Here is a 108,453-nt window from a genome sequence, read left to right as displayed (position 1 = left end):
GATTTCCTATAAGACTTCTTAATAATTCCGGATCTTTTTAATATACAGATCAGCTGATTGGTTGAGAGTTCTTACTGTCAACAGATTTTGAGAACTGATTCTGCAATGATGAAGCCATTTTTTAAAATTTTGACCTGATATATTACATGGAATCATTCGATCGATTTCAGTACTCGTCATTAAACATTTGTATATATGTATATTAAAACTTTTTTAGGTAAACAGTCGATCTTCTTTAGTATTGAATGAACGATTGTGGAAAAGTTAAGCCACTCACTTGAAACGAGACAAGAACGATAACAGTAGTTTATTTTCAAAAGGCAGCATCTAAATAAGTTACAGAAAATAATATTAGCAAAATACATACTACAACTTTTTCGTGTATCTTACTTTAATGCTATATTCAAAATCCTTTTATATTCAGCAAATCCTTTTAGATCTTGTAGAACAGAGCATTGTATCAGCTTAAGTACAAACTAATAACATCAGACATGTATAATACAATTATATGTTTCTGATACTATACATTATACCAACAAATGGAAATATTGCTTTAATACTAGAAATAAAGACTATATTTGTGGTTTAGTATAATGCCTGATGACCTTAAAAATAGGTCTATTCTAAATACACGGATACAAGCACAATTTTAGAGATAATATGCTTTTCTCCAATTAGTATTTTAAAAGAGCAATGTAGTTGTTGGCTAATTGACCGAACTTACAGAACGCCAATCGATAACACTTTGCAGTACAGATCGAAAAGAGGGACGGAAGATACCAGAGGGACAGTCAAACTCATAAATCGAAAATAAACTGACAAGGCCTGGCTAAAACGAAACAAGACAAACATTCAAACAATAGAACACATGACACAACATAGAAAACTATCGAACCATTCCGAATCATATAGTTGAAAAAAAAAGAAAATTAAAAAGAAAGAGGACAATAAAAATAGCAGACTAAGAGATTTGCACGACAGTATGAACAAGTAAGGGCAGGTTTTGAAAGGACACCAAGTACAACTTAAGTTTTCAAAATGTTAACTTGGAATATGTTTGGCTGTTCCTTCGAAGCAGAAGAGATTCCCCAGCTGTATATTATGATGAAGGCGATTATATGTGTTTGAGTTGAAACATCTCTAATGAAACTATTATACCAAAGAACCACTTTGCCTCAAAAAACATTGAAAAGAAATGAGAGGTGTAAATGGACCAAAATAAACCTTAAAAGGAAGACAAAAAAGGTCCATTAGTGGTAAATATCTTTCTAAAGTCATCTTTTGTATCATATGCACTTGTTTGTAGGCAGATGAGATATAATATTTGATCATTTATTGGTCCACATTATTTTATATCATGATGCAGTTTGGTTTGGACTATTCGAAGAAATTTAGCTAAAATCGCTGTAGATGTCGTCTTTATACGGTGTACTAGAAGTTTCGAAACATATTGAACTAATTATGACAAAACATAATTTGAATGCTTGAAATAACCAGTATTCAAAGGGAGAAAGTAACATTCAGTTTATTAAACAAATGAGTCATCCTGGTACTTTTGATAACTATTAGGGAATAGTTATTTTTAAAATGTTCAAGTAATTTAATTTTTCAAATTAATAATGTGCTATTTCGAGAATAAAAACGTTCGACTTATTTTTTTGTCATGTGTGCACATTTAAATTCCATGAGGCATATGATCTGCGTACCCTTCCTGAGCACATGCGATCTTCCTCAGTTTTTGGACAGGGTTCATAATGCTCACTCTTAGTTTATCATACATTGTATGTATTTTTTTGTAAAATGTTTTTTGAATTTTGTTCGTATGTTGTTTATTCATTTTGGGAATGCCATTGTCAATTTGTTTTTTAATATAAAATCAAAAAATATTGCGCTGAATAAAGTTCTTGTCCTCGATACCATCTTATTTTCAATTTCTTGTTAACTTTGTTGGACAAATCAATATTTCAATTTTAAAACGTTAAAATTTCAAATTGACGCCTTGTAAATTAGTGAGTAAAGTGTTATGTAATTGCTTATTCAATTTAACAAATTCATCAGTCTAATTTCATAATTCTTGGAACTTAAAGCATAAAAACAAATAGAATTATTGCCCATAAAAGTGCACACACAATAATATATGTCCAGCTCGATTTGTTTACCTTTGAATTATAAAATGAAAATAAAGAAAATGATGATTTTTACGCAGTTTTCCACCTATAGTTCCTTTGTGGATACACTTTGTGAAACAAAGAATCAACAAAATAATTTTGGAGAAGTTTTAATAATTTAGCAATTTTTATATTTCACGAAATATAGAATTGTTTCTTTGTTGCACACATAATTTTCTAGAAAATTATAAAATTTAAACTGATGTCAGAAAATTCATGAAATTTTACAAAATATGTATAAACCTCACCTTGCATAATGCCATTGCTTGGAATAATTAAGGGTTTTAAATTTCGAAAATATAATGGCCAAACATGGACATTGAAGCAACATCCAGCACTTAATACAATTATCAATATATAAGAATATGTAATATACAATCTTTACTAAATATATATTTAAATTTCAGTAGGATTTGTAACCCTATAAAATGTTTAAAATTAATTTTAGACGGTTTCCGTCAAAAATGGAAATGGCCGCATTTGTGTTCAGTCTTATTATTTAAATGTAAGTTGTCTTTGATGATAAAACATTACATATATAAAGGTTGAGACAGAACATGGATGCAGACACTTTCTTTTTTCACAGAAAAAAAATTTTGATAGTTTTTTTCATATTTGAGCTTGAATCTTTTTTTTTTAATAGCTAAATCAGTTCAAATCAGTTCAAATCTTTCAAATCAACTAATTGAATTGACTGAAGAAGACACCTAAGTGTTTTAAAATTGTTCAAAATCTTTCATCAGGTGTACCTGAAATTTACGCCAAAATAGGCCCTTACCGGACTTACTCCTCTGACTTACTTCTTTACATCGAAATCTTATTTATTTGCACTTTTACAAATTGATAACCTGTGTAAGAGTGGTTCAATGTTTTAAATTTTTATAAAAAGATATTGAATTGTGAACTTGAGCATCTCAAAATCTGAAAGGTTTGAAAATTTCCAGAAAAAACTAAATGCTAAAGAAACTGCAAAATATTTTGATTCAAAAGAAAACTAAATTTGATTCTATTTTTTCTTGAAAGGACAACACAATCGATGGTACGATTTTAGTACCATTCAGTATAGAATACATGACAAATATAAATCCTTAATGACAGGAAGCTCATCTCAACTGAAAATCCTTTTGCAATATTGCAGTAATTGTCTCGCAGATGATTTAGAAACAGAATCAGAAAGATGTTTAATACATCAAGCTCTATTTAGTGCATTGAATTACAAAAACTCACGCAAAGACAATTTTACAAGGAAGACAATAAAATATTGCATTTGTCTGTTTAGATGACACATTGACAAAAGAAGATTAAAAAGAAGACTTTATTCAGAGACCGTCTAGGAGGCATGCAGATTCCAAAAGGAAAATATTATCTGTCTATTCATTTTCTGTAACTGTTCAACTACATTGATCGAGTTTTAAAAGGGAAGGATTGAGATATAAACATTTTTTTTTCAGCTAATTTTATTTTATTATTGCATCAATGACATGTACCTAGCATTTGTCACGTTTTATCAGTCTATAACATGTTGTCAAAACAATATTTCTACGAATTATGCATCACTCCTTTTTCAATAACAACAACCAAATCAGCATCCAAGTGGATGTACATGTATTGAGGACAGTTTAATATTACATAAGTTGTCAGTCAAAATGATTTTTAGTAAAATAAATTACAGGTTTGAAAGCAGCAACACACTACTTAAACCCTATAGTTAGATGTTTATGGAAAACTGAATATGCGGTACCAGCAACACCAAGCCCTTGATATGAAAAACATTCACATTTGTTTATGGTGGCAATTAGTAAAACAACGAAATAAAAGATGACCAGAATATCTACCTTTCTTCTGGATGAAATAATCAATACACAAATAACAAAGTGAATATTTCATTTAGTTCACCGAAAAAAGCCGATCAAATAATTCTACGTGGAATAATAAAAGTACGCTATAGTTAGGGAACGACATTTTTAATTTCAAGGGAAAAAGGGGGGTAGAATGTAAAAGAAATAGTGTGGTCAAGAAAATGACGAAAAAAATATCCTGACTCCGGATTTTCTCCATACCTTATAGTGATAAATTTTGAAGAAAAAAAATTCTAGATAGCATCTTTGGCGTCGAAAAAAATAAAATAATATTTTCGCAAACAAACTTATTGCTAAGACAAAATTCCAGAACCCCCTCACCCCTTGTTGTAAAATGATTGCTCCTTTGACCATTTAATATTCCGGGGAGGGGACAGAATTGTTTTGGGCGGATTACATTCATTTTGATCTGTTTCAACGCATGCTTATTATGCTACTTATGTATGTGCAATTATCTTCCCCATATCAATCAGTTTTTGAAATTTTCCTGCCGTGAAAAAATTAAATGGTTGTCCCATTACTTCTTTTTTTTCAAATTTGGACGGAAACACATTTTCACTTCTTATTTGTTTACAATTTTCTAAGCACATTCAAAGTAAAAAAATCGTGTAATACGCTTCTTCAACTGTAAAATGAATAAAATGGCATCAGTTTTAAATTCTAAATTGCAAGAAAATGAAGTTAGTTGTTTTCGTCATAGTTATAATGTTATTACTTTATCAAACCTAACCGCTAGTCAAAAATGGTAATATGACTAAAAAACATCCGAACAAATATCATATTTTATAATACAATTAATGTGTACTGCTATAACATTTCAACATTAAACTATGTCTCTGAAATAATGAGAGGACTTTTGGACATAAACAGAAACAAATGAGGACATAAACAGAAACAAATGAAGCAATCATGAATTGTGCTTTCATATTAAGGATTACATCAATGTGGTTTAATCATGTATACTACCGTATAAAACTGAAATATGAGATTATATTTGACTTGTTGCTCAGATCAGAAGTTCCTATTTTTTTGTGCTACCAATCATCCGTTAACCAGTGCCATCTAATAATAAATTGAATTTTTAGAACAATCAGGATTATGTATAGTTTTGACATAAAATGACAGCAACTTTATTTGAACTTATAGAAAAATAAATATTAACTTGTGATTAAGTGACCATTTTCACTTTTTGATTGAAAAGAAAAACAATTTTAGAAAGTGCACATATTGTCCTTTACTTTCCTTCCTATAAACAATAAGAAACGCTAGAAGATCAATTTCTTGTTAAATCGTTTGGCATATGGAATATCTGATTACAAATTAATTTACTAAATCTTACAATTGGTTCATTTCAATAACTAATTCCGCTAATGATGGTATAACATGAGAATAATCCGCTTACTTGAGTTTCAATGAAACAAAATGATGAAGATTTTAAACTTTCTCCATGACAACACCTTCATAACATGTTGATACGATTAAAGAATTCTTTTGGTCGTATGAAGAGAAAGGTACAACTACTTTTGTGATGGCCGTTTAAGGCCATTTCGGTTTTTTTTTTCGATTACGTCTTTTCACCAACATATTCGATAAGACGAAAGCGCGAAGTGAAAAACACATCAACGCGGAATTGAAAACGCGAAATGGTTTCGCATCTCGGTTTTGCGTTTTTATTGTTGCGATTTCTCGATTTCGCGTATTCGAGGTTGTTAACTACTGCTTATTTCTGCTAACTTCTGTCAATCATTCCGTATTTTGTTTTATCTGATTGGATGATGACTAACTTGAAGATAGCCTGACTGGATTATATTATTTTTATGTACTTTGAATTTTTAAAACAATCTGTACGGTAGTTATGTATGTAATATTTATAGTAATAATACCTTTAGTTACAGAGAGTTACTCGTTTTGAATCAACCAATTTCCAGTAGGCTCTCTTATAACAATAATAGTAACATGAATAAAACATAATCATTCTTGAAAAAAAACATACTACAGTCACCATAATAACGATATCTAATACTCTTTAGGACTAGGAATTTTGAATAATAATTTATGTCCTTGCAGGATTGCAATCATTTTACTTATTTTTCTAAATATGATGATATCTCATATTCCTATATCTTTACATTCCCTATGGCTATAATTTTCTAAATAATTGTTTTCACATGCAATGTTTGAACGATAATTAAAAAAAAATTTCCCATAATTTTAATCATCGTTGTCTAAGTTTTAATCAATCATTGCAAAATCAATTTTGTCACATAACCCTTATTCTCTTTTTAATATGATAGTTGATGTCTCAAGGGGCAGGTGTATTAGCCGCGCGCATTATCATGATTTTTTTTTAAAGTATTCCGGATTAAACAGAAATAGCATTTTTCAATCAAAATAAATCATTATATTTTTTTCTATACGAAAATAAAATCAAGCCTGCAGTAAAGGTAACTTTAAGTAAGCTAAAGCCGGTCATGTCTTGCAGCAACCGATTCAAGATATATAACAGAAACAAATTGCACCATTGCCTAAAGGTTATTGGTTTGTTTTAAATCTAGGAGCAAAGCATGACATAAAGTTTTTATTTAGATTGTAAACGGAAAATATTACAGATTCATTGCCATGGGGATTCTGATTCAGCCATAATACTTCATCGATGGTTTCATGAAAAAAACTGATCGGGTAGCGTGCAGCAGGTCATAGGTTGGACATTACGGTGCGTCAAATCTAATGATTTGTATTGCTGCTTCTCGGATAAGCTATTAGTAGCGTGTAATTTATAAAATCTCTGAATTTAAGACAACACGGAAATTGGAACAAATGACGGCCACGCTCTACATTGAGATACACAGCTTTAAAATATGTGTCCGATAATCCATCCCCTGTCCAATATTGCTTAAAATAGTACATGGCGGTACAATACAATTTAATTGCATATCTATTAAAAGCGGTAAAGGTAGAGATAATCTGAGAGGAGGAGCATGTTCAGAATGTCTGGACCAACATATCTTACTTTGAAGAGTGTTCATTGATGAAGATACACATAGATCAAGGTGAGTGACAATGGCTCTGCGATTAGTTTTCAATGCACAAGCTGACGCGATTGGTAAAATCAAACAACGATTTCGTGTTAAGATAAATTAACTTTAAGATCTTTTTAGTCCGTTTTTTTTTCTACGAAAAATTCAATGAGACCAGTAAATACCGAAATCTTTAATCGTTTTGACATATTTCATACCCAATTAGAATAACCAATATCAAGAAAGTAGGAAGTATTATATACAATTTCAGTTATAAATTTATCTTATAGTTACAGATCTGTATTAAAAGCTAATGAAAGTTAATAATGATATCAAAAGACTTCCGAATAAAAAGAGATGTTGAGATCTCCGAGCTCGTAGGGCATTTAGATCGATTTCGGACATTTTGATTGAGAAAGGACATTTAGATCGATTTAAACTAGATCGGTTCACTTTAGTGACTGCCCTCGTTGTACGCTTATAATTTATTCCACTCCATGTAGATTTTTTCTGTTCTAACCACCTCCTCCTAGTATGGTTGGATATGATATAATGTAACCCTAATGTGGACTACGTTACTTTATGTTCCAAAACGATTAAATGTAAAGAGAAAAATAAGGAAAGAAATGCTGAAATTAACACTTGAAAATTACATTTAAAGATATTGGTAAATGCCTGAGATAACTATCAACTGAAGACGAATGATGGTACATCACTTAATGGTGCTGATTAATAAATCAGATGGAGCGTTGACTAGAGTTGAACCATGATCAAAATCGTTATGAGTTATGAGCCCTCCCATTGTTTTTCTCCGGTAGACAAATGCCAAAAAACGAAACGATATGAATTTACAATCAATAACGGTCACTCTAAGTAAACGTGATATGGGCTTATTTTGAAAATAAATTCCTTTTGCAGCCTGCATTTCCCGGTTTCGGATATGTTTGTACTTTCACTCAAGTACCGTTTGATTATTGACCGAAGATATTAAATCAACCAAAAGCACTTTGATTCTCTGCAATTGTACATAATGGCATTTTATTTTTTACCGGATCCTATGTTGGTCCTTCCGATTTTAAGAGGGCGTGTCTAATAAGTCATGCCCGATTGACTTTTAGTTGAAAAAAACCTGCAACTTAAAGTCATGAAACGAGTGACTGGTGAAAAATAAGGTATCCAATTCTTGAACCAATGCATGTATATATCATAAACTTAGTCTTCAGTACACGATTTTTGTCATTTTTTACGCAAACATACCGTATAATTGTCAAATTTTCTCTCTCTCTGTCTGTTGTGAAGTAAAAATATGGCTGCTAAATAATTGTCGTGTCATGAAGCCGTAGCTAGTTTACCGAATGTCACCTTATAGTAAACAATCAACAAAGAAGCAAGGACATTGAGCATGTGTATAAAATGTACAATCAGTTAATAGTTTATTTCTGTGATAGATCCATGCGTATTGCGATCACCCGATTTTTACGAGTAGGGTCATGCTACGGTCACTTGCATACGGAAAATATGTCGGGGAATTGCTTACTGGAAGCAAGCAATTAAAAAAGTAAATGTCTTCTAAATGTGGACAATAGACGAATTTTCTTCAGAAAAAATATGTATATAATAATGAAAACTGTACATTTTGTTATACAAACATATGCAACATTTTTTTTTTAATTTGAGGTTTCATGTGACTTTAAAGACCTACTCCAGGTTTATAAGTTCGAGGTACAAAAGGTAAACAAATATTGCAGTAATTGTCTCTCAGATGCTACAGAAACAGAATCAGCAGGATGTTTAATACATCTAGGCTCTATTTATTGCATTGAATTACAAAAACTCACGCATAGAATATTTTACAAGGAAAACAATAAAATATTGCATTTGTCATTTGTTTAAATGAAATATTGACAAAAGAAGATTAAAGAAGATTAAAGAAGATTAAAACGAGGACTATAATGAGAGAGCGTCTATGATTGAGGCATGCATTTTTCAAGGGCAAATATTATCTGTCTATCTATTTTACGTAACTGTTCAACCACATTGATCGAGTCTAAAAAGGGAAGGGTTGAGATGTAAACAATTTTTTTTTCAGCCTATTGTTTGTATTTTTTATTGCATCAACTTACATGAACCTAACATTTATCACGTTTTATCAGTCTATAACATCTTGTCAAAACAGTTTCACTACATCTCTCTTTCTTCAATAACAACATCAAAACTAGCATCCTAGTGGTTGTATTAAGGACAGTTTAATATTACATAAGTTGACAGTCAAAACGTTTTTCCGTAAAATAAATTTAGATTTAAATGCAAGCGCACAATTTGTTTTTACTGTTTAAGAAAAACTAAATTTGCGGTACGAGCAACACTATTACAGCCTTTATCAATTCAAAGATTGTTATAAATATATCATATTAATATTGTTTAAAGTAGAAATAGTAAACAATAACATAAAACAACTAGAACAGCCACTCTTCTTTTGAATAAAATAATTAATACACAAATAACTACGTGATACCTCGTTTATAAGTCATCCTAAGTTAATTATTAATATAATATATTATATACACATCATCCTACAGGTGGCACGGTAGTATTTGCATTCCAGAATTTAGGTTGCTCTTTTGTGTACCCTACTTAGGTAAATGTATCTAAACAGTGTGATTGGACAAAAAATACATTATCAACTGAACATACTTTCCCAAACTGAGGGATGAATCAGGTGTAGAAAATTATGAAATAATTTTACATACGGATGAAAATGAATTTTTGAGAATTTTTTTAAATTTTGTATTCACTGCACCATAAAATACTTAAAGTACTAGTGGCCTTAGGTTTTTAAAAGTAGCAAAAAAAGTAAACGGTCATGATACATATTCAAATTCATTTCTGAATAGTACAATGAAAGTACTTCAGTTAACTGTGAATGTAGAATTTTTTGCAGTGTTAGAAAGTGGTGAAAATTCTAAAAAGGCTCTCATTATCCCTTATGGGCCAGGAAATACTACCGTGCCACCTACATGCGACGACCATTTCATAATCCGGGGAGGGGTACAGAAGTTTATTTTGCGGATTGACTATTCATTTTCATCTGTTTCTACGCATGCTTCTTTTTCTTATTTATATATTCAACTGTGTCCTGCATTTAATTTTGCAGAACATGATAATTGTTGATCATCATGTGACAGTCGTATGCCAGGGTAATTATTTTCAGCATACACATGTATTAATCATTTTTTTTTAAATCATTCTCCTTCCAATAAAAGTTAATGTTTGTCCCCTTACTACTGTATTCGGCGGAAATACCTTTTCACCTCTTATCTATTATACAGTTTTCTCAGCACATTCAAATGCGAAAAGCTCGTGTTGTACATCTCATACTCTTCTTCAATTGTAAACTTAATCAGTTTCAAATTCTAAATTGCAAGAAAACGAATTTAGCCTTTTTTCATGTAGATGTTATGTGTATACTTCGTCATAACTAACTCTGAGTTAAACATGGTAATATGACTAAGAAGTATCTGTACAAATATCATATTTTATAATGCATTTATAATTTATTTATAACATTTCGACATTAAAATATGATTCTGAAATAATGAGAGGAAGTTTTGATATAAACAAAAACAAACGAAGCAATGATGAATTCAGCTTCCGTATAAAGTCAATTTGGTTTAATCATGTATACTACCGTATGAAACTGAAATATGCGATCATATTTGGTATGTTGCTCAGATCAGAAGTTCCTGCTTAATGTGCTACCGATCATCCGAGTACCAGACTATGCTTATGTGAAATTTAATTTTCAAAACAAGTTAGGATTATGTAAATATATAGCTTTGACAAGATATGACAGCATCAACATTTGAAGTTATAGAAAAATAAATATGAACTAGTGATGGCATTCAGTGGCGGATCCAGAAATTTTCATAAGTGGAGGCCCACTGACTGATTTAAGAGGGGCCCACTCCAGTCACGCTTCAGTGATTCCCTATATAAGCAACCAAATTTTTTCCCAAAAAGGAGGGGCCGGGCCCCCTGCCCCCCCCTAAATCCGCCTCTGGCATTCTTATTTCACTTACTGAATTGGTAAAGTCTTCATATACAGGTTCTGATGGAAAAGAAAACCATTTTTAGCAAGTGCACATATTTTCTTTTACTTTCGTTCATGTTAAACTATATGCAACGCTTATATATCCTTTTCTTGTTAAATCATTTGGCATATGTAAAATCCGATTACAAATTAGTTTACTTTATCATAAAACCTGTAACGAAATCCGCTAATCATCGGATCATATTAGAATCATCTGCTTACTTGAGTATTAATGGAACAAAACGAAGAATATTGTAAACTTTCTCCATGACAACAACTTCATTACCTACTGATATGATTAAGGAATCCTTATGGTCATATGAAGAGTAGGGTACATATACCTTAAAGTTTGTGATTTATATGATGGCCGTTTAAGGCCATTTTGCGTTTTTCTCTTGGCGACTACTTTTTTCATCTTTCATTTTCGATAGGACGAACACGCTAAGTCAAAAACACATACACGCGTTTTTTTGCGACTTCTCATCAATTTCGCTTTTTTGCAGTCTCGCGTTTTCGTGTTTGTCAATTACAAAATATTTTATCTGATTGGATGATGAATAATTTGAAAATAGCCTGACTTACTAATATTAGTAACATGAATAAAACATAAGTATTCTTGAAAAAACAATATCCTAAAAACTGATGCAATACAAATTGAAATTGATGTCATGATATCATGCAGTTTTACATCCACCATAAAAACGACATTTTATACTTATAAGGACTAGGAATTTTGAATAATAATTTATGTCCTTGCAGCAGAAGTTTGGATAATAATTTATGTCATTGCAGCATTTCAACCATTTTACTTTTTTCCAAATTTGATTATATCTCATATTCTTAAATATTTACATTCCCTATGGCTATTATTTTATAAATAAGTATTTGCACATGCAATGTGTTATCGACATTTGAAAAAAAAACTTTTCTTTGATTTCAATTATCGTTGTCTAAGTTTTGATCAAGAATTGCAGAATCAATTTTCACTTTTTAATATGAGAGTTGAGATCTGAAAGGGCAGGTGTATTAGCCGCTTTTATCTTGATTATTCTTAAGTATTCCAGACTAGACAGAGATAGCATTTTTGAATCAAAATAAATGATTTTATTTTTTTTATACGAAAATAAAGTCAATCCTGCGGTAAAGGTAACTTTGAGTAAGCTAAAGCCGGTCATGTCAATGCAATCGATTTGATATGCTACAGAAGAAACAGCATCATTTCCTTAAGGATATTGGTTTGTTTGAAATCTAGTAACAAAATGTAATATACTATTAAATAATAATTTTATGACATTTGTAATTTTTTATCTAGATTATAAACGGAAAATATTACAGATTCATTACCATGGTGATTCTGTTTCAGTCGTATTATCTTAATTATCTTAAACAGGGAAAACCGCATCGATGGCTTTGTGGTAGCGGGATGGAACAGCATGCTGCATGTTAAAAGTTTGATCCAAGGGCGAGTTCAACCAATAAGATAGATATTTGCTGCTCCTCGATTAAGCTGGCAGCATATAAGAGAAGAGCAACGACTGGTCGACACGGTACCAAACTAATACGCCTTGAAACACACATGCATGTGAACTCTTATTTCTGTCAAAGGAAGTTTAAAGTCTGGGTCAGCATGTCAGTTTAATATAAAGCAGGGTTGATATTAACATTGTCTAGACCTGGATAACATGTGATAAAGACCACAGGACGTTGAAACAGTTCTTCTACAGGGTGTACGTTGTTGCATTGTTCAGTGAAGAATTTTAATTGATGTTAAAGCGTTGATCGTGCGCACATTTTGTAATCTGAAGCGCACATTTGATTCTATTAACGCGTGTATACCCCAATAGAATAAATCAGCTGAACCTAATTGTCCATACAAAATGTATGACTCTAAATACAGCAAATTTGTGAATAAAATATCAGAGACTGTTTAAGAACTGCATCAACACTCTTAAAAGGCACTAGTTGCCCAGCACACACTTGATAATAACCTATCTTAGTTTTTCTTTTAGCTCACATTACCAAACAAGAATCATTTTGTTATATTGTTAGGACTTTGTGTCAGTTATCGGGGTCCATCAGTTTCAAAAATTGTATTCTCCTCTGCGTTTGAAACAACACGGAAATTGGAACCAATGACAGCCACACTAAACATTGGGATACATAGATTTAAAATATTTTTCCGATAATCCATCCCCGACCAATATATCTAACCCGACATACCTTACTTTTTTAGGGTGTTCAATGTTGAATATACACATAGATCAAGGTGAGTAACACTGACTCTTTAGAACAATTGATTTCTTAATGCATGAGCTTATACATTTGGTATAACCAAACAACGATTTCGTGTTAAAATCAATTTACTTCTAAATCTTTTCAGTCCGTTTTTTCAAGGAAATCTTCTTAGAGACCAGTAAATACGAAAAAGTTCACTTCTTTTGAAATAGAAGAGAACTTTTTGTGAATAGAATACCCATTAAGAACAACCAATGTTAAGAACAAGAAGGTGTGAAGTTTTATATACAATTATTTCAATTATTTATTTACCATCAGGACATTATGACAATACATAAATATAGAATTGTCTGGATAAAAGTCGTTTGGGAATAATATCAGAAGAATTATGATAAGGGTGAACAAACTTTAACACACAAATGAGTCATCTGGACAGATTCGATGCCTTTAAATGTATACACATCGGTATTGTCATTTTCTACCGTGACATGATTTATATTAAGTGCCGTCATATCATTTTAAATTCTACAGACATTTAATTTATGTTATTACTACATGTATTATTAAAAAATCATGAGTGCATTTCAGTAATTTTAGGTGCAGATGCAAGCAAATAGACATGAATCATGATCCATAAAGCTTCAAAGATTCAATCATCAGACAAGTGTGTTTCAGATAAGATCCTCGAATAATTTAAACAAGAACATAAGCAAGCACTGTAAAACATTAGGGAGCTACTATTTGATTTTTAGGTGGAAGGGGCAAGGATGAACGATGTTGACCTGTATATATCAAATGATAGTTCTATTATCATAACAGTATTTTGCATACATCGACCAAAGTCATTTCATGTACAAGTTTCTTTCATGTCGATAAACGATTAGTGCATCATCAGTTTACTTCTAAACTCTAGCAATAGAAACATCTAGTCAGTTACATTTTTCTATAGGTTCAGAAAATAAGATGTTTGAAAACTATTTCATTTGCACAAATTGTTTAAGAATGCATAGAGCCAGAAAATATAAATGCAAAACATTTTACCTTAGTCTATTAATTGCAACTTTAAGTATATGTATCATAACTTTGAAATTTGCAGCAATAATTGGGCTAAATAAAGGCCTTATTGCCCCTACTTCGAGCAGATTCTTGATTACTTTTTAATTTAACTAAGAACATCCTGAATATGAGTCCAATTAATATGAGTTCAATATAGAAAAACCGAATTTATATCCAATTTAAATTCTACAAATGACAGAATACACTGAGAGACAACTGATAAATCTACTCATGAGGCAATACATGAACAAATTTTGAATGAATTAGCTTTTTTCAGGTCCCCATTTTCCAGATTCCAATCTACATCAGTTAAACAATGAAAAGCAAACAAAAGAATACACAGAAAATTCCTGCTGTTATGCATCTAAATATTGGACATGTTAAAAGCCGATGTTGATTGTGTGTAAATGTGAAAACTGAAAAATGAGACCTCAAGGTTAACTTAAAACAAATGCATTTCGTTTTTCCAAAAATGCTGTTTTTTTACGTCCCGTCTTGATGAGAAAGATGCCCTTTTTATTTTCAATGTTGTTCATGGTTGCATTGTACTTACACTTGATTTTTATTTTTGTTAAATTTCGTGATGGTTTTGTATGAATCTATGCATATTATTTACCAAAAACAGTGTAGGTTTCTAGTTTTTTTATCTTTTTAGACAAAGGGTGGATTATAACATTTAATTTCACATTTCGCAAAGAAGTGTTATTTGCAAAGTGTAGGTCACCAGTGATAACGTTGCCAGTTGTATTAAATATGAATAGGAACTAGTACCGGTGCAATAAGAGTTTTTAGAATTGAAATCGTCCATATTGAGAACCTGTAACATATGTATGTAATTGAAAAGTTAAGTTGAAATCAGTTTGGTATAGGTATAAGAATGGATAAGCACAGATATTTGAAAAAGGAAGGTGTTTTCGAGTGAACTGATTTATGATGTAGGATATTACTGAAGTTGATGCCATTGAGACCTTAGCTTTGTTGGCAAATGAAAGTTTAGAAAGATCTTTTCTCCGTTTCTTCTTTTTCAATGTGAGCTGGTTTGAAAAAGTCTGTGACCGGCTTATCCGATACGACAGCCTAAAGTGTGTATTGGTTGGAATGGGAGTTTGCAACGGTGATTTCAAAACATAAGTTGGACAGAGAATGGAGTTTTGAAAATGGTACTTAATAAGGCTTCGTGCGAATGGAATGAACATCCAACGGCTTTGTGTAAATGGCAGAGAGTCATAAGTAAAGACATCCTGGAGATTACATGTGTATTGACGAATACCATTACCTCACGGAGTAGAGTTGAAATTGTTCATTACATTCATCGATCTTTAGGAAGGACTAGTCTAGACAGATTAATTTGACCATGAATTTTGACATTGCAACCATATGTCGTCGTTGTTTTCAATACTTCAATACAAGTAGTCCCCATTTTGTCTTCGGAGATGTGTTGCAAGATGGTTATTGTTATTTCTGTGGTATATAGTTTTTATGATGCAAAATTGGTTATAAGGGATTGAAACGCTGTAACGAACGTCATTTGCATTAATGTTTTTAAAGCCTGATTCATTGCAACATATAGTTTGTAAAGGATTCATTTCCTTTCACCGACATCAACCAATACTTAAAGGCTACACTTTAGTATGTAGACGAGATTATGAGATTCTCAATGCAGATCATGGTAGCTTCTGGTAAAGTAAGATTTTTTACTTAAATTGCTAGACTGGTAAATTTGTGTTATTATAATTTCATAAATTTTTGTTATACTTTTTAAAATGCGACAGTGTTATACAATTAATCTACATTTAAAAAAATGTATAGTACTGTTGCAGACTTAAGACAGTAAGATTTCTAAAGATTGTAAAAGAAATTCCAATTAACTAACTTATTCTGTACTAGGGAATATATTTTTATGATGTTTGTTCAGCATTTATATTTCTTATTTCTTAAGATATGCTGGCTTATCATAAAATCATAAAATGTCAATATGTTTTACACAATATGAAAATGTGGAATGATTGCCTGTTAGACCATTATCCATCTGTGAATAAGACATGAATGTAAGCAACTGCAGCTTACCTTATCGCCTTCAACAATGAGCATGGCTATAAGATAAATTGTGACTGCTTCATTTGATGATAAAACATTTTTTGAATAAATCATATAACGCTTAGTTATTAGTAAAATGATTTCATCAATCTTAAATTAATTCGGATCAACGTTTACATGTAAAGAGCAAAGTTGTATGGAAATACTTCCATTCATATAAAAAGCACCGTTGTATAGTGAACCGCTGATCATAGTTTTAACCACCCTCGTAATCTTTATGAAACGAAAGACAACACTTATCTTGTAAAAATGAATTCCACGAAATAAATTATAAAATAAATTAGGATATTTTTACTTAGAATCATTAATCTTGCATTTATTTACTAGTCTGAACCATTAGTATTATTCCATATTTATTCAATCTGGTAAAACTATGAACACCAGGACAAAGAATAAATGCATCATATTATAACAGTGACATTTAAACAGTATTACATAATTTACAATAGAACAATTGCTGTCTGAAATCTTTGTTATATGAAAAAAAAAGGAATTTGATTCCAAAACTATCGTATCAGATTTAATCATAGCTACGAAGAAATTTTAAAGAACAAACCCATTTTTTTTACTGATTTTCAAATAAATCAAAATAAGGGAAAAAAATGACGGATCGAGGTCCAAATAAACACAGAAGAAAAAGAGAGATTAAATTTAACATATTTTTTATCTTCGTGGGGTGTGTTACCTATTCAACTTGAATTAATTGTTATTATTAAATCTATACACGTTAGTACTTCTTTATAACCTGGTTTATATATAGAAATGACAGCAATGGCTAAATGAATTTTGCAGAAACGAAATTGACTTGAACCATTTCGAAAATAGCTTCCAATTTTTATTAGAAAAAAATCCAGCAGCATTCGTAAACAAATTATTTGTTTGTTGATGCAGAATTGAAGACTTTGTGTTTCTATCGTTAAATATTTGATTGACAGATAATGTTATCACTAAACTAAGGTCTCCAAATTTAAAGGTTGAAATTAACTAATAAACAATTTTATGGTACCATCATGACTTACTCAACCTTTGTTAAAGGGTATTTATTGAGGACAGGGATATGACATTATTTCACTAATGGCTTAATAAGAACGTTAAACATTTGGAATTTGAAATAAAGTTTTTTTTTATTGCTGGTAAACATTAGCATAAAAAGACTTTGATCATCGATAACTTACACTTTGTTCAGATTTATCTCCTGTAATTTCTTCGCAGTGGAGAATTTTGAACAGCTTCTGTTATATTGGTTCCTTAAACATATTTTTTCAGTCTTTCACCCACAACATGTCAATATGCCATGCACAAATATAAAGAGACGTGGAATGATTACCAATAGCGTGAATAGGACAACTATTTATCTGAGACTAAATTACATGAATATAAGGAACTGCAGCTTACTGTACGGCCTTCAACAATAACCATGACTATTTATATTTTTTAAATATTTTATTGTCTTTTTTCTATTCAGACATTTTATATTTAATGCAGTTATAATCAAAGTAAAAAAGCTTCAACAATAGAACAAGTGATACAAACAAAGAAAACAAGTTTTTACTAAAAAGTTGATAAATCTTTCTTTCTTAGATTCTGCCATCTTTCATTTAACAACTAGATTAAAACACAATTAACCTTGTCATGTTGTATATTACAGTTGTTTCAAAATATTTTATAATTCTGTTTTATAGACGAATGCAAAATATTGTTTAATGTCACATGATTTCAATGAAATACACAAAATGTCAATAAATGAAGGTACATGAGGAAAATATGACTAATGGCATGAGTTTTTAAAATAGCTAAAATTGAGTCAAATATCTGTTTACAAAATAATCTACTTGTATATATAAACAGTTGTAGACATAGAAATTAACATGCTAATTTTAAGATAAGTGCTTGATACTGCTTATCTTTTTCTGATTCTTTTATCCCTTCGTATGATGAGTAGAACTTTTGATTTTGCCATTTGATTAAGGACTTTCTGTGTTGAATTTTGCTCGGAGTTCAATATTTGTGTGATTTTACTTTTTCCTTCTATATGCTCGTGTTTCCGTTTTCTTTTAAAACTTATAGAGTAACTAGTAAGAGGTGGATTGATATGATATAAAAATCTAGTATTAACCCGCAAAATATTCATGTCGTAATCATTTTCTTTTAATTTCGAGGCAGTTGGTGTAAATAGCAGACCACTAGTTAATGTATTCAAAAAATGATAAGACAGCTGTAGACACGCGTATGTTTGTTGACCTTGGGATTCATTTTTTATATCGTTATCTTATACATCAAATGATCATTGGCTTTCAAATATTCGTTTTTTTTGTACCTTCAGTCCATAAACGGGTTTTTATGATTCATTAATGCATGAATTTTATAAAGTGTTATTTTCATGTTTTGGATTGATGTCTCAACTCAACTTCATCAATTTATATGACAGTATCAATTCACAACAAAACGAGACAAGGGAGGTAACATATTTTTGAACACAATTACAATTTATTATTTCAGTGTATTCAATCTGGCAAAATAAATGCATTATTTTTTTTTGGACAAAACTGATATTATATAGGCCTTTATGCTACATTGTTAATTGTAGTTACGAACCAACAGAAGTACACACATAATTTGCCACTGATATTCCATTAAATCAAATAAGGAAGACACACTTTAACTTAATTAGGTGAAAATGAACACAGAAGAAAAAGCAATCTCAATTGCAAAACAGGTCTCTATTAATCTTATTGACATGTGTTTCCGGTTTCAACATGAAATAATTGTTATTATTGACAATATACAGCGTCAGTATTGTGCTTTCTATCTTGGTTAATACATAGCCATGACAGCAAAGGTTGCTTAAGAAATGAATTTTACAGAAACAAGGCTGACGAATTTTTGTAATTAATAGCTCCCCATTTTCATGTAAAAACATTTCAGCGGCATCTGTAAACAAATTATGTCTATGTTGATGCAGAATTCAAGGGATTGTGTTTCCTATCATGCAATATTGAAAGACAGTTAATGTTATTAGTGTACTAAGATCTTCAGATGGCTAAGTTCAAGCCATCTAATAAACAATTGTATGTTTTCATCACGACTTTCTCAACCTTCATTAAAAGGTTTTTGATGATGACACGGATGGTATATTCTTCACTCATAGTTTATTTAAGACGATAAACGTTTGGAATTTGAAATTCAGTCTTTAATACTTCTTTTAAACACGTGTAAACAACGGTTCTGATCATCGATAAATCACACCTTGGTTAAATTCATCTGCTGTAAATTCTCACAATATCGCTTCGGAACACTCGCTATTTTGCCATTAAAACAAAAGACAAACATATTATATCACTTAACCATGGAAAGATGTATTTATTTTCAAACTGAAAAAGTTAACCTTAGGAATACTCAGTGTAAAAACTTATTATATTTATGGATTATACCAAAAATATCCAAGAGGAATATACAAAACAGAATAAAAGTTAGAATTTTTTTTATTTGTCTTTAATGCTTACATTGTCATTTCGGGGCCTTTTATAGCTGACTATGCGGTTTGGGCTTTTCTCATAGTTGAAGGCCGTACGGTGACCTATAGTTATTAATTTGTGTGTCATTTTGGTCTCTTGTGGAGAGTTGTCTCATTTGCAATCTTTTTTATATTAGCATCTCAACTGATTTACCACTGACTTCTCCATTTTATTACACATGGCAAAAATGTTTTAAACACAAAATAGAAGCATGCAAGCTCGTATGTAATTAATACATAAAACAAACAGACATTTTGCACTTGTAAAGCCGTTCTTCTCAAGTTATATTGAGCTATGCCAGGCGTGTACAATATTCAGATAACAATGACATGTGTCACAATAATGTAGAAATATAAAACCCAAATAAACTAACCTAATCCGCATAACAGAATTCTTATAAGCTTTTATGATATTTGATTTGTGTTTAATTATCTAACTTCTTCTTAAAATGTCTTAAAATATACTTTTTTTATCTTTAACCCACATACAATGTCAATATGCCATACACAAATATGAAATGATATGGGATGATTGCTAAAAAGACAACTTCTTAACTAAGACTTCGAAGCATGAATGTGAGCAACTGAGTTCACTGAACGTCCTTCAACAATAAACAAGAATATTAATCAATTTCAGAATATTTTCTTGTGTTTTGTTCTTTACAGACATTTCATAGTTGACGCAGTCATAATCAGAGTTTCCTCAATTATAATATTCGTTTGTTGTGTTAATGATATGTTTTTACAACTTGTAATGAACTGCACAAATGTAATTTAGAAAACAAAGTACTCTCCAGGTTCCTAATTTTGCTTGTTTTGGGCATGTTATATAGTTGAGTTTAGTTATAGTTTATCTACAGCAACAAAAAGACATAACTTCATGAATGTATCTTTGTAAAATAGTGTCTTATTATTGTGTGTGCTGTGTGTTGAGGTTACAATTCCTTACACCAAAACAATTTGGTTTCATAAAAGTGAGGAGTTTAGCTAGCTATAAAACAAGGTTTAATCCACTATTTTATACATAAGGAAATGCCTGTACCAAGTCAGGAATATGACAGTTGTTTCCATTTGTTATGTATTTTTAAGCTTTTGATTTTGCTATTTATTAAATGACTTAATGTTTTGAGTTTTCCTTCGAGGTTGTTTACAGTCTTACTTTTTCTTGAGCTTATACACAAACTTGTTTTCAACATATATTTAAAGGTAAATTTAAAAAAAAAATATGTGATAAATCTGGCTGCATTGATATCTCAATTAAACAGTTTTTTTTTCAGATAAAACTTGACTTCTCTTCAAAGGCACATTTTAAATGCATAAGAAACCATATTGAGAAATAACATTACTTAATTTCAGTCGTTAATGATTTAAATAAGATCAAACCACCATTAAGTGAACATGGATGTTTTGTGACATTTGAGTAAATACGCGTTTTCAATCATTTAATAAGAAAATAAGCAATCAATTCAAAATATTGCACTGTCAAATGGCCTATTGATCATTACTATATGATTTTAAAACGTTTCGGAATTTTGATTTCTAAATCCTCTTCAATTTGCATTTTAACTGTTTTCGTTCGAATATCACTGATGAGTCTTTTAGAGACGAAGTGCGTGTATAGCGTACAAAATTTTTAGCCTGGTAAATAATGTGTTTTTTTCTCAAGTATCAGATATGATTACTGGATTATAAACAATTCAATAGAATGAGACGTTTCAGTAAATAAGTAAAGAGGGCAAACCAAATTATGTATGAGTTCAATAGTTTATATCCTCAATTAAACATATACTTGTCTAGTAGACTAATGCATGATAAACAATGTTACGTATATACGTGACTGTCTAATTTGTTTCAAACATTTAAGACAGACTTTAAAAGGAAAAGAATCTTCAGATTTTTTGTCCTAAATCAACCATAATTTCGTACCTAACTTGAACTTTTAACGTTTTTAAAGTCGTGCCTATAACATTAATAGCCTGGTATCTTTGATAAGTTTTTTCGCAGCTGATTATTTAAAAGATGGTATACAGGAGTCAAATTGAATGCCATGGTCAAGTTTCTTTATCATAAGACCAATTATAAGTCTAAAATTGTTTTTCAGTGCTGTTTGTTGTTGCTTTCTGTTGATTATACCACCATGTGTTTAAGAATCAAGGAAGTCTTGTAGTAGTCATTGATCTCTTATGCTTCATCATCATATTAAAGCTAATGTGTAAGTATCAATTTAATATTGAGATCGAAAGGTCTGTTTGAGATCGAAAGGTCTGTTTTGAAAGTTACTGCATTGGTGAAGATGATGGGCTACTTTTTCAGAGTTAAATTATCCTGATATATTTTTGATTAGACACATGTTGTGGGATATTCTCAATGAATGCAAAAAGGAAATATTATCCGAAAAAAAACTAAAGCATAAATTCAGCGGAATTTATTTGAAATTAATTACTTTACTTGCTGGCCCTAGGCATGGAATAAATTTCTTGGCCAGGATAAAGAAACAGGCAAGCTGATTGATACACACAAATCCTTGTGCATATAAACGTTCTTTACACTATTGTATTGACAAAAAAAGGTTGCAGGTTAATATCAAATAATATAAAAAAAATCTTATATCACATGTTTGTTGTAGGCGTTCAGTTAATTATAGTTAATGAATAGTTTATCATGCGTTTATGAAAATAAAAAAAAAGTAATTGCCCTTATAAGAGACGTGTCCTTATTATTCTTTTCGCCGAACAATCTTGCTGAGGTTACTGTTCCGTTTCATCCATTTTTTGTGTGTGTTATATGGGAGTATTAATTGTAAAAAAAAACCAACACAACCTTACACATTCAACGTCAATTCAAATAGATACAACTAATCTGTTTGTATCCACATATGGTTTAATTTAACAGCTTTTTAATTTTTTTTATCACAACTTATTCCCATAAAAGACACGACTGTTATCGTAAGAAAACGATAACTGGATAGAGCCTTACATAATCTGTAAGTGTTATTTTTGTAATCATATTAAAACATTGGTAAGTGCACATGGAAGTAGTTTTTAGAGGTGTTATATCACAATATACAATAATATTATATTTTGGAAGGCTAGAATTTGAGGTCAATGTGTTTTCAAAAAGTTAACAAAAAAGTAAAACATTTATCATATTTTTTGGTCTCATCCTAATGAAAAGTTAATTTTAAAAAATAAACATAGTATAAATAAAGTCAACGTTGCAATACGATGATATTTGTAATTTTTCAATTTGATGCAACAGCGGAACTGGTCAAATAATTAATAGAGGGTCACGATATGGACTTTCTTACTCAACATTTTTATGGGGTGGTTAAAATTTTGATTCTTGCTTGAATCAATAATTTGACTGAATGTCTAGTTTTTTTTCTTAGTGTTGAGTTTTTTTTTTTTATAGTAATTGTTTTTATTATTATCATAAACCAAAGAAGATCATCAATGAAAACTATGTGTACATGTTGTCTGTCAAAAAAGACATTAATATCTTACCAATGTTCGAGTCCTAAATATATATTAAGAAGACAAATAAAAGAAAACGTTACAGGCGTTACAGGCTATCTTTAATATATCTGAATGTGAAACTTACAAATTTTGTAAGTTAAGTTTACTTCTTTATTTTTAAGAAAGGTTTACTTTGTTGATTAATAAGGTGAAAGGATATTTGTGTTTTATTGAACAAACGCTCTTTAATATATGTGTGGCTCTGCCATATAAATTCAAATGAAATGATATTATGCTATTATATATCGAATTGAGCTATGGGGCTAACTGTAATTAAAAAAAAAGTATGCAAAGAGACGTAACTGTTTTTGTTCTAAAAAGTCTTTCAGGTGTTTTTTTCTGAATTGCAAATGATATTTTACAATTCATTATTTCATCTATTTGTCTTAACCCTAGATTTCAAAAATTAATTAGAAACAGACAAAACGATGGCAAAAAACGACAACACAATAACAAAAGTCCACAATACATTATCTCTATATAAACTAATCATAGATATATATGACATTATCTGCCATTGCTTTTTTTTTATTTAAATGATATAAGGAACATAACAAATTGAGTAAATATGAAAACAGAAAAAAACATATACATAAAGTAAGACATCACTGATAAATTAATCACGACAAAATGGATGACTTGATTTATTGATTTACTATCTAATTATTTAAACATGATTATTGTATCAATAATCAAGCAGTATTTGCCCAAAACCTTTCGAAATGTTGTGTCCTCAATTATCTTAAACTTCGTTCATAATTTAGATGTTTTTTTTTTTTACTTTTTGAATCAGAGCGTCACTGATGAGTCTATTGTAGAACAAATGCACGTCTTGTGTACAAAACCAAATTATTCTTCGTATGTATGATGAGTTAATTGAAGTTATCGTTTTGCTTAAACCTTTCAAATCAATTTTGGTTTTTATTTTTTTAATAATCTTTGATAATTAATTGTAGAAACGAGCAAAAGCTTACCTTAATATGTTTTCTAACTATTTTCCATCAGACTGTTGTAGCATGGAAGCAGTTTTGCTATCTAAATAGTCTTTTGATTGTGTATTCCCTAAACAACTTCAAACATATATTCATGTTATTTTAAAGGAACCCATTAAAATGTTAATGTTAAAATTGTGATAAATCCACTCGTTAACACATAAGGATCTAATGTATTTCCAATAACTACACATTATCAGCAGTTCTTTTAACAAAAGGTTGGCACAGAACAATACTGAATTTCAGATTAATGATTTGAATTAGATCAAACAATCATTTAGAGTGTATTGAAGTTGGTGTTAGTCGTCTTAAATTACAATATTCTTTGCAAATCAAGAAATTTAACAGCTTCTTTTAATTAGTTCGTGCAGGAGAAGAATGAAAAGAACGTAATGAAATACAGTTTTGCATTTAGTGTTGTCGAGATCATTAAAGAAAAGTTTAGAGATTTGAAAGCTTAAGATGACATGTACAATACAAGTCAAAATATAACAATTAACCACTTATTCAGTATTAAGCATGAGCGCCATAGATGAGTCTTATGTAGAAAAAGCGCTTGTGTGGGTTATTTTACCTTTTTTCAATTATCTATTTTACAACTGCTGGTACGATGCCACTACCGATGGACGGTCAGATAAGCCCAGTTATCAGCACTGTTCTAAGATATCATTGAAATGTTCATTTTTTGTAACTTTACTGTGTATAACATGTTTAATCATTGAAAACACTAAGGGTTGTTTACCCCTTAGGGAAATACCTATAAAAGTGTATTTATCTATTTTAGTGAAATCGGTGGTGAAATGCCGTAACACATGACCTATATGTAATTCGGTTTGTATGGTGGATCTAGGTAAATGATATTCTCCTTCTAAAAAATTTAATGTATTATTGTTTGGAAGTGCAAATGGATTATATATGATGAAATCGTGTAGCATTTGTGTTGTTATTTTTTGTATGAAAGTTACTAAAATATCAAAATCATTTGATGTGTTTCACTCGGTTTTGGTTTGTGACTTGGATTTGCTTTTTCTCAAACGATTTATTAATTTCGAACAGCGGTATACTACTGTTACCTTTATTTATAAGATGTACCCATATCATCATGCACAGATAGCGTAAGCCACAGTTTACCACATCTCGGAACCGTTTGCTGTCAATTCATTCATCTGTTCCATGCAATGATAAGTCATATATAAACGAAAAACATGTCTGTGGTACAAGATTGTAATGCTGGTATCATTGATACAATTTTATAGTCACTTGATTTTGATTACATAGATGAAAACAAATATTTTTTTTAAAAGTTGAAATTAGAAAAAAAAATCTTATCAAACTAAAACTGTAATGTTATGTACAGCACATGTATCATTTTGTGTATATACTTCTAGAAAATCCAGTTAGGACCAAACACACAATGAAAGTAAAATCAGGCTAATTTAGAAAAATCTCATATATTTTCTTTTGCATACCTCCGATTTCATGTATGCAAAAACATAACTCAAGTATAAATAGAATAAGAGGGGTATAATTTTCGACTCAAACAGAACATTTTTCTCTACCTCAAAATTGGGGTGTTTAAAATCTAAATGTTGTCATTTATTTTATCTCGATATTTCAGCAGTGAAAAAACATCTAATTCTGTTTTTACGGCTTCTCCACTGTTCTCTCGCATGTATGAAAATCTCAATTGATAAAATACATCAACTACTCATACGTAGCACATATGTACAGCTTTATTAAAAACTAAAGATAATACGGTATTAAAAACATGCACGTTAGTATTGAAAGTATATTTTGCATACACTTGCTATATTATATTTACAATATGAAAATTTTCTAAGGACTCTAACCAAAAGAATGCATATTTTGTTCATCCGCTTCAAACAATATTGATTGAAAAATGAAGAAAAAAATATATTTAAATTTCAAACTCATAATTATTCAACTATAAGAACTTGATGCGATGCCAATCTTTTTTCAAATAACTGTAAGTTTTTTAACAGATTGTGTACTGTATTTAGGATCATATTTCAATTCCAAGCGATAAATTCGATTCTGCAATTCACATTTCTTCAATATTGACGCTCTTCTTTTTTCGTTTTCTGTTTGAATGAAAGCTGCGTAACAATCTCCTAGTACTGTTTGTACTGACTTGTCGTATAGGTTAACCCATAAACTTTTAATGGAACGATCATGAGCATCAACTACCTCTGCAGTTAATTTAACTTTGTTTACACCCTCTGTGTATTCTTCGCATTCATCACAATGCCATCTTGACTCTTTTTCACTAAGACGACCATGGGTCTCATCAATATCGCAGTGCTTGAATATTTTCTGCTTTTGGCTATCCTTAACAAAAACTTCTATTCTTACAAAATTTAAATAAACCAGATGTTTATAGTCCTTCATATCCTTTAGATCGTTCACTTTCATTGTTATTGGTGTTAAGAAATGTTCGTCTTCGTCCTGTAAAAGGTCTTGCATGTCATAGCCAGGTATAAGTATAAACTTGGCCACATCTCCACCAGTTAAATGATATCCAATTCCACTGTAAGATTTAAACATACCAACTTCAACGTTCTCAAGATCAAGAACATCGCCTCGTCTGAATGCGAAAGGGATTTTGTTATCCGACCTCCACATATTCATTATTATTCTTCCGTTATGGTCCTTCAGCATGACTTCTTTTAAATAATTGTTCCATGGTCGCCTTGTAGGTCCAACCGAAGTTACCACAACTGGACCTACAGTTCTGATTTTCTTGACATGTCGTTTTTGCTTTATGTCATCCATTCGGAATTTTGTTTTAACTTGGTTTGGAATTTCAGTTCTCGAAACGACTGCGATTTCTGTCGTTTTATATAATGTTAATTCCAAATTATTGGAATAGTCATTTGTCTTTAATTGATAGCCGGCAATTCTATAAACCATATCGTGGTCCATATTTTTGTCAATAAAATCAGCATGATCACCAAAAGCAGAAGCTTTTATGTAATCCGAGCCTGTTGACAATAACAATGCTATTCGAGGTTTCCTTATATTCCTTCCAAAAGGAATTACTGGTGATTGGTGATCCACAAGCACTGTGAGTATGTCGTTGTTAATTTTCTGGTTTGTATAAGCATCCATTGTTGTTGTAAAAACTTTCTTTTCTTGATGATAGGGATTATGTCCTGTACTAGTTGACTAAAAGAGTAAAAGATTTATATTTATACATGTATCACCAAAAGGGTCGATAAAACCAAAATATGACTATATTTATAGCTAAAATTAGTTTCAAATACGTAGACATATACGCATCATGGAAAGGATTGTCGATATTGTTGTTTTGCTTAAGAAAAAAGGTGACCTACCACTGAAGAAAAGTCAGACATATAACATTGATTCCCATATGGCATTGCTCCCCTATATTCCCCAAAAGTAGTACACCAAGTTTAATACTCAATTGGGTTAATTATTTTTAGCATATTCCTTTCAATGCGTATACGTCAATTTGTAACTTATAACGTTCCAACCATTACCCAACTTATACTATTTGATTATATTGACATGTTCTCAAATACCGAAAATATACTGTATCAGACACTTTGGATACGTTTTGATTTGAACGACTTCTATTTCAAATAAGGATTTTGATTTGTAGATATTTTGGTGTGGTGTGACATTAAACAATGAAATGAATTCTTCAGCAGATGAGTTTGTTTACTGTAGATTCATTATTATTCGTTGGATACCAATGTTCGTGATTTTCTAAGGTACAAGTGAACCACGAATTTGAATGTTCAACGAAATACAAATTATATAACAATGTATCCTGACTTAGGTGAACCACGAAATCACATATCCTCAAAGATACTAGGTTTCCACAATCTACAAAAATTGAAACCCACGAAAATGAATGAATCTACAGTATCTTTTATGTTGATTTTAAAATGCATCGCAGCCACAGTAACTGCATACCAGGAGTTACAAAGCACATCTGACTGATCAATCGGGAATATCACGATACACAAATAATTATTTAAATATTTGCATATGCATTGATTCTAATTCACATAATACTGGTAAAGTCATATGAAACGAGTGACCTGTGAAACATAATGTTAATCCAATTCTTGAACCAATGCATGCATAAAATGAACTTAGTCTTCTGTGCACATTTAAATAATTTTTACGCATTCATATCGTATAGTCGTCAAAAAATATTTCACTCGGTCAATGTTGATGTGAAGATATGGCAGTTAAATTAATTGTCGTGTTTTGAAGCCGAAAGTTTTAAGCAATTAACAACATGGGTATTGAGGTTAGCTCGTGTATACATGTAACATGTATATTAAGATCATTTTATTTCGATGACAGATCGATGTTTACGATTGTTGACTCTCTCTGCCACGTTGGTATTCTCTTTCGTTTTTCTGTTGCGCAAGCATAGGATTTTTAAGGGAAAGGTCACGTTGAGGTTTCTGCAGACGGAAAACATGTCAGCGAATTGTTGTCTGGGAAACAAACAACTACAAAAAAGTAAATGTCTTCTAAATGTGGACAAATTAAAGAACTTTCTTCAGACAAAAGTATATGTAAATTAGTTTTATAACATATGCATCAGTTTTTAATTTAAAGTTTCATATGACTTTTACATTTAAATGTATTAAAATCACTGCCATAACTATATGTACTTTTAATTTTTTTTTATAAAACATGACAGTTATCTATCTAGCACGTTAAACTTATTTTAAAGTTTTGACTTAAACGGTGCATCAATTTCTCAATGCTCTATATGTTAATTCGAAAGACTTCAACAAAATTATCGGCTGAGGGAAACTTGAAACAACCCCTTGTGTTAATTTGTTTAATTAACTTACATGACACAATGCCGGAGTTTCACAATCAACTTTCATATTTAAAGTATATTTATATTCCATTATTTCTTCCTCAGCTTGATATACATTATTTCCACTTTTTATGCAAAAAGTTTTCATTTTGCAACTGTGACTTTCAGATGCTGTTAAACATCTTTTACCTGGATTTTGGTTTTCCAGGTTTTCTGAAAAAAGATACATGTTTACTTAATAAAAATTACAAATGTTACTTGAAAAAGAGTACCTCTATAATATTTTATTCACGCCTAAACGGTTTCTTTCCCAAGTCGTTGTTTCTATTTTTTATAAACAACCCTTGAACTGGACAATGAAGACAGAAAGAACTACTGACAAGAACCGTTCTCTCATCTACAAAGCCTGCAGTCGGCCTTGTATAAAGGGTGAAAGGATAGAAATGTATCAGGTAAAACTTTTGGTTTGCTGTGTCTTTGGTTTATTATTTCATTGACACAAAATCTAGTCTGCACCAATCATACCTATATTATTGATGACAAAAAATTGATCTGTTACATTTTTCTTTGACCTTATTAGACAAAATGCAGTCTATATGCGTTCTGCAAATAAAAAATCTGCATGCCAATAGAGAAATTTATACATCAGCCTGTGCTTGTTACTTAACATTACGATATTAATTTTTAGATATACCTTTGAAATCGGAAACTAAATCTACCATGTCCGTCCTTCCTTTTCCTTCTAATGCTGTCAACAGTTGACTAGTTGCGTTAGGAATTCCGACATCACTTCGGGAAACAGATTTACGCCATTGCATTAAACCCTCTAGAGCTTGCCTATACAAATCATTTGGATAAGCTTTTTCAATCTTTTTTATACAGTTGTACTGCACACCTAGCTGCATTAATACTGGAACCCAATCATCTAAAAGGTGTTCTGCAACTCTGCTTAAGAGGAAGTCACTGAAAACTGAAAGTTAAAAATGTAAATTTTTATAGTTGAAATACTGATGACAAAAGGTATGCAAATTGTCTCCCTTATGTGTTTGGGGATTGAGAAATAATGTTTTAAAATTCAATATCAATATACTGATTTAAAGTTAAGCTTAAATACATATCATGCACAGACACACATTGATAATAAATCAGTTTGAATCTAAAGATCTTACAATAAGTGAAGTGCGTCATCATTTGTGATCTTTGAAAGGCTTTTTTTTTAATTTAGTAAATGTAGCAATTGAGCAATAGCTCAGCAGAAAAATAAACAAAACAAAACAAAAAACGAAAACAAATATAATCCACACATGTTACATCTACAATAACAACCACTGAATGACAGGTGCCAATAGCATGTAGCAAGTTATGGCTACTGATGTTTTATACAACTTTGTAACATCTTCATTTGACTATTGATGTGAAAAAATTGACAGAACGTTGCAAACGCTATATATATATATATATATATATATATATATATATATATATACAACTCCTATAAACATCAACCCAACAATGTTAGATATGTGAATTTGCTTTCGCAAAATTTTGTTCTTCCCTCGCCGGGTATATATATATCTATATATATATATATATATATATATATATATATATATATAGCGTTGTTTTTTTTTTTCTCACTTTTTTCGTCTTTTAGGACATGTTGTGTGTGCTGTATTTAGATCCTTCTACAACGAAATTTGTTTTACATGCACACGTATAAAAATTGTGATTTTTATCCAACGCAATCATAGGTTTGAACATGTTGAACGTAGTTTTCAATTTAGACTTGTTTATATTTTTATTGTTTTCCAGGGGCGGATCCAGCCATTTTAAAAAGGGGGGGTTCCTAACCCAGGACAAAGGGGGGTTCCAATTACACGTCCCATTCAAATGCATTGATCGTCAAAAAAAGGGGGGTTCCTAACCCGGAACCCCCCCCTCTGGATCCGCGCCTGTTTTCTGTTTATTATTAAATCTATATTAAGATCCATTTTGTTACATCTTGTGATCAAATGTATTTGGCAGTCGCCAATGGCAGTAAGCAGGGATAAAGAACATCAGTTGTTCGACCTGTTAGTCAAATGCGTTTTGTTTAAATATACTTTTTCACTTTTTTGGTCTTTTGGAAAATGTTGTTTGTGCTGTATTTAGACCCTTATACAACGAAATTTGTTTTACATGTACACGTATACAAATTGCAGTTTTTATCCAACGCAATCATAGGTTTGAACGTAGTTTTAGCGGGACTGTGAAGGCGATTTGGTGTCACGGTATCAGTAGCAATGGTTCGAATCCTGGCGAGGGAAGAACAAAAAATTTGCGAAAGCAAACTTACAGATCTAACATTGTTTGGTTGATGTTTAGACGAGTTGTATATACATAATGTACACAATCATGTATCACCATCACTGCGGGTATCCGATGAATACATCTGTTGTAGAGATGTCACTGGCTCAGACGTACTTATATATATATAAATATATATAGATTGCCTAACAATGTAATTTTAACACACTATTTAGTATGTAAATATAGGAATGTTTACACTATTTACAAAATGATGAAAATAAACGCAATATTTCGCTAGACCAACTAGCTTTATCAAGCGTGCATCTATCCAGGTATATAAATATATATATATATACAACTCGTCTAAACATCAACCCAACAATGTTAGATCTGTAAATTTGCTTTCGCAAATATTTTGTTCTTCCCTCATCGGGATTCGAACCCATGCTACTGAGATATCGTGACACCAAATCGCCTGCACTGTAGCCGTCCCGCTGGACCACCACACGACCACCTGGGCTTTACAATAATAAAGCTTTCGGTGGCCGTGTGTTACCTTTCCTCGTCAGTTTTAATCTAGCGTCGTACTACAGTACATGATATATAAGGCATGGAGATGTTGTTGTTACAGATCAGCTCAATTATCTATTGTAAAGGATCCTACAAATTAATGAAAGATACAGTCACAGAAAATAATGATATTTATAAGTACGTCTGAGTCAGTGACAACTCTACCACAGATTTATCCATCGGATCACCAGCAATGATTGTGATATATGGCTGTGTACATTATGTATATACAACTCGTCTAAACATCAACCCAACAATGTTAGATCTGTAAATTTGCTTTTGCATATATATACGCGCCATGAACAAACATAAGGAAGTTTGATGCGACTGTCATACAAGTGAGTGGTTTTGCGCTACACAACCAGGTTCTACATTTCATAATGTCTGTACCAAGTCAGGAATATGACAGTTGTTGTCAATTCGTTTGATGTGTCTTACTATTTAATTTGGCCATTTTATAAGGGACTTTACGTTTTAATGTTCCTCGAAGTTCAGTATTTTTGTGATATTACTTTTTTTACTTTTTATTGATTATGTGTAAATGTATGGAAGTATGTATGCAACGTTGAAACAATGATATTTTTCAATATTTCATTTTTGTAAGTAAAAGCAAAATGTTTATTGTGTTCAAAAAATTATTTATTAATTATGGGAAAATTAAGACTTGATGGAGCAAAACTGACGTACTTTGACATATGTCTGCTGATGTAACTATTGGTGAAATTCCTTACCTAAATCATTACTTTTGTTTTCCACGTGACTCTCATCTTCCGATGAATCGATATTGTTTTTTCGAATCAGGGCCATACTGCAAGCGTGTTAATGCTTATATCCCACGTTTTCTATAAATAAAAAAAAGCATTATTGACGCATCAAGATTGGTTACAAAACAATAGAATAAGTAGAATAAGGCATGAAGTTGCTAACACATATCTTAAATATATATGCAATCTATATATTGTATATTTATACAGATAAGGATATGTGGTAAGATTGCCACTGCGACAACTATCCACCAAAGATCAAATGAATTTGATGTAAGCATTAAAGGCAACCGCACGGCCATCAACAATGAGAAAACCCCATACCGTATATGCAGCTATATATAAAGGAACCCCCACATGAAAATATGAACCAGTTCAAGTGAGAAACGTAAGGGCCTTATATATAACAATACAATTTACAAAACAAAATATGATTAGGCTAGCATACTTGCTTTCAGATATGAATAATAGAAACTAATGCTCGAACATTGTTTGTGATTAAACTGAAAGAGGTCTTCATTAGCATTTGATTGTAAAAGGAAATTTAAAGCTTACAATTTGAACTTGTATTTAAATTTGAATGAATGAACGAATAAATGTTTATATATGTAGCATGCAGTCGTCAACAGAATATTCCTGTCCAAGACAAAACAAATAATTGTTTGGATACTGAACAAATATACACCAACCTCAGTATATGATCAAAAATAATTCTCAGCTGGATTTGCAATGTCTCTACCTACAACGACGGCGTGGTAACAGGACAAGCAGCAAATGCCAATCGGCTTTTACCCCGCTGCCGATCGATACAAAACTAGGACACGTTTGAATCGAGCGCGTTACCAAGATCAATACTCAATCTACACACTTTTGCAAACAACCATCTACAGGAACTACTTTTCCAAAAATAGCTATGCTACTTAAAATATCAATTTGATTACCACGTGGTGTTTCTATTTTTGTTTAAACCTTGAATGTATTTAAAATTGTTGCTATCAAACTGTAAAGAACAGCCTTTGGAAATTTATGATCTATTTTCAGATAAAAGAGGGACGAAAGATACCAAAGGGACAGTCAAACTCATAAATCTAAAACAAACTGACAACGCCATGGCTAAAAATGAAAAAGACAAACAAAAAACAGCACACATGACACAACATAGAAAACTAAAGAATAAACAACACGAAACTAAATTATTTCAATGATAAAACAATAATAATTATATGAGGTATAATTAAGAACAAAATGTATGTTTATACAGGTTATACTTTGCATTTACACATTGTCATAGCCACAAATGATAAAAATAATGTCTGGGTATGTATCTTTATTTTATGTGGTGTTTCATAAATACTTGTGATTAAGTAGAGACTCAAGATAACAATGGCAAATGTATTTGTTACTTTGTTCGACTTAAAGGACAGAAAACTTACGTTACAACAGATTAACAATATTTAAATGAAGATTACTTTAAATACCCTGATCATAATGACAAACATAGGAAAAATAACCAGAAACGCACACAAACAAAGAGCCCTGTCACCGAAAAAAGAAGTTATAAAATTAATTTATTTTTCTCTTAAATCAACAAATTTTCAAATGGTCGACAAAACATTCATAGAAAATTTAGAAGGGGAAATATGGATGAGGGATGGGAAACAAGACAGTGAAATTTGTTACGCCCTCAGTTGATTCTGATGGACTAACTGTCAGTTGAATTTGAAAAACATTTATGAGTTCTGAAAATAGGATATACACAATGAGACTAAGTTTAGAGTATACATATGCTATATGAAATGGCAACATGCAACACGGAACATACACTACAAGTGTCAATCAGAATTAAGCTTTTGTGTTAGGTTGCATGCGATTTTGAAAGACACCTTATAAATAAAAACAAATATAGGTGAATTACTTTTATTGGTGACCACTCCCGAAGTAAATAAATTGTACACAAAGTAACTAAAGGCAAACACGTTTGTACTTTCCAAGTCTTTGCAGCGAAATCAGACAAACATGGAATCATTCTAACTTAATTTACCTTTCATAAAATAACTAAGGGTTCTTCATAGTATGTTCAATACAAAGACAAAAACAAATATTTTATCGGCACAAACACAGATCATGCGTCCACGGATCATTATATATTACTTGGTAGATATAATTGTTTAACAGATCATTTTCTGCCAGCTAGTCTTGAAAATCCTAGATGGAAATTCTATAAATACCACATTGGAATATACACCATGACTTTCCTATCGATCTAGCTATACACATTCATTCACTATAACAGTGTATTTTCAATTAACAATGTCAATTCTCTTCTTATATTCACTATATATTTTAGTGCAAACGGATCTTCTACGGAATATACTTATGAGAGAGTTTGGATTGTAATGGAAACTATACATTAAAAACAAACTAGTAAACAACAAAGACAATCAAAACATGTTTACGCCATGACAAACTTTCAAGCTGTGTTCATGAATGCAAAATATAACGGTTGGCCTTACAAATTATAAGCTTGGTACTTTTTATGAATTTTTAGCAAGAAAAATTATAACTATCTTAATGTCGTGTTTGTTGTATTTAGCTTAAGATGTGATATTTCTGCACTGTCGTCGGTTGTGGTATGTGCTGCTTTTCAGATTTTCCCTAATACTTCTGTTCATTTTGACCAGGACATGTTACAATTTGTTAAAATCCATATATGCATTAATTCTACTTTTTCAGATTGTCCCTAATACTTCTTAGATATACGAAGATGTGGTATGAGTGCCAATGAGGCAACTCTCCATCCAAGTAACAATTAAAAAAAGTAAACAATTATAGTTCATGGTACGGCCTTCAACACGGAGCCTTGGCTCACACCGAAACGTAAGCTACAAAGGGCCCCAAAAATTACTTGTGTAAAACCGTTGAAACGCGAAAACTAACGGTCTAATCTATTCATTTTGTCCAAGACATATAACAATTTGCTCAAATCGGTATATGGACTAGTTTTTAATAGGATTTAGTTAAAAGGAAGCTATTTTAATATATAAATATCCTTTTTGTTTACAAAACAGAATGGAACAATTAAACACTCAATGTTACACCTTGTTAAGGAAATTACAAGCTTTGTTTAAGTATTAATCAAACATGTTTCACCTCTACTGTATGCATTGTTTGGTTAATTGGAAAAAAGTAAAATCACAAAAATACTGAACTCCGAGGAAAACTCAAAAAGAAAGTAACTTTTCAAATAACAAAATCAAAAGCTCAAACACATCAAACGAATGGACACCAACAGTCATATTCCTTACCACTAACAATGTTTTCTTTAAGTCACATACATTATACCAAATTAATATCGCGTTCAACGTTTGAGTCTTGTATTATATTCAGTTGATGTAAACGGAACGAGTTTTATGATCAATATTGAATCCAAGCTTAAATCAATCCTTTTTTATCGATTCGTTTTATACAAGAATATGTATATTTTGTAATAAAGCTGCAGAAGCAGTGACTGTCATAATTGGCATTTGATTAATCAAGGATGAACAAACTTTACCTCCCAATTTCTTTTTGATTGATAAATGAATGAATGAAATTCAATGTTTATATATAGATAAGTAGATGTGGTAGTGTTCACAGTAGAAGTCACAGTGTATGATTTAAAAAATTATTTGTCAAAGTTCGGCCTTCAATACAGAGCCATGGCTCACACCAATCAGCAGGCTATAAAAGGCCACAAAATGCAACCATATGTGTCCATTCTAATTATATAGCTTTAGTATTTCTAATTCCGTAAAAACGTGTTTCATATCAAAAACAAAATATTTTGTATGCAAAAAAAAAAAGGACACCCACTTACAGCGGACCATTACAACATGTAGCATGTTGTTGTAAATATGCATTGACAATATTAAACGTTTGAATATTATACGAAAATACAAATCTGATTTGACCCGACTGGTCGTTATGAAATATATAATCTCCGTCTATAAAGAGAGCAAGTTACAGAGATATATATTTAATGATCTTAACAAATTTGCAAACAAATAATAAGATAATGACATAACTTACGATTTCGCTGTATTTACTACGTGGTGTTATCGTTCCTGCTTTGCATGTCAATTTGTTTAAGTGGTCAAAGTCAAAGGTGTGCAAAAAAAAACAACATTTCTTTTTTTTTTAGATGATGTTACCGTGATCGTTATAATACTGTTATACAGGAAAATTATTATTTCAATGATGCAATAAAGTAAGGTATTTTTAGAATTAAAAGAATAAAAAGGGAAGTGCAAAAAACAATCGAGCATCATGCAATCACTTGGTTTTTTTTCAATTAGATACACTGTAAAAAAGTAATATAAAAAAATACTGAACTCCGCGGAAAATTCAAAACAAAAAGCCACTAGTCAAATGGCAAAATTAAAAGCTCAAACACATCAAACGAATGGAAAAAAAGTCATATTTCTGACTTGGAACAGGCATTTTTTTTTGTAGAAAATGGTAGATTGGATCTAGTTCTAAATCTAACCTCTCACTTGTTTGACAATCGCATCAAATTCCACGTAGTTTTGCAATTGATTATTATTTGTGTTGTTTCTTTAGTATAATTACATATTTTTCAGTTCCAATAAGTGAGTCAGGTGCATAATTTGACATGACGACATGGATATCAATTTAAAAGTTTAATAAGATAAAGAATACAAGTAGCGACTGTATATTTCTACAATAGATACTGCACAATGAGATTGAATATGTTTACCGATGAGACCAATTGACGAACATATGAACAGCTTTACGTCTGTAAAATATATACTCTATATTCATATAACACGATAAAAGAAGTATGAGACACCAAATGTACTATGACAAGTATTTATTAAGACCACAGCGAACTGGTGTTAGACAAGAGAATATGGAAGTGACTTAAAACGACTACTGGAAATGAAGATATGTATGTTGGATGGATAGAATGCAATATGGGTTATTGGATTATATTATCTATATTTGGCTTGTAGGTGTTTTTGGTCCTCAATGAACTTCATCTTCGTACTTTATTTGGCCTTTTTAACTTTTGTTTTATTCGAGAGTCACTGACTTTTGTGTAGACGAAACAAACTTTAATCCTGGTATATTAGATGGGTTTATTCCTATAAGCAAGCGTCATTGAAACCAGAATACGACTCCCTAATGGTGTCTCAAGCCTTTTTTATTTTAATTGTATACACATAACAGAATGAGAAGAAAACAAGAAATTTTTGAGTACATGTGACCTAATCTGGTCTGCATGTGTAACGCTGCAGGAAGAAACCTTAGAGGAATACTTAGTGCACATACCTGTGTCATACTTCCCTTGTCTTTTATCAGGTTTGATGGATAAAGCGGAGACCTAACTGTGTAACAAAATTCATTTATTTTTTTCTCGACCAGCTGCGACATTTCAAGACTAGACACAGCTACCTGCTGTCACAAGCGTTCTTTCCGATTTTGATTCATAAAAATTCTATACGATTCTGATAATATGTTTAAGATGCAATGTGTGCATATTTCTGTATCAAAAAAAGTAAAATATCAAACATACCGAGCTCCAAGGGAAATTCAAAACAGAAAGTCCTTAAAGTTTATAAAAGAATGTTAAACATTTTAGGTTAATTTTATTTATTATAAGTATGCACATCAATCTTGTGTCTTGAATTTATCTATATCAGTTTCAAGAGGTACATGTAAGAAAGAAAATACGTTAGTACTATCAAAAGAAAAATTTACCATGCATTAAAAGACATTTCTGAAAAGATACGGGATTCACCAGATTCGTTTTACTGCAGAAATCTTGTAGTCCTAATTTAACGATAATGCGATAACTTTAAAAGCTTAATTACAGGCTCCGGACATGGGACAGTCACACGTTTGTTGTAGTTTTTATTAATGTTCATGTTTTAGTCCAACAAGATGGTCAGTGAATTATCATTGTAGTCTAGGACAATCTTTATGCATAGGCAACAAACTTTGAAATAACAATTTGATTAACTAAATGGATTAACAAAAACACAATTAATTCTTGTTTATGATGAAAATTTCAAATTTGAATTTTGTGAAAAACATTATATACTATAAGAGCGACAACTTGTGTTTAAATACTTCTATCAATATCAAAGTCTGCAATTCAAAACTGGGACGTCGGAATGGTTCAGAATGTAGTCACTTGTACTTCCTGAAAAAGCACGCTGTATTTTGCCCAAACCACGATTCCCAGTCACAATAATGGCGGCATCTAACTCTACAGCTATTTTGACGATACCTTCCCCTGGATTAGAAGTATGGACGCTCTTAACTGTTCCAGGAACCTGATAGAGAAAAACCATTATAGACTATTTATTGTTGGTAACCTAAAATATCTATCTACATTTTTTTTTAATTTCCGATTTCCATTGATTAATAATGAAATCATTGTTCGAAGATTTTGTAACAGAGGGACAACAGATACCATATGCGTATTAAAATTCTATCTTGGTGACAAACTGATACCGCTATGGCAAAAGAAAACATACAACAACAAATGTCCAGCATTCAAATGTATATACAAAACTAATGACTGAGAAACACAAACAATATCAATAAGATATAAAAACAAACAAGTTTCTAGCTAAATTAAATTGAGAATGGAAATGGGGAATGTGCCAAAGAGACAACAACCCGCCCATTGAAAAAAACAACAGCAGAAGGTCACCAACAGGTCTTCAATGTAGCGAGAAATTCCCGCACCCGGAGGCGTCCTTCAGCTGGCCCCTAAACAAATATATACTAGTTCAGTGAAAATGAACGCCATACTAATTTCCAAATTGTACACAAGAAACTAAAATTAAAATAATACAATACTAACAAAGGCCAGAGGCTCCTGACTTGGGACAGGCGCAAAAATGCGGCGGGGTTAAACATATTTGTGAGATCTCAACCCTCCCCCTATACCTCTAGCCAATGTAGAAAAGTAAACGCATAACAATACGCACATTAAAATTCAGTCCAAGAGAAGTCCGAGTTTGATGTCAGAAGATGTAACCAAAGAAAATAAACAAAATGACAATAATACATAAATAACAACAGACTACTAGCAGTTAACTGACATGCCAGCTCCAGACTTCAATTAAACTGACTGAAAGATTATGATTTCATCATATGAACATCAGGCACAATCCTTCCCGTTAGGGGTTTAGTATCATACCATCATAACATATATGAGAAGAACATAACCCGTGTCATGCCAACAACTGGTTTTTGAATAAATGTGTTTAGTTCCGATGCAAAGACCCTATAAGTGAATCAATATTAACGCCAAAATATGCAATCTTTAATGACTTGACAACAGTATCGTAACTATATCCCTTCTTAATAAGTCTATTCAAAGGTTTTGTTAGTTTTTGAGGTGAATACTGACACCTTTGTGCTTTATAAAGAATATTTCCATAAAAAATTGGATGTGAAATACCTGAACGTATAAGAAGTCTGCATGTTGAGCTATATTTACGAATGATGTCCTTATACCGATGATAAAATTTAGTAAATGTTTTGACTAGTTTGTGATATCGAAAACCCTGGTGTAATAATTTTTCAGTAATACATAAATTTCTCTCGTTAAAATCTAAAACATTGTTACATACACGAGCGAATCGTACAAGTTGAGATATCTTTTCAATTTTTTTTTAACATTTCTAACATACTTTTTTGACACAAATCGTAAACGCAGTTACAAATGAATAATATAATGTTTAAAGTGACCCATCATGATGCATACATGTACAATCGATAATTTAGTAACTGTAGTTTTTACACATTAATGAATTGCATCAAATCAAACTATCTTTGATATAAACACCAATAGTCACCAAGGCGTCCAAGAAGAATAGATATTTTCTGACGTTATAACCTTGTTATAGCAGTATGTGAAATGAATTCTTCACACAAACCTTAGAGGCTACATATAGTTTAGAGACATGTTGGATGTTCGAAGATCTACATACACTACATGATCTTGCTTTGTATATTAGAGTTATTTCCCTTTGTCCATTATACTTATTGTTATACTGAGATCAAGTAGTATTTACAGTCGTTGTAATACAAATGATGCTTCTTTATACACTTTTGTATGCATATCTACGTGTGGTAAGATTTCAAAAAGACTCTTAACATCTGCCCAGAGGAATGAAAGTAAAGTGAAGGTAACACTGTTCCAACAAGTTTTGCTCATTAAAAGGGACTGTATAACAACCGTTATTTGCTAACATTTACATCAGTTTAACTCTGTAGGAAAATCGTCGTAGTTGCAGTCATACCAGATCTTCCTATTTTTATACTAAGAACAATATATCCGATTGTAAATAGTGTAGAAAACAAAATTCGTGCACTATATATATTGAACGTTAGAGATTTAGACTACTACATATTTAGAACAAATAGTAGAGTCTATAATTTGTAATATGGTACACAAGATTATTCCTTATAAAGTTTGGTTTATTTGACTACTAATAATATATTTGTACAAAGATAACGTACCCCATATTCAGTAAGTAATTGGGAGAATTGTTGTAATTTTTGTGTTACGCGGTCTTTTTCTTTCTTAAAAATTATCTCTAGCACCTCTGGATCATATGAGTATGGAGCTGTAATAAAAAAAAACCTTTACATTTGATTTATTAGGAATAATAACTGCATGATCTAAATTATGAGTACCTTAATTAAATCTATAATGGTTAAAAATACCTTGTATGTCTAGCTGGTTCTGGTTTACGATCATTACACATGAAAAACATACAAACATTGACGACAAAAAAGTAAAAAAAAAACCAAACTAAAAAATACTGACAGTTTGAACAGATAGAAAGCCTTCATTTGTGACCTCTATAAATTACAAGGCGACTTTTAAGAAGGTTATAATAGTATAGGAAACCTAAGCTTAGTACCTTTCTGTTACCATGTTTGCCTAACGATAGAAATATCTAACCAGTAAATTGAATTATTATGTTTTTTTTATGTTGTTATCCAAAATAAATGATTTTTTAATGAATATCAACACAAAGACCGTTTATGTTTCAGTTTATATGGAGCATTGTCATATTCTCCTGTATAACAGTGACACTCGAAACAGCAGGAACATATCTGCTGTACAGGATAGCAAAACAATTTGTTTAATGGACACTCGTACCACATGCCTATCTATGATGAGTTTATTAGGAAAATATTTCATTTGTTTTAATTGTATTTTCGTTGTAAATTTGATCCGATTTCATTGTACCGTTGACTTACGTACGGAATGGACACGGGAAACATGCTAATAAGGTTCACAATACGGTATTGACATATAAGTTACACCACAATACTTGCACATAGTGCACCTAGTAACATTCAAAGGGATGATTGGACCGAGATATATAAAATTTGAGATTCAATATTTTTTACAAGTCTGCTGAAGATGGTTAAATTAACAAACATCTGAATTTCATGTTATTTATTGGCCACTCAGGTTCAAAGTTTTAATCGCATTTTTTTCAAATAACTATCAAAATTTTTAATGTTTTAACATGAATTGCATTAAAATCCAGTTATGCCATAACACATGCTCTGTTCATGTTGCACAGGTTTGCATATACTCCAAATCAATTTGTAAACAAGGTCAAATTAAGATGATTGTAAAGAAATACTGGACAATTATTACATTTACCTAGGAACAGAGGGATAAGTGTTCACTGACTAGAAAATACATGATAAGCTTAATAGCATTACGTAATATTTGTAAATAGGTTTTTATGCACTCAATTTCAAATAAACGATTTCATACGATCCAAAGATGTTAAAAGGTCCTTAAATTACGTATGAATAACACAGTCTTAATGTCATCCTTGACATAAACACATTTTAAAGGACGTATTAAAAGCATAGAATTTAACTTATTTGCACATTTAGTCTTCGTCAACAAATAGGAAGACAGTCTGAAAGGCGACATAATCATACACATATATTGTGCCCAAGGTTTCACCTTTCGGGTAGTTGGTTGATCATCAAATTTGAAGGATCTTGCCATGCTTTTTTGTCATATACCCTTGTATAAATTTGGGAATTGTAATAGGGAATGTGTCAAAGAAACAACAACCGAAACAAAAAGCCGGAAACAGCCGAAGGCCACTAATTGGTCATCAATACAGCGAGAAAATACCGCTCCCAGTGGCAGGCTTTAGCTGGCTCCTCAACATAAACCAGTTCAGTTAAAATGGTCGTACTAGTACTAGTAATACTAAACTGCAAAATTTTTAGATACAGTTAGATACATATTATTAATTACCTTCGGGTCATCCAAGCAAAATGAGTTGTACAGAAATGATAGCAGCTTCTGTGCATGGAATGCATGGTTTACCAATCATATACAGTAACAAATTGTGAAAAGAAGGATAGCTTAACCACACAATTGTATCCATCTTTCTCCCCTTTCGTGATATCAACCTCCTTACCGTGTGTAAACTGTTTGTTTTTCCTTTTAAAAAAACGTTGAAAAACCTTCGAGTTGACAGTTTTTCAATATTTTATTCCGAGGATAACTGAAGACGAATGCATAATTTCATAATTTTATCTGTTTGACGTACATCTGATGCACGTATCGAATCACCCACATATATATTATTTATTTTATTGTGCAACCTGATGCCCGAAATAACATATGAGTTTCAACAATTGTGTATCAGGTAGTATCTTAAGGCCTATGATTAAATGTTTTATACACAATAACATCATCTACAAGTTATTTAGGAGGTCATATTCAACACAATTACACTATTGATATCATATATTCATTTCCTTTCTTATATGTAGAATCAATGTATGATCTACGTATATGTACATCTAGGGGTGACAATAGTATGATGTAAAATAAAATAAAACATTATCCCAAACTAGTATAAAATGATAAACTTACATTTAAATGCAAATTTGGAATATTCGCTACCATCCATGGCTATAACCACGGTTTTCCCTCCTGCTTTTGCTTCCTCAGTCATTTTCAAGCCAAATAATTTTTCAAAAGTTTATATATGTGTATTTACTGATATTTCACGTGAAAATAAAAGAAATCTATACTTCATTATAATTTGTACCTGATCCAAATCCAGTTTTGTCCAGTTGCAACTGTCGGATTTACATGGTATTGACTGTGTGAAATTTCAAAAAAAGATCAAATAAACATGCGTTTTATATTACATCTTTGTATTGATGTCTAACCTTACCAAAATACAAACATATAGTTCTTTAATGATTAAGATAATCATCAGTTGGTGGTATGAGCAGGACCTAGCGAAGAAAGGGGAGAACAACAACTATTTCCTTATTGTTACATTAAAATATCTTCAGCTTTCGAAGGTAATTTTAATTTTGGTTTATCAAAGGATCTTATAGTTTGCCTAAAACATTTATTTCAATTGAATGTAAACAACTGTTATTGTGTTTCATACCTAAAAGACTATTAGATAATGGCAACAGTAATAAACCGCTGTTCGAAATTCATAAATCGATTGAGAGAAAACAAATCCGGGTTACAAACTAAAACTAGGGTAAACACATTAACTATAAGAGGAAAACAACGAAACAACAGAAACACTGAAGTGCAACAAAAAAGACAAAACGACAATGCAACACACACAGAAAATAATTATAAGATGACAATTGCCGTTTTCCTGATTTGGTACAGGACATTTTGATAATAAAAAAAAAATGATGAGTTGAAACTGGTTTTGCGGCTATCCAAACCATCCGCTTTTATGGTATTGTTACATATAACACTAAAATGATAACATTTCATGACAGGAATACATTACAAATGAATGCAAGAACATCACGGACAGAGAAAAACACAAATAAACAGGACATTTCGACATGCTAATTTTAATCAAAGGTACCAATCCTACAATCTTATACACCATACGCCCGCTTCGTTTACATAAGACCAACTTTCCACGCCCAGATCAGAATAGTAAAGAAATCCAAAAAAGGTACAAAGTTGAAGAGCACCGATGACCAAAAATTCCAAAAAGTTGTGCCAATTAAGGCTAATTTTATCTATACTTTGGACAAGAAAAATACTTACCTTTGCAAACAGTAAATGTATAAAAATGACTATATAATTGATGGTCATGTCAACACCGAAGTGGGGACTAACAACAGAATAAAAACGCACACGTAAAAAAAAACAGAAATCTATGTTGGCATTTGTCTTTGAAGCAGTTCAGTGTGTCTTGTTATTCCTTTAATTTTCTCTATAGTTGGTGTGTTTCCCTCTGTTTTGGTTTCTGACCAGTTTTGTTTTCGCTTAATCGATTTATGACTATCAAACAGCGGATTACTACTGTTTCCTTTTTTACACAGTGTGAAAGTGACCTTAATCTTAATAAACTATACCAACTTGTACAGTTCAACCTTTTGTGAAATGCAGATTTGGAGATTTTATTTAATATAAGCAAACATATGTTCAAATTATGAATACACATTATTAATTAACTAAAATTGTCTGCAAAGCTACCGAACAGAATGAACCGACTCCCAGAAAAGGGTCTGAACTGAACAGAATTAACTTCATGCACTTGATAAGTGTGAAATTTGGTTGAAAGATCAAACATAACTGAATAATGTTTAGTTCAGACTTTTCAGAGGATATCACGATCAAAATGATTAAGACACAAATTCATGTACCACAAATTAAAAGATGTGGTGGTAGTTCCAATCAGACAACTCTCCATCAAAGTCACAAATTGTAAATACTAACCAGGTATTGGTCAAAGTAGGGCCTTTAAAATGAAGCCTTGGCTCACAGACAGCTATAAAGGGTAAATCAAATGACTAGTGTAAAATAATTCAAATAGGAAAAACAAAGACATGATGCTTTGTACTCCTGAAAATAATAACATCAAGGTTTTCTATATAAAAAAACATCTACTAAATTTTTTCATCAGTACAAGAACATCATTCGTAAATATAAATCAAAGTGCAGATATCTTATAGGTTCAGATATTTTACGTCCAATCGTTTGTGATAAAATTCTATACATGTATAAAAATACCGTCATTTACCTCAAAAGCTAATCAAAACTTTACGCAGACTAATTCTAAAAGTTGTAGTAACTATACTGTTGTCAAGTATTTTTTTTATGAATATACATTGCTGCGACATATATGTACACTATATACTAAGAACGAGAACTCGTTTTAATTTGGTATATCAATGTGGAAGTCGACAAATCATAACTGGAGCGTGAGCATGGTGAAGAATGTAGTCACTTGTACTTCCTATTAGAGTGCGTCGAATGTTGCCTAAACCACGAGTTCCGGTTACAATAAGAGCGGCGTCTAGTTCTGTAGCCGATTTGACGATACCTTCTCCTGGATTAGCAGTATGGACGCTTTTAACTGTTCCATTTACCTGAAAGATCAAACAATACTAAATATATAAGACTAAGTATTCATCGTGTATTTCCTTTGATAGAAGATATTCATACGACTTCTACAGAATAATACCCTAAATGTTGTTAAAAAAGTAAAAAGGGGATAAATCAATTTAAATTTAATTAAACTTCTCAAACGTTAAAAATTGAAAACGCATACCTTGTCTCAAACACACAATATTAAATTTGAAAAATTGTTCGAAGTTACGTGTAAACAGATAAAGAACTATCAAGTTGAGACAATGCATGCATTTATAGAACGAACAAAAATGGCATAATTCAGAATAGTGTGCACAATATCCTGCATTATATCTGCTATTTCCTTTTACATGTTTAAAGCAAATCTTACAGTTTCAGAGATCAGCCCCAGTTTTTGGTAGGGTTCTTGTTGCTTGGTCTTTAGTTTTCTATGTTGTGTATTCTGTACTATTGTTTGTCTGTTTGTCTTTTTTATTTTTAACCATGGCGTTGTCAGTTTATTTTCAATCTATGAGTTTGACTGTCCCTCTGGTATCTTTCGTCCCACTTTAATACACTCTTAGTAATCTACCGATAGAATTAAAGAATATTCTTTGTTTTTTTAAGCAACAATTAACACTTCTTCAGAAAATTACCTACCCCAGATTCCTTAAGCAATGTGCCGTATTGTTGTAATTCTTGTGTTACTCGTTCTTTTTCTTGCTTCAACATAGATGCTAGTACATCAGGATCAAATGCATACGAGGCTATGTTCGAAAGAAAAAGACTTTATAGTAATTTAATATGATTATGGACATATAAATACAACTTAAACATGTTAAAGTGTTAGAATCTGAAAATATACACCAAATGTCGGCCTGTCTTGCTTATTAATACATGACTCATAATTTTGTTTGAAGAGTTAACTTTTTTGGAATAAATTATGATTAATTGAGTGTTAAGTTGCATATTGTTCGTATATATTATGGACTTGCACAAATAAACAATGCCTGTACCTTTAATAAGTAAGTTTTGTACAGTAAATCAAACATGTCAAAGGTACAAATAGTTGTTGCAAAAGTTCCTTTTAAAAGTACTAAACCCGTTGCACTCTCCTAACACGAAACATTGTATTTGACAGCAATATTTTAACAGGACGTGGTTGCGTATTTATGTTGTTTTCCAATATTTTACAGTGTCTTGCTGAAATAAATGTAAAGAAGTCCTTAAAATTGTGTCACCGTTTCCTAATAGACACATCATGCTAAGAATGAGCAAACAATATTCAAGAGAATAATGATGTAATTTCGAGAAACAAGAACCCTGCAAAGAATTGTTTGATTGCAATTTGGAATACATATCCTGTTGTGTAATATAAATGTCAATATACTCTTTATAGATCATGTAGATACAATGATTGAAAGTTTAAACGCTAGACGTACATTTCGTCTACAACAGACTCACAGTAAAGCTCAAATCAAACGAGTAAATCAGTCAAAATGAAGTACGAAGTTTAAGTCCATTGATGAACCTAAATTCCGAAAGGTTTTGCCAAAAAAAAATGTAAGGCAATCCTTGGGTTAAAAAATACTTCTTTTTTTCCGTAAAAATCAAAGTCTTGTAAACAGTTACTAGTAATTTATAATTATGAACATATCAATGGTAATTCACGTCAACACAGATTTGCCGACGTTTCAGCTGGTGAGCCTCTCGGGTAGAAAAACCTCAACCAATGAAAGTAGTATTTAATTTGTTTTAGTTACACTTTTTCGTATCAATACCTACACATGAACTTTTGTGAAGGAACATGCATCTCAACTGCATGAACGATGTAAATATGGTCATCTTCGTTTCTACAATTATCGACAAACCCTGAAACGAGAAAAAAAAATACTATTTTTATTTTTATTTTTGTTATTCATATGAGATCACGTCAGTGACCAAAATTTTACGCAGATTTAGCCATGGCGTTGTCAGCTTATTTTCTATCTATGAGTTTGACTCTTCCTCTGGGATCTTTCGTCCCTCTTTTACATAGAATGAGATAATTAATATTTGATTAATTAATGCATTGTTATTGTCATAAAGTTTTTCCACAAGAAACCCGTTGGATTTTAAGTCACATTTCCTCTAAATGATTTTGATAAACAATTTAAGTAATTGAATATAATAAATCTAATGTACAATTCACATCTACATTGTTAAAAACATAGGGTATAAATCAAGATTCACTATATTGTTTTGACAAATATGCCAGTGTTTACATACCAAAGTTAAAGAGTGTATCTGGAAACGTTTAAAGGAATGAAAAGACTTGTATAAAAAATCAAAACCTTTTTTGAAATTCGAGATTCATTTCTTTTCTAAACCTGTGGAGAATGGAAAATAAAAAATAAAAAAAAAACACTTTATGTTATGTACTGTAACAGTCCGCTCAGTTTCAAAGTTTAAATGAACTGTTGTGCAGATAGCAATCCAGACACGTTATGAATTTCTTAAACATATTTTTTTTAAAATACACATAGGCCTAGTCATACCATAAAGTTCTCTATAATTTTATAATTTACCAAAACATAAGGTATACAATTTAAGAACTTAAATAATATATTGAAAACAGGTAAATATTTTATCAAAGGGACATCTCTCTAAACAGAGAAACCACGCCCCATCAGTCATTAACAGAGAAACCATGCCCCAACGGTCATTAAAAGATCTAGACGGAAACCATGCCCCAACGGTCATTAACAGATCTAGACGGAAACCATGCCCCACCGGTCATTATCATGTAAAAATCCGTTAACGACCGGTTTGCTGGTCCGTTTTGTTTTGTTAACGACCGATGGAATTTATTACTGAAGAATAACGAATGTCATGTGACCCTTTTTATCCAATAACAGAATCTTATTCTCAACTGATATGAAATAATTACATAATAGTTCTTGAATAACTGGTCATTATCGTGATATATCGACTGCCCACAGGACAGTGGTATTGACTATGATAGTGATAATGACTGAGCCAAAGGCGAGGTCATTATCGCTGTCACAGTCAATACCACTGTCCTACGGGCAGTCCATATATCACAATAATGACCAGTTATTCAAGAACTATTATGTTTATTTCATTGAGGAACCATGTTTTTGCAAATTCTCATAAATTCAAAATGTTCAAAGCAAACTCGAGAAGTTGTACGATTTCTATGACAAAGAGTGAAGACCAGTTGTAGTAATACTGCCATTCGTTTAAGTGTAATTTTTCATTATATGAATACTCAATCAAGTTCTCTATAATTTTATAATTTACAAAAACATATGGTATACAATTTAAGAACTTAAATATAATATTGAAAACAGGTAAATATTTTTTTAAAGGGACATCTCTCTAAACAGAGAAACCACGCCCAAGCGGTCATTAACAGAGAAACCACGCCCAAACGGCCATTAACAGGTCTAGACGGAAACCACGGCCAACGGCCATTATCTTGTGAAAATCCGTTAACGACCTGTTTTCTGGTCCGTTTTGTTTTGTTAACGACCGATGGAATTTATTGCTGAAGAATAGCAATTGTCATGTGACCCTTATCCAATAAGAGAATTTTATTTTCAACCGATATGATATAAAACTTTTTAGTTCATGTTGCACAGGTTTCATGGGTTTGTCTGTTTGCAGTTTCCATTTAAACATGAATACGTAATAAATATTTAATAGTAATAGAAATTTATTGATATGATACATAGATGTTTAAATGTTATCAAAATTACATATGAATAACATGGTAAAAATTTCATCTTCGAAGTTAACAAGTTTTTTTTTTTAATAAAACCAAAACGTGAAAAGCAACTGCGTATGTCGTATTGGTCAAGAAAACATTAGATGGTCTGAATGGACACATAATCGTATGCACACACGATATCCGCGGTTTGATGTTAGGGGTACATGGTTGATTATCAAATTTAAAGGATATAGCCATCGTTTTGTCATATATATCATATATGCTTAACAATTTATTTACCATATTACAGAACAGAAACGAACAAGCGGGACAACTGATGCGCACCTTTTTAGGCAACACATCAATCAATACAAGTTGTACATGCATTCCTGCTTGCCACGAAAACCGTTGTATTCGTAAACATGTAGTAATTATAATGGTCTTGGGATGCATATTTCGGTCAATACACAATGTTCAAATGTAAGGCATGAGCACTTAGTCGATACGTCATCATGTAAAGTTTCTTTTAATTAGACGAGCGTGGTGTAGTGATAAGCGCATTAGACTGCAAACACTACGGTTCCTGGTTCGATCCCATTCCGCTGAGAAAATCTAGGTTTTCAATTATTGACTTGAGAAACGATGATAGTCCGTTAGAAGGGGACGATACATGGATGTCCCTTGTAAAGAGAGAGCAATATATCTATACGTAAAAGACACCATTGAAGATTTCGAAAAAGATCAGGCTAATGCCAATTTAAGGCAGTACTCACACGAGCAAAGTTGAAAGGGCTTATTATAAGTTGTAATAACTTGTTTTCCAATCCACTGTAAATACGAATATGTTTAAATTAAGACGATCATGTCATTATATACACATGAAGTATATTTGACCTAAGTTTCATATGATATATAGGTGCACGTACTGAAACTTCTATGGAAACTGCAGATTTGAGAATATTTTTGTCTCAGCTTCAAGATTCGAAATACGAACATCTAAAGGAGGAAAATGATAAAACAAAACCCTGACCACAAACACTAGCATTTTCATTATCGAAACTTGGAGACAAATAATGCTCACTATATGCCAACAAATAAAGAGAACTCATGCAAACATATAATTCATTCATCATAAATCATTTTGTACTTAATGTTTTTTTTAAAAAGAAAGGTCCAATGGCCGAGTGTATGCAATGGATGCAGTCATCATTTCATTTGTAAATGCATATTTCATATATCTTCCTACGCTATAGGTACTATGGTTATATGCGACAAATATCTAACAGAGATCGAAGGACAAATAGAATGAAATTCAAAACAGTGTGGCTGTGGTCATTGATTGACACATTAAATTCATCCATTGACTGGGACAATTTAGGTGAACGTTTGTATGTAACGACCACTGCTCACTATGTACTTTTTAAAGACACTTAAACTATGGGGTCACCAAAGGTTCTCAACACCTTAATAAAGTAATTCGAAAAATTAATCAGAAATAACACGATGTTTTGATTTATATCAATTATATAAATCAAAACATAAAGGTTATTCCTGATTAATTTTTCGAATTATTTTATAATTAAAGGCGTTAAGAAACCTTTGGTGACCCCACAGTTTAAATGTCTATCGTAGGTACGTCGTGAACAGTGGTCGTTACAGACAAACGTTCACGTAAATTGTCCCAGTCAATGGATGAATTTAATGTGTCAATCAATGGCCATAGCCACACTGTTTTGAATTTCATTCTATATCAACAACTATAGGTATACACTTTATAATAAGCTTTAAGAAATGACAAAATGAGAATTTTTTTATCAATAATAAACTAAATGGTAGACAGTAACAAACGACTTCAACACGAACTAAATAACAAGCTCTTCGATGACTTCGGACTGACATATTTATTTACATATCATAAAGAACTTGCGGTTCATCCCAACAAAACATTAGTTGAGGGGATAGCTGCTTCCTTATATCAAGTGAAGTAGAGCTTTGAGAGATTTGTTCTGTACGAAGTCAGGAATATGGCAGTTGTTATAAATAGTCTTTTTCTATGTGTGTTGGCGTTTGTTTTGGTAGCAGTTCAGTGTTTCTTTTATTCTGTTGGTGATTTGTTTACTCTTTTTTTTTTTTTTTTTTTGTAACCCGGATTTGTTTTCGCTAAACCGATTTATGACTGTTGAACAACAGTATAACCAATGATAACTCTGAGGTATAACTACTGTAGTATTTATTTCGCTCCTCCTCCTCCTCTTCCTTCTCATGGTATTCACCACCTTCCCATTTTAGCAAGTGAACTAATATATTGTTTGTGGAGGATTATTAACTTCAAGAAACGTTTAATACCCTTCGAATTATTATTATTCAACATTTTTATTCTAAGGATTGATGATACATGAATTATATCATGATCGCTTTATCAGTTTGATGCGCGAATATAATTATCAACTACCATTTTATTGTGAAACCTGATAAAATATTTGAATTATCAACTACCATTTTATTGTGAAACCTGATAAAATATTTGAGTTTTAAACAAATGCGTATCAGCTATTCCACTAAGGATTAGGATGCAATGTTTTTAAATACAACGTTCGAGGTCATGTTTAACGCTAGTACTAGATTACAAATACTGACAATACTATATGTTCAGTTCTTTCCACATGTACCATGCACATTGAAACAAATGATATATACATATACAATCAATGTATGATTTTAATACATGAAGCTTGCACTAGTGTGCTGTAAAATAAAATAAAATGAAACGTTTACACAAAAAATGTTTTAAATAATATACTTACATTTAAATGCAAATTTGGAATGTTCGCTTCCATCCATGGCTATAACCACATTTTTCCCTCCCATTTTTTATTCCTTATGTGTCCTTTTTATAAGCACAAAATATCTATAAAGTTTATATATATGTAAAATAACCTATCCTGTCTTTTAACTTAACATGTTAAAAATATGATGTGTATACCTTCGTATAAATGTGTAACCCATGCGAAATTACGGTGCAAAGGTCAGATTTAAATGTCACTGAATGTGTAAAATTTCAAAAAAAGTAAAAATAAACAACCGTACTATATTGCACCAATTTTGTGTATTGATGTGTACACTGGTCTCGTCAAATTTGATGTGCATAACATTACATGTGTTTACATAATAATATAACTACACATGAATGATGTGCAACATTGCCTTTTTAGAATATTCATCAAATGTACAAAATAAGTCGCTTTAAAAAAAAAAAAAAAAAAAAAAAAGTAATACGATATAAACCTGAGAACGCTCACTGTTCTTTGCTTTTGATTTGAGATAATTTACTGTTAATAGAATTAGATTAAGATAATATTGAAAGTCAAACACATTATTGCAATATTACAATGTAATTGTGTATAGATTCATTCACAAGTCAATTAAATTCAAGGTTAGATTTTTTTTGTAAATAAAAATTGTCTACAACTACCATATGAATTTACCTTTTTATGCTAGTACTATTTTATTTATTTTATTTGTTTTTCTTTTGGTGTAAAAAGAAAACACTGAACTACAACAATATCAAACGCAAACATACATGTAGTACATTTAAACAGATTGTAGATAACAACTGCCATATTCCTAACTAGTTATAATGCCAATTTACGCAAAATGGTGGGTTGAACCTGGTTTTATGGCTAGCTAAACCTCCCGCTTATATGGTAATGTTAAAATCCAATATAAAAAAAAACATTGATCACAAATTGTAATCGTCTTCACCAATTTAGCACACTACAACAGGATTTATTTAAAGGGAATAATAAATAAATTTCAAACAAAAAAAAATCGCTAAGAGGTTGGCGGTTCATCAAATTTTTAGTTTACCATTCTTGTCATCGAACCACTTGGGATTGTCTATACAAATAATTTGATAATCGGATAACTCTTTTCCGATCTTTTATTCATAGCTGTCAAATGCATGTAAATATATCTGAACTAGTACTGATCGAAACGCAATCATCTGGGAAAGTGATATGCAATTTTGCTTACGAGGTAGTCACTGAAAACCGAAAGGAGTAGGTCCAGTAAGACTCTTTTTTGACCCCAAAATATAGCAGTTTTACAAAATTGTTAAAATGTAAACTTTTAGTTATTTATTGGACGAAACAGTCCTGGTACAGTCAGATATAGAAGGAAACGCTGTCTGAATCTAAATATCAGTGGTCGTCGTTTGTTAGTGTGTTTCATGGGATTTTCTCGTTTCTATATATAGATTATACCGTTGGTTTTCCTGTTGGCATTGTTTTCCACTAGTAATTATTGGGCCATTCATAGCTTGTTGTTCGTTCAGCCAAACCTTCGTGTTGAGGGCCGTTATTTTATCTGTACTTGTTAATTTTTTATATATTGTGACTTGGATGGAATGTTGTCACTCATACAACATCTTCTTATTTATATTTACTTTTCTATCATATAGTATGCTGACATATCAATGAAATTATGCATTGTCAATTACAGACAATTGTCTAAAAATTATAGACAAAAAAATGTATCAATATGAAATAAACGGTTGTTCAAATATTAAAAAAAATTAATAACTTATTCAACATTATATTATCGTATGATCAGATGCATCAAATATATTCTGATATGTCGTCAAGTATCCTGTTCTCATGACAAAACAAACAAAAATTAGAAAAATCAGTTAATCTGCATTCAAAATGTTGTAAAATAACCCCAGTTTGAAAAAAAGGCAGTCTAACAAGGGCGTTGATTTTGCACGAAAAGGAAAGGTAGCGGTTCTGCATGGTTATAGCCTTATTCTTCAGCAAATGTTTGATATATCCCTTCCCAATTTTGCCACAGAGAAAGTCCATGATAAGGTTAGTAAATATTCAGATGATTTCTTCTCTGCGAGATTACAATGCATTAACCAAACGATTTTAAGTAAACTTAATTTTATTTGCAGGATTGTATCAAAAGTTAAGTTACTTTCGCACAGGCGGATCCAGGGAGTTCCCCCCTTTTTTAGTTCAGTCAGCGCCCCCCCCCCCTTTTTTTATAAAAAGTTCTGTATCCGCCATTGTTTTTTATTTGTTTGGTGTGTAATTGTTTCAGTGCATATGTGAACAAATAAAATTAGTATGACGTATCCATTAAACGGATGATGTGTTTTTGTCTGGCAAATCTATTTGATGCGACTAAAAATATGCATGTAGTGTTGGAATATAAAGCTGTGAAAGCAATAACACGCAGTTTCACATTTGAATAGGAGTTGTCTCTCTTTCAATAGACAGAATTGTTAATTTTTACTCAACTTTCTCCATACCAGCTCATCTTAATTCGACTAAAACATATTTTCCTGTCAGTGGTCGAAACGGGGATTTTAAATAATGATTAATTATATAAATCCGTCAATAAAATGTCATAACATTTTAAAATTGTGATAAGACTAATTTGGTCTTGATGGTACATTGTACATGTACCAAATAAGGGATATTCCAGTTTGATCATTAAAGAGCGATAATCAGACATTGTATTTTATAACACAGCAACTACATGTAGTATCAACTAGACATAAAAAATAATAACATTATTGGCTATAAAATATTAAAGCGGTATAATTGACTATGAGACAGCTATCTGCCAGTGTCGGTAAAACGATCGTATAAGCAATTATACCCCGCCTCGTAGCCTTAAACAATTATAAGCAAAACCCACACTGCTCTATTTATAAGACAACGATCAAACAAAATGTTAAAAGATCCAATCGGGAAAACTATTTGATGTATAACAAAACCACAAACGAAAATCCAAATATGAAGGGCAGTCACCAACGATTAGCAGAGATTTACAGGATTGGGACAGACTAATTTTAATCGAAGTTAATTTTATAGTTTATTTTTTTTAGTAAAGTCTAATTGAATTATGGCGTTGTCAGCGGTTTATCCTTGCAGTCTAATATCATTTAATTAATTTTCTTTTATACCAAGGAGAATAGTCTTTGATATAATTATTTAATCTCTCTATAGTGACCTGATCTACAAAGACATATTTTTTTTTACATGAATAAACTTTTTTTTAACCATATATATTGTTGAATATATATATATATATATATATATATACACTATTCTAAGAACGATAACTCTTTTAATTAAGTCTATTAATGTTGATGTCGGCAAATCACAACTGGAACGTGAGCATGGTGAAGAATATAGTCACTTGTACTTCCCACCAACGTGCGCCGAATTTTGCCTAAACCACGACATCCGGTTATAATAATGGCGGCGTTTAGTTCTGCAGCACATTTTACGATACCTTCTCCGGGATTAGTAGTATGGACGCTTTTAACTGTTCCATTAACCTGAAAGAGCAAACCATACATAAAATATATAAGACTTTATAAAAGTTTAAAGGCCGAACATTGCCCTTTGTGTATTTACAGTAACATCAATGGATTCATCGTCCTGAGGTTTCTGGAATACAGCTAGCTGTTCTCATTAGAAATCAAACCACGAACTCCTGCTACTTTTATTACTCCCCTCTTTTTCTTTTTGTCCAATCTTTTTGATGTGTTATTCCCCCTTACGCAATCTTTGAAATTAGAAGTAACGAAATATTTAATTGACGACAAAGTTGCGATAAAAAGGAGAATAAACAGCTGCGCCATAAGCGCATGATACGCCTGACGTCTTGTGTGGAAGTTTTATGCAATAATCATAAATAGTTTCTGAGAAAGTTTAAAGCAATAACCAGATATCGTTTTGAGACATGGTGGGACATGTGAATCCCCCCCCACCACCCTGTTTTTTTTTTTTACAAAAAACTAAATATCACTAAAATAAAATTTTGAGTCATCACCAAAAAGTATACAGATTTTTAGATTAATATAACAAAGAATTGTGTAAAGTTTTAAGCAATAATCATAAATTGTTTTTGAGATACAGCAACATGTAAAAAAAAACCCTCCCCCCTTTTTACAAAACACTTAATAACTCAAAAATGAAATTTTGAATCATCATCAAAAAGTTGACAGATCTTTAGATTAATATAAAAAAGATATGTGTAAAGTTTTAGGCAATAATCATAAATAGTTTTTGAGATATGGCGTGACATGTAAAAAAAATCCATCCCCTTTTTTTTACAAAATACTCAATAACTCAAAAATGAAATTTTGAATCATCACCAAAAAGTATACAGATATTAAGGTTAATATAACTAAAAATGTATAAAGTTTTAAGCCATAATCAAGAATCGCTTTTGAGATACGGTGCGACATGTGAAAAAAACACACACCTGTTTTAGTTACAAAGTGCCGTAACTCAAAAAGTTTAAATCTTATTTTCACCAAAAAGTATACAGATCATTTGACCATCATAAGAAACAACTATATTAAGTTTCATGAAATTTGGATAAGTCGTTCTCAAGTTACGGTGCGACATGTTTACGCTGGACAGATGGACAGACGGACAGATGGACGGACGGACAGACGGACGGACGGACACCGGACATTTGTATACCATAATATAACTCGAATAATTCAAGCCCTTTCCGTGTCCGATTTTCTCCCACACGAGGAGCCTTCGTAGATCAGCGGAATATAACGACTGAATTATTCGGGTTAACCATAATACGTCCCGTCAAAATTTATGTCACAGAATGTTACAAAATGTGTTACAGTTCAAGAAAGGTGATTTCCCTTGCTCAAACATTTGATACAGTCAAAACTATTGCGAAGGCAAAATTGTTTCAAATTAAGTGTATTAAAAATATAGGTCTATCAAATTATGGGAAAACATACATAAATGGAACGAGCAAAAAGGACTTAATTTGGAATATGTACAGTGTGTCTGCATTATATCTGTTGTTTTCTTTAAAACAGATTTGAAATTTTCAAAGAAACGAATACCCAAATTTGTAAACAAATGATAGACTTCTTTTTTTATCTTTTTTTGTTTCACAACTTCTTTAGCAACAAATAATACATCTTAAAAATGATACGTAACCAAAAGTCAGTAAGATACATACTCCAGATTCAGAAATATACGTACCCCAGCTTCAGTAAGTAGCGCAGCGTATTCTTTTAACTCTTGTGTTACGCGATCTTTTTCTTTCTTCAAAATGGACGCTAACACATCTGGGTCAAATGAGTATGGAGCTGTGTAATGAAGAAAAAGACTTTATATTTCTATTATATAATTTGAAACATTCAATATGAACAATAAAGTAGAAATTAAAGTATGACCATCTTAATTGAAACACCGAATGTCGCTCTGCCTTCCTTATAAATAAAAGCCTTTTTTTCGATTTTGTTTAGTTTGGAGTTATTTTCAAATATAATTGATTCATAGTTGTTCGTTTAAAGTCCAGTGGCAAATATGTCATGCTGCTTATTATCATTCAATATTAAGAATAATCAAACATTGACTACAGATTTACTTTTAATAGGAAAGTTCTGTGTAAGTATCGAAAGTGCAGATAGTTGTTGCAAGCGTTCGTTTACGTACAAAGCCCGTCACACTTTACCTACACAAGAATGGTAGTTAACGCCCGAATTCAGACTGTACGCTGGCGTAGGTTTGTATTTTTTTCAGTTGGTCTTGCCTTGATAAAGGTTAAGAAGTCCCGGTATGTTTTGACATGTTATCTTTACTTTGTTTACCTGGTCAGTATAAGGTTAACGAACCTTACATACAAAAATACATACAAATATTAACAACGAAAAAGTAAAGAACGAAAATATTTTCTGATAGATAAAATAGATAGAAACATCTACATTTGTCACCTTATGAATCATAAGTCGGTTATCAAGTGTAGATGACCTTAGCTCCGTATTGTGCGTTTTTCAATTCCATTTTGCCTAACGAGAAAAATATCTGTCAAGCAATTTTTTTCATTAGGTTTATATATCTCCGTAGTTATTACTGAAGTAACTGATTCTCAATGAATAGAAATCTAAAAGAAGACTGTTTAGACTTCAGATTTTTTATAGAACATTTTCAAAGAAATACAAGACTGCCATAATTAAAGTTTTAAATTGGCTTATTGTTTATTTAACCTTTGTCCACAGATTTCTTTTATTATTATAAGCTTCTTACTGGTCGTGATTAGAAGAGGTACAAGGATATAGGAAGATGTGGTGTGAGTTCAAATGAGACAACTCTCCATCCAAATTGCTTCTAACGTAATCAAAGCTGGTAATATATATGTGAATAAACGCATCATACATACCAGGATTAAAAGGGTGTACGCCAGAAACCAGACGCCAAATACTCAGCAGACACGCTCAAATAAAAATAATTTGAAAGGCCGAAATTTTGAAGAACATTGAGGCCGTTTCCAAAATTCTGAAAGGTTTCGCCAAATTAAGCTTACTCAATGCCATCTATTCCTGGAGTAAAAAAGAAATCAAAACATTTAAAGTTTTGTGAACAGTTAATTTATAATTATGACCATATCAATGATCATAACTCGTTTTAATGATGACTACTGAACTCGCGATAACTTTAATAAAGATCGGGGGGACCTCCACTAATGATACTAGTATTTGATTAGCCCAGCTACGCTTCTCGTGACTTCTTTTGTGTATCAATACCTACATGAGAACTGTTGTGACGCGAACATTTCATTCATCTCCACTGCATGGACGATGTAAACATGATCATCTTCTTTTCGACAGTTGTCAACAAACCCTGTAATGAGAATGAAAAACTTTTTGATATTCGTTATTCATTTGAGATCACGTGTGTGACCGAAAGTTTACGCAGTTTTACATAATAGAATGAAAATAATGTACTAGTATATGCATTATTGTCGCCATCAAAAATATATTTACAGAAGAAACTGAACTTTTAATCAATAAACTCATGAAAGATACCAGGATGAAAATTTTGTACTGCATACGCGCGTTTCTTCTACAAAAGACACATTGGCGATGCTTGAATAAACAAAATATGCCAAATAAACAGTGGCGGATCCAGGATTTTTGATAAAGGGGGGACCTTAATAGGGAACATCAGTTAAGAGACAGTGTTTCCCCATATTATAAATTTATTTTTCCCACAAAACAGGGGGCCAGGACCCAACCGGAATCCGCCTATGATAAAGTACGGAGTTGAAGAGCCTTGATGACCCAAATTTAGAAAGGTTTTGCAAAATATAGCTACAGGAATCTCTTCCTGGGGGTAGACATCTTGTGAGGGTCTCCAACTTATCCTGCTAAATGTCAGACCTTTGTTTATGTCGACATCTATAAAATATCAAAGTAACACTGTTTTTAATAGGTATTGAAGATTACATGATAATTTGAATGGCAAGCGTTATATAAAGAATATAATGTATCTTTAACAAAAACAAAATATTATAAACGATATAAACACTCTTTAAATTTTTCTAAAAACTTTAAATTTCATCCTTGACATAGATACTTTTGCAAGGTCTGATAAAAATTAAAACGTAAAAACTATAATCTAATTGAGTTTGCATTTTTTTTCTTGGTCATCAGGTACATGTACACTTGTACGTGATATAATCGGAGATAACGGTTTTGTCAAGTACATTTCATCACAGACATATAAACATAGACCGAAATAACGGGAAAAGAGGGGGTCATCAAATAGGATTTTATCGCTGCATTAGAGACCTTTTGATCGCCTTTGGCAATTATCTGCTTCTTGTTCGGATAGTTGTCTCTCTGACACATTCCTAGAATCCGTTCTCTATTATTATATACTTAGTGTATTACATGAGCACTTCGTTGATTAAAGATTATTAGAAACATGCACATATAGAGTTTCTTAGACAAGACGATCATGCCAGTATATATGTACTTTGCATGTAGCATTTGATTTAGAGTTGAGATATATATGGGCAACATATTACAACTTCTATGTAAATTGTCGATTTTAGAATATTTTTGTATTTCAACTTCCAGCATAACAAAAAATATATCTATATGAAAATAGTATATAATGAGCCATTTCTTACCACTTTCTCAATCGTTTTTACTACAGGTATGCTCATAAAACAAGAGAGCTCAAACAGGTTATGATGGTGTTTTTTACATACATTTATAATTGAACTCTAAGGCAGCAACCATTTGATTTTCTGGGGGGGGGGGAGGCTATGGTTTTTTTTGGAAAAAAAAGTTTGTTTCCAGTTTTTGGAGAAAAATTGTTTTCGACTTGTCGCGAAAAAAAAGATTGGTTTTCGCCGCAGGCGAAAAAAAAAAGTTTGCGCCCCCCCCCAGAAAATCAAATGGTTGCTGCCTAATGTTCTATTATTCTATGTATTGTATTATCTCTCTGACACCTTCAAACACATTGTATTGCATTGTATTGTATAAAAGTATTGCTTGATTGTATTGTTTGACCCTTATGGGTGTAATTTTGCAATAAAGATTATATATTAATCATTGGGCTTATATATCATATTTTATTACAAACAGAGGGCCAATGATCGAGGGCATGCAATGAAACCTTCGCTTTATTTGCGTATGCCTATCTCATATATCTCCCTACCCTATAAAATATGAAGATGTGATATGATTGTCAAAGAGACATATATATTAACAAGAAATCAAAGAACGAAGATGTTAACAAATATAGGTCACTGTACGACGTATTATCGTCCCCGAGGGTATCACCAGCCCAGTAGTCAACACTTCGGTGTTGACATGAATATCAATTATATGGTCATTTTTATAAATTTTCTGTTTACAAAACTTTGAATTATTCGAAAAACTAAGGATTTTCTTACCCCAGGAGTAGATTACCTTAGCCGTATTTGGCACAACTTTTTGGAATTTTGGGTCCTCAATGCTCTTCAACTTTGTATTTGTTTGGCTTTTTAACTATTTTGATCTGAGCGTCACTGATGAGTCTTATGTAGACGAAACGCGCGTCTGGCGTATAAAATTATAATCCTGGTACTTTTGATAACTAATTAAAAGGTAACAAAATGACAAAATATGATTTATGTTAAAAACAATCAATGAAAAACAAACATTCTCAATGTGACTGTCCCAAGTTAGGAATCTGTAATATCAGTGGTAGTCGTGGTAGTCGTGTGTTGCTGTATATTATATATTTTTAGTTGTAAATTTCTACGTCAATTGGTCTCTGGTGGTGGAGAGTTGTCCCATTGGCAATCGGACATCTTCTTATTTCTATATTGCCAGAGAGCAACCAACGACAACGACAATAACTGCATTTATTGCATAGCAATATAATATTTCCCACAGAAAGTAACCGAAAGTTAGCGTGCAATACTAATATTGCACTAGTGCAATAAATTCTAATATTGCACTAGTGCAATAAATCTTCAAAATCCATGACGTCATCAACGACAAAATCTTAGTTTCAGCCAATTTTTACTTTCAAATATTATATTGCTATACAATAAAAGGTTTGTTGCATGAATATTGGGGAATAGTGTCCCTCGTAGAACATATATTGCACTCGCAAGCTCATGCAATATTAAATTCTACTCGGGACAATATTCCCTATATTCATGCAATAACCCTATATAATTCCAGTCTTTTGCATGACTTGGGACAAACACATATTTTAAACATATTGGTCACCTAAGCAAATAATTTGTCTTATAACGATATATATAACATGCTTTCTTTTCCTTGCATGGAATAGATGTGTAACCAATAATATAACGTGAATTTCAAAATTAGAAGACTCGGAGCTTTAAACCCAAATGTTTCTCTCCTCCCTTTAACCGAATATCATTTCTACCACCTATGTTCGCAAACATACTACTTGTTTGCTGAAGATATAACTCGCTGAAGATATAACTCTTCAGCAAAGTAAAATGCCCTTCGAGCGTCAGATCATCATTTAACAAGAATGTGTCCCCAGTACACGGATGCCTCATCCGCACTATCATTTTCTGTTTCTATGAGTGGACCGTGAAAATGGGGGAAATCTCTGATTCGACATTAAAATTAGAAAGATCATATCATAGGGAACATGTGTACTAAGTTTCAAGTTGATTGTACCTCAACTTCATCAGAAACTACCTCGACCAAAAACTTTAACCTGAAGCGGGACATACGGACGAACGGACAGACGGACGCACAGACCAGAAAACATAATGCCCATAAATGGGGCATAAACATATTGTAATTTGTGCTATTCTCAGGATAACTAACGATGAATGTATATACATTGTAATGTTATCAGTTTTACGTGAATCTGATGCACGTATCTTATCAACTAAATATATATACATATATATAACATATCTATTGTATAGTGCAACCTGATATCGCATTATAGTTTTAAACAAATGCGCATCAGCTAGTTTCTAAAGGCTTACATGATGATCCGAATTTAACAATAATATTAAATATAAAAGTCATGTCCAAGGTCATGTTCAACACTTTATAAATAGTATATGTTCATTTCCTTCCATATATGTACAATGTTTAAGTTATCGTATAAAATACAATAATGGATAAAATGTAGGCTAGCACAAACAAATGTTTAATAATTACTTACATTTAAATGCATATTTAGAATGTTCGCTTCCATCCATAGCTATGACCACATTTTTGCCTCCTGTTTTTGCTTCCTCTGTCATTTTTAATACTCAGAATATCTAAGAAGTTTATATATGTGCATGCACTGATAACTCGAAAGATATCGAAACCTCAGTATATAAACTTGTCCTCGATGCGAAATCACGGTCCAGATGACGACACGATTTAAATGACACTCACCGTGTTAATTTCAAAATAGTTGAAAACAATCGGGATTTTATTACATCTGTGTATTGATGTCCAACATCAGTAAAATTGATTAATACTGTGTGCATAAAATCGATTGTGTTTACATACAAACATTTCTAACTACACTTAGCAAAGTTCTTGAAACTTATCGTTGACTTCTTATTAGACTAAACATATGTTCGCTTTCGGTTATTTACAAGACAAGTCGTGAACAGGGGACAGTAATACAGATCCCTTCTAAATAAACTCATCAAAGATACCAGGATTATAAAGATCGTGTGCGCCAGAGCCGATTTTCTGTCTACAAAATACTCACCAGTGTCGCTCGAATAAAAAAAAAGTGAAAATGTCAAATAAAGTAGGAAGTTGTAGAGCATTGAGGGCCAAAAATTCCGAAAGATTCTTCCAAAAACAGATGAATTACCACTTTAGTGTTTCCATTAAAACAGATATAGAAAAGGGATATTTATGGTTCCTATTTGTTAACTTCTAAGAAAAATGTTATGAACTGTGAAGTTTTAATCAAAGAACAGTACATAATTATGTTTAAGACTACAAACTATGCTTTTTTCCAAATTCATTTCCATCGAATTCCGTCATTTTGTTTTTATTGTTTCCGACTTTGAAGACCATAAGCTTCTTATCGTGTCAATATAATTGGCTATCCAATCTGTGTAATTCATTCATGTAGGTGATAAAGCATTTTAGGTTTACATACATATATACTTACGCATATCAAACAATAACACTCACTTTTTTGGCAAAGCTAATTTCTTTAAAAAACACCTTTTCACGTTTTTATCGCTGCGTTTCTGGATAATTGCTTATTTAGTCAGTTTTCAGCGGTCAATATTACATAAACTGATATAAAATACAAATCAGGGTATGTTTTGATCGTGAACGTTTTTCGGCATTAAGTTTCATAACTACAACGAATGTCGAATGTATAGACTGTTATAAGTAAAATTGTACATTTCCAGCTTTAACTTACTTCGGAAACACTTAAGGCAGTGAAAATTAACATATACTATTATACATTCTTGAATACTAAAAGGGACCGACTAGAAAAAGGTCACCGGGTCAACTATTAAAAAATATATTTGCTATTCTATATTCTGTAATTTTTTTTATATCAAAGTAGCATTCAAATAAATTGAATGGGAGGGATAAAATCAGTTAACCTGAAACCATAATAAAGAATGAAAAGAAACCACAAGGCAGCATACAGTCCTCAGCAATCATCTATATAACGCGTCAAGCTATAAATCGAGTTTTGAAAAGTTGTAATTTAAAATAGAATTGTAAGATTCGCCCGATAAATGTGTCCACAGCAGCAAGTTCCTTCCATTTTTTGAATAATTACTCTTTTGCGCTTTTGTGTTGGTGGGTCACTGTTCTTTTTATTTGCCTTCATTTTGCATTTTTGTCATACAGTCATGATCTTCTGTTAACACGGTCAATTGTCAAAAGTTGAGATAGTCATCACAAACGAAGCAAAATGACATTGGAGGCTGCGTGGTTAACAAGTTAGAAAGGCCAAACCTGCTAAAGTCAACTTTATCTGATAGAGTTGTACTTCGTAGATGTGCCTTTTATCAGAAAACAATAATTAAACAGACATACTCTGTAGAAAATAGTCAATGCCAAAACATTCATTTTTACATCTTCTGACATCAGACTCGGACTTCTCTTGAACTGAATTTTAATGTGCGTATTGTTATGCGTTTACTTTTCTACATTGGCTAGAGGTATAGGGGGAGGGTTGAGATCTCACAAACATGTTTAACCCCGCCGCATTTTTGCGCCTGTCCCAAGTCAGGACCCTCTATCCTTTGTTAGTCTTGTATTATTTTAATTTTAGTTTCTTGTGTACAATTTGGAAATTAGTATGGCGTTCATTATCACTGAACTAGTATATATTTGTTTTTCCAATCATATTGTGTTGTAAAATGATGCCCTTTATGGGTTCTTGATTAGATTAATAAAATTCTTATCTTATCTTATCTTATCTTATTTGTTTAGGGGCCAGTTGAAGGACGCCTCCGGGTGCGGGAATTTCTCGCTACATTGAAGACCTGTTGGTGACCTTCTGCTGTTGTTTTTTTCTATGGTCGGGTTGTTGTCTCTTTGGCACATTCCCCATTTCCATTCTCAATTTCATTTTAACTCATCGTCTGTTGAATCAAGCTAAGACTCATCGTCTGTTGAATCAAGCTGACTCATCGTCTGTTGAATCAAGCTAAGACTCATCGTTTGTTGAATCAAGATAAGACTCATCGTCTGTTGAATCAAGCTAAGAAATGACACCACAACACTAAACCAAGTTGAACTATACTGCTTGTATATTACTTTTTAATCTCTATCATCAGGAATGCTCGGAAATGAAAAATCTGAATGTTGCAAAATCACATCGCGTTTAAAAATGCCATTGGAAATCAACAAGAACGATCGCCGCGAAGAAAAAAAATCAATTATTCCCCCAACTGCATAGAATAATTTTTGTACCAAACATTTTGACAATAATACAACATCATTGTGTGATCAATAATCAACAAATTAAGTATTAATTACATTCCTTGTTTCGCGCTTCCGAGATAGGTTTAATATTAAAGCAATTTCTGTTGTAATTGTTAACAAATATATAAGAGATTTTGAAAGATGAATTGGCGATCAAAAAGGAGGTGGGGCCGGGGCGTATTGCTCTCTACACTATATCCCACCCCTGACTCCACTGCATCTTATTTTACTTAAATGGCTCGCTTTCATATTGAAAGAAATATCACATCGCAATTGTTTCAACTTCAATCAATCATTAATAGTTTAATAGATATAGTTTCTAACATTGTATTGAAATGTAATTTAAAATGTATAATCACGAAAAACAAGCCTTGATTGTTTATAAATATTGTAACTACCCTGGGAAATTCCTCAAACGAAATTAATCATCAGAAATCGTTACACTTTTATTTCTTCAAAAAATAATCGAATCTGTCTTTTGTCCTCAATTCCCAGAAGTATCCATCAAACTTGATTTATTCAAATAAAACCTATTTGTAATTAAATTGGTAAATGTAACAAATGTACATATCATGGCTTGTAACTTAATTGTATATAATGATTGTATTCTCTATGTCTCGCATTCAACGACTTGCGTCCACAGGCACTTGTCTCTAGAAAAAACTCTTTATACGTAATATATATTTTTAAGGTATTTCATTTACATATACATGAGGGTCTGGATTGGGGGGGGGGTCTCTTATTCTGTAAACATTTAATTTTCACCCCTTTTTCTCTATTCTTCAAAAAATTAACCCCTTTTTTCTCTAATCTTCGAAAAATTAACCCCCTTTTCCTCTAATCTTCATTTTTCTACCCGTTATTCCCTAATCTTCATTTTTAAGGGCATTATTCTTTAATAATTCAACCCCATCCACACCCTTATACATGTGCCCGTGCTTGCGTCGCAGGCGAGAGAGAGACAACAAATCTGTCATGTAGTTTCTGATATAGACGTACATGTATGTAGATGATAAACTGGACCCCTGTTGTGTTCACTTATCGCTACACTGATCGGTGCGAAGCTATAGATAGAACGGCGGACCAGTTTATGTAGATGATTGGTTTTCAAAATAACAGATGAAATTAATGTTTAAATTTGTATTATCAAGTATCAGATTATTACATGGCATTTTTCATATCGCATGTATTATCAGCCCTAGGTTCAATATCAGCCCAAGAGCCGCATGGCTCGAGGGCTGATAATGACCGAGGGCTGATAATACATGCGATATGGAAAAATGACATGTTATGATCTTTTTATCATATGCTTCAACAATGGAGTAAAATAACAGATTCATATATTGATCCTTTTACGTGGTTCCCAAATAGAAGTTCAAAGATTGAAAAGTTCACGGACGTCGGACCAAATTTAGTACATTCGATATCAAATCTTTCTGCAATATGCCTCAACAGAGGAGAAAACATTTTTGATATGGACGACTCGACAAACCAAAAAAAAAAAAAAAAACACAACAATATACATAATGAACACTGTTTGGAAAAGTCAACCTTTTCAAAGTAACTTTCTAAATTATGTTTGAAACTTATAAAGAATGCATTTGTTTAATAATTTGTTTGTTTGTTTATTTTTTTTTTTATTTTTATTTTGTTTGTTATTTTTTTACACAGTATACTTTTCAGTATCTAAATAATTGTTTTGTATACTATTTCGTAATGTTTTTCACTGAAAACGTAGCATTGAGGTGTATTTTCCGGAATTTGCCGAGTATCACCGGAATGCCATGTGATAACGTTACGGAAAGGCATGTGATAACAATCGAAGCATGTGATAAACTTTTCATATCAGCCCGCTAAGCACCAATTCGAAAAATATGGAATTTACGTTAATTTAATGCTATTATCATACAGTAAAAATCTTATGTTATTTAGTCTAAGTATATGATAAGAGGTTATATCAACTAGCCTGTATAACTCATGATAAAGATAACATCTTCGTTTTATATATGTTTATATACATTCATAAACATTAGCATATACCAAATTCTTGAGTAAAACATATGAACTGCATGTACACTTTACGGGGACAATGTTTATTAAGTACAACTGTTTTGTGTTAACCCCCTAACTATACAAGAAGAAAAACAACATAATAAATGATAAAAAAAATGGGAAAATTTATAAAATAAACTGCGTATTAAATGATTAATCATATTAACTGCTGCCAATAGAAGCCCGGGTCATGTCTTCTGAGAAAAATAATTACATTATTAATTGTTACACAACTCCTTTTTCACAATTAGGACAGGCACTTTTGAATGATGTACTAAAAATGAACTAACACTACCTATAACTCCTAAACGCGTTTTATTGCGTCCTCGGTTTCCGGTTACGATACAGTCTACATTTTCTTCGTTTGCTACTTTAAGAATTTGTTCTTTTGGGTCTCCTAGTTTCCGCACAATTTTTCCTGAAATCTACAAAATGAGAAAATTGTTAGATCTAAATATCCATAGCACACTTCTGGCAATAAACACAAAAAGTTGCACGCACATCTATGGAACGCCATAACTGTCTTATTATAATACAAAAGCACCAGCACACTATAAAAAAGCACCTTCTTATAATACAAAAGCACCATCGCATAATAAAAAAGCACCTTCTTGTAATGAAATATCCACAGATTAAAATAGAATTTGCCACACAAGACAGTCATGGCGTTTCATATACATTAATTTGAAAAAAAATATCTTGATCATAGAAAATTCGGTTTTTTGATTAAGGGCACATGATCAATCTAATGACTTACTTTTTCCCTTTTCAGATGTTCATGTAGTCGCGCCAAAAGTAACCTCGTTTCTTGTTCGTGCTCTAATATCATTGCCTTGAGTTGATGTGTACATTTGGAAATGAAACCTGGAACGTAAAATAACGTTAAAAAGCAATTGGTGTATATCTGCAGCAAGCTTGGTCAAAATTTAAAATTTTATTTAGAACACCCTATAGTTTAAGCTGTCAGCGAATATTTGATTAAACTTGGGTAACTCAGGCAAGAACAAAAACCTTCTTAAACGTGCGAAGAATGTTGCATTTTCCCAAAACAAGAATCAGAACTTCCGTACCTTTTCCAACCGCAGACTTATACATCCCTTTTACTCAAAACACACTCTTATATGTTATGGCCAGACGAAAGAAGTCATGAGAAGACCATGATTTATACCCTAGACAACTTTTGTAGACACATGTCTCTAAACAGATATAAAACTAGGCCTTGGTGCGAACGCACAATATGTATATTTACGTCGTATTAAGAAAATACAAAAGAAAGGAATGTAAATGGTTGTACACTACAGTACGATAGTATATGATTTACAGTACAAAATGAATATTTACAAATACTCACATGAAAGCTGTGACTGTGTCAATTCGGGACAGTGAACAAACACAACATAATCAGATGCTTGCCTTAAGTACTTTAGATACCCTGTTTAAAATACAACAATATCAAAATGTCAACTTCTATGTTGTAAATCAAATTGCTTAAACCCTTTGAAGTATGAAAGTCGAAAACACATGGAGTTTTATATTGTTTTCATTATTTCGTATGCCATATTTATTTTCTTGTTTTGGTTGGTTGTGTGTGGTTTGTGTCCCACGTTCATGTACATTTATTTCATTTTATTTATTTACCATTTACTAGTATACGATCAGTAACACAATGTTCAATGTTCTTTTTGTTGTCGGGATGTACAAGTACCCGGCCACGTCCACTTGTATTTTTGTCCTTCTGATGAGTTAAGCCTTTTCAACTGATTTTTATAGTTCGATCGTATGTTGTACTGTTATACCACTGTCCCAGGTTAGGGGAGGGTTGGGAATCCGCTAACATGTTTAACCCCGCTACATTATGTATGTATGTGCCTGTCCCAAGTCAGGAGCCTGTAATCCAGTGGTTGTTTTTTCAGTTTGAATTGTTTTACATTGTCATATCGGGGCCTTTTGTAGCTGACTATGCGGTATGGGCCTTGCTCATTGTTGAAGGCCATACGGTGACCTAAAGTTGTTAATGTCTGTGTCATTTTGGTCTCTTGTGGACAGTTGTCTCATTGGCAATCATACCACATCTTCTTTTTTATATGTATTACAAATGTACATATATAGAGTACAACGTTGGCATTCATTTAGTCGCAGATCTGACTTCGACTCCCGATTGAATGTTTATGTTTTGATAAGAGCGCTTTTTCTATAAAGCTTGTGTTGTGCTTTAGGGAAAAGTACATTTTATGATAAAGAAAATAAAACATGATGTTGGTTTTGATAGATTGAAACATACCTAACTATATATGTATTGATATATAGTAACTTGAATGTATACTTATGGTCCCACATCATGACATGTCGATATTATTTATTTAGAATTTGGCGTTTTAACTTGAGCAAGATCATGCCGTTTCTGTTTTGGATATGGGGCATCATCCATGACACAAAATCAGTACAGATTAAAATAAACAATTAATTTCCCCATAGGCGACAATGATAGCTTTTTTTGAGATACAGACTTTAGAAAGTTGATTTTTTTAACGAAACCTTGCTAGAATTACAGAAAAGTTATTCAGGAAAGTATTTTCTGGTCCAAAAAATATAGGTTCGCGTTGCTTTTCTTAACGTATTTTGTACTTATCTCCCATGCCTATCAATGTTGCACTTAAAAATGCGTGTATCGTCCTATCTATACTATTAAACGAGAAGACCTCATTTTGGGTGTCGCTTCTCTTCCTTCCACAATAAATCAATCATCATCTATACTATTAAACGAGAAGACCTCATTGTGGGTGTCGCTTCTCTTCCTTCCACAATAAATCAATCATCATGCCTTTGTGTCCTATAGGTAACATGCATAGTCGCATTTGTCATCCATTCTTATGATTATTCAGACTGAGTTATTTTGGGAGAAAAACGACAAAAAAGGAGTCCGGATATGATTCCGTCATCAGACTAACTTTTAGTCATAGATAAGACTTCCAGTTTGAAACATGGACAAATACAACCAATCGTATGATAGATAACAAAAATGAAAAAATAGATAAGCCAATCAGAGCGTACTCCATATCATGGTGTTTAGATCGCAAGAACCACAACTATTTTACTTCCTTCAGAGATGGTAATTATTTTTCGTGTTTATCTACATGTAAACTACGATTATACTACTTTAATATATAGAGACTCTCTGTATTCTGTCTACTTTTTTTAAAATGTTTACTATTTAAGGGTTCATACCAGTTGCATATATATTAAAATAAGTAAAACATGTGACACAAGTACAACCAATCGTAGAGCATTCTCCATATTATGGTGTTTAGATCGCAAGAATCACAACTATTATACCTACTAAGAGGGGACAAATATTTTTCGCGTTTATCTACATGTAAACTACGATTATACTACTTTAATATATAGAGACTCTCTGTATTCTGTCAGGGAATTTCTATGTTAGTATAGAAAGTCTCTGATTCTGTTTACTGTTTTCTTTGAAATGTTTACTATTTAAGGGGTCATACCACTTGCATATATATTAAAATAAGTAAAACATGCTCAACTTCATCTAAAACTACCTCGACCAGAATTTTTTTAATGAAGTAGGACAGGCGGACGAGACGGACGGACGGACGACCGAACAAACGAACGCACGGATGCACAGACTAGAAAACATAATGCCCATAATTGGGGCATGAAAATTTATTGTTAAAAGGGAAAATAGTGATTTGGCAAAAATGAAAGTTACATTGTAGGTAGAGATTAAAGGAGGCAGGACCTTTTTCGGGGTGTCGGGATCGGGTGTTTTTAAGCGGGATTTGGGATTGATCCTTACGGGATCCGAGAATATATTTTTCAATTTCGGGATAAGAATTTCTTTAAATTCTGCATCTCGGGATATCCGGATCAGGACCCATCCGAAAACCCCTCAAATTAGCCTTAGTCGGTATTAGTCATTTATGTATATACATGATTCAAATCCTACCATTGGCATGTTAATAAGGCTCTCAAAAAAAAAAAATCACTGATGGATTGTCATAGAAGCATATTTTTTAGACTAATAATGGTCTATATATAAGCAGTTACATTTATTTCATATTTGAAACGGTGCAAATTTTTAATTTGATTTGACTTTTACCAAAAGAAGCAGTGTAGCAAAGGAAAAGAATAATTGTGGTCGTAGGCCAGAAACACGAATCTATACTATTAAACGAGAAGACCTCATTTTCTTTGTCGCTTCTCTTCTTTCCACAATAAATTAATCAACACACCTCTGTGTCCTATAGGTACAGTGCATAGTCGCATTTGTCATCCATTCATATAATTATTCAGATTGAGTTATTTTGGGAGAAAAACGAGAAAAAAGGCATCCGGATATTGTCCCGTCATTGAATGAAATTTTAAGTCAGATTAGACTTCCGGTTTGCGTTTTTCTGTATACTTTGAACATACATATATATAAAGAATAAAGTGTATTTTCAGAATTCTATCTGCTATCATTTTCAAGTTTACTATCCACGGCGGTCACAGAGTTTATTAAATAGAGAGGGTCTGCATACTATATCAATGACCACCATGGATCGATTAGTAAACTTAGAATTGAAAGTAAATACACTATATTTATATAGTAATGAATGTTCATAATATAAATATAAGCGCTAAAAATATTCATGTGAACTTTTGATACCTTTTCTGAAATTCTCCAGTCATTAAATCTTTTACAAAATTCATTGATTACAAAAAAAAAAGAAGATGTGGTATGATTGCCATGTTGAGACAACTCTCCACAAGAGACCAATATGACACAGAAATTAACAACTATAGGTCACCGTACGATCTTCAACAACGAACAAAGTCCATACCGCATACTCAGCTATAAAAGGCCCCGAACTGACAATGTAAGACAATTCAAACCAGAAAACTAGCGGCCTTATTTATGTACAAAAAATGAACGAAAAACAAATGGGCGTTTTTCAATAAAAAACGTATTTTCTTGTATAATTGAATTTAACAGAAAGGAAACAAATATCGGACTTTGGAAAAGGGATAGGGCTTTTGATACCTTTCATGTTATTCTCCATACATAATATCTTTTACAAAAAATCATCCTACAACAGTTCACAAGCTGTATATGCCCGCGATTTCGCGGGTGTCTTCAAGTAGCATTGAAAAGACATCTCATATCCGTTAGGGCTAAGGAAAATATTGTTTTGGCCTATGATATAATGCAGAATGTACGAAGTCTCTAATAATAAAAAAAACTAGAACACACCCGCGAAATCGCGGGCATTCAGAGCGTGGTTGAAAGTATGTAAAGTGTTGTATTTAGATTTAATGACTTGAGAATTTCAGGAATAGGTACTTGGGGAAAGGAAAATATCTTTTTTATCCCTTCTTCTTTATTTCAAAAATTCCCATTTTTTTTGTTTTCTATTAATTACAGTGTGAACATATATTTAGTATATTATGAACATGCAAGTCAGGAGCCTGTAAATAGTGGTTGTCGTTTGTTTACGTGTTACATATATGTTTTTCGTTCATATTTTGAACATAAATAAGGCCGTTAGTTTTATCGTTTGAATTGTTTTACACTGTAATTTCGGGGCCTTTTATAGCTGACTATGCGGTATGGGCTTTGTTCATCATGTTGAAGGCCGTACGGTGACCTATAGTTGTTAAATTCTGTGTCATTTTTGTCTCTTGTGGAGAACTGTCTCTTTGGCAATTGTAACACATCTTCTTTTTTTTTGTAATCAATGAAATTTTGTAAAAGATTTAATGAATGGAGAATTTCAGAAAAGGTATCAAAAGTCAAAGGTACCTTGGAACAGGACACTTGTTTTCTAGCCCGGCTCATCCTTTTTTCCCCAAATTCCCCCTTTTTTTATTTTCTATTAATTTTAATAACACATAGATGATTTTAGCGCTTAAATGTATATTATGTACATTCATTACTATACATTGCATATTTGTTTTTCGATCATATTTTGTACATATAGATTGGCCGTTAGTTTTCTCGTTTGAATTGTTTTACATTGTCATTTCGGGGCCTTTTATAGCTGACTATGGGGTATGGGCTTTGCTCATTGTTGAGGGCCGTACGGTGACCTATAGTTGTTAATGTCTGTGTCATTTTTGTCTCTTGTGGAGAGCTGTCTTTTGGCAAACATACCACATCTTCTTTTATTGAAATCAATATTTTTTTTGTAAAAGATTTAATGAATTTCAGAAAAGGTATCAAAAGTCATAGGTACATTGGGACACGACAGTTGTTTTTCTAGCCCGGCTCCTCCTTTTTTTCTCTCAAATTTCCCTTTGGTTTCTATTAATTTTAATAACACATGGATCATTTTAGCGCTTATCTGTATAGTATGTACATTCATTACTATAAATAAAGTGTATCTGTTTTTTACTTTCAATTCTCACTTTACTAATCGATCCACGGGACAGCGGTCATTTATATATTATACAGTCTCTCTCAATTAATAAACTCTGTGACCGCCATGGATAGTTAACTTGAAATAATATCAGATAGAAAATACTCTTTATTGGTAGTAAATGTATGTTCAAAGTATAAAGAAAACGCAAAACGGAAGTCTAAGCTGACTTAAAATTTCGTCCAATGTCGGAATAATATCCGGACGCTTTTTTTCTCGTTTTTCTTCCAAAATAGCTCAATCTGAAAAATCATATGAATGGATGACAAATGCGACTATGCCATGTACCTATAGGACATAGAGGCATGATGATTAATTTATTGTGGAAAGAAGAGAAGCGACACACAAAATGAGGTCTTCTCGTTTAATAGTATAGATAACGGACGCATATATCAACCAATCAGGATTAGCCATTCTCTTAATTTTGAAGCCCATACAATCTAATGGTGTATTGTAACCTACATGCACAGCAAAATACACAAAACGCAATGACGTTTTTACCGTTGATACTCTTGGATGTGTTCTGATCGATAAAACCAAGGAGGTCAATGAGATAAACTCCTTGATAAAACTTATGCTTAGAGAACATGATTATTTATTAGTTCGTATTGGATTTAAACTATCTTTCAGTAATGGCTTAAATTTGCTCTAGGTTAGCAACATGTTATTACACCAGTATAACATGTAAAGGTGTCGCTCACAACCTCATTTAATAACTCAGGAACCTGCAATTCGGAGGTTGTCGTTGGTTCATGTCGGCCATGTATATGTTTTACGGAAACATATAGCTGCTTAAAACATCTACCTCACGTGAACTGTGGTGGATAGTTACATGAACCTGTTTGACAATCATACAATATCTCGGCCTCATTTTCATAAAGTCAACGAATGATTTATCTCATTTTGCTTGACACGAAACCTAACAATTAATTCTTTCACAAATTTTAGAAAGAAACTTTCATATGCCGGTTCCTTAAATTTCAGGACATTCTCTTAATTCGTATTAAAAGTCCGTTTCAATATCAATTCAAAGATATCACATAATTATACATGACCGATATTATTCGATTATTTTTATATTGGCTAGTGCTGTAAGGGAAGTAAATCGTATAGATTTTTTTCAATATCAATCTATTTTATGTATTTATTGATTGTTGTGTTAGGAATGTATTCGACATAAACCATGAATGTGTAATTATATAGTCTCACTACTTGCAATACACAAATATACAGCACATACAGAGTATATACACAATATAAAACAGACAAAGTTATTATACACAAATATAAAATACAAGTACCATTCTATTAAGAATTATGAGAGACTGTAAAACAATTTCTATATAAAACTAGTTTAAATACATACGATTATTAACATAATTTCATTTTAAGAATATAAAAAGGTATTTCTTCTACTTAAACATACATGCATATTGAAATGTATTATATCAAGCCAACATCCTCTAGTGGGGAAGATTATTTTATAATCATAAAAATGGATGTATTGAAACAACGTTTTGCTTTAATTTTTAGTCTTCAAACGAGAATATGATATATTTCATACATATTTATACACTTTCAAGATATATTGAACCGGATGTCATAATAAAAAAAAACATTTGATCGTCAATAGTATGATACTGTTTCATCGCTTTTTGCAATAAAGTTATTTAATACTCCATGTATAAATAGACTGGGGAAAAAATCTTGTTAGCAAATAGATTCAGTAATTCAAGATGAAATTACAAAACGTTGACTGATTTTAATTAAATGCATTTTGAAAAGAATGTAATAAATATAAATTTTCTGAATTCTATGTACGTGGAACTTACATCGATAAGCTTGGTCCGAGTGGTCACTTCCATCCATAGCTAGTAAAACTGTTCTGTATTTTTTTTCCATGATTGTACTTTCTTTTGTTTACAATAGTATCCGAACAGACATCTTGATTCTGAAGAATATAGAAAGGAACATATCTAGGTTAATCGTTGGTGATTATGACATTAGTTATCCAAGAAATATTATGCTAAAATGAATTGTTTGTGTAATACACATCTTATGTATCTAACTTATTTACAAAGGTTGCCAGAAGAAATAAATATAGAATGCATTGACACGGTTCAATGAAAGAAGCGTAACATATAAAGAATGGATGAACGTTAAAAGTACATTGGATCCTAATAAAAAAATTATGATCTTACTTGAACTTTAAAAGTGTGTTGTTTTCATGACTTTTGTATGCGTATATATTTTGTTATTCAGTCGTTTATTGAATATCGACTTCAAATAACACTTTGAATTTGAATTTGAACTTAATCTAATAAGTAAGTTCATAAAGAACTCATGATGGGATGTATTTAACAATACATACTGAGAGGTGGATCCAGCCATTGTCAAAAGGGAGCTCCCAACCCTGGATAAAGGGTGGGGTCCATCCACATGTCGCTTTTCCAATGCATTGATCGTCAAAATGAAGGGTTCCAACCTCCGAACCAACTCAACCTCTCTGGATCCGCCACTGACAATATGATTTGTGGAAGTCAACGGTCAACACATTAATACTAGTAGATATATGAAACATTTTGGAACTCCTTCACATCCATATTTCTTTTTCAAAAGCATAAAAAGGAAGACTCACAGAGACTTGGGTATTCATTGATTCTTCACAGGCGTTCAAAAGGCTTTCTTTGTAAACTAAGGAACAAATTAATTCATCTACATTTTTTTTACTTTTCATTTTCGTTTAAAATGCTGCGAAATCCTTTGATTTTTACACAGAGTTTACCTTTCAAATTCCAGGCTATGTTGTCTTCTAAATGAAATTATATATAACATTTATACGGCCCTGCAGCGCTACATTTCTATTTCATACCTGCAGGACTCGCTAAAATTAGGGATCCAATATGCATCTTTTTCACCAGAAAATTTTGAAAAACTTATTTGAAGAAAAAGAAAATAATTTAAGTTCAGTTCAGTTATAAGTATCTTAATAAAAAGAATATTGTTGGAACATAAGTCTACTCACAAAATTTCAGTATGCCGGTATAAAAGATGTGTCTGTTTTGCTTTTTTTTCATGAATTGCTTTATTTCTTAAATATACATTTTATTTTATTTTATTTTAATTGTATTGTTCCACCTCTAATCTTATCAATATTAACTTTACTTTTACAATCTATTTTTGTTGTCTGATCTTTTAATGAATGAGTATATAATACATTGTAAATACATATATCAATATATTGCAATGTAACCAATAAATAATTTTCTTTGAAAAAAAAGACAATTTTATAAGTTTTTGTTCTTTTCATGTTTTTACAAATTCGTTTTCTAAAAGTTCAAACTTGTCACTATAAGAAATGGTCGGATAATTAATCTATTAGGCCATTCATTAAGCAATTAGAAAACAATTTAATTGATAACATCCGTGTGAGGAGATCGAAGGAACAGCACAGCATGGGATGGGTCGACGCTTTGGACAATTTATGACTTTAGAAACAATGGGTGTTTGTCACTATATCTGTTTGACCGCTGTATCATTTCACAAGTCGTTATCTCTCTCTGAAGTGACCATGGCCGAAAATTCTGCTCTCAGTCCAAATCAAAATTTAGAAAATGATGATTCTGTGCCGATTGATTTAACCAAAGATTCTAATGATAATAGTAGCGAAACTGATAATGTGATAAACAGACGAAAACGAAAGCCGAAAAAGTTCGAAAATTTATCTGACATTGACATTGAAGAAAGGAGGAATACTGCAAACGTCCAGGAAAGAAAACGTATGAAAAAGTTATCGAAAGCTCTTGAAGATCTCCGAAAGTGTATACCGGCCGAATATCACCTAACCAACCGAAAAATGTCTAAAATTCGGACTCTTAAATTAGCTGTTAATTACATTGCTTCTTTAACAGATATAATTGACAGAGACAATTTGTTAAAACAACAAGCCTTCCACCTTGAAAGTCAGATGATACAATCAACATATTCTTATTTGATGCCTTCGCCCATAGTTCAACAAGGGAACATTTCCACCGTGCAGCAGTCAGGGTTTTCGCCGTATCACACGCCTTGTATTAGTTCCGAACACAACAGACTACCAAAACGACACTTAAATTTCTCTCCTTTCTGTGGAACACCAATTCCGTCGATGATTTCGCAGGGAAGACAGTTAACATATCAGACTCCGGTGAAATCAGAACCAACACCGTATAGGATTCCGGAAATGATCGAAAGACGTCGTACAAGTACTTTTTCGTCTCCGTCCTGTATTGGTGATCTTAGAAATATGAATGAAGTAAATACAAGTTTTCTAAGCCCAATGACAGACGATAGTGATGTGGGGTCTGGACCTTCACGTTTAACCGATACAAAACAGTATGCATACACTTTAGATGGAATCAGTCCACTTCCAGAAGAGGAAAAATTCAGAGGAACTGACTGTGTGTTTGATCCAAGACGGAGAATCAAGAAAACAGAATGACGGATTAGGTAAGTGCTTCTCTTTAATGTTTTCAAATGATTGTATAACAAATGCAGAAATCGGGGACTAGAAACGCATAGTATACATATATATTTTACTGTATGTTCAAAACTTAAAGGGCAGAATAAAACTATATCAATATTACCGGCGTCAAAAAGACGAAAAAAGAATTCTGCATGGTCAACAATAGCAAAAATACATGTACATTGTACCTGGTAGCTTGAAGCTAAAAATCTTACCCCTGTTGCACTTTAAAGTAGAATTATCCGCTTTGTAGGGAAATACATATCTTTATAATTTGCCTAAATTTTCTTCTGATACGGAAGGTCAACTTTTTTGTGTATACAAATTTTGCTTTCTATATCATCATAAATTAAAAATTAAAAATACAATTTAATTTTTGTTTTGATGTTCCTTATTGGAAGAAGTTATAATTATGAAAAAACTTACTACACATTTACCAATACATTTGTTTTTAATATAAAAATCATAATAGATATTGACAAGGTCAAGGAAGAAGTTCAATGATTTATACATTGATCGTAAATAAATTCATATCTGTTCAAGTAAAAACATAAAGATAAGGAGATGTGGTATTATTGCCATTGAGACAACTATCAACCAGTGACAGTTCAAATGAAGTTGATGTTAAAAATTAAAAAACCTCCTACACAAATTAAAAAACAATTTATGATTATAACTGCAAATGAATGTAACATTTTTGTAATTATGTATGCAAATTTGAAAATATAAAAGGATAATGAAACTCAATATGTAATATTTTCTACTGAAGTGAATTTAAAATATTATAGTAATGTTAAAATGCTTATAAATCTAGACAAGTATATAAACAATGAATTGAAATGTACCAGTGATTGACAAATTTACGTACTTTTCACAAATATCTCTTGCGTCCAATTTAAGTTGAAAATTCCTTAATATTTATTTACGTCAAGGAGTTAAAATGTCTACATATGTGTGGTAATAATTCAATTTTTATTGGACCATAACACACAATAACAAATATCGCGTATATTTTAAAGAATGTTGTTTTCATGTATTTTATACTAATTCGTTATAAAAATTTATCAAAAACTATATATGTTAAGGAAATTCAACGTTTGTCTGTACGATTTAATACATGTATCTACATTAAATTTAATTTTCAGTAGATCCGAAATCAAAAATTATAGAATACATATATGTGCATGTTAACACATTTCTGGTTCGCTAAATCCACTATACAATTTTTTTTGGTGTAAAATACTTTCCCTTCTTCGGTGTAAAATTTAGAATGATAGCTTGTCAAGGATATACTCTTTCAAAAGTACTGTTTTGTAGAATTGCCAATTTGTTTTCAAAATTTTGTTTTTATTAAGAAATAACGACTGTTTGCATATATGATTGTCTTTAAATTTGTGTTCATTTCATAAAACTTGATTGCATCACTGGTGCATTTATGACCTTGTTTCACAAATATTTCAGAACATCTAGCTTTTTTAAAGCAATAATGCTATTATTTTTTTAATAAGAAATATGTAAAACGAGAAAAGCATTTCATTCAAAAACATGGGAAAGCGATTTTGCCTTGAAAACGGAGCAAAAAATAAACACTTCTGTCAAACATTTTTACTCTAGTTCTTATTTTTATTGCTGATATCGTTTGAGTTTTATTCCAACCATACGTTTCTACGTATCTTTAAAGTTTACATCACTTAAAGTTTATCAAGGTAACCGTAGTTGCTGAAAAAAAATCTTAAATTAAAAAGCTATATTTTTTCCACTAGACGTATGAAATTTATAAGTTCGGAATTTGAAAACTTTTGTATCACGTTTCAACGTTATAGACAAATGAGATTTACAAATGTGTGGTTCGATTTTTGTCACAGATAAACATATCTCCTTTTAATTATATATTTTCAAATTATGTGATATTGACACATTATAATTTGATTGGAAAAAACTAGTTCAAGTCATACAAAATCTAAACTTTCAACTTTACAATTATTTTTAGTTCCAGGCTTCCTTTGTTAAATTTTTATACGTGTTTTATTCTGTATTTTTCTTCTTCTCCGTTAACATACAAATATTTTGCTGTAATAATAAACATGTTCACAATTTAACAATATTATCTAAGACTATATCTTTATGTTAAGTTCAGCAGAAGAAGAAGCGAAAATTGTATTTTTTTCATTTTACCCTATTTTTATATTATTTTGAGGTCTTAAGTATGAATTTGCACAATTCTTCTTGTTTTTGAAGAAAAAAATGCAAACGACGAAAATCGTAACATTTTCTACAGTATTCTTGTTTTTCAGAAGAAATGTATTATTTAATATTATCATCAATTATTCATTTGTTTGAAATAAAACAGAATAATTTATTCATTTATAAATCCTAAAAAAAACGTTTTCCGTTATGGAATAGGAGAACAGCGATGGTTGGTTTTTAACAGTGTAATAATGAAAACGAAACAATTAAAATTCAAAAATCAGAACATTTTCCTTTCCCTTTTTTTGTTTTTTTTTTTTTTGTTTTTTTTTTTGTTTTTTTTTGTTGCTTATAACTTCAAAAAAAATGTCCATTCGTTCATTTTTTTTTTATTAAATTCTTACACTTTAAAATACAAAGGCAGATTAAGTATAAAAATTCAATTAAAGATCATATTTAAATTGTTTTTCATTAGTTTGAACCCTGTTTTTATTTGTTTCAAAAGAACGAACAATTATAGGTAACTTTATTTTAAAACAAAAACGGTATAAAATTTCTTGACCGTTTGATGTAATTATCAACGTCCGTTAATTTAGCCTTTTCACATGGGAATGGTCATCTTTTATCGTTTTACAACATGGCTATTATTTGGACATTAATTCGGTGTTACTTAACACCTAAGTGCAAAGAAACGGGAGTTTAAACGGATTCTTAAAACCAAAGAAAGATCAGATAATTCAACAAGGTGGTGCTAACGACCGGTATGCCAGCAGATTTTATGATAAACGATTACGTCCCTAACTAATCAGTGATAACGCCCTTTAATTGAGCAATAAAATAATTAACAGGCTGAGGATAGTCCCTGTGTGTTCCGTTACTGAAGCTGTCTTGTTGGTAATTAGATGCCACTTGATCATTCTTTTGATAAATTTGTTTCAGTCATTTGTCGGTATTTTGTAAATTCTTTCGATTTGTGAAGATGAACATCTTCTGTCATTTCAAAACAACCGAATTTATTTCAAATGTAGTACAATAAAAGTATACGAGATGATAATAAAGGATAACTTTGAATAAAGTTTATTTCTTTTATTCAACTTATTTAAAAGAAGTGAAACTAATTCGTTTCTCATATTATTATTTATTTTCAACTTGTTAAAATTTTCTATATATATTGTACTCTATTTAACCTTTTTGACTTTTTTTTATTCGAGCGTCACTCTTGCGTCTTTTGTAGACAAACGCACGCCTAGCGTACAAAATTTTGAACAGTAATTTTTTGGTTTTATATAATTCTAAAACTTAGAAGTGTACACATGGTACAAGGATAATAGATTATCCTATATTAAATATGACTTTTAGGTTGGTTCACTTCAAATAGTTTTACTGTAGAGTGCTAAGACAATGGTAGAAGAGCATATTTTCTATTTCTTTTTCTAAAACGGATTGTTGTCAATAACGAAATAACCTTATTCAAATAACCTTTGTTTTTGTTTGTTTCAAATGAAAATATAGAAGAAAAAAACTTACTTTCACGGAATATTGAGTTTCAAAAATATTTCTTACTCCTACATTTTAATAACAAAAAATAAAAAATTGGGTTATAGATTTTAGTCATAAAACTTGAAATCCGAAACAAAACCTCTGACTCCCACACAAGTATGGTCAGTACCTAATATAACTATCAAATTTTTATTATTGACTTGTTGTAAAAATACAAATAACTATCATAATTGCAAATACTGCATACTGGCTTCTTTCCAACATACGTCACCAAATCAACCTGTGAAATGTTTATTAGACGAAAAACAACTCTTGGTAAATTTTATATTATCCTACAAATCCTCAATGTCCGTGCAAATATAATCGTCATATATTACTGTTATTTTATATATACATTTTTTGTAATATTACATGTATATATATGTAATAGTTAAACTATTAATAAACTTGAAAAACATCTTCAACTAAAATCTTTCTCTTTCTTTTTCAGATGTATACAGTTCAGATTGTGACCAGTTCAATGCGAGATCCAATGCAGTGCTACAAAACAGCTAGACGACTTCAGATCAAAACATTTATACAACACAGTATACAGTTTGTGGCAAGTTCAATGCGAGATCCAATGTAGTGCTACAAAACAGCTAGACGACTTCAAATCAAAACATTTATATAACTTTGTAAGACAGTTTTTATGTATCTGTTAAATTTATTAAATATGTATATAAAAGGATGATGTTATATTTGACCTTTTTTGTCTTGAGATTACAAAATCAGAGATGTGTACTTTTGAGTCTCTTTTCTCCTGTTTTCGTCTGTCTTTCATTTAATTTTGTCAATTGAACATTTGTACACATTTATTATGAGGAGATTTGTAGTTGCAACCTTTTACGTTATTTGGTATCTGTTGGATAGTTTTTCATTTATAATAATACCACTTCTTCTTATTTGTATGTTCCTATTTGAATTATCTTAAATTTGCTCTTTCGTTTGTCCTTACAAAACACCTTATGGTAAAAAGTCTCCAGAATATCAAATCAAATTGCATATTTAATGAGTTGACATGACAACAAAATATATGACGAAATTTATAAAAAGGCGTAAATTATGACGTTTATGTAATAGTGCCGCTCATCAGCAATTTTGTGCAATTCATTCATATTTCTTAATCGCATGATTTCAATACATTATGCGCAAATTTGAAATCGTTCTCAAAAATTTAATTTTCTTGGGCCTTAGTTAGTCTTAGATGCATAATTTTTTTATTAGTTGTTAGTGGCTTTGAACCAGTTGTCAGATAACTGCGAGTACTCTCAGATCTGTTCCTAGTGTCTTTTTGTTGTCGGGATGTACAAGTACCCGGCCACGTCCAATTGTATGTTTGTCCATCTGATGAGTTAACTTAAAGCCTTTTTCAACTGATTTTTATAGTTCGTTCTTATGTTGTACTGTTATACCATTGTCCCAGGTTAGGGGGAGGGTTGGGATCCCGCTAACATGTTTAACCCCGCCACATTATTTATGTTTGTGCCTGTCCCAAGTCAGGAGCCTGTAATTCAGTGGTTGTCGTTTGTTTATGTGTTACATATTTGTTTTTCGTTCATTTTTTTAATATAAATAAGGCCTTTAGTTTTCTCGTTAACATTGTCATATCGGGGCCTTTTATAGCTAACTAAGCGGTATGGGCTTTGCTCATTGTTGTAGGCCGTACGATGACCTATAGTTGTTAATGTCTGTGTCATTTTGGTCTCTTGTGGACAGTTGTCTCATTGGCAGTCATACCACATCTTCTTTTTTATACTTAACACAACTGCTTTGACAAACTTTTGTAAAATTATGTCTCACTGGAATTTGGAATCAAGACTGTCCGAGTTATGCGTAAGCCAAATGTTCGAGTAATGCCTTCAACTAGTCGACAATAAGTTATTTACAAGGAACTTCGTAGAATTTTTCAATATTTAATAATATAATTCAGTATCTTAATGTTAGACCTAATTTTTTTATGCTATCCACATTTGTATTTTTTTTTCATCACTTTATTTGAATGTGTGTAATTCAAAAAACTAGATATGTGTCGATTCTGCGTCGTATCTTGCACTCTTTGGTGTAAGAGGGGGAGTGTCAGCTTCCGGTACAAAATAGTCATGTCCATCTGGGTAATTGATGTCATTTTCGTCCTTTATATGCATCATAAGTCTTAGATCTGGAACTGATTCAGGTCGCAAAATATAATCATTTCCCTCATTTTCTGACAGTGTTGTATATTGCCTTTCCATTTTATGTCTTTGGAAATTAGATAGACCATCGTATCCAGGTTTTGGAGAATCCGTTGCTATGGTAAACACAGATGCATCATGTTCACCAGTCTGATCATTCTCTAAGCCGTATGTGACGTTCTGATTTTCATGATGCCCTAGTTTGAGTTTAACATACCGTGCCTGAAAATATATTGATTGATAAATGAAGATATATTTGGAAACTTTGGGGTTCGTGTTGTTTATTCTTTAGTTTTCTATGTTGTGTCGTGTGTACTATTGTTTTTCTGTTTGTCTTTTTTATTTTTAGCCATGGCGTTGTCAGTTTGTTTTAGATTTATGAGTTTGACTGTCCCTTTGGTATCTTTCGTCCCTCTTTTTTTGAGCCCTCTTGGTCAAATTGTGACGGCAAGTTTTTATTGGCGGAGAAAACCAGAGTGAACATCGGGTAACTTCTTATGCCTTTAATTCATACCAGTTAATTACAACTACATCGTTATTTAATTCTGTCGATGTTGTTTGGTTGTTTCTGATGTTTGTTTGATGTCTCATTGAAGCAGTTTCATTAGCCATAGACATGCTGAATCATTTGACTTTTCGTGTATTTTTTATGCCATGACTGTTAGTCTCTACGATTGATTGGTATGGTTACTTCAAAGAGGATTAAGTAGTAGGACATTTCCATTTACTAGTACAAAAATGTACATAAAAATAAACATAATATGACTAAGCATGTACTTTTATTAGTATTTTGGTTTGACTATAAAAATGTCATTCCAAGTCAAGAGGACAGTTAAATACTCAAATATTTTCCCCAAAAAAGTAGCCTTGTTTCATCTTAAAACAGATGACTTCTGATAAAAAAAAACACACAACTGTTTTGCATAAACCAGCGATGATAATCTTTTATCAAATAATAGTACCGAATACTCAATTGTATTTGTAAACGCAGTGTAATATTTACAAACATACTTGGTCCGGATCCATATTAACTTCACGAATTTCAGCATAGTCAACTGAGCCTCTGTGTGCCAAATTGTAGGCAGCATTATCATTCTCTTCAGTCCTAAAAAAAATAATCACAATTATCATAAAAAAGGATAGATAAATCCAGATGGGAATGCAATGATTAAGACGAAGAAACAAAATGAAAACATTATGACATAAGGAGAGAAAACTGACTCACAACAGGCTAAACACTACATTGAAAATTAAAACATGGGAGTCATCATTCCACATTGGGTCGAAATCGGATGCTGGGAAATGGTCATCAGATCCACTAGTTACAACCGTCGTTTAATCATATCAAAATTACATATATTCTGTGGTAAGCTCTATGATTTATTGTATTTTGTTATATAAAACTAGGGGTTTTACGGTTTTATTGCTAGTATGTTACTGGGTTGCTGTCTTCATCTATGATGTGCACCCCATATACCCTTTTACTTATTCTGATTACTTATGATTATAAAATTGTAAAGTGACCCCCATACGATATACCTAGGTCGATCATAAAAATGATGAAAAGGGAGGTTTTGTAGGGAAGTGACTTATATCCCCATACGTCTTATCTATTAAGACTTTGGAGAGTTTTTGGCCACGCCACAAGTTTGCGCTGAAAAAACTGGTTCTGCTGTAGAAACTTTCAATTATCGTTATGTATTAATCAACAATTTATTTGGATGAAAACCTTTCCGTAATTATACTAAAACTAATACTGCAACTCTCTTTAGATAGTCAACTTTTACAGTTTTGAATATCCTTCGTATAGTCTTTTTACTTTAGATGTTTAAAAGTATTTGACCTTTTTGGCATCACAAACATTTACTGTTTACATATAGACGTGCAGGCCGCAGGGCCGTAACTACCTATGAGGCAGGGGAGGCAACTGCCTCCCCTGAATTTTCTACACCATTTTTTTTTGAGTAATAAAATGAAATACTGACAATATAATATGTACAAGAAGAACTTGAATTTATATTATAAACAAAACAAGTTTACAGTTTTAACAGTGTTATCATGATACGTGACATATCTGTTATTTTCCGGATTTTTGATCGAAAGTGAACCGTTTCAGTATTTTTTTTTAAAAAATTCATGTGGCCGCCCGTCTGTTATTCAGTATTCGTTCGAGAACACATATGAAACTTTGCAGCAATGCTTTAACGTCTCCCAATCGTACGAGAACATCATGGTCAATGCGTTAGTAGTTAAACACTCCCATTCGTTGTAGCAGGGACTTTCTATACTAAGTATATACTAGTATAGAAAGTCCCTGGTTGTAGTTATATACATGTCTGTTCAGCTTTCAACAATATTGAATTTCAAGGTCCTCGATCAAAAAAAATCTTGCGTTCTATGATCTTGCTGTATATGGTTTTTTTTTCATCTTACCAGTTTGATTTCTAACAAAAATATCTTTAAATACAGATAATAATTGTTTGCATAAAAATTGCTTCCAGGATCCAGCAATACTGATGTTTCTTATAGTAAGGAAATCGAGGGAAAACGGGTGATTTTTAGCAATATTGAGAAAAAATTCCGCGGTCACAATGTATTTAATGTTAATATTTATAGGTCAAACAACGGCCTTCAAGACGGAGCCTTGGCTCACCCCGAACAGCAATCTCAGCTTGTTTTTGCATAAAAAATGTTTCCAGGTTCAAGCAATACTGATGTTTCTTAAAGTAAGGAAATCGAAGGAAATGGGTCATTTTTAGCCATTTTACTGAGAGAAAAAAATCGGCGGGGGGCTGCGCCCTCCAACCCCTCCTTCTAACACGGGCCTCAGTCGGCGGCTCCCAAAACCCTGCCTCCCCTGAATTCAAACCCTAGTTACGGCCCTGCAGGGCGTATAAGTAAGGAGACTGAGGTTTGTGCGCACGTTAATTTAGCCAAACTCTGCAATATTATATACCTGTTCCAAGTCAGGCAATATGGACATTAAGTTGTTCGTTGTTATTTGTCCGTTTGGGTTTTTGTCGGAGCAATCGGTTTACTCTATATGCACTGGGGTAAAGCTGATGACCGTAACTGCATTCACGGTCATCCCAAGATGTCGGATGAAAAATTAGGTCAGTTTCTGTATTGTCTGTTTAAGTGTTTCTATATCATTTTCTTTACAAATCATACATTGAAACGATGATAATTTATAAAAGATTCACACGGAAATCACTAATTACTACAGAGAAATGTGCATGAAACAGGAATTTCGATTTGAAAAAATCGTGAAGATGACCGTAAATCACAATCGAGATGACCGTAACAGAAACAGCGATTCATAACAAGGGTGACCGTAATTGGTTTTAAGATGACCGTAATTTGTAAATGATGACCGTAACTTTTAAAGGATGACCCTCAATTCTAAGAAACTACCTTTTTGTATCAAATGATAAATCGTGTTGGTATAAACATATTAATATGAGAGTATTATCCTATAGGTAGAAGAAAATAAGACGTGCTTCAAATGCAAAGTTTACCATATGTATCTTTTTTACGGTAGAGGGTTTAATTTTTAAAATGAATTTGCAAAAAGACATGCAAATAAACAGGTAGGGAAAACATGCTACAAAAGCGCGATAAAATGACACCTTACAAGTATAATGAAAAAAAATGCGGTGCACAGCCTCCAACTGCACGACAAAAGATTTTTGTTATTTCTGGGATTCCTTTTAATGCATTATAATAAATACACATATTTAAAAATGCCAATGCATGTACACCCATTGATATTATATCGTCTTCCATTTTGTCGTGCAAATAAAATCACAGAAAATATTTTGAAAATATCATACGACTAAACTAGTGAAGGTGAGCTCCAGCAAAATAGATCCTTAAAATAGTCTTGTGCGAATAGCGTATCACAAGGCGGAACGTTGTCAATTTGTATATATACAGAAATGTTATTCATACAGTCAGGATTATACTTCGTCAAAATTATCTCCCCATTACGCCAGTTCATGCTCACAATCGTAGAAATGGAAGCCATTGTAGGGATGACGCTCTACCAATTTTGCTCTTGAAAACTGACAAATTCGTCCACATAGCACCGTTACGATCCTTATATGTCAGTTGTATTTTAAAAGACAAATGTATCTACAACCTAATGAGCATCAGTTAATGATCTTGTCTGCATTGATTCAACTTAAAAATATTATTTGATCGGATGTCAGGTGGAATTTTCGAACATTCATAAGCATTTTAAAAAAAATTCTAATTAAATATTTCGTGGAAGGGCAGACTAAATATTTTCAGTGGTTGAAGATTATAAACCCTAGTTATCACACACAAGAAAATCATATTTTTTCGAAGATATTCATTTCCATCATCCAAATTAAAAGACTGTCGTCAAGAACTTTTAGAAAAAATAGCTATTCGAACACACCTACTGTTTTTGTGATTCATTAGATAGGTATTTCACTTGACCCATATATTCAATTTTCATCTTTTCGTACTGTCATTTTTTACGTTATAAAGTCAACCTGTAGCTTTGATATATAAAAATGATAGAATCTGAAGCGAGATGCTATATCAAATACTCTTGCTTTGTACGTTTTAAAGACAAAATATACACCTCAAACATGCCCTAACATAAAAAGGTGCACTCGATTTTCTCTTTTCGATACAATCGTTACCTATTTTGGGGAATTTTTTCTTGATTCACATAATGGAAGGGCAGATACGAAAATTTCTGAACTAAAAGATTGATATGTTCTCCGTCCCTCGTTAAAAAAAATAAAAAATCGGAGGTTAAGCATTTTCTACATCCAACCCATGTCGTCGACTTGATATCTTATTGTTTTGCATTACTGTGTAATAGATAAATTAAAAACTTATGCAAATGGTGTTTTTAAAATAAAACACTTCGTAATTGAGATTACAGAGCTCCAGATAAGCTGCGTATTTGCGTGATCACGCAATACAAATAATAAAAAACCCAATGCAATTGCCCATTGCAGGGTTCAATAACCCAATTAATTCAAATGAAAACCCAATAATATGCCAAAACCATGAGTTCTCAACTCTTTTATTGGCTACCATTTGCGTTATTTACCCTTATCTGTTTACAGTCGTCGCGTAAACTATTTTTATAATATTTATAATAGGAAATTTCCTTTCGTTCTAAAAATAGATCCCTGCATCAAGTAGCTGAAATGGGTCCCTGTTAGAGTTTTCCGTTGCTCAAAGGGTACACGTGTTTTTGAAAACATTTCGATATTCTCGGCGTTTATCCAATTAGCGTGTGTCATGTAGTCATATTGTACACGTGTTTTTGAAAACATTTCGATCTTCTCGGCGTTTATCCAATTAGCGTGTGTCATGTAGTCATATTTTTTTCGCATTGCTCGGGATTTATCATAACATACATTGAATTAAAACGAAAGTGAATGTCCGGTAAAAATATTGAATAGAAGCATGTTTTCTGCTTCTTTTGAAAAGCTGAGGAAAAGTTATGATGATAACAAGACTCAGCCAGTGTTTTTAGGAAGTGTCCATCGAACACACGGGCGTGTGTGCGTACCTTAACGAGAACATTGCTAATAAAAACAGGCAGGGTTTCCTCAAAAACGAAATCAGATGGAAAAAGTGAAAGGCCAAATCAATTATGACATGATAAAGCATCAGAAACCAAAAGTTCTAATAAAAGACAAATAAACCCAGATTTATGAAAATTGGAATAAAACAAAACCGTTTAAGTATAATTAGAGTTTATTTACTATTTTTTTTTCATTTTACTGTTAATTAATGAATACACACACATGCAGAATTTATTATATAAAGGTATAAGACGAGTGCCTGTGAATACACCTATCCGTTTTTTTACAGTTTATATGAGAAAATACAAAATTGGCAGAAGGTTTGAAACGGAACACAAATTAATCCTACAATTGCTCCTCAGTGAATAAACCAAATAAAACAGCTATCAAATAACCCTAACCCTAAACCAAATAAAACAGCTATACAAAGAAAGAAACATATTTAAGATGGAAAAAATCTGGGGTTGCTATTGCCTAAATATTCAATATTGTGTCGATGAGAAACCCAATACATTAAGGAGCTTGGTGGTGAAAAACCCAATTTGATATTAACATGAGGGGTGAATTGGAATTGATCATGCAATTAAAAAATTTTTTTCACCCAATTATATTTGAAAATGGTGGGTTAAAAACCCAATTTGTGAATTCTTATCTGGAGCTCTGTGAGAAGAAAACTGTCGTTGTATTTGTTTAGAAGTAGAGAACTATTAACTTTTAAAATTTTTGTCACTATAGTAAACAATACAGTACACATTTATCGCCTTCTCTAAAAAAAGAGCTTCAATTCTTTTGTTCTATTTCAAGAGTGTTTCTGCCTGCATATATCAAGACAAATTAAGATTTTAATCTGCTTGCTCTGGAACCATACACATGGGCTCGATTACCGAATATCCATATGTATTATTAATGTTTTTTTATGCTCCATTAATTGGCATAATGTTTTTCTGGTCTGTGCGTACGTTCGTCCGTTCGTCTGTTTGTTTGTCCGTTTGTCCAGCTTCAAGTTAAATCAACTTGAAACTTAGTACACATTTTCCCTATGGTATGACCTTTTTCATTCTAATGCCAAATAACAGTTTTATACCATTTTCACAGTCCACTAAACATAGAAAATGATAGTGTAGATGAAGCATCCGTGTACCAGGGATACATTCATGTTTCTTCAAGTTTTCGTCGTATCGCTGTCAATTTGTGTTAAAATTTTAACGTCGTTATCAATAAATATTTCATTGTTTACGAGAAATATGCAATTTACTATTATTGTCATAAATCCTAAATACGGCCAATTATATTACAGTTTTAAAAAATTAAGTTTATGAAACATATTTATATCCGCCAACCGAGCCCCTATTGAGATCGACAAACTCAACAAAAAGCTTTCAATACAAATACGGATATTTCTTAGAATTGACGGTCATCCTATAAAAGTTACGGTTGTCCTATATAAATTACAGTCAGTCTTTACAAATTACGGTCATCCTTTACAAGTTACGGTCATCTTTTTACCAATCACGGTCATCCTTGTTATATGTTACGGTCATCTTGAAAATATTTTGATTATGATTTACGGTCATCTTCACGATTTTTTCAAATCGAATTTCCCGTTTATGCACATTTCTCGGAAGTAATTAGTGATTTCCGAGTGATTCTTTTATTAATTTTCATCGTTTCAATGTATGATTTGTAAAGAAAATGATATAGAAACACTTTAACAGACAATACAGAAACTGACCTAATTTTTCATCCGACATCTTGGGATGACCGTGAATGCAGTTACGGTCATCAGCTTTACCCCAGTGATATGTGATCAAAGTACCAGCAAGTGTTTACTGTAAATTATGTAGCGACAGTGTATACATTTATTACACAACTGAAAAATTATCAGATCTTGATATTTTTCCTGGTTGCTATAATAATCTTTTTCTATGATAAAGATATGTTATTTCATTTTACCTGTAACCTTCAATGACCTTGACAGCAACATTATATAACTGCTACCAGTATAAACGATTATGGTTGAATTATTACCCCTTTTCGGTCCCCTTCCTCTTGGATCTCCGGTAAACGAACAATGAAGAAAGAATTAATACAATGACGAGTACAGCTCCAACACATCCGCCGATTATGGCACCGTTATCATTACTGGTGCTCTGTTTAAAAGCTGAAGTTGTACTTTCCCATGTTACATAGTCATCAGTAGCTAAAATAAAAACAGTGCAGGTCTTTTCAATAATGGTACATAAAACAAAAATCAAATGTATAAATCAAGGAACATGCATAGATCAATTGAAGCTTCGTCTATATTTTCAAAATGCAAAAAAATCGGATTTTTGATTGCAATCCCCTTTAACTTCCGGTTTTTTTTTATTGCGCTCAGTGACATACACGTAGCAAGGCCTTTTATAAGTGTACACCCGGACCTCGGCGTTGGGTCTGATACCCCACCTTCCCCCAAACCCAAAACAGCATCTGAGGGCGAAGGACCTTCGGATATGGGACGAAACCTCAGGAACTTCACGCATTATCGTGAAAAATACAATTTCTATCATTTAAATTTTACAAATAACTTGGTCGGTAGAAAACAAAACTTTACTTCATAAGAGAGGATTTCAGCTTCCCGGTTGTGAACTTTCTATTTCAAGTCTCATTTTGTTTTATGTTTCAGTCATATAAATAATAGCTCTCCAGCAATGTGTCAATAATAACCTTCTATATATAACGGGAAAACACTAATTTCTAAAATATTTCAATAAATATTCAAAAGTTTATTACACTGACAGACAGCTACTGCACTCGCTGTTAAATTGCGCAATACAATAGTTTTATCAAAGATTTCCAGTTGAGACTAATTTTCATGGTTAATTCAGAAAGGAAATATTATTAGGTAAAACTTATAAAACAGGAAAGTTGTATATACTATTATATATATGTATATGAAGAACCTACAGTAATCATCGTAATCGCCGTAATCCTCGTAACACGATCCATTGTATGAGTACTTATCTATTATGACTCGTATATGATGTCCGAACGTTTGTTCCATTATGGACTGGTATCGGTCACAAAATGTGTTTAGATTTTCCGAAATGCATCCCAGTAGATACTTCGTAGACCTGGCAAGAGACAGGATTATATTTAGGTAAGAAGTGATACACACAAAATAAGAAAACGAAAAAGATTAAAAGTAATCTATATAACGATCACAACACAAATATGATATGATACAGCCATTTAAGTATATCGAATTCGTGGCATATTGTGGCATCAGATATATAACGTCATATTCCGATCAAATATGGCTTCATATAATTTATACATCCCACACAGCCAAAAGGACTTCCGTACTCCGGCAGCAAGAGTTCTGACTGTTGGACAAGAAAAGTCCAAGAGATGACCATACTTATATATTCGAGTCAGCGCTTGTCTCCTTTATGTATTTAAAATACAAGTCGGTTAGATATTGGTGCTAGTAAAAATTATAATTTGTATTTTAATTATTGTATCGCATACTCAGAGAATTATTTGCTATCGGCATTTACCTTTCTTGAAATATTGGAAAAAATATATTTTTCAGCATTTGCCTTACTGGGAGCGATATTTTTTATGATAATTACACCTTATGTAAAAATCCAGGGTTTTGATTGGTTGATAGCCAGTGTATTTTTCACCAATTTACTGTTCTTAAATCAATATCGTTCATTTTTAACGCAGCCGGGGTATTTGCAAAAAGGATATGCCTCTTTTACCCTCTCGATCTGCCGTGGTATTTGCCAAAAAATACTCTATCCGACTGGACGCTTGTAACGTCACGATCGTTATAATAATTATGGTTGTTGTTTAAAAAAGAAAGGATTGATTCACACTACAACATTTCTATTAAATGAACCAGACTTAAGCTGACAGCCACTGTTTACACAGTACACCTTATTTACAAAAATAATGTATATATCGTGGCATAATTGAAACTTTTGTTGTTATACAATTGAGATCCACATATATCTAAATACATTGGTATAACATACCAACAAATATCATCATCTCTGGTGAGTGCATCTACATCGTGATATATTTCTGGATAAAAAGTCATATCCAGACATGTTAATGCCTCCAAACAACACCATGTTGCTGTATATGAGTCTAAAATAAAGAAATATAATCATAAAAACAAATGTTGTGTTAATATGTTTGCCAATGAGACAATTCTCTACAAGAGACCAAAATGACACAGAAATTAACAACTATAGGCCTTCAACAATAGACAAAACCCATACTTCGTAAGTCAGCTAATAAAGGCCCCGAGATTTGCTCTTTATAGCCTTACTTATGCTAATGAAATTCATATTTCAATTTCCATTAATTTCGGGACCTTTTATATCTTTTGGTTTGCTAATTGTTGAAAGCTCTACCGTGACCAATTGTAGTCAACTTCTACCTCATTTGGACTCCGTTGGAGATGGCTTATTGGCTCTCATACCAAATCTTTTGAATTTTATATAAGAACGCATAATTAAAATCTAATTTGAAGTTGTCAATTCCATGCAATTTTATAACTCTATCACATTTTATAAAGTCAAAAAGAACTTCATCTTATCACCTCCTGATAAAACATGTACATGTAACCAGACTACTACTTTTATATGGTTACGGGTGCATTCCGAATTGAATTATTCTAAAAAAAAAATGAACCCTTTGAAGCATGATAGACCGGAGAACGAAGACTATTGGCAACACACATAATATTGACCTAATTCCTTGCTGAACTTAAGATATAAGTTTAACGATAAAATTTAGTGAAAAAACTTAATGTTGTTGCAATAAATAGAAGAAGAAAAAAAACGTTCACAAAGTAAATGCAGAAGACATCTCTTTAAAGTCTTACCGTTATAAAACCATGCACATGCAACCTCCGAATTAGAAAGAAATTCCAAAGCTTTAATCACGGTTTCGTTACCATACATCTTTTTAAGAATACTATTTTATGAAATGTTAGCTATAATTTCAATAAATCTATAGCCCAAAACCAACAATAAAAAGATTGTATCAAATCTTTTCACTTATCAACGTCATTAAAGTGTGGTTATTCTGTCGGTCAAGCGTAACCGTACGGGTGTCACGGGGATCTATATTTATATTGGTAGCGCTTTACGTGATATTTGACTTCCTTATTTTCTTTTTCTAAAACTGAGCCGCATTAATTCATATAGTTACGTGTATATTCATATCGATTTCAAATTCGGTTGTATTAAAAAGAGCCACGAGTGTGTGTCGCCATGCCTGTGTGTAGCCAATGCCTGTTTATAGAAGCAGTTAAAAACAACATTGAAAAATTATCACTGAGTAAATGTTTAATCCCAATGCAACGAATAATTTAAAACGTCTCCTAGCTCCGATTAGCGAAAATACAAGATTATATATACCCCCCTTCCCCCCTCAACTCATGGCACATGCATTATATAACATTTTGCTATAACGATTTCCGTAGCTTGATAATAACATCCGCTGTCAATTAAAGATGACCACTGCTTCAAAATAACATTGTTTTTAATTTTTTATTGTATTTGAATAAAATATCCTCACATTAGTTGTTATTTACCTAGGTAATTCAGAAACATAATGGGTTGCTGTGTGAACTTTATGATGAAAAGCATAAGAAAAGCAAACGGGTAACAAAATAAAAAGGAACAAAATATCAAGGACTTTGATTTGGAAACGTGAGAGACAATTTTTTTTTTGTTATAATGGACAAAATAAACTCTCTATAAACATACTTCTTTTTCTAAATACATGTTAGCTAGAATATTTTACCCTTCGCCTTAAAACAAAATTAGAAGAAAAGATTCATTTAATAAAGTTTTATCAACAATTTCACATATGAACGAAGACATTATTTTTTGTTGTTCTGTGCGGTCAAGCAAAATCGTACTAGTCAGTTGTTTATGATCGACTTCGCTTTAATTAAAATCATTAACGGTTATTGACTTTCATGTTTTCCTTTTTGAGAGCCTCGGGCAGTTAAAAGTCGCAGCCTATTACAAACAGTATTTAAACACCGTCGAACATTTACACCCAATTTACAATAACCTTGACAAATCTCACTACTAGCATTGTTAATAGACTGCTCGACTATCTTCTCTACTACTTGATTGTCTATTATTGTCATTTGTGTCCCAATGAGTTCTTTAGAAAACGGTTTAGTAACGCTTCGAATACCAGATAATTAGTGGGCTTGGTGTTTCAAGTTTTTCAATTACTTGATTACTCTTTGCTGTCTAATCTAGTTTGCTAATGAATAACACGTAACTCAAAAGGCATGTTTGTTTCGTGTTGATCTTTTCGTTTGAACTAGTCTACACGGTATCGGGATAACTTGTTAAGTTGAAGGTCGTATGAAACGGTATGATTATCTATAGTTTTTATCTATAGTAATCAGCTTTATTTTGACTCGGTTTGTCCAGAGACATATATATATATATATATATATATATATATATATATATATATATCTGGTTTGTCTTTGGACGACCACTTTATATTCAGGTGGGGCGGGAGGGGGTGAATTTGGCTATCTATTTAAGGTTTTTTTTACATATATAGCTCTTCAACGGTTTCGGTACTTATACATCTTCGGATTTCAAATGTTTGGCTTTGAACGTTCCTGATGAAGGTAAATCCAGAAACATTTACCTATAATTCAAATTTCCTTGTGGTGGTGGTTCTTCTATAGGCATTTCCAGTTGTCTAAGACGCCGTTCACACCACAAATTAATTGAATCGATATCTTTATTTGAATCGATCTTAAAAAACCCAGGTTGCGTTAACATTGCTCACGAAAGATCGATCGCGATCGATCTTATTTAATCCAGTGCGTTTACACTACAATATAAAAATAACCGGTCTGACCTTTATTTTGTATCTAAATATAACATTCACCCGAAAAAAGATCGATCGCAATCGACCTAAGCGTTTACACCAACAAAAAGATCGATCTTTTTAAAACCACCTCTAGAGGCAGACTTTTTAAGTCCGATTGAAGATCGATCTAACCCGTTGACACTGGACCAAAGATCGATCTTAGTAAAGATCGATGTTTTTTTGTCAGTGTAAACGGGGTCTTACTTGGTGCTCTTTATTTGACAGTTCTATCTTTTTCCGTGATAGTCTGTCTTCAAGCTTTCCTGCAATTTTGTTAAGTGTCGAAGATTCAGGTTAAAATTTTCCAATTTCTTTTTCACTTACGGCGACATTTTTTAATTCCATGAGGGCATTTTCAATTTGTCTCTTTCTCCTAATGTTAATACAGTTCCAATAATGAATTAATGTCATCCGGAATGTGACTACAGCGTAACGAAGAGACATTCAGAAATTCCTGTTGAACGAAATAATTCAAATATTGTACAAATTTCTACCCAATTTGAGAAAGAAATTCAGTCACTGTCATATCATCCATTTTGGAAGTATAGAAATGAATAAGATTAAATTATAGTTCATTAATAGTAGAAAGGATGGCATGTGAGTGCTTTTTAAAATAAATCGATAGATTATATACATGTACTTGTACTTGTAATGATGAATATGTATGTACATTGTACTTATAAGTTGAAAAATAACTGTTTTCAAATATAACGGTTCTCAAAGTAAAAAGCTGAACAGTTGTACATATTCCATCACAGTACATGTAATATGATCAACCAAAATTCATTTGGAAGATACTATGAAGTTAGAAAGGCTACTAATATTGTAAAAATAAAGATAAAATTGAGAATGGAAATGGGGAATGTGTCAAAGAGACAACAACCCGACCAAATAAAAAAACACAACAGCAGAGGGTCACCAACAGGTCTTCAATGTAGCGAGAAATTCCCGCACCCGGAGGCGTCCTTCAGCTGGCCCCTAAACAAATATATACTAGTCCAGTGATAATGAACGCCATACTAATTTCCAAATTGTACACAAGAAACTAAAATTAAAATAATACAAGACTAACAAAGGCCAGAGGCTCCTGACTTGGGACAGGCGCAAAAATGCGGCGGGGTTAAACATGTTTGTGAGATCTCAACCCTCCCCCTATACCTCTAACCAATGTAGTAAAGTAAACGCATAACAATACGCACATTAAAATTCAGTTCAAGAGAAATCCGAGTCTGATGTCAGAAGATGTAACCAAAGAAAATAAACAAAATGACAAAATACATAAATAACAACAGACTACTAGCAGTTAACTGACATGCCAGCTCCAGACTTCAATTAAACTGACTGAAAGATTATGATTTCATCATATGAACATCAGGCACAATCCTTCCCGTTAGGGGTTTAGTATCATACCATCATAACATATATGAGAAGAACATAACCCGTGTCATGCCAACAACTGTTTTAAAAAAAAAAAAAATAATGTGTTTAGTTCCGATGCAAAGACCTTATCAGTGACTCAATATTAACTCCAAAATATGCAATCTTTAATGACTTGACAACAGTATCGTAATTATATCCCTTCTTAATAAGTCTATTTAAAGGTTTTGTAAGTTTCTGAGGTGAATACTGACACCTTTGTGCTTTATAAAGAATATTACCATAAAAAATTGGATGTGAAATACCTGAACGTATTAGAAGTCTGCATGTTGAGCTATATTTACGAATGATGTCTTTATACCGATGATAAAATTTAGTAAATGTTTTGACTAGTTTGTGATATCGAAAACCCTGGTGTAATAATTTTTCAGTAATACATAAATTTCTCTCGTTAAAATCTAAAACATTGTTACATACACGAGCGAATCGTACAAGTTGAGATATATAAACACCGTAAGATGGTGACAAGGGAACGTCACCATCTAAAAACGGATAATTAACGATAGGAAATGAAAAATCATCCCTTTTATCATAAATTTTAGTATTCAGCTTTCCATTAGTGATATAGATATCAAGATCGAGAAAAGGGCAGTGGTCATTGTTAGTATTAGCTTTATTTAAAGTAAGTCCAACAGGATAAATTTGATTAAAATACATACTGAAGTCGTCATTATTGAGAGCCAAAATATCATCCAAATATCTAAAAGTATTATTAAATTTGTTTATCAGATGTTGTTTCGATGGGTCTTTGCTTATTTTTGTCATAAATTGTAACTCATAACAATACAAAAACAGGTCCGCAATAAGTGGTGCACAGTTAGTCCCCATTGGAATTCCGATAATCTGACGATATACGGAATCCCCAAAGCGAACAAAAATGTTATCTAGTAAAAATTCAAGGGCATATATAGTATCAAAGCATGTCCAATTAACATAGTTTTTTTGTTTATTGCTACTAAAAAATGACCTAAAAGAGTTTGAACATATATATTCACATTCTAATTTTTTGAATGCCCATTTAATTAGGTGTGTGAATTTTTTCTTAATGAGAATGTGAGGCAATGTGGTATACAGGGTAGAAAAATCAAAACTTTGAACAGATTCAAAATCACCAATATAAGCATGCAATTTATCAAGTACTTCCAACGAGTTCTTGACACTCCAAAAGTAATTTATTCCACTATTTTCGAAGGCCTTATTTGAACAATTTATTATCAGGTTTTTAATTGTACCAAGTGTGCTGGTAAGAAGAATAGACAATTTAGTAGTTGAACAATGGCTTGAAGACGAAATAAATCTATATTTGTAAGGGGTTTTGTGTAGCTTCGGAAGCCAATACATAGTTGGGACTTTCATTGTATTTGGCTCTGCTTGTAAAGCGGTGGCTAAAAGTTTATGTTTGTTACAGATTTCGTTTTCTGAAAATGGAGTCAGTTGGAATGTTGGTGAATTGGTGATTTCCTTTTTCAGAACCTCAATGTAAAATTTACGTCAAACAATGATAATATTATTAGCAGCTTTATCTGCCGGGACAAAAACAAATTCCTTGGCTAGTTCTTTTAGTTTATGTTTGATACGAGAAATAGGTTTATTGTGGTTATTGTTTATAGTAAAATGTTCTTTAAAATGTTGAATACGTATATCAACTATCTTCATTACTGAATTAAAAAAAGAGTCCAAAGATTTTTTGTCAGCTTTTTCCCGTTTTATCCATTTCATACAGTAAGTATGGAGTGAGTCGTTGATGATATTACGACACTCATTCCTATTAATAATTGACGGGGGACGATATTTAGGTCCTTTACTGAGGAATGATTTTAACTCTCGGTCTTGAACGATGTTAAGATCTCCTGTTATAACATGGGAAATGGATCCATAAATATATTCGGAATTACTGCAATTACATGAAGTAGATGTATTTTCACTGATATTAACATCTTTACACAATTGACTATAATTAAACACAAATTTCCGGGTAGATTTCTTGTAAATATAACAAATAAGAGGTAGCTCAGTATTGTCAAAATATCCAGGAATTTGTTCTTTAACAGAATGGTCGTTAAATATACCGGCAATATTTACAAAATCAAAGCCTTTATTGACATACTTAATTTTAATAAAATGTTTTTTATGATCTTCAGGGCGATCAATTTTGGGAAATAATTTAGAATAACAATATGCCATAATAATTTGAACAATTTCATACTTAGGACTGCTATATGAAATTGTGTTGCAATCCTCCAAAATTTTATTTAACTTATTAACCTGTAACGAACAGAGTTTTGTTAACAGATAATGTCTGCCGTTGTTTTTTGAAATAGAAATTAGGTCCGAAATATTGATATGATTGGCCCGAAATTTTCTTTGATTGCGATTTGTTCTACGACCGTGAGAACGTTTTTTACGAACAGTTTTAGAAACTATATCCAAGAGTATTCTAGACATGTATATTCAGGAAACCATACATTTTTTAGAAACACTATGCCGTTTCACACAATACGGTTTGCAATGTCATTGATAAATATCAATTATATGGTTCTGTATCTCCGGTAAAATATCAACATGGTGTAACAAGGCTTAAAAGTTCCGAAGACATTGTTCAGGCTATAAGATACTATAAATTTCGCCAGCCATCGATTTATGGGAAAGAAATTCAAAGTAAGTTATTGTCTGGTGGAGAAACGACAAATTATCGTTTACCAAGTCTTTCTACTATTTAAAAAATTTTGAGAAATGACTAATGTCACACAAAAAGTTAAATGTGTGTGTTAAGGAAGCTTTAAGTGCTGAGAAGCAACGACGATTTGACGAATATATAAATACTATCTTTGCAATTAATCCTTATTCTTAACATTTCTTTGACGAATCATCTGTCATAAAAACAACTGGAAATAGACTTTATGGACATGCAACAGTAGGGGAAAAGGCTATAGAGGTACAAAACTATGCCTCCAATACTACTAACACGGTAAACCGCCTTCATGGGCCATTTGGAATGGATTATTTTAATGTTTTAGAAGGCCCTTCAAATGGATTTCATCTCGTTGACCTTTTTTATGCTTTACAAGAATAAGATCGATTTGGAAATTATTGCTTACGTCCCGGGGACACTGTTGTTATGGACAATTGTGGCTTCCACCACGGTAGATTCGCCGAAAATACTTAGATTTATTTTGGGACACCGTCACATAGACTTATTATATCAACCTCCATATCACCCAGACTTGAATACGTGTGAAGTATGCTGTAAAGTAATGAAAGACTATTTGTGTAAACATACGATTTACGCACGTGAATTGACTGAGATGGCTATATGTGACGGTCTAGGACAAGTATACGCTTCAAAGTCTATTTCTATATTTCGTGGATGTGGTTATTTGTAAAAACACTTATTTAGTATAATTATCATATACATATTTTTATAATAATTCAATAAAATTCGTTCATGTTATTCTTTTGTGCTATGTAAACTTTGAGGGGGAAGTTAAACAGATATATTGAAAGTATAATACTGAAAAAGAACATTTTTCTACTGATTATAGCTGACTATGCGGTATAGAAATTGCTCATTGTTGAGGGCCGTATGGTGACCTATAGTTGTTAATTTCTGTGTCATTTTGTCTCTTGTGAAGAGTTATCTCGTAACAATCATACCACATCTTCTTCATTTTATTCAAATGATTGTTTATTTATAATTCGGACATACGATGGATACCAATATCATGCCCTGTCCAGTTAGACAAATGAAATTTAGCTGTAGGCTATTTATGATATAACAATGACTTATCAACTCAATGACGAGTTTATACAACCAAGCCAACTAATCATCTGGTATTCGAAGCGTTACTAAATAGTTTTCTAAAGAATTCATTGGGATACAAAGGACAATAATAGACAATCAAGTAGTAGAGAAGATTGTCGAGCAGTCTATTAACAAGGCTAGTAGTGAGATTTGTCAAGGTTATTGTAAATTGGGTGTAACATCTGAATTAAAATTCTCTGTGAGTAACATTGCATTGAAGGCAACTCGTTTCCTCATTTTTTATAATGTACAGTATTGTTACACGTGAGATGCAATTCCTCGCGAATCAAATGCTTATTGTTTAAGATATAGGCAGTAATGTCTGCAATTAAATATTTGGACAGCCATTGAACCTCAAATAGACATCGAAGATCTAGATTCAACGCCCAAGTTGCGTGATCTTTTCACTCAGCGAAAATGAGGTGAGAATGTACGATTTTTATAGTAATCGTGTGATGTGGTTGCTTTAATTAGAATGAAATTCAAAACAGTGTAGCTGTGGCCATTGATTGACACATTAAATTCATTCATTGACTGGGAAAATTTAAGTGAACGTTTGTATGTAACGACCACTGATCACTATGTACTTTTTAAAGACACTTAAACTATGGGGTCACCAAAGGTTCTCAACACAAAAATAAAGTAATTTGAAAAATTAATCAGAAATAACACGATGTTTTAATTTATATATATGATATAAATCAAAACATAAAGGTTATTCCTGATTATTTTTTCGAATTATTTTATAATTAAAGGCGTTAAGAAACCTTTGGTGACCCCACAGTTTAAATGTCTATCGTAGGTACGTCGTGAACAGTGGTCGTTACAGACAAACGTTCACGTAAATTGTCCCAGTCAATGGATGAATTTAATGTGTCAATCAATGGCCACAGCTACACTGTTTTGAATTTCATTCTAATTTTAATCGAGTATCTGTCGTTTATGTCCGCCATAAAAGAGCATGAGACCCTACCTACCAAGTACGGTCAAAATAGTACTAATCTAACATTAAATATGATGTGCAGAATTGCCTCGCTTTTATATTTGTACATGTATTGGCTATTGTGCTTTTTTCACCGTTTTCATTTATTTTAATCAATAACAAACCTGTTAAAAATCAATAGATATAGGAAGATGTGGTATGAGTGCCAACAAGACAACTCTCCATCCAAATAACAATTTATAAAAGTAAACCATTATAGGTCAAGGCACGGCCTTCAACACAGAGCCTTGGCTCACACCCAACAGCAAGCTATAAAGGGCCCCAAAAATTATGCATTTATTTCGCTTTCAAAAGACAACCTTTTCAAATACAAATTCATTTCTAGCTTCATCTGACTATCTAAAACATTGATTCGTTGAACTTGTAACTTGAATGAAGAAATCCAAAGATAAATATCATACACTGTATGATATTTATCTTTGGATTTCTTCATTCAAGTTACAAGTAACACAAACTGCAACAGTCATTGAATTCAGATAAGAACATTCATTTGGATAACAAATTCGGTATACGTATTCCTTACTAATGATAAACCACGTATCTCAATTGACATCTTACAGAAGGCACACTTTATCAAACACCAAAAATGAGACCGGATTATTTAGCGACTATTTTTGTATTGTTCTACATTAATATTGTTACGGTAAGATCTCTTGTTTCTGCATCTAAACTCTAGTGTGGCAATAAGTTTACTTAATTTTGTTGTACTTCAGGTTAAAAAAAGTGCTGTACAAGTTCGGAAATTTTCAAAACTAGCTTGTGTCCCTCGTAGTTACCTGCAACTTTTAATCGGGAAATCGATCAATTCCATAAATATTTGGCCTAGCTGCAAAGATAAATTTTTTTATACTGCACTCGTTCTATTTAAGCAGTCAAAATGCGTTGACTTTATATTACTATGTCATATACAGTCACTGGCCCGATATCACTTTTACTCATGAATACTTAAATAGAAGTTGCCGAAATAATATTTAATTATTCATACGACCTCTTCAACCTGTTCTTGTTTCCAATGCATACAACGATGCGTGGAACGACTCAACGTTGTTTCTTTTGCAATTATTGGAAAAACATATTTCATTTGTTAATATGTTTTGTTTGCAACCTATAAATCATTATGTTTTATGCTTATGGTTGATATTTTAGTCCATACTCAAACGATTTCGTTCACCATCGAGTGTGGATTTCAACAGGTAAATGTACATTTCATTGTGTTGTATATTTCTCTGCGAGCATGATATGGGGCCTTTTTAAAGGGGATTTCCCTCAATATTTAAATCAAATAAATAACCTTAACGCATTTAAAAACCACAATTGAAAATGTTTTATTTAGATTGCAGTATAAAGACAATAATAGTGCATGGACTTGACATATCAACGATATAAGGATTCGGCCCGAAACGGGGAAATAGCTCGGCACAGCCTCGCATTTCCCCGTTTCTAAGCCTCATCCTTATATCGTTGATATGTCAAGTCAATGCACTATTATTGCCTCTATGTATGTCTTATTCTACTTGGTTTAATCATGGTTGTACGACTTTGCCCCCCGCAGAGCTATAGAAAAACAGTACATTAACGGGTGTTACACGGACTCTTTTTAGACGATACACGGACTCTTTTTAGTTGTTACACGGACACTTTTTATGAATAGAATCACTCGTGCATGATCAGTGAGTTCATGGGCACTTTAACTTTTAATTAGATTTGAACTTTTTGGTTCACCGACTTATTTCTTGTCTTTTTATTGAACAAAATATTTACGTTAGCATCAATATCTTTGTTTTAAACATTTCCAGTTAAATACTATTCATATCAGTACACTTAGGGATTAGACATTAAACTTCAATAGTGGGGGGGGGGGGGGGGTTTATGGTTTTCTCCTAAAATAGATATTATGATCCCAAATTTTATGAGAAACAAATTATTATGGTCAAGCAGATGACAAATTAATGTTTTGCATGATTCCTGATTTTCCGAATACCGTTAATAGTGCTCATTGGCGGATCCGGGGGGGGGGGGGGGGGTACCCCTTTTTTTTGGCCGATCAATGCATTTGAATGGGGACATATAGTTGGAACCCCCCCTTTTATCCTGGGTTGGGACCCTTCCCGCTTTGTCCTGGCTTGGACCCCCTTTTAAAATGACTTGATCCGCCCCTGGTGCTAATTTAAACCAACACATTTGGGTGATGGCGTTGAAAAGTAAATAGTTAATATACTAAAAAAAGAACATACTTCCCCCTTTATGAAGCAAAATATTCGGTCAATAAATGTTTTCTTCAATATATGGACATGAATAGTATTTTGGACAATGCTTAAAGTAAAGAAAGGATGATACTGACGTGTATATTTCAATAAAAATAAGACAGGAAATAAGTAAATAAAAATCAAATCTAATATCAAAAGATAAAATCCCTATCAACTCACCAATGCACGATTGATCCTATAAACAAAAAGTGTTCATGTAATACACGTCCAAATAAGCAGCAAATCTAGAAGAAAATCATTCAACTTATGTCATCAATTTTGGGTGGTAAGCTGCGATTGGATCATATAGTAACACGTGTTTAATCCCGATCAACACTTGCAAAGTATATGGCTGAATATAGACAAAATCCATTTTTTTCATAAACATTTAATTCACTTTTATCGACTTTATATCAGTGGTGGATCCAGGTCTAAATCCAGGACAAAACAGGGGGGGGGGGTCCAACTTTATGTCCCCATTTAAATGCATTGATCGTCAAAAAAAGGGTTGTTCCAACCCCCGGGACTCCCACCACTGCATATTAAATTCATGTATTTGGCAACAAACGCGCGATTTCCACGATTTTTTTTTAAGGGGGAATGGGGGGATGGAATGGCACATCCTGCATTTTTTCATCAAAAATAAAGATCACAGCCTGTTTATTTTAAAATGAATTAGCCCCTCCCCCCCCCCCTTTTTCCCCGCTTTCCGTTTTATTCATAAAAATCAAACGTTATCTTTCTTACCACTAAAATATTTCTTTAATATATTACTTTTTTACGAAGTTGCATTTTAAAAAGTCTTAAATGTGTAAAACATTTATCTTTTACTTGAAATGGTTCTTTTTTTGTTTTTTTTTTTTATCAAATTATTAAATTCCTGTTTTTTTTTTTTTATTTTTTAATGAAAAAAAATCTCGGTTGAAGGGAAATGAAAAACAAATGTGTTTATAACTTACATTTACTGCTTTATGGCTGTCTACGTTTCTCAAATGTTTAGTCTTGCTAAAAGTATTATTACTTTCTTGAAACGTCGTACAAGTCAGATAAAAAACAAAAGTAACAAAAGAAACAGGCCGGTTACAACCAGCCGAATAGTTTTTCTGCACTTGTAGTCAGGTCAAGGTCCTCGGCTATCGCCTCGGACCTTGACCTGACTACTCGTGCAGAAAAACTATCCGGCAACGGTTGTTACCGGCCTGTTTCTTTGTTACCTTTGTATTTTATCTAATACAAGTAATATTTAAATAATACTTCCATGGTTTAATACAGCGTCGGTAAAATGAATGTCCTATAAAATATCATATCGAATTATATCATAAGGAGACATGTCATTAGTAATACAGGAAAATAAGAATACAAAGATAAAATGTTTGGTTCTAAAATAATTTTTGAATTTAATGGACTTTAATCGCTGTAAATTCAAATGAAACAAAGACGTTTGGATGCATGCCAATGATACAGTAACCCCTTTACACTGAAAAAGGAAAAGTCAAAATACGATCTTAAATAATGGACAGTCTTTTGAGTTTACAACTGCGTATTACATGTATATGCAGGACATAAATCTAGATAAAAGATGAATTTGGTGTTAGATATACAAATCTATATATCAACGATCAACACTAGTTTTTTTTAACAATGCACTAAATAGTCAAGATAAAAACTGAAATAAAACCAAAGATTAACAATCAACAGTGCTAAATTCCTGAAAGCGCAAACAAAATTTAGAACAAAATAATATGAATCCTCAACATTGACGAGAAGACACATTGGATACACTTCCTATACATTTTTTAAAATGCCCAAAATAAAGAGGTTTTTTAATAGTTAAAGAGGCGAAGGCATATCGAAATAACACTCGAGGCGAGAACCCAAATCCTAAGTAACAACATCGCGGAAACTATTGGTTTGGGTTGTAGACTGCTTTATGTATGACTGAAGTTTACTTTTTGTATTTTAGAGAGAAGTAACTGCTAGTAAGTATCTTGGTGGTTTAGTTCTTTTCTTGTTTACATTGGCATGCTTTTTTTTCAAACGATCGAATTAGAATATAGATGTGTGATCATATGAGCAGTATAATGAAATCAGAGATCTATATTTTAAGTAGATTGTTTTGCAAATTGTAAAATTAATATAACAAGCCTCATTTCTTACTTCTGAACACTGAAATTACCACAGCACGATTTAATATGTTATCACTTTGTTTTACATCCATATTTTTTGG

At 32.0% G+C, this 108,453-nt stretch overlaps 5 protein-coding genes and 1 long non-coding RNA gene across 10 annotated transcripts; 1 reads left to right on the top strand and 5 right to left on the bottom strand.

The window, feature by feature from the left end:
* Positions 1–26,246: 26,246 nt before the first annotated feature.
* On the bottom strand, positions 26,247–37,143 carry LOC143080383 (uncharacterized). 3 transcript variants are annotated; one of them, XM_076256221.1, is made up of 5 exons: positions 33,687–37,143; positions 32,965–33,075; positions 30,069–30,344; positions 29,406–29,587; positions 26,247–27,729 (listed from the first exon to the last, which is right to left on the bottom strand). In XM_076256221.1, exons 2-5 carry the CDS (start codon positions 33,038–33,040, stop codon positions 26,521–26,523), a joined length of 1,743 nt encoding a protein of 580 aa, XP_076112336.1. In that variant the 5' UTR covers positions 33,041–33,075; positions 33,687–37,143; the 3' UTR covers positions 26,247–26,520. The 3 variants fall into 3 exon arrangements, with proteins under 3 accessions (XP_076112336.1, XP_076112344.1, XP_076112328.1); XM_076256229.1 differs by having other exon boundaries at positions 35,039–37,143; XM_076256213.1 differs by having other exon boundaries at positions 32,965–37,143.
* Positions 37,144–37,661: 518 nt separating this feature from the next.
* LOC143080370 (putative universal stress protein SSP1056) lies at positions 37,662–54,598 on the bottom strand. 2 transcript variants are annotated; one of them, XM_076256201.1, is made up of 6 exons: positions 54,395–54,598; positions 52,937–53,040; positions 48,206–48,292; positions 47,081–47,187; positions 43,949–46,440; positions 37,662–39,335 (listed from the first exon to the last, which is right to left on the bottom strand). In XM_076256201.1, the coding sequence occupies exons 2-5, from the start codon at positions 52,998–53,000 to the stop codon at positions 46,240–46,242; spliced, it is 459 nt and encodes a 152-aa protein (XP_076112316.1). In that variant the 5' UTR covers positions 53,001–53,040; positions 54,395–54,598; the 3' UTR covers positions 37,662–39,335; positions 43,949–46,239. The 2 variants fall into 2 exon arrangements, with proteins under 2 accessions (XP_076112316.1, XP_076112308.1); XM_076256193.1 differs by lacking the exon at positions 54,395–54,598 and having other exon boundaries at positions 52,937–53,291.
* Positions 54,599–56,115: 1,517 nt separating this feature from the next.
* LOC143080362 (putative universal stress protein SH1215) lies at positions 56,116–63,937 on the bottom strand. Its single transcript, XM_076256181.1, has 4 exons — positions 63,629–63,937; positions 59,717–59,809; positions 58,169–58,275; positions 56,116–56,481 (listed from the first exon to the last, which is right to left on the bottom strand). Exons 1-4 carry the CDS (start codon positions 63,708–63,710, stop codon positions 56,281–56,283), a joined length of 483 nt encoding a protein of 160 aa, XP_076112296.1. The 5' UTR covers positions 63,711–63,937; the 3' UTR covers positions 56,116–56,280.
* A 4,520-nt stretch (positions 63,938–68,457) lies between these two features.
* On the bottom strand, positions 68,458–76,801 carry LOC143083697 (uncharacterized). The gene is made up of 4 exons (XR_012980861.1): positions 76,679–76,801; positions 69,779–69,859; positions 69,185–69,291; positions 68,458–68,852 (listed from the first exon to the last, which is right to left on the bottom strand). It is a non-coding gene; the product is annotated as an uncharacterized LOC143083697 (long non-coding RNA).
* A 1,556-nt stretch (positions 76,802–78,357) lies between these two features.
* On the top strand, positions 78,358–79,356 carry LOC143083610 (uncharacterized). The gene has a single exon (XM_076259918.1). The coding sequence runs from the start codon at positions 78,418–78,420 to the stop codon at positions 79,324–79,326; it is 909 nt and encodes a 302-aa protein (XP_076116033.1). The 5' UTR covers positions 78,358–78,417; the 3' UTR covers positions 79,327–79,356.
* A 5,622-nt stretch (positions 79,357–84,978) lies between these two features.
* On the bottom strand, positions 84,979–95,876 carry LOC143080348 (uncharacterized). Of its 2 annotated transcripts, XM_076256160.1 has the most exons (6): positions 95,706–95,875; positions 94,849–94,963; positions 93,773–93,939; positions 92,855–93,026; positions 86,262–86,355; positions 84,979–85,472 (listed from the first exon to the last, which is right to left on the bottom strand). In XM_076256160.1, exons 1-6 carry the CDS (start codon positions 95,782–95,784, stop codon positions 85,098–85,100), a joined length of 1,002 nt encoding a protein of 333 aa, XP_076112275.1. In that variant the 5' UTR covers positions 95,785–95,875; the 3' UTR covers positions 84,979–85,097. The 2 variants fall into 2 exon arrangements, with proteins under 2 accessions (XP_076112275.1, XP_076112283.1); XM_076256168.1 differs by lacking the exons at positions 92,855–93,026; positions 93,773–93,939 and having other exon boundaries at positions 95,706–95,876.
* Between the last annotated feature and the right edge of the window lie 12,577 nt (positions 95,877–108,453).

Source organism: Mytilus galloprovincialis, chromosome 1 (assembly GCF_965363235.1).
Source record: "Mytilus galloprovincialis chromosome 1, xbMytGall1.hap1.1, whole genome shotgun sequence".
NCBI classification, from domain to species: Eukaryota; Metazoa; Mollusca; class Bivalvia; order Mytilida; family Mytilidae; genus Mytilus; species Mytilus galloprovincialis.
Note: the sequence above shows the minus strand (reverse complement) of the source record. Positions and strands in the feature narration are given on the sequence as shown.

Coding starts and splice junctions, on each gene's coding strand:
- LOC143080383 (XM_076256213.1), bottom strand. CDS start 33,040: ATGGCCCTGATTCGAAAAAACAATATCGATTCATCGGAAGATGAGAGT. Junction 30,345..32,964: donor AAACAAAAGTAATGATTTAG/GTAAGGAATTTC, acceptor TTTAACTTTCAG/TTTTCAGTGACTTCCTCTTA. Junction 29,588..30,068: donor TTTAGTTTCCGATTTCAAAG/GTATATCTAAAA, acceptor ATCTTTTTTCAG/AAAACCTGGAAAACCAAAAT.
- LOC143080370 (XM_076256201.1), bottom strand. CDS start 53,000: ATGGGAGGGAAAAATGTGGTTATAGCCATGGATGGAAGCGAACATTCC. Junction 48,293..52,936: donor TTCCAAATTTGCATTTAAAT/GTAAGTATATTA, acceptor TTCTCGTTTCAG/GGTTTGTCGATAATTGTAGA. Junction 46,441..47,080: donor CATTGCTTAAGGAATCTGGG/GTAGGTAATTTT, acceptor TTGATCTTTCAG/GTAAATGGAACAGTTAAAAG.
- LOC143080362 (XM_076256181.1), bottom strand. CDS start 63,710: ATGACAGAGGAAGCAAAAACAGGAGGCAAAAATGTGGTCATAGCTATG. Junction 59,810..63,628: donor TTCTAAATATGCATTTAAAT/GTAAGTAATTAT, acceptor TTCTCATTACAG/GGTTTGTTGACAACTGTCGA. Junction 58,276..59,716: donor CGCGTCACAACAGTTCTCAT/GTAGGTATTGAT, acceptor TTCATTACACAG/CTCCATACTCATTTGACCCA.
- LOC143083610 (XM_076259918.1), top strand. CDS start 78,418: ATGGCCGAAAATTCTGCTCTCAGTCCAAATCAAAATTTAGAAAATGAT.
- LOC143080348 (XM_076256160.1), bottom strand. CDS start 95,784: ATGTATGGTAACGAAACCGTGATTAAAGCTTTGGAATTTCTTTCTAAT. Junction 86,356..92,854: donor AGGAAGGGGACCGAAAAGGG/GTAATAATTCAA, acceptor TATTTTTTTTAG/GACTGAAGAGAATGATAATG. Junction 85,473..86,261: donor TTAATATGGATCCGGACCAA/GTATGTTTGTAA, acceptor ATATATTTTCAG/GCACGGTATGTTAAACTCAA.